Below are 144179 nucleotides of genomic sequence, written 5' to 3'. Positions count from 1 at the left end.
ACGACTTTCAAAAGAAATGGGTCTTTCATCTTGCATTAAAACAACACCAATTCCATTTCCTGAAGCATCACATTCCACAATAAAGGTTTTTGTGAAGTCCAATGTAGCTAAGACCGGTGCTTGGCACATTGCCTCTTTAAGATGTTTGAAGGCCTTTGTTGCTTCTGGAGTCCACGAAAATGCATCTTTCTTCAATAATGTCGTTAGAGGTGTTGCTATTCTCACATAATTCTTAACAAATTTGCGATAATACCCTGTCAACCCAAGAAATCCTCACAGATGCTTTATGGATGTGGGGATTTTCCATTCCTTAATGGTCTTATTTTTGCTAGGGTCTACCTTAACTCCTTCATGAGATACAATATGACCCAGATATTCCACCTCTTGTACTCCAAAGAAACATTTGGATCTTTTTGCATATAATTATTTCTCCTCCAATAGTTGTAGCACCCTGTCAACATGTTCAACATGATCCTTCCAAGACTTTTGTAGATTAGTATATCATAAAAAAATACTAACACAAATTTTCTAAGGAAGGGTTTGAAAATGGAATTCATCAAACCTTGAAATGTAGAAGGTGCATTGGTAAGGCCAAAAGGCATGACCAAAAATTCATAATGAACCTCATGAGTTCTAAATGTTGTTTTCGGAATGTCTTCAGTCTTCATTCTGATTTGATGATATCCTGAATGAAGATCCAACTTGGTGAAGTAAATTGATCCATGCAATTCATCCAGTAATTCATCAATGACAGGAATGGGAAACTTATCTTTAGTAGTGAAATTGTTGAGCTCACTATAATCCAGACACATGCACCATGATCCATCCTTCTTGTGCACCAATACTATTGGAGCAGAGAAAGAACTTTGACTAGGTTGAATTATACCAGCCTCTAGCATTTCTGTAACCATACGTTCAATTTCACTCTTTTGGGCATAGGGATATCTATACAACCTGATGTTTGGAGGAACACTTCCTGGAATCAGATGAAAAACATGATCATGATCACGAATAGGTGGGAGACCTTTGGGAGTTGTTATCACTCAGGTTGTCCCTTTTGACTCCCAAAGGGATACGGCCGAGGTAACCACAAACCAACTTTGGACTACAGGCCCTAGCCTGCCTGCAGTCAGAGAGGGCTCTCTCTTTATGATTTAGCTTTGTTGAAAGGGGTAATTTTAGGCTAGATATGATGCACAGGGTTTTGGTTGAGTTTTTGCGGGAAAACTGACACTTTCAGGTAGAGAGGCTGAGTATAGTCTGAATTTTTCGAACCATTGGGCGTGGAGTCGAGGAGGGGAACTGCTGGTGTTTTTCTTTGATAATAGTGAGGGGAAAATGGAGCCAGATAACTGAGGCAGAAGCAACTTTCAGGTTCAAGGGATGGCAAGAATGCTAAAGAAAGAGAGGCAGTTAAGAATCTCTCCAACAAATTAGCAGAGGAAACAACAAGGCGCTACCTAGGAGCAGTTAAGAATCCCTAGATAATTGGCCAGCACAGGTGAACTGGGGTAAACATGAGCCAGAAGGAATTCAATGTTCATAACCAATTCGTTCAGAAGAAAACATCAAGAAACAGCAGAAATTGAGCATAGAGAGTAGTTAACTAATTCTAGGCTATTCTTTCTTCCTGCTATTTAGATAATGGCAAACACATAAACAGAGATAAGAGGCACTTATTGCTTCAGGCTGCAGCGCAGTAATTCCATCTACAACTCTTCGACACATTCATCAACAACAGACAGTTCGCTCTCCAAGCTTTAAGCAATCTTTGATTACAGAAACGTTCAGGTATACACAGCAAGTCTCTAGTGAAAATCTCAATTGACCCACCCTTAAAACTATACAGAGGATGGTATATATAGGGCAAAACTCTCTGCAGAGTTTCCTTTATTACATTTTGACCTAATTAGGTCATAAAAATGACTACTTGACCTAATCCTATCTAGAAATAAATGAAAATAATGTTTCGGGCCGTGCTCAGAGCCGATGTGTCAAAACTGAATGAATGATGTTTGTCCTCGGTGGCTTGCTGCAGTGCTTCCTGCAATAAATGGGTATGGGTCTCTGCTTCCTTGCTGTCCTGGTGCCTTAAATGTCTTGACTGTGATTTGAAAGCAAGGATGGGCTGATGCTTATCGATTTGATTTTCTGGGGGCTTCATAAATGTTCAGGTGCCTCGAGCCCCTGAAAAATCATGACTGATTCTTTCTGGCGTCCTTTCTTCCACTGATACTCTCTGACAAAATATCGGCTATTGATCTGCTGTGCTGCGTGTCTAATCACCAGTAAATGACCTCTGTTCGGCCTCTGTATCATCTGGAATTGTCTTCTGATCATTTTGGTATGTTCTGTGAAGAAAACATATCATTTCTGCGCCTTTTCGGGCTTCCTGGGGCCGCATGGGGCAAATATTCCTTGAAGATTCCCTAAATATTCTCCATTTTGGCCCAAAAAATCATGCTAGGCGCAAATCGCTCATAAAAAACTGCCTCAGAATTCGATTCCGGGGCTCCGAAGTGCGATTTTCGCGCCTCTGCGTCCAAAAAAGGGCTGATGACGTCAGCATTGTACGGCGGGTGACATCAGCATGGCGACGTGGTGGGATGACATCATCACGTACGGATGATGACGTGGCAGGTATGGTGGTGGGACACGTGGCAGTGACGTGGCAGGAGGCCACGCAGGCGGGTGACTCATCGGATGACTGTACATGGGGGGTGACGTGGGCTGTTGACTGTGCAGGGGTGACGTGGGCTGGTGACGTCACCGGGCGGTAAGCGGTATGTGGCGCACCGCTTACGGGGGATGGCGGTTTCGGAGGAAGGGGCTCCGCCACAGCCCGGCACTTGACGCGTGGCGGGAGTACGGCGGCAAAACCGCCGAACTCCCGGACGTTAAAGGTCGGGCGCGTCGGGGATGAGGATGCCCGCCAGCCGTTGATCTGCGGGGCTGTGGATCGGATGGCTGGCGGCGAACGCGACGGGACAAGGGGTTAACGGTCGGGAATATTCGCAGGAATATTCCAAATTTGATGTGCGCGGGGGGTGGGTAAGGACTTAGGGAAATGGGTTTAAGGGGTTTTTACAACGGTGGGGTGGATCTTTACAAGGGGGAAGGTGAAAACATGGGTTTTTTTGGGGGTTTTTGGGGTTAAGGGAGAGGTTACTGGCTGACCAGATGTCAAACCAGTTCCTCAATGACTCGGATGGTCTAAAAACAGTCCCAGATGGACTGAGATTTCCCGGACTTAGTAGAAAGTATGGCTATATTGCCAGGGAGGGGTATTTACATAGGGGGATTTATATACATGGTTTTAATAGGGGGAGGGAAAAAACTAATAGGGAGTTACATAATAAGGGTGATAAGAAAAGATGTTAGTGAACTCCAGCCTGAGTGCCTCCAACTGAAAAACTGCCTCAAAGCAAAAAATGGATTGCTTTATCAAAACTGGAACACAACAGTAGCCTTTAGACCAGCCTACTCTCATGGATGCTTTCTGGCCATCTGTAGCAAATATGGAGCATTGCAGCATGCATAGCACGACATATTTGGCATGTAAAACTGTCGATCATGAAAGATGATTAACCTGCTGCAGCAGGAGGCTAACAGTGGCTCCACTTGGGGATGGCTTTTCCTTGTGAAAAGTCAAGAACAGCAGGTCAGACTGCCTTGTATTCAATTGTTATTGTGTTCTGCAAATTTCTCTTGGCTGGATGCCTTATTAATCCTACCTACCTACCTACCCTAACCAGCACTTACTTTGCTGTTAGGTGAAGTGAAATAACCAATGCAGCCACTTAAGTAATAATAAAATGAGTGGGCTTTGCTGCTTATGCTTGGTAGTGACATCAACTGAGATTCTGCAATTTGCTATAGCTTTGTCAATTTTTGAGAAGATCAGGAAGCTACTGACCTCCTTTGCGGTGCTTAAACACTGTACAAAATTGTCCTGCAACATATATATACAATTTTTTGGCTGAATTAAAGAACTGTACAAAGGTTCAGGATCACTACCATGCCTTGGAGTCGGGAGATCATTGTCAACTCGATACTGAGCCTTGCAGCCTGTTGATGGCATCGTGCACTGATTTCTTTCACCATTCTGCCTGCCAGCGGATAGGTCATTCAGTACTCGCAGAGGTGCTTGTAATTTATTACAATCGGGCTCGAATAGGACCAGACTGATCTGTGCGGGCTGCTGGTCTTCTTCTTCTTTGAATAATTCAGATGGCTGAAAACAAAGAGGCAGGGGATCCATTGGGATCATCTGGTCATATGCTTCTGCTTCTGGGTCCTCCTCGATCTGATATTCAATGGCTCTTTGGGGCTGCAAAACTAGAGGCGATACCTTTGAAACAGTATGATGATTAACCTCCGGACGGTCAATAGCAACAGGTGGTGACACTTGATCATATATAGCATGATAATTATCCTTAATAAATTAAAAAGATTCAAAACAAAACGGTAAAGTTCCTTCACTGAAATCGGCACACTCTGCGTCTTCCTTCTTTTCTTCATAGCTGAGATGGGCACGCTGATCATTTGGTTCAAGTTGTTGAACCTGAATACTACTTCCTGCCAAAATAGGATCTGATTCCTCCGCAAGGCTGATTTGACCATTAGGCTCATAATCTTCATCATACAGATCGTACTTGGGCAGACAGTTGAAAGAAGAGGAGCTGTTATATTCACACAGTATATCAGGAGACTGCTCCATCATGTATGGTTGGATGAATATGTCATCTGTTTTGTGGCAGGTTTGTTCGTGAATGTCACTACTTTCCTGTTGTGAAACAGATCTGTTCTGGTGCTCTGAACTTTCTATTTTCCTTGTGATCAGCTGCATCATTTCCTCTGTCTTTTGTAACACGCTATGAAATCTTTCTTCTTGTTGTGCTTTGCGTTGTTCCTCCCTTCTTTTTAGATTTGCCTCCACGTCCACAACTACGTCCTGCATCTGTTTCAAAGTGGACGGGCCTCTTTCTCTCAGACAGAATTCCATTTCTGCGTCAAATGCTCTAGGATATTGCAATAGAGCTAAATCAAGGGGAGGTCTTACATTTAGAGGCATGGCTTGATAAACTTGATTGAATCTGTCTAAAAACTGCTGAACAGATTCATCTGGATGCCTTTCTAAATGATTGTATTCTTCGATCAGCAAGAAGAGATTACCTCTAATCATCCATCTATCAAGGAAAATCTTGGCACACTACTGAAACATAGAGATGCTCGCCTCAGGCAACGATTTAAACCAAGTCCTAGCTTCGCTTTGCAAAGAAAAGGCAAATAGTCTAAGACTGACATCTTCATCTTCCACTTCGAATGTATTAAGATAATCTTCAAAAGCCTGGATATGTTTCTGGGCAGTAGCGCAATTCTCTCCACCAAATCTAGGGAGATACTCAGGATGATTTTCCGGCAGGGGACCAAGCACAAGAGGCAAAATGAGTGGCTTATATCTTTCAGGAACTTTACGAGGCACGAGAGTATGTACAGGAACTAGAAGAATGGACTCTATTTTTGGTTCCTCCCTGACTGTATGATGATCTTCAACAGCATTTGAAAGCTGCTGCTCTGATGTGCAAGGAGGCTTTTCAACAATCTTTTCCAAAGGAAAAACACAAAAATTTGACATAAACTCGCTTTTAAAATACAATATGCACAGCAAAATTTGGTGCAAGAGAAAGAACATGATTTCTTGGATGATAGTCCAAGTTGAGAGCCTGATCTGCTTATACAAGTCCTTCGGGTTCATTTCTCCAGCGGGGTCTTTATTATGGGGATGATGTGGAGTCGCCAGGTGGATGATGTGACCTTAAAGTGCCTGATCTCTGTCCACCGTCACAGATCAGAGCTGAACATGAAAAACCCTAAAGAAAGGAACACTTTCTCCAGAAAACAAGGCGAACTGGTCAAAATTGAGGATTTGCACTAATAAACACATGATTCATCTCCCCAGCGGAGTCGCCATTATGTTATCACTCAGGTTGTCCCTTTTGACTCCCAAAGGGATACGGTCGAGGTAACCACAAACCAACTTTGGACTACAAGCCCTAGCCTGCCTGCAGTCAGAGAGGGCTCTCTCTTTATGATTTAGCTTTGTTGAAAGGGGTGATTTTAGGCTAGATATGATGCACAGGGTTTCGGTTGAGTTTTGGTGGGAAAACTGACACTTTCAGGTAGAGAGGCTGAGTATAGTCTGAATGTTTCAAACCATTGGGCGTGAAGTCGAGGAGGGGAACTGCTAGTGTTTTTCTTTAATGACAGTGAGGGGAAAATGGAGCCAGATAACTGAGGCAGAAGCAACTTTCAGGTTCAAGGGATGGCAAGAATGCTAAAGAAAGAGAGGCAGTTAAGAATCTCTCCAACAGATTAGCAGAGGAAACAACAAGGCGCTACCTAGGAGCAATTAAGAATCCCTAGATAATTGGCCAGCACAGGTGAACTGGGGTAAACATGAGCCAGAAGGAATTCAATGTTCATAACCAATTCGTTTAGAAGAAAACATCAAGAAACAGCAGGAATTGAGCATAGAGAGTAGTTAACTAATTCTAGGCTATTCTTTCTTCCTGCTATTTAGATAATGGCAAACACATAAACAGAGATAAGAGGCACTTATTGCTTCAGGCCGCAGCGCAGGAATTCCATCTCCAACTCTTCGACACATTCATCAACAACAGACAGTTCGCTCTCCAAGCTTTAAGCAATCTTTGATTACAGAAACGTTCAGGTATACACAGCGAGTCTCTAGTGAAAATCTCAATTGACCAACCCTTAAAACTATACAGAGGGTGGTATATATAGGGAAAAACTCTCTGCAGAGTTTCCTTTATTACATTTTGACCTAATTAGGTCATAAAAATGACTACTTGACCTAATCCTATCTAGAAATAAATGCAAAGAATGTCTCGGGCCATGCTCAGGGCCGATGTGTCAAAACTGAATGAATGATGTTTGTCCTCAGTGGCTTGCTGCAGTGCTTCCTGCAATAAATGGGTATGGGTCTCTGCTTCCTTGCTGTCCTGGTGCCTTAAATGTCTTGACTGTGATTTGAAAGCAAGGATGGGCTGATGCTTATCGATTTGATTTTCTGGGGGCTTCATCAATGTTCAGGTGCCTCGAGCCCCTGAAAAATCATAACTGATTCTTTCTGGCGTCCTTTCTTCCACTGATACTCTCTGACAAAATCTGGGCTGCTGATCTACTGTGCTGCGTGTCTAATCACTAGTAAATGGCTGTTTTTCGGCCTCTGTATCATCTGGAATTGTCTTCTGATCATTTTGGTATGTTCTGTGAAGAAAACGGATCATTTCTGCACCTTTTCGGGCTTCCTGGGGCAAATCGCTCATCAAAAACTGCCTCAAAATTCGATTCCGGGGCTCCGAAGTGCGATTTTCGTGCCTCTGCATCCAAAAAAGGGCTGATGATGTCAGCATTGTATGACGGGTGACATCAGCATGACGTCAGCATGGCGACGTGGCGGGATGACGTCATCACGTACGGATGATGACGTGGCAGGTATGGTGGCGGGACACGTGGCAGTGACGTGGCAGGAGGCCACACAGGCGGGTGACTCATCGGATGATTGTACAGGGGGGTGACGTGGGTTGTTGACTGTGCAAGGGTGACGTGGGCTGGTGACGTCACCGGGCGGTAAGCGGTATGTGGCGCACCGCTTACAGGGGATGGCGGTTTCGGAGGAAGGGGCTCCGCCACAGCCTGGCACTTGACGCGTGGCGGGAGTACGGCAGCAAAACCGCCGAACTCCCAGACGTTAAAGGCCGGGCGCGTCGGGGATGAGGATGCCCGCCAGCCGTTGATCTGCGGGGCTGTGGATTGGACGGCTAGCGGCGAACGCGACGGGACAGGGGGTTAACGGTCGGGAATATTCGCAGGAATATTCCGAGTTTAATGTGCGCGGGGGGTGGGTAAGGACTTAGGGAAATGGGTTTAAGGGGTTTTTACAGCGGTGGGGTGGATCTTTACAAGGGGGAAGGTGAAAACATGGGTTTTTTTGGGGGTTTTTGGGGTTAAGGGAGAGGTTACTGGCTGACCAGATGTCAAACCAGTTCCTCAATGACTCGAATGGGCTAAAAACAGTCCCAGATGGACTGAGATTTCCCGGACTTAGTAGAAAGTATGGCTATATTGCCAGGGAGGGGTATTTACATAGGGGGATTTATATACATGGTTTTAATAGGGGGAGGGAAAAAACTAATAGGGAGTTGCATAATAAGGGTGATAAGAAAAGATGTTAGTGAACTCCAGCCTGAGTGCCTCCAACTGAAAAACTGCCTCAAAGCAAAAAATGGATTGCTTTATCAAAACTGGAACACAGCAGTGGCCTTTAGACCAGCCTACTCTCATGGATGCTTTCTGGCCATCTGTAGCAAATATGGAGCATTGCAGCATGCATAGCACGACATATTTGGCATGTAAAACTGTTGATCATGAAAGATGATTAACCTGCTGCAGCAGGAGGCTAACAGGAGTCTCAAATACCTTGGAATGATTGTCCAAGACTTTTTAGAGATCTGGAGAAATAAATGATTTCGATGTGGAAACATTTAGCGAACTTAATTGTGCAATTACACCTCTTTGTTCCCTTTTTAGAAGCTTTGTCATACCGTTAGAGTTGATTATCTTTCCCGGTTTCCCTGCAGTACCCCTTAATTCAACTTCCTCTCCTTCAACAGAAAATTTCATGAAATTTTCTTGAAAATTAAAAGCTATTGTACCCAATGGTTGTAGCCATTAGACTCCTAGTACAACGTCAGCACCTCCCATTGGAATGGAAAGCATTGGGCTACTCAATACATATTCTCCCATGGATAGCTTGATATTATGGCACTTTCTAGAGCAATTTATCGTTCCTCCACTTGTAACCATTACTTGACACTCTGGTGCTAGATATAGGAAGCAATTCAATTTTTTTTCTATCTTACAATGAATAAAATTGTGGGTACTTCCTGAATCAGTCAGCGCTATTACCTTTTTCTTCTTGATATGTCTTTCTATCTTGATAGTTTGAGGAGTGGTAATTACAGCCAATGCATTACAAGATATGGTTGGATTCATTACTTCTTTATCTAGGGTTTGTTCCTGGAGTATATCCTCTTCTTTTGACATTTCTTTTTCTTTTCTTCCTCCTCTTCACAATCTATGTAGAATAATTTCTTCTCAGCACGCTTATGACCTTTAGTGTATTTGCTATCACAACTGTAACAAATCCCTTTTGCTCTTTTTTCTTCCAATTGTTGTGGTGTCAACCTTATAGGTTGTGGAAGGCTAGGGACAACAACACTTCCATCTTTATAGTTGTGAGTGGTAGGCTTCCTAGTTTCCATAATTTTGCTTTCCATTTTTCTTACTAACCTGAATGCCTTCTCCAATGAATCAGGTACCCAAAGGTGAACCTCATGTTGGATATTATCCTTTAAATCCCCTATGAACACATCAATCCTATGCTCTTCTGGAATATCTTTTACCCTTGTGTTCAATTTTTGGAAGTCTTCAATGTGATCCATCATTGAACACTTTTGTTTGAGACTTATCAATTGGCTAAAAAATGTGTTGCTTTTTGTATCCTCATAATGTACTGTCAATTCTTCTGTAAAAATTGCCCAAGTGACAATTTGTTTATGAGAGAAAAGCCATTGATACCATACAAACTGATTTGGTTCCAAATATAAAGTGGCAATACGTACCTTTTGTGTGTTTTGCACATTATTGGGATCGAACAATTGCTCCAACTGGAGTATCCATGTTGCGGGATCCTTACCATCAAACTTCCTCATATCGATTTTTGGAATATGGTGATTCTTAGATCCAACGTTACAATCTATGAAATCATGATTAACATTTATTTTTTTTCTCAACACGAGTTTCGTTTACTACCCTTTCACCATTAGTTAGTATTTCTTGTAGAAAATTTGTCTTCAAATCTGCCATGATTGTCTTCAAATATGTCTTCAAATCTATCTTCAAATCGTCCATCTTAGCTTCCACGTCATTCATCTTAGCTTCTACATCTTTCTTTAAACAATCCATCTTAGATTCTGTTACTTTTTGTGCGAGTGACATTTGTTGCACTTGGTCTCGTAATTTTGATATATCATGTTGTATTTCTTCCTCTTCTTTATAAGTCATGCTAGAGCTTTTAGATTGCTTACTAGGTGTTTTCATTTTCTTTCCTCGGGGCATCAGTTACTGATAATAATGTTATACTATGCCCTTTCAGTTCCTTCAAAATAATTTTTCAAACCAAGCTTAAGCAAAAATTTTAAAAAATCTACACACTTTTTTCACTTTGTAGGAGCTCGATATTGCCTCTGATGTATCTTTGTAATTTCAGATCTTCCAGTTCTGAAGTTGCAACCTGCGGTAACCCTCTACGTCCTCTTTCCAATGCCACCAGTCTGATTGAATTTAGATTCTCCAAGAAAGAGTTATGCACAATCTCCCAAGATGACCTAATTATGTACCTTTTCAGAAGAGCGAACTTGTATGAAGTGCCACGTGTCACTGTTTTGACCTTAGGATATGAAAAATATATACAGGAAACTACAATCCATCTTGTTTCTGTAACTTCTTACGAAATTTCAATTTGATGCTCAAAACAAAAGTTATGACTATTTTCTCCAGGTCACCTATTTGGAATGTAATTCAGTAGTCTGCAAAAAGACCGACTTCCTCAGATCATATCTCTGGAAATATTGCACAAAAAGCTCTGAAATTAGGATCCAAGGTTTAGCGTGATTTATTCTCAAATGGGTGTTTTTGTAGCATCTGAAACGTCGCAGAAAAAAAAGTTATAGCGCAAATGCCACATTGACCTATTTGCAGCAGCGAAACCCTAGAATTCAAAGCTCTGATACCAAATGTTATGAAACTAGCTCACAAAAAGATAGAAAAGATAGATTAATGCCTTAGAATTCAGCCTCTTCGAAGGGGCAACCTCCTTTACATTACATAAATGAACAATTATTGGATGATTCAAATGACAAAACCTCATTTCTATATACAGGAGTTTAAGGAGTCACAATATAACCAAGCCGACCTAACAATAATAATATAAAGGCACAAAAATAACAATAGAGGGATTCTGTGGGGCACAATAATAATAATATGTGGACAATAGGGGCACAACAATATTAATAATGGATACAACTACAATAGTAATGGGGTAATCACTAGTATTATAGGGACCTAACAGAAACCATTCTGTTAACATTCTATAAGGAAACACCACATTTTAAAATCGATTTTAAACTCTTTAATTTTTTTGGGTCTTCATGAGGGGCATCTAGCACATTCAAAAGAGTAATATTTGACTTACAATTTGGTCAAGGAATATTGACAAACATCTAATCCAATTATGGGATAGTGATCCTTTGCAGGTTTCTAAGAACTTACAAGGTCTCCAATTATTCAACATGTGTCATAGAACCTTTGTTCATGGGGTATTAAAAATACCCATAATCTAATTAGATATTGAAAAAACCCTTTGAAAATCCTTTTATTAATCCCCATCCTAATACTTATTTTTAATATGTATCACCCATATTGATTGAATACCCCCCCACCCCAATATCTATAATAATATATTGACTCTATTTTTCACAATTAAAAAAAACCCCTTTATGAATGAACCTGACAATATATTAATGAACAAGTTGAAGTACCTATGTGAGAACCAAAATTTAGACTAACTACCTTCTCCATTGTATTATGGATTCATCCCAAACCATTATCTTTATTTCAACAAATTCTTTTTAGGAAAACTTAATTGAAGTAATAAAATTATATATAATATTTATTACCCTAATGCAGTTGGAGCGAATGGTATATCTCAAGTGTAAGTAGACATCCAATAGAGTCTTGAACATAAGAAAATTGTATCATTTCTTCCAACCTTGCTTGAGAGTCTTGGTTTATTATAAAAGTTCTGAAGAAACTCCTCCATCAAGCAATAACAATTAATCCTTCCCTCTTGTTGCAGATGTCCCTTTTCCATTGATACTAGAAAGTCATATTTTTAATTAGACTCTCCTTGAGATGAGAAATCAAGAACTTGAAAGTTTGATGTAAAGTTTGTTCTTGTTCACCTTTTGATAACATTCCTCTTTCATCTCTATATAAACTAGTCACAGCCTTTAATAACCCTTTGCAACATCTTCATTGTGATGATATTGAATGATGTCTTTTGGTGCATCTAGTGAAAGTTTATCAAATTCATCCTTTAAATTATTATCAATATTACTCTCAAACCAAACTTATGAGAGGTGTGAATTTCCCTTCCATGGAGCATGTGGTGAAAGTTTCTCATCTTTAGTTGAGAATTTTGGGTTCTCACTTTTAGCTTTACGAATGCAATCTTATGTGCATAAATTTTCACTTATTTCATAATATTTATCTTCAACGTCTTCTTCTCTTTTCTTATGGAACACTACTAGAAATGTTAAGAGATTACTACCACTTTCATGAATGTTTTCTTCAATGACTTGAGCTTGCTGCATTAACTCTTTTCAACTACACATTTTCCCTTGCTTCAATAAAATTATTAGATTCACAGGCATAATTTTCCTTTTTCTTGGTTGGCCTAACCCACATGGTTTTGAACATTGAATCTTGTGGTTTACAAAGTACTTCATAAAAATGTGATCGCCAATTGAGATTCCCCTAGTAGGATTAATTTTATTTTTTGTTTTTACTGACAATGAAAGCATGAGAAGCCATAGAGTACCTCCCCACATTTCATGGATGGTAAACCCACAAGAAAAGAATTTCTATAGTAGCTAAAAATGATGAAATCATTTGAAAACATTTATTGGGGAATCTCATTAACAAATTTTGTAAATCTGAGAGAAAAATATATAACACTCTCTTTTTTATTCATCCATATTTCAACCAACTTCATGAAAAGAGAATATGGATCTTTCTTTGAAAAATATTTCTCAATAAAGAAATTTTCTAATACATCCTAGATTGTGGTGGTTCCATGTAACAATGAATAAAACTATTCATGAGCATTCAATGTGCTCTATATACAAGTTTCATCAATTCTCTTTTGGAAATCTAGTTTCTTTTACTCAAATAATTCCAAAGAACTTAGGTAAACAATATTACTAAACTCTAACATGGCAGTTTCAGTAATAGTTACCAAAGGCCATGAAAACATTTTAAACACATATTTAAACAAGTTAGGAACCACTACATTAAATTTGAAAATACCATAAAGGAATCCTAAGCTTGAAAAACAACAAATTATGATGTGGTTTTAAGCTATTCTAAGGGGAGCATCACATGGCTATTGCAACAAATTCTAAATGTAGATTTTTTTTTCTTAAAACAATAGAGCAGTAAAAACCTATGGTTCTTTTCTTTTACCTTTTGGCTTTGGGCCATGTTTTCTCTAAGTCTTCTGCTTTCTCCTCCGTTTGATACAAAGCCCAGAAAAGGGTTTTGTCATGATTTCTTGTAATTCGTGAGTTACGTAAAGTACATTTAACACCTTTAAAGCATTATTTTAAGAATGCTAGGAACCACTACACACTTTCCAGAGTCTAAAACTAGCCATCTTTGTGCCCCTCTTAAAGATGGTGAAAAATAGTTTAGATTAAATTTGAAGATACGAAAAAGGAGTCATGAGCTTTAAAACGACAAATTGTCTACCTAAATGTAGAATTCCATCGTAACAACAAACTTCAAATAAATTAAAAAAAAAAAATATAAACATTTGGTTACATAGATTTGAAGTTTCCCACTTCAGATAATAGGCACTAAGGTAAAAAAAAATGTTGTTTTGAGGTTTACTTTTTTTTACCTTCCTAACATAAAAGCATGGGCTCTAACACATCAAAGGGGAACATCGCATGGATATTGCAACAAATTCTAAATGCAAAAACTTTTCCTTAAAATAACGGAGCGGTAAAAACCTACAATTTCTTTCTTTTCCTTTTCAGCTTTGGGCCACATTTTCTCCTCAGTCTTTGGTTTATTCCTCCATTTGACAAAAACCATAGAAAGGGGTATTTTCATGATTTCTTGTAATTCATGAGTTCCATATTTCACTTCCACTTCCACTTATAGACTTTTACCAATATTGCATTGTAAATATAAATCCTTGGTCTATGGGAGTAAATGGTGATAGAACATGCATAAATCTCACTTGTAGCTATTAATTAATTTAATTGGATTAACTAAATAATTTCTCACTAGATGGAGCAAAATTTGTTTCCCATAAACATAAATGCCTCATAAGCCAGAATTGTAGAGAAATTAATAAAATTTAAAATTGTGCATGCATACTCCATGCCAAGTCACTAAAGCAAGCATAAAAATGGAAAAATCTGGATTACATAGAGAAAATTCCATGTATTATAATACATTTTTGTATGTAGAAGCCTCGTGGTTGATTCTACTCATCCATGATTTCCAATCAATGTATCTGGAAACTATTGGTATCATTGCATGGAGTGTTAGGTTTTATATCATTCGATAGGTCTAAATAATTGTAGAAATTATGACGTATATTTGTTGTTGCTCATGAAATTTTAACCAAGATCACAAGACACAAACCTACTCTACTACTCCATAGAAAGTAATTCACAATCTAGAACAAAAATCTTAGACATACAATAAGAAATCACACGCATGAAAGAAGCATTTTTCCTAGGGAAATCAAATTGTTAAAAACCCCAATGCGTGCTTGCATTAAATCAGAGTAATAAAGATGTATTACAATTTCTTTGCTCAATTGATCACAACCTACAAGTGCATACCTTATCTCTCTTCTCACTGAAAGGCTCTAACCTAGACCTAGTCAAATTTTGCCTCTGATTGAGCTCATATTTCCTTGCGTTGTTTCTTGAGGAATTAGGCTCCTATTATTTAGGAAATTCCTCAAATTGATTGTGCAATTATTTTAGGCTGATCTTTTGACTGCATGCAACACTTGTACACTGAAGACTGTACACTGCCTTGGAATCTACACCAAATCTACACCAAGCCCGAGAACTTGAATTCTCTGCATGCAATAGCTATTTTGAGATGATTGATTGGTTAACTGGATGATCAGTGAGTTTGACTAAAGTCCCATTGCTTAAACGACCTTCCACTAGTTCCTCCAAAGTTGGAAATAGTTTAACTGAAAACAAGCTAAGATAATTGACCTTGATTGCTACAAATTAGCAATCACACATGCTGAAATTAACTCTAACTAATCCAACTTGAATTTACTTAGTAAACTGGGTGACACAAACCATGTCACACAATTTAACATCATCCAAGTTGTTTGCTAATTTGGAAATTCGATTTTTCTCAATTTAATCAAGGCAAAATCAAATAGAGAATTTCTTGCTACAGTTTTCAACACTCACTCTCTGCAAGAAAGGGATTATAAACCACCCCTATCTTTCACCTATGGAACTTGAAGTTCCATCTTGATAAGGCCTTTGTCAAAATTTCAGCATCTTGTTCCTCTGTCGGAATGTACTACAACAACACTATATCCTCTGCACACAGTCCCATAAATGGTGATTCCAGATATCTAAATGCTTGGATCGATCATGGAAAACATGATTCTCTATGAGCTTGATGCAATTTTGATTATCAAAATAGATCACAATTGGATCCATCATCTGACCAAACAATCCAATAACTATATTTCTCATTGATATCGCCTCACATGTTGCGTGAATTGCAGCCATGTGTTTTGTTTTTCCCGAGATGAGAACCACATATCTTTGCATCCTTCTATATCAAGAAACAATGCATATCCAACACCAAAAATTCCACCCGACGTACTGTTTAGGTTTGATGGAATCCCTGCCCAATCTACATCTATAAAGCCACACAACTTCACTCCCTGTGTCCATTTGTAGCATGGTCCAAACTGCGTAGTGTCTCTGAGGTACTGTAGAACATGCTTCACTGCCCTCCAAAATAATTTGGTTGGCCTAAACAAACCTTGGCTTATCTAGTTGACTGCATAGCACACATCTAATCATGTGTTCACAAGGTACACCAACGAACTCACTAACTTCCAATAAACGATAACATCCACTTACTCACCTAAAGTTACATCCTCCTTCCTCTAGCTTTTTGCTAGAGGTGGCCCCATGGGTTTGAAATTCTCCATGAGGAACCTCTGTAGTATCTCATTTGCATACTTGTCTTGACAAACAAATAGTTCCCCATCCCATTGCCATTCTTCCAATTCGAGGAACTAGTGCATGAGACCCATGTCCTTCATCTTAAATTCTCTTGCAAGGTCCTCCTTGCAAGACGTGATCAATTTTTCATCACTAGTTAAAATCAAATCATCAACATATAAGACAATAATCAACAATTTACCTTCGACCCAGATATGATATAGGTTTGCATTCGCTTCACTTTTGGTGAATCCCAAACAGGTGAGATAGTTATCAATCTTGGTGTACCATGCACTGGGTGCTTGCTTGAGACCGTACAATGCTCTCTTGAGTCTAAATACATGAGAATCTTGATCAAAATTCTCAAAGCCTTCTAGTTGCTTGATGCACACCTCCTCCTCAATAAATCCATTGAGGAATGATGTTTTTACATCCATCTGGTGGATCTTCCACCCCATATACGTAGTTAGAGAAATAATTGATCTGATGGATTAGTAGGTTGTTATGGAGAAATGTCTCCTCATAACTAATCCCCTCAACCTGAGAGCACCCCTTGGCCATAAATCTGGCCTTATACTTCTCTATGCTTCTGTCTACTGCCTTCTTTACCTTGAAGATCCATCGGAAACCCATAATTTATTTATCTAATGTTCTTGGGACCACTTCCCAAACACTTTTCTTTACAATGGATTTGTGTTCCTCCACCATTGCATCAACCCATACAAGTTTCTCTATTACTTCCTCGAAAGAGGATGGATCAATATTTATAAGCCTATTCATTCAAGCCATCTAGCTAGTGTACCGATCTAGTGAACTTCTCTACCTACGTTGATTTGAAGGAGAACCCACATTCAACCTCACATCATGCACAATTCTCTCAGCTTCCGTGGTTGTTTTCCAGCCTTATCTAGATGGTTCTTCTTGAGTGGTTGTCTCCACTCTCTACTCCTCAATTTGTGGTTGGTGGACAACTTCTTGAGGTTCCTCCTTTGGAGCTAAAAGCTCCTCCTCTGGTGGTTTCTGAAGTTCCCTCTCAAGAGGGCATTTCATGGCTCTCTTTTCGTCAAACTTTACATCCCTTTATATAGTCCTCATTCTGAAGGACGGAAAGTACACACGATAGTAAACATAGTCCCGTAAATGGTGATACCAGATATCTATATGATTGGATCGATCATGAAAAACATGATTCTTAGAGAGCTTGATGCAACTCTGATTATCACAATAGATCACAATTGGATCCATCATTTGACCAAACAATCCAACAAGTATCTTTCTCATCCAAATCACCTCACATGTTGCATGAATTGCAGCCATGTATTCTGCTTTTTCCGAGATGAGCACCACAGATTTTTGCATCCTGCCATATCAGGAAACAACTGTAGACCGAACACCAAACATTCCACCTGATATACTCTTCAGGTCTGATGGACCCCCCGCCCAATCTGCATCTATGAAGCCACACAACTTCACTCCCTTTGTCCCTTTGTAACATGGTCCAAATTGGGTAGTGCCTCTAACGTACCATGGAACATGCTTAGTTGCCCTCCAAAATAATTTGGTTGGCCTAAACAAAGCCTGTCTCAGCTAGTTAACTGCATAGCACATATCTAGTCATGTGATCACAAGGTACATTAGTGAACCAACTAGCTTCCGATAAATGATAGCATCCACTTCCTCACCTGAAGTTGCATCCTCCTTCCTCTAGTTTACTGCTAGAGGTGTCTCCATGGGTTTGAAACTCTCCATGTGGAACCTCTGTAGTATCTCATTTGCATACTTTTCTTGACAGAGAAATAGTTCCCCATCCCCTTGCCATACTTCCAATCTGAGGAAGTAGTGCATGAGACCCATGTCCTTCATCTCAAATTCGCTTGCAAGGTCCTCCTTGTAAGATCTGATCATTGTTCATCACCAGTTAAAATCAAATGATCAACACATAAGACAATAATCAACAATTTACCTTCTACCAATATATGATATAGCTTTGCATCCGCTTCACTTTTGCTGAAGCCCAAACCGGTGAGATAGCTATCGATCCTAGTGTACCATGCACACAGTGCTTGCTTGATATTGTACAACGCTCGCTTGAGTTTGAACACATGACACTATCGATCAAAAGTATCAAAGCCTTATGGTTGCTCGATGTACACCTCCTCCTCAATAACTCCATTGAGGAATGATGGTTTTACATCCATCTGGTGGATATTCCACCCCATCTATGCAACCAAAGCAAGAATTTATCTGATGGATGAGTAGGTTGTTATATGAGAAAATCTCTCCTCATAGTCAATCCCCTTAACTTGAAAGCACCCCTTGCCCACAAATATGGCCTTATACTTCTCTATGATTTTGTCTGATGCCTTCTTTACCTTGAAGATCCGTCGTGAATCCACAACTAATTTATCTGATGTTCTTGGGACCACTTCCCAAACACTTTTCTTTACAATGGATTCATATTCCTCCACCATTTCATCAACCCATATAGGTTAATCTACTACTTCCTCGAAAGAGGATGGATCAATCTCTATAAGCCCAGTAATTAGAGTCATGCAGCTAGTGTACCGATGTGGTGACCTTCTCTCCTTGCACTAATTTGAAGGAGAACGCACATTCACCCTCGCATCCTACATAATTCTCTCAACTTTTGTGGTCCTTTTTCTGCCTTATTTAGATGCTTCTTCTTGAGTGATTGTCTCCACTCTCTACTCCTCAATTTTTTGTTGGCACACAACTTCTCGAGGTTCCTCCTTTGAAGCTAAAAGCTCCTCCTCTGGTGGGATCTGAAGTTCCCTCTCAAGAGAGCATCACATGGCTTTCTCCTAATCAATGTTTACACCCCTTCGCATAGCTGTCATTCTGAAGGATGGAAAGTACACACGATAGTTATGGGGAGTTTTTGTGTAACCCATAAATATCCCCAATTATGTTGTCATCTCTAGCTTATTTCTTGATTCTTTGGAGACATGGCAGTAAACAGAGGCTCTAAAAATCCTCAAGTGCGACACATCCAACTTTCTCTCTGAGAAAGCCTTCTTTGGAGTAATCATGACGAGAATCTGATGATGACTCTGGTTCTACACATATAGTGTTGTGTTGCATGCCTCGACTCACAAATGTAGAGGTAGGCCTTGGTCATGCAACATCGCCCTTGCTGATCCCACAATGTTATCGTTCTTTCTCTTAGCCACCCCATTTTGTTGTAGGTTGTGGGGTGTTTTCAACTCTCGTTGAATGCCTTCTTTTACAAAGAAAAATTTAAATTCATTCAACACATACTCACCTCCATTATCGCTCATGAGAGCCTTCAACTTCTTATTGGTTCTTTCTCAAACAATGTCGTTTACTCTACGAACTTGGAGAATGTCTCATCTTTCTTCCGCATGAAGAAGATATAGGACTTCCATGAGAAGTCATTAATACAAATGAAAAAATATTTGTGCCTGGAAGTGGAGGTTATCAAGAAAGGTCCAAAGACATTAAAGTGGATCCTTTCTAGGACTGCATTTGCTTTTTTGTCTCGATCATGGAATGTGGACTTTGTGTACTTCCCTAAAGTACATACTTTGCATACATATTGTTGCTCAAGTGCTCATTTGGGAAGCCCTGTGGTTATCTGTTTCATGATCTTCAGGGTGCCATGATGCAAATGGCCAAATTTTCTATGACAAATTTCATCAACATCGGGAGTCTACATCTTATCCTCCTTTGTGCTTAATCCAGAATAATATTCCACATCTAGCTTATATAGGTTCTGTAGACGAACCCATATCTTCTTCACCTGTCCTGTGGCTATGTGTCTTAGGAATGCCTTTCCTTTATTGAATATCACATCATAACCACAGTCTTCCAAAAATACAAGAAAGATGAGATTTTTCTTTAGGCTGGGAACAAACATGACGTCGTTGAGCTTGAGGGGGGAGCCCGACTCCCTTTAAAAGGTGATTGTATCAATCCCATTCATGTTATACCTTCTGTCATCCCCCATCTTCATGTGAATTTGCAAATATTTTTCTTCCACGTCGCTGAAAAAATATCTACACAAGTACCACACGCTACCCGTCACTATGTTGGGAATGCATGCAATGAGGGTAAAGTCAAGTCCGAACTGTGAATCCATGTCTTAACCTGTTGCTCCTCCTGAGGTCTTCTTTCTTTCCTTCTTGTGTGGAAATTTCATGGCAGAGTGCCTGAATTCATGACAATGGAAGCATTGAATTTTGGACAAATCTTTCTTCTTTCCCGCTTGATTGGATTTTGGTTTGGATTGAGATTTCTTCCCTTTTCCCTTCTTTACCTTTTCAGCCAATGAAATTTTTTCTTCATCCTCACCCTTGGATGAAGTCCCATCCCTCGTATGTTTCCTTATTTCCTCCTGTACTAAATCAGGCCATAAGGACTCCCAATTCAGTAGTTTGTCCCTTGCATTCATCAAATTTTAATAGTTGTGCTAGCTCTTGGGAAGGTTTAGAAGGGCTACGATTACCAAGCCTTCTTTAGTGACGTTAACACCAACCTCGCCAAGTTCATCACGACATTTTGTAAACTTTCTCAAACACTGTAGAACTGTGTCATTCTTCTGCATCTTGATACTTCAAAGTTTATCCTTAAGCGCCAACTTCTTGTGGTCACTATTATTCTCAAACAATTATGTCAGTGATTTCCACATTGCGAATAGAGTTTCTTTTCCATGGAGATTTGAGACAATGTGATCTCGTACTCCCTCCAAGATTATTCTCCTCACCTTGGCTACATATTTCGTCCACCGAACAAGGTTCTAGGCATCAGATTATTAAAGTTTTGCAACATATGTCTTGATGTATTCTAGCAATCCATTATCGTCCAATATTTCCTCCATGCAATCCTTCCATGCAACAAAATCATAGGTGCCTTCCAAGGTATACTGTAGCCTTATTCCATTGAAGGCCATCTTCTCAGCTTTGAAGAAATCCTGTTGCACTATGCTCCAAAATCGAACCTCCTGAGAACAACTTCGAATTCCTTCTCTAAAGCGAATCCTACTTTGATACAATGTAGAAATTATGATGTAGATTTGCAGTTTCTCATGAAATTTTATCCAAGATCACAAGACACAAGCTTACTCTACTACACTACAGAAAGTAATTTACAATCTAAAACAAAAATTTTAGACATGCAATAAGAAATGACACACATGAAAAAAGTATTTTTCCCAAGTAAAGAAAACTACTAAAAACCCCAATGCCTGCTTCCATTAAATCAAAGGAATAGAGATGTGTTACAATTTCTTTACTTAACTGAGCACAACTTTCAAGTGTATAACCTATCTCTCTGCTCACTAAAAGGCTTTAACCCAGTTTTAGTCAAAGTTTTCCTCTACTTGAGCTCCTATTTCCTTGCATTGTTCCTTGAGGAATTAGGCCCCTATTATTTAGGAAATTTCTCAAATTGATTGTGCAATTCCTTTATGTTGATCCTCTAACTACATGCAACAACTATACACTTAATACTAGTCTACAATTAATGTTACATTGCCTTGGAATATCCACCAAGCCTAGGGAACTCGAATTCTCTACATGCACTAGCTATTTTGGGTTGATTGATTAGTTAACTAGATTATCAGTGATTTTAAATGAATTCCCACTGCTTAACTAACCTTCCACTCGTTCCTCCAAAATTTGGAATTAGTTTAACTGAAAACAACCTGAGATAACTAACTTTGATTGCTACAAATTAGAAATCACACATGCTGAATGGAAATATAACTCCTCCAACTCAAATTTAAAGAGTAAACTAGGTGACACAAGCCATGTCACACAAGGTAACTTCATCCAAGTTGTCTGCTGATGTGGAAATTCAAATTTTCTCAATTTAATCAAGGTAAAATCAAATTGAGAATTTCTTGCTGCAGTTTTCAACAATAACATAGAGACGTTCTCACATGAATATAATGACCAAGAAAACAACAATGGGGTAGTAATGAACACAGTCACATAGGAACACGTGCACATTCATAGGAACATGCATCCATTATTTAATTCCTAGCTTTGACATTCTTTGAATCACCACTAAGGATATCAAATGGGAATTCATAGGAACAAGCATGCATTATTAGAATACAAATGTTCATTTTCCTGTTGGGTACTAAAAAAATTACCCAACAACAATGCATAAACATTCTTATTAAAGAATTTTACCCAACATGAAAGCACATGTGTTCCTGTTGGGCATTTTTTAAAATACTTTGTAACTGGTCTAAGTCATTAGGGGCCATGGGTTGTCTTTAGGGAAAGGAAATAACGTTATGGGCCAAGGGAATATGGAATTTAGGATGACTGGGGTCCAAAATGTGAAATTGAATATGCTCAAGAACAGGGCCATAGAGCAGAGGTGAGAGGGAAGGAATAGGGCACTAGGACGAAGGGGATAGGTAAGGAATAGCGACCTAGGGAAAAGGGAATAAGAAAGGAATATGTCCCTATGGAAGAGGGTCTAACAGAAAAGGTGATGGATTCCTTCTCTCTCTTTCTCCCCAACTCCTTTTGTCTCTCTCCTTTTATCCCTCACTCCCTTTTTCCCACATCCACTTCTCTCTCTCTCTCTCTCTCTCTCTCTCTCTCTCTCACGCACACACACACACACACACACTTTTTCTCTCTCTCATCTCCCTATATACATCTTCCCCTCTCTTCCTAATTTCGCCCCTCTCTATATCTTTGATCCTCTATCTCCCCCCATCTCTTTCAATCTCTACCTGCATTTGTCTCTCTCTATCACTATCCATCTTACTCTCCAACTTCTTCCGCTCTCTCTCCCTCCCTGCCTACTCTTCCTCCCTCCCACCCACCTGACTTTATCCTCTATAAACATACCTAGTCCCCTCTAAGCATCTATGAGGATATGAGGTATACATTCCAATCCCCTAAGGTTACTTTATGTATTTAGGGTATGCAAATTTTATCTTCTTCTAACCATATTAGACCATTTTCCCGTGGACAACATCATCTTTTGCTTGTTGAGAACATTTCAAAGATACAAATTTCCTCAAAATACAATCTTTGGATACAAATTTATGGCCCCCAGAATATTTTCCCTTAGGTTCCATGTCAACATCCATACCATTCACATTTTAATACCACATTAGGATAAAGTATCTAAATTATAGACATGGAAGGAACCCAAAAATGCAAAAAGTCATTAAATCAACAATTTTGGAAACATATAGATCTAGATATCCAAACCCTTACACTTAGTTGACTCAATCAAATATCTAAGTATCTAGATCCAAACATTTCCAAAATTGACAATTAAATGAATTTTTAAAATTTTTCATTCCACTATGATCAACAAGTTGAGCTTTTAGATATCCAAATCCAGAATCATTTGTTATTTGAAAGAAATGAAATAAAAATTTTAACAAAATTGTAGATTTTATGATCCTTAGGCTTGATATCACTTGCAACATCAAACAAACATCATTTTCCACATTTAAATCCTTGACTTATGTGCCATGTCAGCATGCCACATTATCTAAACTTGTCCTCCATGCCATGTCAGCAGTGACATGTCGCCTTGCCACATCACTCACCATTTCAGCTTACCACATAATACCTTGGGCTACCTATACAACCCAAGGTTGTTGTGCATGGCTCCATATACTCCCCACATATCCAACCCTATTGGAACTCTAATTGCATTATTTGGTTTTTAACCCCGTTGCAGAATTGAGAATATTTTTGGATTTTCGAATACCATGTGTAACTCTACCACTAGGGTTACCATAGTTAGGGTTAATTTACTTCATGATTCCATTCATATAGATCCCCCAATATCCATAATGTTTATTTTTATCACATTGTGATTACATTCATTATTCCTCACATTGTGACTATTTTTATTATTCATCATATTGTGACATTGTTCATTTTTTATGACACTATGATGGTGTTTATTTTTCTTCACATTGTGATGATGTTTATTATTTTCAAATACAAAATTTTTGTGTTGTTAGTAATATTTTCACATCACTTATTGTTTGTCACATGTTTTGTGATGACATTTCTTATGTATCATATTGTGGCTTCCATGTTGTTTGTTGCATTGAAACATCATTTCTTTGTCCAATTGCAATGATGTTTGATTTTCATCAAATTGTGATGTTGTTTGTTGTGCATGACAATACGATGATATTTATTGTTCGTCACATTGTAATGACATATGTTATTAATCACATTGTGACAGTTCTTATTGTTCATCACACTACGATGGAATTTATGTTCATCATGTTGCGATGATGTTTATTGTTCTTGAAATTGTGATGACATTTGTTGTTCATCATATTGTTACATCAATGTTGTTTTTCATTTTCAAGTGGTAGCACTCGTCAATGTTATTTGTGACGTCAATAGTTATTTATCATAGTATTAATTGAAATTAATATTAATATATATTTATTCTTTGAAACAATAAGATTATATTCTTATTGTTATTGGAATTGTATACATTATTTTAAACTTGGTAAGATATTGGTCAACAAGGAAAATACCACATGGTTTGACCACAGTTGAGATTATTCAATCATAGTTAAATATGGTCAACATATGATTGATGTTGGATAAACATGGTAGACTAGGGGTTTTAACATTTAACTATAGGTGATTGTGGTTTACATTGGCTAGCCCATTAGAGAAATTTTGAGGTCTAAACTGGTCCTCAAAACAAAAATATATGACCAAAATAAAATATACAAGAACCAATAGGATTCAATATGACAATGTCAACCATGGGGGATTATTCACCATATTTGGAGTAAAAAATTAAAATGATTAAAAAATAAAAAACTATTTTTTCAACTTATCTCCCTATGGTTTTACTCAAATTTCGAGTGGGAGCACTCGTTGGATGTGGAATTTAATTCCTCATCAAAGGAGTACCCATGTTTCTTACTTTCAATGGACCTTGTTACACAAAAAATGAGAAATACATGGAAAACATGACTGCAATCATGTTTTTCATGTATTTCTCATTTTTTGTGTAGCAGGGTCCATTGAAAGTATGGAACATGAATACTCCTTGGATGAAAAATTGAATTTTGCATCCAACATGTGCTCTTGCTCGAAATTTGAGTAAAACCCTAGGGACATAGGTTGAAAAAGTATTTTTTTCTTTTTTCGCTCTAAAATATGATGGTGTAATCTAATCTTATTTTATTGTTTCCATTATTATTTTATAATATTCCTTAGGAGGTCCATTTTAGACCTCAAATTTCTCTAACGCGTGATGAACATGTTACCAAGTTGGCCATATTGACTGTGTTAACCATTCTTGACCACAATTTACCATTGTGAATCATGTTGACTATGATTTAGCCATGTTTGAGATTAGTTGAACATGGTTGGCCATATTGACCTTGTCCTTTACGCTTGGCTATACCCTATCATGTATGATCAAGGTTGAATTTGTTTGAACTCAGTCAACCAAGGGAAGATCATGATTGACTTACTTAAACATTATTGGCCAGGGTTGTCAATGATTTTGATTGTCACATTGTGACATCATTTTTTGTCCAATTGAAATGATGTTTTATTTTCATCACATTCTGATGTCGTTTGTTGTATTTAAAATTACGAAAAAAAAATTATTTTTCATCACATTGCGAATATGTTTATTTTTCATCACTTGTGACAAATTTTATTATTCATCAAATAGAAATATATTTGTCATTTGGCACATTCCATTGACATTTGTTGTTCATCATATTATGATGATGTTTGTTGTTCACCACATTAGGGTGACATTTATCGTTCATCACATTATGATAACATTTGTTGTTCGTCACATTCAAATGTTATTTATTGTTTGTCACATTGTGGTGATGTCTATTGTTTTTCAGGTTGTAATGACATTGTTTGTTTGTTAAATTATGACATTTTTTATTCCTTATCATATTGTGACATTATTTGTTGTTCATTACAATTGACTATTATCAACCACATATAACCATGGTTGATCGTGTTTAACCTCAAATAACTAAGGGAATAACATGGTTGGCTTAGTTAAACATGTTTAAAAATGGGTTTTAATGGTTATTTTGTCACATTGTGATATTTTTTGTCCAATTGCAATGATGTTTGATTTTCATAACATTGTGAGATCGATATTTATGCATGACATTGCAATCACATTTATTGTTCATCACATTGTGTGGTTTTTATTTCTCATGACATTGTGATGGTGTTTATTATTCATCAAATTGTGACCTTATTTTTTATTTGGCACATTATGATATTGTTCGTTTTTCATCATGTTGTGTTGATTTTTATTGTTCATCAAATTGTGATAAAAAAAATTATTCATCACTTCACAATCATGTTTGTTGTTCATCATATTATGAATTTGTTTATTATTTGTCACATTGCGATGACATTTATTTTTTGTAATGTTGTGATGGTGTTTGTTGTTTATAACATTATGGCATTTTTTGTCGTTCATCATAGTGCAAAATTGTTTTTTGTTTGTCACATTGCAACATCATTTATTTTTCATCACATTTTGATGACGAATGTTATTCATCATATTTCAATGTCCATGTTGTTTTTCACAGTGTGACTTCCTCATTTTTTTCCAGCTACAATGAGATTTAGTTTTTATCACGTTTTGATGATTTTTATTGTCCATGACATTGTGATGATATTGTGTGTTCATTATATTGCGACATCCATGTTATTCGTCATAAATGCAACATCATTTTTTCCAAATGTAATCAAATTTGATTTTCATCGTATTTTGATGTGATTTGTTATGTGTGATATAACAAAGGCATTTATTCTTGATATCATCATGATGTTTTTTTGTTGTTCATCCCAATGTGATAATGTTTATTATTTGTTAGAGCCTTATCTGTTGTTTTACATATTGCAACGTCATTTGTTTTTTCGCATAGTCCAATGTCACTTTTTGTTTATTATATTTTGAGGAAATTCATTATTCATCACATTTTGATGAAATATATTGTTCTTCGTGTTGTGATTAATTTTTTTATTTATAACATTAGGTCAATTTTTTTTTCCTCACATTCTGTGACATCATTTTTTGCTAGTCACGTTAAAATGAGATTTGTTGTTTTTCATATTGTAGCATTCATTTTGAAGTTATTTAAGCTAAATCTATTTAATTTAATGACTATATTGATGTCTATTCCCATGTGGAAAATGACATCAATTGGCATATACAAATCACTTTATTAACGTAGTTGTGTTAGTCAAATAATTTGCCACCATTACTTGTTTATTTATAATAGTATTAATTGAAAGTAATGTTAATGTAAATTTATCCTTTTAAATGCTAAGATTATATTCTTATTGGGATGGAAATTAATTATGTTCTTTTGGAACATAGTGTGTTGTATATGTGTAAAGGCACATATATACATATGGCATGAATATTATTAGATATTTTACAAGATAAAAAAATGTTTATTTCACTAACCTAGAAGTGCCACTTGCAAATTCAAAGAGCTTTCTATGCTAGAAATAGTTATTAGTCTAAGTTCTGCATCAGAAAGTATAGACAACTCACAAACTTTCTTTAGAAATCCACCAATACTTAGATAAGGTGAGTTGTCTATTAGTAGTGTTTATTATCGTCTTGACCTCTACCATTCTACCTTCCATGTTTCCTACCTGCTTGTTCAAGGAATGAAGTAGAAAGGTATAATATATTTTCTTAGATGAATAAATCCATAAACTATTGGAAACTTCTATTCAACAAGATTAGAGGAAAATCTAGGGCATAAAATTAAGTAAGGACGGAGAAGATAAATAGACTTAGGACAACTTCACATGATATTGGTTACCCCTTGGGATGAAAAAGAGGTGAAGAGAAACACCAAAAATTACCATATTGTCTCGTTTCATAATGTTCTATGAATGCTAATTCATATGTTGTGAGGCTCAAATCATCCATCCAATTTAGACTCCTTTTAGGGTTTCCATTGTCGCTTCGACTTGTCCGGGTGTACTTTAATTTATTTTCCATATTTTATTGTCTCTCTTATTATAAGGCAGGGCATGGTAGGTTTGAAGGGTTTTGAAAAATTATTGTTACTATCATGGCCTAGCAAAGAACATCACAGCGTAAGATTGAATAGGAAACAACAATCTATCTACATGAATATAGGTTTGGTACCATTGCCTAGTGCCATTTATGCCATATTATTTTTTATCTCCAAATATGAGTTAAGTGAGGTAGAGCATAAGTCATCAAGTAAAGAAATATAGGAGGAATGTAGAGATCAAAATAAATATGACATAAACATGGTTTCAAGAAGAGGCACTCTCGTATATTGCAATGTGAATGAGTCATTCAATTTTGCAACCAACATGCTTTAGTTGCACATTTATTGGAGTCGAGTTTTGAACCTCCACCTCATGCACATATGGTATAGGTTACCCCTTGGGGTGAAAAAGAGGTGAAGAGAAACACCAAAAACTCTTGTAATGCCTTCTTTGCTAATGTTCTAGTAATGCTAAATCATATGTTGTTAGATTGAAAGCATCCATCCAATTTAGAATCCTTTTAGGGTTTTCATTGTGGCTTCAACCTGTCCTAGTCTACCTTAATTTATTTTTCATATTTTACTATCTCTCTTATTATAACTTAGGGTATGTTAGTTTTAATGGCTTTTGAAAAATTAATGTTACTATCATAGCCTAACCGAGAGCATCACAAGGTAAGTTTCAATAGGAAACGATAATCTATCTAGAGGAATATAGGTTTTGTACCATTGAATACTGCCATTTCTTTTGTATTATTTTTTATCTCCAAATACGAGTTAGATGAGGCAGAGAATATGTCAACAAGTAAATAAAGATAGCAAGAATGTAGAGATCAAAATAAATATCACACAAACATGGTTTCAAGAAGAGGTACTCTGGTATATTGTGATGTGAATGAGCCATTTGATTTGCAACCAACATGATTTAATTGCACATTTCTTAGATTCAAGCTTTGAACCTCCACCTCATGCACATATGATATAGGTTACTCCTTTGGATGAAAAAGAGGTGAAGAGAAACACCAAAAACTCTCGTAATGCCTTCTTTCCTAATGTTATATTAATGTTAATTCATATGTCGTTAGGTTAAAATAATCCATCCAATTTAAAATCCTTTTACGGTTTTCATTATGGCTTCGACATGTCCTCATGTACTTTAATTTATTTTTAATATTTTACTCTCTCTAATTACAAGGCATGGCATGGTAGTTTTAATGGGTTTTGAAAAATTATTGTTACTATCATAGGCTAGCAAAGAGCATCACAAGGTAAGTTTAAATAGGAAACAACAATCTATCTAGAGGAATATTAGTTGGGTACCATTGACTAGTGCCATTTCTGCCATATCTTTTTTTAATCTCCAAATACGAGTTAGGCGAGACAGAGAATATGTCATCAAGTAAAATACGAGTTAGGCGAGACAGAGAATATGTCATCAAGTAAAGAAAAATATGAATATGAGGAGTGTAGATACGAAATTAAATATCGACATGGTTTGAAAAAGAGACACTTTAGTATATTGCAATGTGAATCAGCCATTCAATTTGCAGCCAACCTGCTTTAGTTGCACATTGTTGCGAGTCAAACCTTGAACCTCCACCTCATGCGCAAAGAAAAGAAAATAACAACAATGAATATGAAAGAATCATCCCTTTATTGAAATCATAACATAATAACATAATGGTAGCAAGGGACATGTGGGAGATGTAGTTTCGAAGTGGACAATTGGTAAGAAGTCAAATTATTTTGATTAAATTTACTAATTTGAAAAATTAAAATGGCATAATTGCCAAGATTAAGTGTTGAGATAAATCTCAATCCTCTATCCCAAATTATTATTAAGAATATTCAATAGAGGTTAAATCTCTATCATCTGCCTAATAATTATTGATAATTAATAAGTAGAGTTTATTATAATAATATATTTGTTAGACATAGTCTAACTTATAGATGAAATATGCTTTTACACCGAAATTCGACAAAACAATTTCAAAAAAAAATGTTATTTTTCGTTGTTTAAAATGTATTAATAGATTCATCGTCCTGAAAAACACTTGATGCACTCAAATTCTACATAGTAAACAACTTAGACTCAAGTTTTTACAAATTTCTACCTGATTTTAGTTAAAATTAACCAGAAAAAATATCATAAAAAAAATCATTTTATTAAGTTAAACTATACCTATTTATCATAAGTTGCATATGCCACTTTTTAAAATTTAACTTAAGTAAGGAGATTAACAATTATTCCTCCTAAAAAAATAAATAAATAAAAAATATATTGTACATAAAAATATAATATTTTCATTTAATAAATAAACAATAAAAATCGTGACTTTGTTTGTTATGTTATTTTCCATAATTGAACTAGAGTGAGAAAAATAACCATCATTCATTTCCATTACTCAAGATAAATCCATTTACTAATGATATACTTTTTTTAAAAAATATGATTCGATCCTATCACTTTTAAAACTAAGAGAGAAGCATAGCCATTTCTGTGGACCAACCAAAATAAATCAAATTAACATTATATTAATAATATAAATAATTAAAAATTAATATATTTAATTAATGTAAATTTAATTACTTCAATTATAATATATAAAATTTCATTAATTTAAATCTTTAAATAATTTGAAAAGTTAAAAATTGATGAAATATTTAAACATATGATTCCATTTTCGAATATCAAGCTATGGTAGAATCCGATTCATTTTTGAAAATTTATATAAAGTTGGGGCAAAGTAAGAAAGTTAATTTAATTATAAAATTAGCTTTACAATTCGATTTACTCTACCATACAAGTCCTGACACCTATTTGAAATAGGTTAAGTTACCTTTTAGGGACAGGAATGGCCGTCTACCATACAAGTCCTGACACCTATTTGAAATAGGTTAAGTTGCCTTTTAGGGACAGGAATGGCCTAGCATTCAATTTGGAGACACGACAATTATCTTTTTATCTTTCACAACCATATCGGCCACACCCCATTGGTTCATAGAAAGTACAAGGCCACTGTGTGGATAATTCCTTCGACTAAAAACCCACTGGCGATATGAGTGCCTGCGAGTGCCCCTTATCCCACGCTTGTGTGGACTCCATTATTTTGCACAACGAGCATTCACAGCATATTCGTCTTTTCTCGCTCTATATAAAAGCTACTGCTGGATCAAACAAACAACCCTCACAACATCAAGCCTTCTGAAAATTTTGATTAATTCAGAATTCCATTTGGCTGCTTCTTCTATGGCTTCCCTGAATATGGCAGCAGCCACCTGTATTGCGCTACTTTTTCTGTCAATGATCGTACAAGGCACCCACGCTTTGGACTTCGTGGTCAACAACTCCGCTGAGGGAAGCGACGGCGGGACGAGATTCGACAGCGAGATAGGGAGTAACGATGCCCAGAAAATAATGGACGCCGCCACCCAATTCATCTGGCAGACCTTCGCCCAGCAATCGTCCGCCGACAGGAAGAACGTGGAGACGATCGCTCTGTTTGTGGAAAGCATGAGCGGGATCGCCTACGAGAGCGACGGTGAAATCCACTTGAGCGCCGAGTACGTTGCCAGTTACCAGGGCGATGTAAAGAATGAGATCACCGGTGTTCTGTACCACGAGGTGACCCACGTCTGGCAGTGGGACGGCATGGGCGGTGCGCCCTCAGGGCTGATCGAAGGCATAGCGGATTATATTCGCCTCACCGCGGGGTTCGCCCCATCTCACTGGGTTAAGCCCGGCAGTGGTGACAAGTGGGACCACGGCTACGCAGTGACTGCTTACTTTCTCCAGTACTGTGACACTGTTGCCTCTGGTTTCGTTGCGAAGATGAATTCGAAACTGCACGATGGATGGGACCTGGTATTCTTCAACGATCTCACTGGTAAATCTGTCGATGAGCTTTGGAATAATTACAAGGCTAAGTATGCAGCTTTATCTTAAGAAAAATTGTATACAATTCATTAGTAGGTTTAAGTTCTGTCATTATTTAGGGGCTGGGTTAAGTTTTGTCGTTCATGCAGCGGCAATAACATATGTTTCCTATTTGAGGTCGCACTCTTTCATTGTTACGTAAACAAAAACAACTTTAAAAAAAGTTTGGAATTAAAAATTGCATTTATAATTTTTGGAAATTAATATATATATAGAAAATGCTTTATTTTTATTAAAATAAAAAGAGAGTACAAAATGATTGGACATGCAATAAATTGTCATATGAGTCTAATAACAACGCTTTTATATGTTTTTGTGTGTTTGTCTATCTGTCTACTACCTTTTTATCTTCTCTTATGTAAAGTATAAATCTTGATTATATATATATTCAAAGTACCAAAATGTTACATCGTATGTTCTCATTATTGTATCTCCCCAAAAATTATAACAAAGCTTAAAGGGATTATCAAAAAAGACCCTAACTTCTTTGCCTCGATCCAAGACTATAAATTAATATTATTATTGTGTAGATAATGGATCTGATCAAGGTGGTATATACTTTTGTCGTGTATGAAATCAAGCAAGGGAACACATAAAGAGTGATTTCGAGTAAAGCTTGGTATTTCATTTAAACTGATTTCAATCTTTGATCCATCACCGACGTCCCAACAAATGTATCCCAACAACCACGGTAAGTTTTTCATCATGCTACACTAGATGAAGAACACACTTGACTTCTTCCTTGCTCCACTAAGGAGATCAGGTAGGCAGATTCCCTTCTTTGACCAAATCGACTGTTGGAGATTGAGGATCTAGAGGTAGATCCATAGATTGATCCGGTCACAATGAATAATCATATGGCGGAAGTGTACCTGAATGAGAGCAACAAGCTCGACGGGACGAATTACTCAAGTTGGAAATTCAAATTGTAGACATTACTTGAGGGGCAGAGTGCGTGGGGGATTGCAAATGGGGATGAAATGAAGTCAACTACAGCAGGAGGTGGAACAACGACAACGATTCAGGATTGGGAGAAAAGGGAGAACAAAGCAAAAGCGTGGGTGAAATTGTCAGTGAAAGACTGTATCATCCCTCACATCAGAGAGTGCAAATCCGCAAATCATATTTGGGTAACTCTCAATGATCTGTATGAGATAAAGAATACAAATTGCTTATTGTTCCTAAAGAGCAAGATCCTCTCCATCAGAATGGAGGAGAATGAATCAGTCACTACATTCATCTCTCGGATCAAAGAGCTTAGAGATAAGTTGGGCGATATAGGGGAGAAAATGGCAAACACTGATCTTTTCATGATTACCATGAATGGTATGACTGATGATTATCAGATGTTTATTACATGTTTGAACGCCAAGGAGAAAACCCCCAATTTCAAAGAATTGACAGGGATCTTGATGCAAGAGGAAGAGAGGTGGATGGCTCTGAAACCCTATAATACAGATCTCGCATTGATGGTGAAGAAAAATCCTTTCAGAGGGAAACCCGACACAGGACAGAAAGGTAGTGGTACACCCCAGAGAAAGCCACCTCAAGGTATGTCTTCGACCAGAATAGATTCAAGAATCAAGTGTTTTTATTGTGGTAAATCTGGTCACATAGCTAAACATTGTTATAAAAAGAGGGTTGATGAAGCGAGACACAAATAGAAGAAACACACAGGGCACTTTGTTGACGAAGACCAGAATCATGAACTCAAATTGTTTGTGTATGATTCTTCTCTGTCTGCTGAAATTGATGAGGCTGAAACATGGTTTGTGGATTCAGGAGCATCCACTCACATGACAGGTAATAGGCACTGGTTTGAAAGTTTTAAAGAAACCAACAATGGTGCTAATATCTACCTTGGTGATGACAGAGCCTACTAGATCAAAGGACATGGAGACATTCCTGTGATTTTGCCTGATGGCAATATTAGACAAATCTAGAATGTGATGTATGTACCAGGAATTAAAAAGAATCTTTGTTTCAATGATTGCAGATCATAACTTGAAGGTAGAGTTTTTTAAAACCTATTGTGTCATTAAGGATTTGTTGGATAAAGATAAATCGATTACATCTAGAATTAAAGTTCGAGCCCTGTATAAGTTGAATGTTAGAAGAGTGCCACACCAAGCTTTGACTTCAACATCAATGATAGCAGAGAATCTTTGGCACCAAAGATTTAGACACATCAATCTTCCTGATTTAGTGCTGCTACAAAAAGAAGGTATGGTGAATGGACTCCCTGTTTTAAAAATGCACATGTTGATTGTGATGGATGTGCACTTGGAAGGATGCACAGAGATGATTTTCTCTGAAGTTTAAATAGAAGAAATAGAGATATTCCACAACTTGTGAACGCTAATATATGTGGACCAATACAAACAAGATCATTAGGAGGAGCATACTATTTTTTTTATTAGTTGTTGGTGATTGCACAAGATATACATGGGTACATTTTCTCAGCAAGAAAATTCATACATTTGAATATTTTAAAGAGTTTAGAAGTATGATTGAAGAACAAACAGGGAAGGTCTTCAAAATTATTCGCTCAGATCAAGGGGGATAATAAAAGCTAGGTAACTTCATCAAATATTTCAAGGACCATGGAATAATTCAACAATTTACAATACCCCACACTCCATAGCCGAACAGGGTTACAAAGAGGAAGAACATAACTCTGGTGGACTGTGCACGCAACATGTTGAAAGGTAAGAACCTATCTAATGGTTTTTGGGTAGAAGCCATTAATATTTCACTCTGTTTAAAGAATAGGAGTCCAACGAAAAGTCTTGACCTTAAGACTCCATTCGAGGCTTTATATGGTTTTAAGCACGCAGTTAGTCATTTATGATTCTTTGGTTCATTTAGCTCATGTTCCTAAAGAGGATAGGAAGAACTGGATGCGAAGGCCATCAAATGCATATTTGTAGGGTATTGTTCTAAGTTTAAAGCATACAAATTGTTTAATACATCTACTCGTAAGGTGTTTGCGAGTAGAGATATTATATCTCATGAGAAGGTTGATGAAGAAAATAGAGACAAAGGCTATGAGGAGTGGCACATTTCTTTGTTGATTGAGGACAACAATGAGGAAATTAAAGAAAACCATGTGCAGCAGCAGTAGGAAAATGAAGAAACTTGTGATGCAGATACAGTCAGCAAGCCAAGTCTGCTAAGGAGTGAGCAAGACAGATTTGAGGCAAGTCCGCCACTGAGGAGATCAGGTAGGCAGACTCAATTACCAGCAAGGTATAGAGACCATGCTCTTATAACTAGTACTTTAAATGTTATTGAGCCCTTAAATTATAAAGAAGCAAGTCAATATGATGAATGGAGGGCAACCATGGAAGAGGAATATGAGTCAATACTTAAGAACAAAACCTGGGATTTAATTGAAGTGGTGAAAGGGAAAGAACCTATAGGTTGCAAGTGGTTATATAAGCCTAAATTTAAATTAGATGGTAGTGTAGACAAATACAAAGCTAGGTTGGTAGCTAAAGGTTACTCACAAAGAGAAGGAATTGATTATGAGGAAACCTTTGCTCCGGTAGCTAAGCTAAAAACTATTAGAATGTTGATAGATTTAGCTACAAGCATGATTAGAGTTTACACCAACTAGATATGAAGTCTGCATTTTTAAATGGAGAATTGAAATAAGATGTTTATTTAAAACAACCTGAAGGGTTTATCAAACAGGGGCATGAGAATTTAGTCTGCAAATTAAAGAAGGCATTATATGGTTTAAAACATGTAGCCATGTCATGGTATGAAAAAATTGATTCATTTTTCCAACAACATAGTTATAAGTGGAGAAAAAATGACCCAAAACTGTATACAATGTTTGATGAAACGGGGTAAATTATTTTGATTTCTTTATATGTAGATGATCTAATTATCATAGGAAATGTTGATGTATTGATTAAAGAAATCAAAGTGCAGATGTCACAAGTTTTTGAAATGAAAGACCTCGGTGAATTACACTATTGTTTGGGTCTAGAAGTTTGGAGGGACTCTAGGCAGAATTTTCTCACTCAAGGGAAGTATGTGAGAGGGTTATTGAAAAAGTTCAGAATGGAGCAGTGCAAAGCTGCCTTAGTGCCTTTACAACAAAATATTAAACTTCATATGGAGGATGATTCCAAAGAGGTGGATGCCACATTGTATAGAAAACTAGTTGGGACTATGATTTATTTGACTACTACTAGACTAGACTTACCATTCTCAGTTAGTGTGCTAAGTCAATTCATGTCAAAACCTCTTGAGAACCACTCGGTAGCAGTAAAAGGTGTATTGAGATACCTTCAAGGAACCATTAATTTTGGTATTAAGTACACTAATCTTTTTTATATTAATTTGACAGGTTTTTCAAATTTAGACTGGGCAGGAAACCTAGATGACAGAAGATCCATAACATTTTATACTTTCAACATTAGGTCTAGGGTAATTTCTTAGAGCATGAAGAAACAAAGTATAGTTTCCTTATCTTCTGCAGAAGCAGAGTATTAGGCAATGTGCACAGACATGTGTGAGGCTATTTGGTTGAGAAGACTTCTCCATGATGTTGGAGAAGAACAAAAATATGCAACAGTAATCAGATGTGACAACCAAATCTCCATCAAACTGGTGAACAATCCTGTGTTTCACAAAAACTCAAAGCATATTGATACTCAGTGCCACTTTGTTAGAGAGAGGATTTAATCTAAAGAAATTCTTGTTGAATATTGTAATACTTGTAATAATGCAACTTATATGTTTACAAAGCCCCTTGGGAGGATTAAATTTGAAATGTTTAGGGAGATGTTAGGAGTACAAGTGAACCCTTTCTCCATTAAGGGGGGGTGTTGAAATTAATGGAGAATATTGTATTATTGGAGAGAGTTTGTTTATTTGTTGTATGAGTGTCCCTAGATTAGGATTAGTTCCTATTTTCTAGGAGTCAGTTCTAATCTCCCTAAATTGATGTAACTTATATATTTCTGATTTTATGATTAAAGTGATAGAGCATTCTCTTCTTTGGGGAGTCTCTAGGTGCAGCTTGCTCACCTGTGAGATGCTAGTTTCAGATCCCATATTTTAACATCTGCAAGTGAAATTAATTTGAAATCATCTTATAAACTAGTTTGCACAAAGAAATATATCTATAGTATTCAAAGGTCCTTTGGTTCTCCCTTTTAGAAATTAAGGTAATAAACATGGCATTGATGGCCCAAAAAATATAGCCATGAGTCCTTGATTCTTTAGCTACCAAAAATAGGTCCGGCATCATCAACTCTATGAAATGAAGGATAATTCTACCCCCCATCCATCTAGGCCATGCCTATTATCATTCGCACAGACCCTTAATACCATTTTCAATTCTTCCCTTATTATCGGTTGTCCCAAAAGTTCATTATCTTCCTTAGAAAACATCTTAGGCACAAGTGCAATATAATCCATTTGTGAAGAAAAATCTTGTTCTTACTCTTTAAAAATATTATTGAAGTGTCTAATAGTTGCCTGTTCAATTGTTCAATGTAGCTGACCATCTTGATCCCAGATGCCCCTAATGTCGTTGGTTTTCTTCCTTAAGTTAGCATGCATGTGAAAAAATCTGGTGATTTTATCTCCAACATCAACCCATGTAGCTCAAATTTTCAAGCGAATGTCAGCCTCCTTTGACAAGACTATCCTCCTCTTTTTTTCCTCCAATTCTAGGATTTTAGATCGGTATTGCCTAGTGAAAAAGAGTGGGTCATCCGGATCATTATAATATTGAAGGATATTATCAATGTTGAATAGTGACTTATATTTGGCATCCCTCTTACCTTTAGCCCAGAATCAAACTTCCCATTTTAGGGTTTTAAATTTATCATATATGGAGGACATGCACTCCATTGGGGAAGATGTCAAGTCTCTACTCCAAACATTATAATGGGTGTGTAGCACTATTTGGAAATTTTTATTTAATGTTATATATTTTCTAAGAAGAAAATCAAGGCTAGATATACTTCCTCATCCCCTATAACTTTGATATTCCCAAAAAACTAAACTATAATCTATGTTTTTTCGACCTATTTTGTCATTATATGAGTTATACATTTTGAAAATTTCAATGGAAAATTAATAATAATGGGTGTTGTGGCATAGCACACTGCATGGGTGTTCACATGACTTTCGTATCATTTGGTGAAATAATTTAAATTTTCTAAAGAATGAAAGTAAACGCGGGTCTTGGTAGGGATTTAAGTAACATTTCGTGGATAGACGTCTACTTTCCATAATTTTTGTTATTTAATTAAAAGAATTATATGTGTATGGGCAGGATTTAAAGTTTAGCGAATATTTTTTGAAGTAATAATTGTAGATGCGTTGAATCTTTTTCCCATAGCCATGTTGATTCTAATAATTAAGATGACTATTGTGATAAAGAAGATGTTAAAGAAGATGTTAAGTACTTTTTCAATGGGCATTAAATGAGCGGAGTTGTATTACCCACTATTTGATTTTGGCATGCTAGTTATCGAATGGTGGACATATACAACCTTCGCTTATTTAATGTCCATTGGCACGTTGTTTTCGAAGACATTTGTCGTCATCCGTGACATTCGTAATTAATTATTCGTTCCTACATATGTAAAAAAAATTACAATATTCAATTCATGGTGGCAGAAGAATCATCTTGATTAATTAAGAATATAATGTTATGAACTATGTTCAAGTTGTAAATGACTATGAACATATAATTTAATACAATATTGTTTATATATTTGTTTAATGTTCGGATGAAATAAAAAAATTGAGTAAGATTTTTTTCCATTATTATTATTTGTAAGTGGAATTGTAAATATTTTTATTAAAAATATGTGTTTGAAGATACAACCTAATATCAAAGAGTATAAAAATGAATTTGTTCACTTTATGATAAATCATAAGTGTTAGGCTAATTTAAAAGAAAAAACCAAAATTATCTAACTATATTTAGAGTATTGATCTAGATACATAAACCCTCCAAAAAACATACTAAACTTTTAATATAATTGAAGAGCATGAAAATTAGAATTGACGGGAAAGCGAGCCTCATTTCCCTGTGCAAACTCATCTTGAGGAGATGCATTTAAATCTTTCAAGATTTCAGTGGCCTAATTTGTTGAAATTCTCAAATAGGACAATCCTTGTTAAATCTTGCTAACAAACATTTGGAGTACGGTTTTGCTAATGAAGGGTCATAATATCATCCTCTACACTTTGGAATTTGAATATGTTCTCAACAAATAATTCCGCGCCAGTAGTTAGAGTTGACATTGTCTACATGTGATGAAGTAACTCCTATTGTAATTTCTCCATATCCTCTACCCACCCTATGGGATTAGTTTTTCTGAAGTACTTCTACACCATACTCCTAGTAACAAGGCTAAAAAAATGACAATTTAGCAATCATATAAGCTAAGGCTCTTCTTGCCTTGAAAACACATGCTAGATTCTAATTTGTGGAGATAGCCACTAATGTTCAACACTTCCGTAAAATATATAGAGAGGACCATGTGACCCAACACCCACAAAAGAAGCCAAATGAGATAAATTCCCAACCAAGATCAAGCTCCCATTCAAATAGGGGTAAATTCAAGGAGACTAGGGAAGAAGAGATCCCAACCCCTAACAACAAGAACTGAGAGCACAAAGAGAGAATATCATAGAATAAAACAATGTCACGCCAAAAAATAGGGGAGAAGGTTTAAAAATAAAGGAAATGAAATAAAATATGTTGAAAAGATAGAAAGATTCCCAACATGCTTCCCTAAATTCAAGGGTTTCAATAAAGATACTTGAAACCAAAGTAGGGAAATTCAAAATTGAAACACTAATATTAGTAGACAAATAGTTTAGAGGACAAATAAAAGAGACATAGGGGAAACAATCCTAAGACCCAATATGCAATTGCAATTTAGATAATTCCTACAGCCTCCCAAATCAACATAAATTTAAATTAGCGATCCTGTCATCCATAACTAGAAACCCATTAATAGAAACAATCATACCATAGAGAGGATGAAAAAAGATAATTTGACCTGATAAATCCCATGACAGGCACTAATAGCTCAATTTTTCAGTGCTCTCTTGATTTCCCAACTATTCTCCCTCCAACGATCCATCATGACAAATATACGTCACCTCAAGCTCCTTGAACATGAATTTGATTTTCATCTACCTGATCAATCATCCTAAAGGACCGTAGTAATTATGAAATTCAACTTGCAGAGAGCAAGTTTGTCTTTCCACCCATGCTCATTAATTTTCACCTTCAAATTTCCTCCATCACTTCCTCTATGATGCATAGAAACCTTGTCTTTGCATAATCATGTCTGAAGTAATACAGGGAGTGTTGAGAATCTATTATGTAAATGGGGGAACATGGATGGATGGGACATCCACTCCCCCAAAAAAAACTTTAACATCCATCCTTACTCCTTGTTATACTTTGCGATCTCTAGATTGGCCTTTCCATGATAGGGTTGGATTCATGGGATGCAGCAACAAGAGATTCGATTATTAATAAGTAATGATCCCCCTGCCATGTTACTTTTTTTACATGCCATTACATCTTCCAAGGATTTTTTATGTCTAAGAAGATAAAAACATTGATAATATGAAAATAGAATCAGGAGAATTCTAATATGAATGAAAATGGATTTAGGGAGCAGATCCTTAGGGCTAGTTCCATTCCGAAGATGGATAATAATAATTTTCGAGTTCTTGATAATAAGAATCCTTTCAATTCTATCAGCACGACCTAGAGAAAGATCTATAAAGAATCTATATGCTCTAAATTGATAGAAAACCTATTTTGAACTCCAGGAAAAACTAATTTATATTAATCTTTCAAAACAAAAAATAACCGCTCTGATATCTGCACCCTTATTTCTATTATCGTTATTATTAATAAGTAATTTAAACTCATTTTTTGAAGCACAATAATTTAATTACATAGATTTTTTAACTAAAAATACATAAAACTGCATAAAAATAAAGTTAAATAATAAATTAAGATGTTTAAAAGATTCTAACTATCAATTACAAATCCATAAAAATGCATAAAAATAAAGTGAAATAATAAATTAAGATGTTTAGAAGATTCTAACTATCAATTACAAATCCAAAGAGAGATTTAAAATAACAAAGTTATGCTAAAAAGTGTATATATACACTACACAAAGTCTCTCCATCTTCTAATGATTATGGAAATCCAAATGGCTTTCTATATGCTCTCTCAAGTTCTTGACTAAAGAAACTTGAGCGAAATATTTATGTTATTTTACATAATTATTGTTTCGGTGTTTGTCATTATGTTGCATTGACAAATGTATAACTCAACACCATCTATGTGTGATGGCAAAGTTAACTAAATTTGAGAGCGATCTCAATAAGTCTTGAATAGTCTTGCTGAAACTAAATTCCCAACTAAAATCTTGAATAGTCTTGATGAAACTAAATTCCAAACTAAAATTTAGCATTGTTAGGTAATTACACCAATATGGTTGTAATTTCTTTGAAATCACTTTCATAAAAAAAACCCAAATTTAATGGCTAAAGAATTCTTTCATTCATAAAATCCATGCGTGCCATTGATAGCATGTCTTGCATTGTTAAATAATTATATAATGTGTATGGATTAACTTCATTGAGATTGCCACCTCGCTTTTTTTAATCTTCATCACAATGTTGATCTAACATAGAGTTCTACGGGTTTGCATAAAAAGTCTACTTGCAATAACTATTTAATATGTAAAATAAATAATAAATATTTATATTCAATTTAAATATAAATAAATATTTAATTTTAAATAATATTAATCATATATAATATTTATATTAAAATATTTATTTATCGATTATAAATTTAATTTTATGGTTTAAATTAAAATATTATTTTTCATTAATATATTTATAAATACATATCTATATTACTTAATCCTACATATTTAAATAATATTTATGAATTATATTAATTCTTTTACAACTATTATCATTATTTTAAATGCCATATATTTATGTTATATTAAGAATTCAATCATTGATACATCTTACTAATTACACAATATAATTTTTACGACATACATATATATACATATATATATATATATATGGGTTTTTTTCCTTTCAACTGAGGGCCTAGATTGATTCTCAATGGAATATGCTTAGTGTATGCTTCTTCTTAGTGTATTACAGAGTTTGTTAGGTTGCATTGACTTTTAATTAATTTAAAAAATTATATTTGTGCCATGTGGCTCCCCACCCACCAATTTCCTAGGGATTTGAGATTATTCTAATTCTAATAAGTTCCTCATTATTATCTATAAAATTAATTTATATAGAAGAAATTTTTATTTAGCAAAATGGTCTATTACTTATAAATTTAAAAAATTATATTGGTTCCACATGGTTCCCACCCACCAATTTCTTAGGCATTTGAGATTATTCCAATTCTAATAAGTTTCTCCATGTTGATATTATTATGATTCTAATCAGTCCCTCATTATTATTTATAACATTGATCTATATATAAGAAAAATGTATTTAGCAAAATGGTTCATTACTTTTAATAAATTCTAAAAACCAGATTTGACTTCTCAACCACCAATTTCATAGGGATTTGAGATTATTCCAATTCTAATAAGTTCCTCCATGCAGAGATTATTCCAATTCTAATAAGTTCATCATTATTATTTATAAAATTTATTTATATTTAAACAAATTTTATTTAGGAAAATAATCCATTACTTTATTCAATTTAAAAAATTAGATTTGTGCCACGTGTCTCCCCACCCACCAATTTATTAGCGATTTGAGATTATTCCAATTCTAATAAGTTCCTCATTATTATTTATAACATTCATTTATATATAAGCAAATTTTATTTAGCAAAATGGTCCATTACTTTTAATAAATTAAAAAAATATAATCATGCGAGGCCGCCCCCCACCCACCAATTTCGTAGGGATTTGAGGTTATTCAAATTCTAATAAGTTCTTCAATATTATTTAAAACATTCATTTATACATAAGAAAATTTTATTTAGCAAAATGGTTTATTATTTTAATAAATTTAAAAAATTAGGTTGGTGCCACGTGGCTCCCCACCCACCAATTTCCTAAGGGTTTGAGATTATTCCAATCCTCATAAGTTCCTCCATGTTGAGATTATTCTAATTGGAATAAGTTCCTCATTATTATTTATAACATTAATTTATATATAAGCAAATATATAACAAGGTATTTTCCTATGTCTTCACTATGGTGCAAATAAATTCCATACATTCTGGTGTTAAGATGTCCTTTAACGTGTTCAAAGATCATATTGTCTAATCCAATCTTATGCTTATGCGAGAAGAATGTGGGCTACAAGTTCTGAATGTTATGTCTTCTTTGATTAATAAAAAGTTTTCCATACCATATATAACAAGGTATTTTCCTATAATCATGGCAACAACTTACTTCCCTATTTGCTTTACTGAGCATACATACATTTGTATGCTGCCACAGGTGTCTGATAGTGGCAAATTTAACATGGACAATCTATATGAGAAGTTTGGGCATTTGATATTGGAGAATGAGGCTGACTTAAGGGACCTTGAGTCTTGAGAGGAATATGTATCACCACACAAATGAGGAGTACAATATTTGACCATCTTATGCCACGAATCTCCACGAGATCAATTATGCGTCCGCTATAAATTTAGTAATTGAGTGTGGTTTAGATGTTAATGATTTGAATGAGTGTTCTTTGGAAGACTACTTTACTTTTCAAATACAAATGTATAAAAGTAGCTCAGCTAAGAATTTGGTTTGTCATAGGTTTTCAGTGTAGGATTAGTGTAGAATTAGGTAAAGTAACATGAATGAATTTCTGCTCTAAAATTAATTAGCAATCATTCAATCACAAATTTTAAAATTGCAAGCTGATCTTATTAGTTTTTTTCTTTAAAGATCAGTATTGATCTATTTTAATCACAAATCTAAGAAGTGTTTAGAGTGATATATTTTTTTTGTGTAATTTTTTTTAAAATTCAAAATTTGAAAAAAAATGTTTGGATCTCAAAGATACAATTGACAAAAAAAATGTAGCCCAAATTTATTTATTTTCACTGTACATATTAGTTGACATTGAAATAATTTACTTAATATGGCATTGAAATATTTTACTTATGAAGTACATTATTTATATTAATAAGTTCCATGATAAGTTCCTCCATGATTAATAAATTATGAAATTTAGAAGTTATGATTGATGTTTTGAAATGTACTTTTATTTTTAAAATTTGAAATGCATTATATTGTAAATTGATTATACGTAAAATAGATGAAGTAAAATATAAAATTGGTTTTTTTTTTTTAATTTAATTTAATTATCAATTTTGAAATATATCATACATTAAAAATTTGTAAATTTATTGATTTAAAATTCCATCAATAATGTTTCACATGATATATTTTTTAAAAATTTAATATATTCAAATGAGATTATAGTAAATGAATTTACAAATGCTTATTTTGTTTCATTTTATTTTGTATGAATTTATTTTTGAAAAATTCATTATCTATTATTCATTTGTTTTTAAGATTTTTCACTATATTTTGAATTTTTTTTCATTAAAAAAGTCTATAAAATAATAATTTATAGGGTTTATTAATCTAAAACTTCATATTCCTATGGTATAATATTACTCATAAGATTTATAATATTAATCTTTAAGTTTAATATAAATCCATTGGGTTTATAATCATGGTCAACCATGGTCCAACATCACATTTCGATAAAGATTTTCTCAATATGAAAATCAACCATGGTCAACCATGTTCCAACATTGCATTGTGACAAAGGTTGTCTCAACCACGGTCAACCATGTTCCAACGTCGCATTGTGACAAAGGTTGTCTCAACCATGACCAAACATGGTCAATCATAGTCAACCATGGTCACACTATGATAAGGACTCTCTATTGGTCCAATATCATAATGTCACAACCATGGTCATCCATGGTCAACTGTGGTCGAACAATGCATTGTGACATAGATTGTCTTAATATGGAGATCAACCATGGTAAAAAATGGTCAACCATTGTCCAACATGGTGTTGCGTCAAGCGTTATCTCAATATGAAAATCAATCATGGTCAACCATATTTCAATGTCGCATTGTGACAAATATTTATCTTAGGGTTTATATTCCTTGGTTTTAATATTATTTCCTTTTGTTTATAATATTTATCTTAGGTTTTATATACTTTTGGTTTATAATATTAATCCTTTGGGTTTAATATTATTCACTTGGTTTTATATTATCAATGCATTTGCTTTTAATCCCTTGGGTTTATTATTCCCTTGGGTTTATAATAACATTTATAATATTAATCCCTTGGGTTTAATATTATTCTCTTGGGTCTATAATACAATTGGGTTCAATCATAGTCAACCATGGTCACATTGTGACAAAGGCTATCTCTTGGTCCAATGTCACATTGTCACCACCATGGTCATACATGGCCAACCATGGTCCAACATTACATTGTGACAAAGATTATTTCAATATGGATATCAACCATTGTCAACGATGGCCATCCATTGTCCAACATTTCATTGTGACAAACATTGTCTCAATATGAAAATGAATCATGGTCAACCATATTCCAACCTCGCAATGTGACAAATATTTATCGTAGGGTTTATATTCCTCGGGTTTATAATATTTATCCATTGGGTTTAATATTAATCCCTTAAGTTTATAATCCCTTGGGTTTATTATATTTATATTAGGGTTTATATAACTTAGGTTTATAATATTAATCCCTTGGGTTTAATATTATTCTATTGTGTTTATATTATCAATATGTTGGGTTTTTAATCCCTTAGGTTTTTAGTATTAATCCCTTGGGTTTATAATATCAGTCCCTTTAGGGTTTATATACCTTGCATTTATAATATTAATCCCTTGGGTTTAATATTATTCCCTTGGGTTTATAATACCTTTGGGTTTTAGAATTAATACCTTGGGTTTATTATTCCCTTCAGTTTATAATATCAATCCATTGGGTTTATTCCTAAGGTATAAGATTACTCATATGGTTTATAATATTAATCTTAGGGTTTAATATAAATCACTTGGGTTTATAATCATGGTAATCCATGGTCAACGATGGTCAAATGTCACAATGTGCCAAATATTGTCTCAATATGAAAATCAACCATGATCAACCATGGTCAACGACGGTCCAACATCAGATTGTGACAAACATCGCCTCAGTATGAAAATCAATGATGGTAAATCATGTTCAACCATGTTTATTTTAGGGTTTATTTGTCTCAATATGAATATCAATCATGGTCAACCATATTCCAATGTCACATTGTGACAAATATTTATGTTAGGGTTTATAATATCTATCTCTTGGGTTTAATATTATTCCCTTGGGTTTATTATTCGCTTGGGTTTATATAACTTGTGTTTATAATATTAATCCCTTGGATTTAATATTATTCCCTTGCGTTTATATTATCAATCCGTTGGGTTTTTAATCCCTCGAGTTTTTAGTATTAATCCCTTGGGTTTATTATTCCCTCGAGTTTATAATATCAATCCCTTTAGGGTATAACTTGAATTTATAATATTAATCCATTAGGTTTAATATTATTCCCTTGGGTTTATAATACGTTTGGGTACAATCATGGTCAACCATGGTCACATTGTGATAAAGACTATCTCTAGGTCTAATGTCACATTGTCACAAAAATGGTCATCCATGGTCAATCATGGACCAACATTGTATTGTGACAAAGATTGTCTCAATATGGAGATCGACCATGGTCAACGATGGCCAGCCATTGTCCAATGTCACATTATGACAAACATTGTCTCAATATGAAAATCAATCATGGTCAACCATATTTCTCTTAGGGTTTATAATATTTATCTTAGGGTTTATTATTCCCTTGGGTTTATAATCCCTTGGGTTTATTATTCCCTTAGGTTTATAATGTTTATATGTCTTGGGTTTATAATATTAATCCCTTTGTTTGAATACTATTCCCTTGAGTTTATAATATCAATCCCTTGGGTTTATAATATCAATCCCTTTAAGGTATATATATATTGCATTTATAATATTAATCCCTTGGGTATAATATTATTCATAGGGTTTATAATATTAATTCTAGGGTTTAGTATAAATTGTTTGGTTTTACCATCATGGTCAACGATGGTTCAATGTCACAATGTGCCAAAGATTGTCTTAATATGAAAATCAACCATGGTCAACCATGGCCCAACATCACATTGTGACAAACACCATCTCAATATGAAAATTAATGATGGTAAATCATGGTCAAGAATGTTTATTTTAGGGTTTATATTATTTATCTTAAGATTTTATACCTTGGATTTATAATATATATACCTTGGGTTTATATATATATATATATATATATATATATATTTTTTTTTTTTTTTTTTTTTTTTTTTCTGAATTAAGACTAATTCTATTAAGCAAAAATATTGTACAAGAGGATACATTCCAGAGAGACAGGAAACCGGCAACCGGAAATGATAGGACTATCAACCTCGGTTCCGGAGAAGGAGTTAAGCAAGCAAGGAGCTACAACAAGTCACTAGGAGCCTAAAGAAGCATTGATTCCTACCCTGAAAGGGTAGAGGCTTCAACACGAAGCTTTTTCCCTTTCCTTTTTTTGACTTCAACCCAACCATTTTGGGGTGGATGAGCGATAACAACTTGAAGATTGGGGTCCTCCACAGGGGAGCCCTCCTTTTCTGAATCAGAGGAGGAGGACAAATGGACACGTTTCTGAGCAGTGGCTGAGTCAGAGGAGGGCACCAGACCATCGGTGGAAGGGACCACGAAATGAGGGGCCTGATTCAATTCTTCATCGCTATCTTCATCTTCAGAGCTGGAGGAATCAGAATCCACGACTGGAGGAGGACAGAAAGGAGACCATCGTTTGGACTTGGGCTTGGAGTCGTTGGCCTGGTTCGTTTTTGCCGGGAGAGATGGGCATGTATTCTGCAAATGTCCAGATTGGTGGTAATGGCGGCACCGAAAAGCAGTATTCTCGTAATCCAGTGTCTGGGTCCAGACAAAGTCGTTTATCTTGAGGTTGATTTGTTCTGGAAGTCCTTTGCTCAGGTCTAACTCCACACATACTCTTGCATATGAGTAGAGACCTTTGGATTCCCGCCATAAATCTCCACTAATGAAGCTGCCCAAGGTGTCGCCTATAGCTCTGAAGACACGAGTACTCCATAGGTGGGCAGGTAAGTTTGGAAGCCGTATCCATATAGGTGTCTTGGTAATGACTGTAGTAGCTGGATCAAAATCTGGGAACCAAGGAGTCAAGAAGAGCCCTGCAGTTCCCATGAACCAAGGGCCCTCTGCTAAGGCCTTTTCATAATGCTTACTGTTATCAAATAGAACAATGAAGTAACCTTTCGAACAAAAAAAGATCTTACAATGATGTGTCCAGTTTGCATGGATCCATGCATAGAGATCCTGAGATCGCGGCCACAATCCATTAAATCTGCAAATGATGGCTCTTTCTGCAAATTCTTGAAGTTGGGATGCCAGATCTTCATGGATGAGTTCTACAGAGGGAACTTCTTCAATCTTGTCAACCAAGAAGGCCTTAGATTTAAGGGCTTCCGGGGGTTTGGGGTTCTTAGAGTGAACTGCGTCTTTGTATGAGAAGGGCCGAGTAGAGGATGACTGTCCCGTTGCACCTCCTCTCAAACGAAGGGTTACCACCACAGAGTTGTTCCTAGAAATGCTGTAAGCAGAGAGGGGAAGAGGGTCTTCAAGTTGTTTACCTTGAAATAGAAGTCGTTGAAGGCTTGATGGAATCCCCATTCCGCGTTCTAGATTCAGTTTGAGTTCCTGCACCAGATCTGAAGGACTAACCCATTGCATGATGGTTCTACCTGTAGGCTGAGAAATTTGGATTTGAAAGGAGCCAGATAAGGGCCTTGACCCCATGCCAGGGCTTCTTGAGCTTCCTGGAACAGATCTGCCGTGGCTATTTCCCATCCGGGGGAACAGACCTGCAAGATCTTGGCCGATCTGTTTGGTGAGAGCCCGATCTGATTGATCAGCGGCGGATCTGGGGATTTTATATCTTCTTATGCTTGAAGTGAGCGTCCCGTCTCCTTGCCTCGTTCTCCCAAGGGCTGAGGTAGCAGATCCGTGAAGTGGGTTGCGAGTCCTTCGCTGACGGCAATGCGAACCCCGATTCTCTGAGATTGTTTGAACTTCATCTGGTAGGGGCGGCAAAATAATTAGGGATTTCCAGGCTCCAGGCAGCACTATCTTGATTTTCCATGCAGATCCTTCTCTGCGATTTGAGACTGCGGTTCGGAATAGGGCCGAGCCAAGATTTGTACAGATCTCTGGATCTGTACAGATCTCTGGATCTGGCCAGAGCGTGGGCTTTTCTACCTTCTGGGTGACCGGTTCTGTCAGATTTTTGTCAGATCTGAAGATAAGACTGCGTTTCGGAGAGCGAGTGTTTGCCCCAGATCCAAACAAATACCATGCGCATGTTGAGATCTCATGCTCTGGTTCATGGAAAAAGCGCACAGATAACTATTCGGCCAAGACCAGAATGGCGAATGCAGATCTGCTGTGAAGGCAAAAGGATCCCCAGCTGTGCTTGCTGCGGTTGCCCTGAATGCTGGACTGGAACGTTGCATGAAGGATAACTGCAGAAACCTTCTCCGTTTCGATGTGTTTGTAGAGATTATTACGAACAAACACAGAGGCCTCCTGTCCACCATGGCCGTCGTAAACACCGATAGAAGTGCCGAAGGGAGAAACCATAACCAGAGCGGCCGAAGGCGAAGATCGAAGCACCTGCGCAGAAACTGCGTCCATCATGTCTTTCCCTTCCTTGGTAAACATTGATTTCTTGGGTTTATAATATTTATCCCTTGGGTTTAATATTATTACTCTAACAATTACAACTATATCAAGAGTGAAATCAATAGATGGTTTGCAGATTTCACCGCATTTTTTTTTCAATGTTATGCAAAAATGAAAGACAATGCGAGAAGGGATTCGTTGGAAAGTGTAAATGGTTGTGATCATTATCTTGTTGATTTGAATTGGTGTAGCTTTTGTCATCGGTCTCGGTGTGTTTGAGAAGAGGCTGGTGTTTAATAACTGCGTTCTGGTTGAGCATTTAAAGTTGAATTTCCTATCAACCACATTTAAATTGTTGTTTGATTTTTATCAAATGTTTATTTCATAAATAATTTATTATTATTATTATTATTATAGTAGTTATAATATAATATTAATAATTATTTAATATAATAGTAACAATATAATACTAATATGGTTCTTATATTTATATTAATATTATTGATAATAAAAGTAATAACATTAATTCTTAATACTATTTATATTTGATATATGTGCTTGATATGGGCCTATCGGCATTTATCAACCACATTTATTAATGTGGTTTTGCAAGTAAAATATTAATAAGTATAGAAGTTATACATTTTCATCATATTCCAATGTAAAAATATAAGATTTTTTGTTTCACTTTTAATTAATTAACATATCTCTATATAAATATATGTTATTTAACATGGACATTAAAATATTTTATTTATGTCTAAGAGCGAGAGTAAAATATTTTTACCACATTTCCTTTACATTGAGTTTCAATATCAATAACAAACTGACCGAGCATAGTTAAAGTATGCTTTTAATCGAAGAGCATAATTAGAGTATTCTTTTAAGTAAAACTAACCGCAATATGTATATTCATTATTTTATTATTATAATGTACATTATTTTATTACTTAGATAATATTTTAGTTTTATATTAAAAGAGATATGTCTTGAGTGGAGATTGAGCATGAAAATAATTACACATCTTCCTCATACTAGGCTATAAAATGCAGGTCTCTCATTGCAATAAAATTATGTCACTTAATATGCACATCGAAATATTTTATTCAACTCCATGTTAAGCACAAAAGTAATTACACATCTCCTTCAAATTTAGTTGTAATATCAATAATGAACCAACATGATGACAGAGAAGGTGATGAAAAAGGTTCCCAACACCTTCCAACCCAAGCTATGACTAAATTTCTAATCAATGGGATCAAGGATATTGGCTCCCACCACTCCAAAGAAAATCCAATCTACTCCATACAAGTCGTCTCCCATATGTAAATCATTTAATAAACACGTAACCTATGTGTGATAAAATTTAACAATGTGAAATTGTTTCACTAATCAAATTCAATTACATATATACATGCACACATAATCTGTTGGTTGAGAGAATATCTCAACCACACACCAATGTAGGAAATAGATCCTAACTACTAGGAACATACTCCTTTACTTAGTAAAAATCACAACTGTGACAAGTAGGAGTTACATTTTCCAACACTCCCCCTTAATGACTACTTGTCTGAATATCAATCTGCAAAATCTGCATCTGGTCCAGTGTCGTAATTACACCTTGTACCTTGTTCATGCAATTGTCGATGTCCATATAAAGGAACAACCATCTACCAAAATGCATGGGTTCCCAACCGCTGCAACCGCTAGTCTACTTCGAAGTCCTTCACATACATGGTTCATCTAACCTCTGATGAACTCCCCCTAAATATAAAATTTCACCTCATGGAGTCTAAAACCAATATGGCCCACCCAAGTGTATCCATCTCGCATGACACACTCTTCCAAGGTGTTAAAACTCTCTTATAGAGGGAACACATAATAAAGGGTATGCATGCCTCTCTGGGTCTTATTGCAGGTACATACAACATTTCAAGACCACAACTTAACCATTACAAGAAATCTATGACATGTAGATTTGTTATAATTACAATGTGTGACTCATAATACATCATGCATCTGTTCCACAAACTCACACTAATTCACACAAACTCGATTGTCCATCATCTTCCAATCTCTGATGCAGCTCCTCTAATGCCATCTTCACTGTCATGTCTTCATTATATCTCATGGTTAATCATTCCTGCAGTTAAATTTGTCTATTGTTGGAATGGCCAATTCCAACAAAGACACAAACTCGTGACAATAGTTGGCCAGACTAAATGTCACAACAATACAACATCCAATTCTTTTAACTAGATTTACATGAATGACAAATTTTTACCTGAAATACATGCATTTTGACAAAATGTGATTGCTCTTTGACTTCATCTTAAATCTCTAATAAATCATATGGCATGTCATGTTGAGATTGTGAGGCCTGGAGGTACAGAAAGGCCAATGTTGGCCATTTTTGCCAGATTTGCACCTTTTCCTCCCAACAAAGACTTCATATTCTTGTTACCCTCACTCTGATTCTTCCCAAATGTGAATACCCTCTGTTTGGTCTTTGTATTAGGAGTTGCGACTGCTTGGCAATGACAAACACCAGGCATTACAGCCAAGCCATAGTATTTCCTTCCTTTTAAATGCATACAATTTGCTTTCAATGGCTCTAGTGTTCCCCATAAGCTCGATTTTCTCAATCTAACAGTGGATACTTTCTGATTGGTCCAAGCCAGAGATCCAACACAATAATCTGCACAGGTATCCTTGAGAATGTCTGATATGATATTTGCTCCCTGAATTCCCTTCACGACGAACACCATTTTCAGAGTTTAAACTTTAACCAACTTCCCATTGTTTCTTTAATTTTTCGAAGCGCTCTGACTGGTCACTGTCAGAATAATAACTTCAACTCATCGACCGAAACACATTTCAGGAGCAAATTTAAGGAATTTCATATGTTCCATCGATTTCTTGAAGTTTATCTCGTAGCAAATTAGTCTCCAGAGCAACTAAGGCCATGAAAATATGCAAGTATTTTTGAACCGCGGCGGGGGATACCTCAATAAAAAAAGACACTCCATGCCAACAACAACCACACAGTTCAGACCTTTAGCCCAAACACCCTTGTCCTCTGTTTCTCTGCTCACACCACCTCACAGCACACCTGCTCAGAGCCGACCGCAATTACAAGCTTCACGCCTCTTCAAAGCCACAGATGATTGTTATTAGGTCAAATGGCCACGCAGATCAGCCATCCTCAACACCTACACTTTGATCTACATCAAAAAAACAGGCATACATCCACTATGCAGATCCACACTACACAGGTCACTCCCACTGAGTGCAGGACGCCGCCACTACTACACCAGTTGCTACCGTTGCACTCGCTTAACCTCCACTACACGGATTTCTTGGCAATAACTAGTCGTGCGTCACATTTTCGATTCTCCCAGGGCCTGACACAACCACAACGTCGTTGAAATATTTTTGTCAGACCAGGTAAGTCAGCCACAACTTTGGCTGTCCCTCAGCACACCAAGCTCCCAAATTTATCAATGGTTGGCTACACAGACTTTAGGGATTCATGTACCATAAAATCCCCAGCATCCACCGAATTGAGAGCGCGGCTCACAACTTCGCTGATTGCCTCCATCTCCTTCTGCAACCCCGAGTGAAACTCTTCGAAATCGTGGCAATAGGAGTTAATTACCAAGGCTCCAGAATCCTGCACTTGCGCCGAATCTTCCATAGCCAGAAAGAAGATGATGGTCACTTAAAAAAAAACTAAAACAAAATATACTTCTAAATTATTTCCCTCAGCCCAGGACGGGCAAAGGTTCCTCAAGCCCAGGATGGAGAAAGCTCAAAAGGGGCTAGGCCCTCAAGGCTCTGATACCATGATAAAGTCTAACAATGTGAAATTGTTTCATTAATCAAATGCAATTACATATATACATGCACACACAATCTATTGGTTGAGAGAATATCTCAAGCACACACCAATGTAAGAAATAGATCCTAACTACTAGGAACGGAGTCCTTTACTTAGTAAGAATCACAACTGAGACAAGTAGGAGTTACATTTTCCAACAATGTGTGCATCCACTAATTTTTGATCAATATGGTGTTTGTGTATGTATTCAATTTTTCAATATCAAGTGTATTCAATAACCAAACTAGGACCATTGTCCCCTCATACATCTTTGCATTCCCACTTAGATAGTTGTTAGTAATATCTAACCATAGAAATTAGTCATTATAATGTATAGATGATAAACAACATCTAAATCTTTAGTATCCATCACTATTATAACCGTCAATATAACATCAAATGATAAATCATTACCACATGAATATATAAGTGATTCAATGTTTGAAGTCGTCCATGTCGAATTGTTTATTTTAGCAGTTAAAACAAGCCTAAAATAAGACTAGAAGTGTTTGTCTTATAGTCAAGATTAAACGAGACGCTACACACGCCACTATTTTCATTCTAAATGAAACAATATACTTGTAAAAAAACCACCTTAACAATGCTCAACGATGCCATGATTTGAATAAGATTTTATATGGTCATAACCCAATTCTCATTCACAAATAGTTTCAAAAATTACCAATTTTTTTTTACTAAACTTAAAACTTTTACATCTCTATTAGCTGCTTGACTTGATGTTTCTATTTCTATGCTGGACAGTTTTTGGAGCACCACATTCAAAAAGAAGTACATGAAGAATAAAGACCTAATATTCTGGTATAGAGAAGGCACAATTGGAAAGTCACAGGGATCGGCTATCTGGAAAAGCTTTCGTAAAATAGAAACTTTTTTCCTCAAGAACCTACACTGGAATGTCCAGAATGGAAAAGATGTGTTTATTGGTTATGATCAAATCATTGGATTGGGGGAGGATTTTTTCATTCCACATTCTATCATAATGGCTTTGCATAGATCCGAGATTTTTACCTGGAGTCAACTTATAGAAGATTGGCAGGGGGGTATCCCTATATGGAAGAATTTTCAATCTCTGGGCCTTAGTGAAGATTATGCCTAGCAATGGGCCAGTATTATGATATCTATGAGGGGCTCTGGTATATGCAGATTTGAAGGAAAGGATTATCTTACATGGAGAGGTATAAAGAGGTGGGATGATTTAAAAGTAAAAGAAACCTATTTAGTTCTGATGGATTAATAGGATAAAAATGTTATGGAACAACAATCTGGTTTTCACAATCAGCCATGTGGACAGGTCTCTGAATTCTCGCGCGGACATCTTGTCAAAGAGGGGCCTTGCAATTCAGCCCGGTTCATGGAAAATGGAGGTTCAAATACAAGCTACAATATATCAGATAGAAGATTTCTCCCTTCCAGGTACCTAGTTTTCCAACTGGTTTTTTTTGTGCTTTCTTGTGCATCATCGCCCATTTCTTTCACATAAAGGTACGTTGATTCTCCCCTGTCCCTTATGTGTGAAGGGATGACTCTTTTCCCGAAAGGACTGGTATATATATTTATGAGTATGGCTTCTCGCTATCTGTCTATCCTTCTGACTTTTTTTTCCTAGTTCCAGAGAATTATGATACTATGCCTCCATGAAGGCACTGATCACAGCTATACTTTAGCAAACTTTTCTATCTGCATATATATGTTACAGCTCTTTACAGAAATCCTTTCTTATGTAAATATCTTTCATATGAATATAAATCAAGCTTTTTTTTTACTGAAAAAAAAAATAAATAAAAAAATAAAAATAAAAGAAAAGAAAGAATGAATCATTATTTCTTGATTGCATGCAAATAAAATCACGAAGCTAAACTTCATATTTACATTTACAAAACCCTTTATCACCCACCTGATCACTCAGTTTTCATTTCTTTCTTAACAATCAGCAGAGAGATTTATGCATTTCCATATTTATGGCAATGGGAAAGCATTGATACACTCATTTGCATTATATAAAACCTTCAAAATACTAGAACAACAACCACTGAAAGAAGACTAGCCTAGGGTGGAGGAATCGCAGTTTTATTTGTCGTCGGTTGACGGTTCTATAGATTGGGAAATTTCCGTTACTTCAAATAACATATATTATATTTTCAAATAGTATTATTATATATTATTATAACTAGCAATTGTCCCAAAAGGTACAAAGAGAGGCCGATAGGATTAGTAAATTAGAATTGTTGAATTTCTCTAGAAGAGATGTTGGTTCAAGCCTAACGGATGAGCAATTTGAGCTAGCTAAAGGCCTTACTAATTACACTATTGTTTGGGTCTTGAAGTCTGGAGCGACTTTGCTCGAACTTTTCTATCTTAAGGAAAGTATGTTAGGAGATTTTTGAAAACGTTCAGAAAGGATCAGTGCAAAGATGCATCGGTGCCTTTACAACAGAATACTAGACTTCAAAATAATTATGGTTCTAAGAGGTCGATGCAACACTGTATAGAAAACTGGTTGAGAGTCTAATTTACTTGACTACCAGTAGGCCCGATTTGGCTTTTGCAGTCAGTTTATTGAGCCAATTCATGTCAAAGCCCCTTGAGAATCATTGGGTTGCAGCGAAAGGCGTCTTAAGGTATCTTCAAGGAACCTTAGACTTTGGTATTAAATATACTAATTCGTTTGATGTTAGATTGACAGGATTCTCAGACTCAGGTTGGGTCGGAAATATAGATGACCAACAATCCATAACAAGTTATGCATTCAACATTGGGTTCGGGGTTATTGAATTGAGCAGCGACAAGAAGAACAATGTATCCTTATCTTCAGCTGAAGCAGAGTATCAAACAATGTGAGGAGCAACATGTGCGGCAGTTTCATTGAACAGACTTTTCCAGGATGTTAAAGAAGAACAAAAGGATGCAACAGTTATCAGGTGTGACAACTAGAGCTCAATCAAACATGCAAATAATCCAGTGTTTCATAAAAACACCAAGCATATTGATACATAGTTTCACCTTGTTAGTGAGAAGGTTCAGTAAAAGGAAATCCATATTGAATATTGTAATACTTGTGATGATGTTGTAGACATTTTTACTAAGCCTCTTGTAAGAATTAAATTTGAGTTATTTAGGGAGATGTTAAGAGTGCTATGGAACCCTTTCTCCATTAAAAGGTAGTGTTAAAATTAATGGACAAATGTATTCTTGGAGAGAGTTTGTTCATTAGTTTCATGTGAGACTTGGATTAGGAATTTGTTCCTACATTCCAAGTGGCTGTTCTAACTTCCTTATTTGATTGTAAACTATATATTCTTGATTTTTAGTGAGAAGATCGTAGATCGTTCCGCTAGAGGCAGTCTCCAAGTGAAGCTCCTCACCTGAGATTTGCTATGTTTAATGAATAAATTATTTTTCTTCCATTTTTTAAAAATTACTTCCATAAGTTGCACCGCCGAGTAACTGAATCTCCGATTTAGCTTCTTGCATAAACACTACCTTGTCACCTTGTAAGTAACGATGAAGAAGATATTTCAAGATATGTGTAAGTATTTCTTATGTTTCCTTTTGGATAAAACTCATATTCTTTAGAGAAGCTCAAGAGGTCCTAAAAGAGAGAACCAACTATACTAAAAGGACGAGCTTAGAGATAGCTTGGTTAAGTATTGAAACAAGTTAAGGAGTAACTTGTTATTGCAATGTACAAGTGGACAAGGTAAAGTTCACAAAGAAACTATTGATAGTCATGACATGGGTTCAAGGAGAAGTCATAGTAGATGAAAATAAGATGCCAAAGTAAATGACATAAGAAGAAGGATGACTCAAAAGGAAGTTCACTGAGAAGTTGTTGAGATAAAAGTGCACCTGAATGTACTAATGTAACAAGAAGGTAAAGAAGACCAAATGTTTAATGGATTATGTGGAAGAAATTAAAGTGGCATAGGTTACAAGTGAAGCTGGAGCGTAGGTTTAATGCTTAATTGAATGATGAAGAGCTCACAACAACCTAGATGGAAGTTTACTTTTGTGAACTTAAACACAAACCAATCCTTAGTAAAGATAAGGATGAAGAAGTTGATGAGATTCAAAGATATTGTGATTTTAAAACTAGTGCACTGTTGGCGAATACAAATCATGTAGTTGTAGATGATAAAGAGTTTCCTCATGAGGTAATAACAACGAAATTCCAATCAATGTAATTGTAAATGAAATTCTTATAAAAAAAAGAGACATCTATGAAAAAGGGGATGAAGAGAATGACAAACTTATTGCAAGCCTCATGAACTTTGCGGAAATATTTCAAATTAGCATGATGATTTGATGTCTGAAACATCAAACAAGGCCGCACAGCCTTGTGATTTTAAATATGACATTTTTTTTTCAAAGTTTGGTTGAGGATTAACTACCAAAGTAACCCAAGATCCCTAGCATATTTAATTTTCACCATGCTTTTAAATTGCAAATTAATAATTTGTATTCCCTTTTGACACTTGTGCCTTCCATGTGATTTCTTCTAGAAATCATTTTCGTTAGTGGGTTGATGCTCTTGCATCAGACTTAATTATGATAAGACTGAAGCTTGGGCTAGTTTATTATGCATAGACAGTTATAAATTTCTGCACCTGAATTCCGACTTCTAATCAAAGCAATGTGATAAAATTCGATGCAAAGGAAGCGTATACTAAATATTAAAAAAAAAAAAAAATGAAGTAAAGAACAATTAGCTAAACAGCTACAAGAATTTGTTTTCTTGATTTAATTGCAAGAACATATACAATAGATTCACGTGACCTTATTCAAGTATTTCACCAAATTTGTTTCCTCAATTTACAAAAGCCTCATAAAGAGCTAAATACCATGGACAAACGCGTTGGATTTATGAGAATGTGTGAGAAACAAACCATGCGAATATTTTTCATTACTTCATATATGCCATTCAATTCCACCAGCTGGAGGAGGAGATCTCTGAGTCCCTTTACATTTTTCGTCATGTGAACAATTAACAGTGATAAAGATTTAATGAAAATGTGAGAAAATGTTTCTTCATAACATCAGATATGTCTTTGAACAAAAATAAAATCCACAAGAAGTGTCTTTTTCTGAAATTCGATCTCCGTTTTATAGTTTTGCGGTTTGTTAAATCTTTCCCAGAATATTTAAACCTTTCGCACGAGCTTGAAGATCTTCTTTCTTTGCACTCTTATCTTGCAACACCGTGTGGCACACATATGAGAGGGTCTTATCTTGCAACACGATCTGGCAAACGTGCGAGAGAGTGCGTTCAATGTCAGGCACATTTACTTTCCAAAGTGAGTTGACAATCAATTCTTTGTTGGACTGTAAAAATGCTCCAAAATCGGCTTCACTGTAATTCTCCCCCGTACTCCGCTGCTCTTTGATATCTTCTAATAACTGCAACAGAGCAAAAGCACCTGTTCCCACTGTTTCTGAGCCATTCAGCTATAAATGACAAACCCAAATATAAGTCTCCGTTCTTTCCAAGTTCCTTCGCCGCTTCTCTTTCATACATGTAACCAATTGTCTGCAGTATACTGTTTCCATTAGCTGCACCGCCCAGCAATTTTAACGTCAGATTTAGCTTCTTCTATAAACCCACCCTTCTCACCTTGTACGTACGGATAAAGACAATCTTTCAAAACCTGTGCAAGATTTTCTTCTCTTTCCTCTTGTACTTTCCTGTTATCTGTGTGCTTGCCTTCAGTAAAGATCTTCTCAAAAGAAGCCATAGAAGCAATTGTGAGGTGGCCTATATAGTCTTCAAATAACTTGCTTCCAAACAGCATCGCAAAGACTGTTGCTGCCTCTATTATTGTTTCCATTGATACACCTGCATTTCCATGTGCATCATATGATGCCCGATGTGCTGGATCGCTGGGAACATGGTAAGCTTCTCCTAATCCCTGAAAATTTTGTGCCACCTGAGCATCATTTGTATTTTTAAGAGGAAAAACCTGCCTGGCCTTCATGTAATAAGCATTCTTGATCTCTGCTTCAGTGGCCGTCGCACTCACTGCGAGTATGTCGTAGTAACCAGTTTCCTTAACCAGTGCTAAAAGTTTGCAGCAGATTCCAGAGTTCTGGCAGAATCAGATGACAAAATCGATGTCCACCGGGAGATCTGGTTGTTCATGATGCATACTCTGACGGGTGCATGGCGTCCAGAAAATCTTGCGTTTTGTGAAAACGAGCACCCCGTCTTTTTGTGTTTTCTTGGTTTTCCGATTGATATTTAGTTTGCAGCTTTACCAGAATAAACTTGAGGGTGAGATTCCTAAGAATATTCGTACGATGGCCTTACGAGGCCAAGGCCCTGTTAGATTATTCTTAGATACATCCAGAAGCTGAAGTTCCCTCAAATCCCCAATAGAAACAGGAATCCTCCCCTGTAAATTACACTCCATCAGCCACAGATTCTGTAGCTTAGTCAATTTTCCAATCTCCACAGGAATAGCAAGTTTGTCAGATTGCCTAGAAATCCAGGAATAGTCCTACCCAACAAATTGGAAAAGAGATTAAGTATCTGCAACTTCCTCAACTGGCCGAAGGCAGGGGGAATGGGCTCAGTAAAATTATTGCCTGAAAAATCCAAGAGTTCCAGGTTGGGCATCTCTGATACAAAGCTGGGAAGAGAGCCTACTAGATAATGCTGAGACAAATCCAAGCGCGTCAGATTAGTACAGTCGGCGAGATCCTTTGGGACTTCCCCCTTGATTTCATTGTTGGCAAATGAGAGGACTGTGAGATATCTCAGGCTGCAGACTTTTGATGGAAACGGCCCTGCGACCAGAAAATTGTCAAATTCTAATCTCACAACATGCCCTTCTCTGTCACAGTGGACGCCATTGAAGGCACATGGAGAATCGCTGATAACTTTAAACTACTTTCTCAGTAATTTGTAATGGTTTGTTCAAGGATTACAGGAATACGTGCCCTTCTCTGTCACAGTGGACGCCATTGAAGGCACATGGAGAATCGCTGCTAACTTTAAACTACTTTCTCAGTAATTTGTAACGATTTGTTCAGGGATTACAGGAATTTGTAACAAATTTGCGGATACAGGAATTTGTAACAAATTTGCGGATATTTCTGCCGGCTTCATGTAGTGGGTGAAGATTCGAGACCGCCATCATTATGGAGAAAGGCGTTGACATAACAGTTTTCCGTTTTGCGAGACCCGGGCAATAGAACTCGCGCCAGCTGCAAGGATCCTCAGTTGATACCATGACAAGTAATTGAAGAAGACGCTGAATGCTCGCTGAATGGCATAGATGCCAGGTGTCAACATCTGAAAGAAAAGGACGACGAAAGTCCCTTTCAAAGGAAGGCCTATCGGCCTAATTATATTAAAAATATTAATGTGTTTGATATAGTTGAACGTTTTATAAATATAATCAAAAAATTATTGTAATGCGAAAAATGTTTTATTAATATACATATTTATTTGATTAACTATGTATAAAAAGGTTATGGATCAGATTTAACTAAGAAAAGAATTATAAATGAATGTTATAACTTATCATCGAGGAACTTATTAGAATTGGAATAATCTGAAATAAAAAAAAAAAAATTATAAATGAATGTTATAACTTATTATGAACGAATTTATTAGAATCGGAATAATCTCAAATCTTGCATTTCATAAATATAACTAAAAAACTGTTGCAACACCAAAAACACCTTACTAATACACACATTTCCCTGATTAACTATGTATAAAAAGGTTATGGTCAGTGTTAACTTAAGAAAAAAAATTTATAAATGAATGTTATAAATAATAATGATGAACTTATTAGAATTGGAATCATCTCAAATCCCTAGGAAATTGGTGGGTAGAGAGCCACATGGCACTAATCTAATTTTTAAAATTTATTAAAAGTCAATGCAACCTAACAAACTTTTAAATACACGACATCCTTTGAATAAGACTACGCAGATATTGATCATATTAACTTGAGAATCAATTTAAGTCCTTAAAAAAATAAAAATAAAAAATCAACCTATCCTCATCCACCTTAAATTGAAATAAAAAAATTTCAACAAATATACAATATATATTTAAGATAGTTATATAGATAATATTTTATTTAAAAATAAACACATGATTTATAAATAACTAACTAAAAAATAAAAATAAAAGATATTATTTTTAATTTAAATATAAATTAATTTTAAGGCACTTAAAATATTATATATATCTAACCAAAAAAATTGTAATATTCTCACAGGTTTTATGGTGGAGACAAAGTGTCCTTTTAATGCAAGTTTATAAATACTAACTATGAAAGTTTTTAATCAATAACCATTAAAAAATATTTTAATAATATATCTATTTACTAACTATTATAATTTTTATAAACATTTTTATTTAATATTTAATTATAATAAAAAAAATAAATTTTATTTTATTAGAATTATCTAAATTTATTAGAAATTTTTAATTAAAATTCGGTTATAAATATAAAATTAAGATTCAACTCAATACACTACAAGGCTGGCTATATGGAATTAAAAAGTTATGGGCCACATTTCAAGATGGCTACAGACGCTGGATGCCTCCACCTCATTGGGTAGTGAACACATTCTACTGACTCAAAACAAAAAAGACACTGCCAAAAGAGATAAGTATACATCTATATGTTTTTTCTCTACTTTTTTGTATATGGTATATATATAGTTGTGACACATCCGCATAGTAGACTATGTTGGATACTCACACTTTCTCTTTCTTGTATATACATTAGTGTTACATAATGTTGGAAATTGTATGATGAATATGTGGTTTTATATACATGTATGTTATATACATTAGTGTTACATAATGTTGGAAATTGTATGATGAATATGTGGTTTTATATACATGTATGCTAAATATAGATAGGATATTTGCAGAAAGTGACACAAAAGCCCAATTTTCTAAATTATATATTGTTTTATATAATACAAAATTGACTTTTTTTGTTTGTTGAAAAAAATATTAAAATGTAAATTTTTTCATTTAAAATTTTTCAAAATTTCAATTAATTTCTATATCCATGCTACAATTTAAATAATATAGAATAATAATTTCAAAAATAATTATACAATAAAATTTTAATATTAATTTTAAAAACTTTAGAACTTTCAAACTTATCCAAAAGGATGATGTACTAATCTTAAAATATAATAGAATAAATAAAATAACATTTTCATTTTTCATGATATATTTAAAAAAAAAAAAAAATCAAACATAAATAAAAAAACATTTTCATTTTTCATGATATATTTAAAAAAAAAAAAAAATCAAACATGAATAAAAAAACATTTTCATTTTTCATGATTTGTTTTTTAAATATTTCATTTTTCATTATTTATAAACCGACATTCCTCAATCAAAGAGACAACACCAATTTGATTTAGCTAGTGCATGCAGTCTATCCTTCCAGGTTTCTCTTTCCAGAAGTTACACATACTTTTTGCCTAGAAAGCCATCAGTCCTTTGACTATCCGCAGTTTCCCTTCCCCTCCTGGGGAGGAGGCTATCAGAGCATTCTTTCCTGAGTGTCTATCTGTAGCTTCTTATCTGCCAATTTCTATCCGGGATTTCTGCTGAAGAATATCAACTCTGCTTTGCGCTTTTGTCTTCCTTTCTGGACGTGTTCTTAAATTACCTTTCTCTCACTTCGCTTCGGACTTGCCTGCATCTCTCCAGGTCTTCAAATATTTTCAGTGTTCTGATGCCCCAGCATTATTCATCCAGAAGCCTATTAATCTTATGACGGGGTTTTTCTCCGGAATCTCTCCTTATAGTCTCATATTTTTTATGTCCGATTTGCATTGGCTGTCCGCATCTTTGAAGCGGTATATTTCCTCATGTGGTCGATCTGCTTAAGCAGATCTTTTTCTGTTTTCCTGTATCAGTCTCTTCAGTCTCTTTCAGTTGCTGGGAGTTCCGGTTGTTCAGCCCTGCCTCCCCAGTTTTATGCTTATGGTTTCATTTTGCTGATCCAGAACTCTTTACTGGGTCATATGTTTTTGTTCTTCATCATGTATATGGGACTTTTTATATATCTTATATAAATACATAGTGCTTTTTCATCCTGAAAAAAAAACACACCAATTTGATTCATTCAGAATTTGATTTTGGCTGCTGCTTGTGTGGCGTCCCTGCATATATATGATAATACCCACCTGTGTTGCGCTGCTTCTTCTCACAATGGCCGAACAAGGCATTCACGCCCTGGACTTCGTGGTCAACAACTCGGCCAAGGGTAGCGATGGCGGGACGAAATTTGACAACGACATAGGGAGGGCCAATGCCATGCAGATAATGGACGCCGCCTCCCAATTCATCTGGCAGACGTTCCCCCAGCAATCGTCGGCCGACAGGAAGAACATGCAGATGGTCACTCTGTTTGTAAAAAACATAAGCAGATCAAATCTAACTTAACAAAAATATTGACCTAATTTAGAATTAGGCTCTATATGGTGATAGTATATTTGTTCTATTTTTTTCCCATTTTTTGGAATTACAAATTTGAGTGGTAAACTCTTATAAATTTTTGACTTATAAATTCTATACAATTTAGTGTGAGTATAAAATTTGATAACAACTTGTTTTTATTAATTTATATCAAATATAAATGGAGTCATCTAATGAGGTGAAGGAATTGCCTGGACGACCAAAAGTGGTCGGAATCCAGACAAAAAAATTTCAAAAAATCTTGTAGAGGCAATGTTTGAATCATGTTTTTGATGGTGGAAATGGATTCAGCACCATCAAAAATGTCTAGGACACCTAAAATTTTGAAGTTTAACAACTATAACTTGGATTTACAAAAATCCTTGCCGGATTTTCTCTAAATATGACCAGAATTTCCATAACTTTCCGGGCAACTCCTCCGCCTGGTTAGACTACGCGAATATAAATACAATGTTATTCAATGTAGACATTAAAGTATTTTATTTATAGCAAACATTAAATACAATGTTCATATTAGAATGTTTTTTTGTTATTATTTTTTTTAGATAGATCTAGGAAAGTAAAAAGCATGTATTCTATGGATGCATGTTGCTACTTCTTTTTCTTCCTTAAGTATTTGTTATTATTATTATTTGACACTACACCTCATACACAATAAGAAATTGATATTGAAATATATTAGTTAATATGAATATTGTATTTAAAGTTTATATTGAAATATTTTTAAAATAGAAAATAATTACACATCTTCCTTACATTTAAAGTGAATGTGTAAAAAGAAAAGAAAATTAACTTATGCACAGCTAAATATATTAATTATGGTTGAGAGTAAAATCTTTTTCCTTATTAATAATTTTTTAAATATCACATGTTAACTCTATTTTAATCATAGAATGAATTACACATCTCCTTCAAATTTGATTATAATATCAGTGATATAATTTCTACTTGTCTTAAGTGTGATGCTTTCTAAATACTATGGATCTACCAAGTGACACTTGAAAAATATAATTTCTACTTGTTTTAAGTGTGATGCTCTCTACGTAAATGATTTTGTTCCTATTCTTTAGGATTTATTTAGATCTAGATGTTTCCTAAATTGGTGTGCACAAGAAGTGATTGTGTGTCCAAGATAGTTTGTCTATTTTGAGACAACTACATGTGTATTTATATTCAACATTATTTGAATAATAAACCGTGTGATCGATAAATTTAGGTTGGTATCAAATCCTACATGGGGTCGGGCATAACGAGAGTAGAATAGATTTTCTATAATGCGTGTTTTGTCCACCATCTGATACTATAGTGTGTGTTTGTTCTAGAATAATGAAGGAGTGCATGTGAGGACAAATAGATCTGAGAATTGAAAACCTGAATGTAGTGTGGAAGAATGTGAACAAATCTATCGTGGTGTATGGTGGACTATGTTTGAATGGTACTCATAAATCTGAGTGGAATGATGCATGGAGCTGTTGAAAAGGAAGAGAAGCTAAAACATAAAATTCACCCAAAACACACGAGTTGTGGCTCTTCTATGGATGAAAGGTATTTAACCTTTTCCAAATAGCAACTCGCCTAAAATATCTTGACATGAAACCACACATTGTAAGTTCAACTATAAATTAACTCGACTTGACTCAACGATCAGTTAAATGACTCTCTAAGTTTAGCCAACTCCTCATGTAGGAGTAATTAGCTTATTTTAACACTCCCCCTTAATTATGACTGCTAAACTAAGACTGACTCATAACAACTCAAACATGTCTGCTGGTCTATGTCTCAGCTAGGCTTACAACACCCAAGTTTCTTCTATGAAACTCAAACACATCTTTTGCTAATGACTTAGTAAATATATCAGTCAATTGATCACTAGATTTACAAGACTTCAAGTGAACTTCTCCATTGCTCACAAGTTCTCTAATAAAGTGATATCTAGTATCAATATGTTTTCTCTTTTGATGAAACACACTATTCTTGGATAGTGCAATCCCTGAGGTGTTGTCAAAATATATTTTTGTTGATCCTTGTTGTTCTTGCTTGAGTTCATCAAATACTCTTCTTAACTAGACTGCTTGGCATGTTGTTGATGTTGCTGCTACATATTCTTCTTCCACTGACGAAAGTGTCACAATTGGTTGCTTCTTAGATGCCAATGAAATCACACTTGAACCAAGATGGAACACAAAACCAGAAGTGCTCCTCCTATCATCCAAACTACTTGCAAAATCATTATCTATGTATCCAATCAAATCCTTTTTTTTGTGCTTGCATACATTATATGCAATCTCTATTTCCTACTATGTATCTCAAAATTCTTTTTCCTGCACTCCAATGTGTGTCTTTTGGAGTCTCCATAAATCTAGAAATCAAACTTACTCCTTGCATGATATCCAGCCTTCTAGCTGTGAGATACATGAGGCTACCAACCAATCTTTTGAATAGAGTTAGATTGATATTTGATCCTTCATCATCCTTGCCTAACTTTGTACATATTGCAACTAGTGTAGGGACAGGTTTTCAATTTTCCATCCTGAATCTTTTCAAAAAATATTTAGCATATTTATTTTGGTAAATAAAAATTCCTTTCTCAGATTGCTCAACTTCTATGCCAAGAAAATATTTCATGAGACCAAGATCTATCATCTGTCATCTCAAATTCTTTCATCATGGCTACTTTAAATTCATCTAACTCAAAATCACTTGTAAAAATCATGTCATCAACATATAAGAAAACAATCAAAATATGTTCATGCTCTTTTACCTTTGTGTACAAGGTAGGTTCAATGTTGCTTCTGCAAAATCCATTCTTAATCATGTAGCTGCCAATTCTACTATACCAAGCTCTAGGTGCTTGCTTCAATCCATAGAGTGGTTTCTTCAACCTGTAAACTTTATCTTTGTTACCTTCAACTTCATATCGTGGAGGTTGTTGCACATACATTTCTTCTTCTAGAATTCCATTCAAGAAGGCTGATTTCACATCCATCAGATATACTTTCCACTTGTTCTAAGTTGTTGTGGCTAGAACTGCTCTTACAATATCCAATCTAGCTACTAGAGAAAATGTTTCTCCAAAGTCTATTCCTGGTTGCTGTGAGAATCCTTTTGCTACAAGTATTTCTTTAAATCTGACAATCTCACCTTTCTCATTTAACTTTGTCTTGTACACCCACTTTACACCAATGAGATTTTTGTCCTTTGGTAAATCAATCAAATCCCATGAATCATTCTTTTCAATAGCCTCAATTTCTTCATCCATGGCTTGCACCCAATTTTCATCTTTTATTTCTTCTTCAAAAGAATAAGGTTGGAATGACAACAATGAAAAATTTGAAATAACATTCAAATCATCATAAATATCTTTTATACTTCTCATCTTTCTCTTACCATTGATTGTTTCATCACCCGATTGATTGTTAAGAGAACGTAGATTTGTTGATTTGCTTGAAGATCCATGCTTCTAAAAATATCTTGGAGTCCTTGTTGGTGTGTCTATGTTTAGTGTCTTCACCTGTGATTCTTGCTGCTCCTTTTTTGTTACATCATCTTCTTCCATTAGTGGCACTTATGCATCAACTATTTTGTCTATACTACCATTCCACGACTCTTTCTCTTTGAACACAACATCTCTGCTAATTATGGTCTTCTTGGTGACAGGGTCATACAATTTGTAAGCTTTTGATTACTTAATATAACTAATAAATATGCATTTTTCAATTTTATCATCCAATTTGACTCTTTGCTCTTTATGCACATGTGCATAAGCTACACATCCAAATACTCTGAGATGAGATACACTGCAAGATATTCCTGACCATGCTTGTTTTGGTACTCTATTCATCACACTATTTCAATGAGATCTGTTTGTCACATAAATAGCACATGCAATTGCTTCTACCCTATACTCATTAGACAAGTTTCTACTTTTCAACATGCTTCTTACCATGTTCATAATTGTCCTTTTCTTTCTCTCTACTACACCATTATGCTTTGGTGTGTACTTGGTTGTAAACTGTCTTTTGATTCCATGTTGTTTGCAGTAATCATGAAATGCCTTTGAATCATATTGTCCACCATGATCTAACCTCAATACCTTGATATGTCGATCACTTTGGTTCTCTACTAAGGCTTTGAATTCCTTGAACTTAGAAAAATTTTGAGACTTCTGCTTCAAGAAGTAAACCCAAGTCTTTCTATTATAATCATCAATGAAAGTGAGGAAGTAACAATTTCCTCCAATCGATTGTGTCCTCATAGGTCTACGCAAGTCTATATGCACTAACTCAAGAGTTTTCTTTGCTACATATGCAACTCCCTTTGGAAAAATTTCATGGTCTTTCTTTCCCAAGATGAAGCACTCAGAAGAACTAACATGTTCTTTAATGGGAGGTAATACTCTAACCATCTGTTTCTGCTGCAACAATCTTAAACCAGAAAATTGCAAGTTTCCAAACTGAAAGTGCCATAACCATTAATCATCAGAACTTGCAACTATAAAAGAACTAACCTGATCACTGTAATTCATAATTAGAGGAAAGAGTATGTTCCTCGTCATCTACACCTTCTCTATCAGTTTATTTCTTGGGGGCTTGTCATATATAACACATTCTTGACCTTGAAAGATAACTCTATATCCTTTCTCTGTTAATTAATGAACACTTATCTAATTATGTTTGAGACTAAGAACATAATATACCTCTGATATTGTCTTCCACTCCCCCTTCTTGGTCGAAATGTTGACTACTCCTTTGCCATCTACATCCATAGTATTATCCTTAACTTTACCTCTGTCTGCACAGATTGATCCAAATTTGCAACCAAATTCTTGTTGCCCATCATGTGGTTACTGCAACCGTTGTCTAATAGCCACACACTATTAGAAAGTTCATGCATGGTATGGCAAGCTAGGAACATGGAGTTAGTACATTTTGTAGTGACATTATCTCTCTAGTTCCCTTGATTAGCTATCTTCTTCCTGCAATCACAAGCATAGTGACCAAATTTATTGCAATAATAACATCTCACCTCTGACTTGTCAAATATTTGATTATTGTTGAAGTTTTTGTAGTTGTTTCCACTTTCATGTCCATGCTCTTCTCGTCCATATCTCTGACCACCATATATTTCGCCTCATACTCTGCCTCTCAATCTACTTCTGCCTTGACCTCTGTCTTTTGAAATAGAAACATGACTTTTGAAAGTGGTCTCTAAAGTGGAATCCTTATTTTTGTCTATCTTTGCCTCATGTGATATAAGTGATCCCATCAACTCATCAACTATTAATGATGTCAAATACTTAGCTTCTTCTATGGCTTCTACCACAACATAAATTTGTTAGACAAAGATCTGAGGACCTTCTCAACCACTGTTTGATCTTTAATTTTCTCACCATAAATTTTTAACTGATTTACGACAGTCATGACCCGATCATGAAAGAATCGATGTCATTTGTCTCCTTCATCTACAGACTTTCAAAATCTCTCCTAGTATTCTACAACTTAACAATATTGATTTTGGACATACCTTTATAGCTTGTCTCCAAACTATCCCATGCTTCCTTTGCTGAAGACGTGATCATAATCTTTTGGAACACTATTCAATCCACTCCTTGCTAGATAAGCTGCAATGCTTGTGCATTCTTCTTCTTGTCTTTCTTCCATTTTCCTCTCTCTGCATTAGTGAAAGCTCGTTCTTCTATTTCATTCTTAAGTTCTGAAAACCCAAGCAAGACATAATCCCAAACATCATGAGCCTGCAAAATGGCCGCCATCTTAATGACCCACACATCATAATCCTTCCCTGTAAACAGTGGGAACTGGGACTAAAATTTGGAGAAAGCCATCTTTTTTCAAAAAAACTCTAAATTGTTCTTTTTATAAATTTGCAAAGCTCCTAAAAAAACTCCTTATGAATAAAACCTTTATTATTTTTTTAACACAAAAAATTCTTTTATATAAAAAATATTTATAAAAAAAACTTCTTATAATCACTCTTTTTAAAAACTTTATAACTATCTTTTAATTTTTATATAAAAAACCATTTTATAATCACTCTTTTTAAAAACTTTATAACTATCTCTTGGTTAAAAAGTTATTAAAAAAAAATGTTTAGGAAAGGCCTTAAAAATACTTTTATACAAATCTTTTCAAACTTGGTACGAATCCTTTATATATGAAATCACAACAACTTTAAAATAATCGTTTTAAATGTTGTCACAACGAATGGTCACGTATGGTTCCAAAAACAAACCCACGAAACTTGTGCGAACTTCGAAAAAGACAACCCATGAGTTTCGAAAAAGAAACAAACCACGTGACTTTCAAAAGCCCGTGACTATGCCTTTTCAACAAATGAGCGTTGAATCCACTTAATGCTTATGGCAACACATCTTTTAAAATTTCCCTGCATTCCCTACCACCGAAACTCCACACAGTTAACCTGATTACTCCCTACCACCGAAACTCCACACAGTTAACCTGATTTTTTGAAGAATCGTAATTGCCGGGTTTTTTTTACTAATTAAGTGCAAAATTTCCATGCCTTTTAACAGTTCGACAAATTTGCGACTTTTGAGAGTTCGAAAAATTTGTAACGTAATTTTTTATTTTATTTTAAAAAAATTATCGGCTTTCTTTTCTTGGCCTTTTTCTCACTAGCTCTATAGGCACCATGAATGTTGTGATCTTTCCTTAGCTCTGATACCAATTTGTTGGAAAGGAAGAGAAGCTAAAACATAAAATTCACCCAAAACACACGAGCTGCGACGCTTCTATTGATCACACAAAACTTGATTCTTACAATGAACCTGATGAAGGGTATTTAACATTTTCCAACTAACGACTCGCCTAAAATATCTTGACATGCAACTACACATTATAAGTTCAACTATGAATTAACTCGACTTGACTCAACACTTAGTTCACTGACTCTCTAACTTTAGCCAACTCCTCATGCGGGAGTAATTAGATTATTTTAGCAGGAGCTATGTGGACAATGATGCATGGATCTAAGTGGGGATCTATTATGGTGTAGCGTGGACTGTGTTTGAATGGTTGTCATAAATTTGAGTGGAATGATGCATGGAGTATGTGGAGAATGATGCATGGCTCTGAATGTAGACAACATAGAGTGGACTTGTGTGTGTGGAGAGACTTGCATATTTGTGAAAGAGACGCTATGTGTTATCTATTTCGATGGAAGAGAAGCACTGTGTGTGAGTGTATTGTGTGGAGGATATGCTACTATGTAGAACTTTTTTGAGCTACAAACTAGTGTTTTTGTTGGGTGTATTGTGGAACGACTAGATCGATTGGAGCTCTATTTTAAAGGCACGATGAGCTATTCATGATTTTCTCATTTCATGCCATTGAATGAAGTCGTGTGCTCACTGCAATCCTCACAAGGACACTCATGGTAGACCATCGTTGTCAATTCACATTAGCTATTTTAGGCCTGCTTTGGCACAAAATGCTTAGACTCTACCAAAAATCCAGTTCACTGTTGTATGTTTAACTCGTTTTTGCATGGCTTCTCGGGAAGGCTAACAAAGTAGGAAGTTGCTAAGATGAAAAAAAAAATCGTTGGGTGTTCTCACCATTTTCCTAGATCACACACACAAACTGCACACAATTCAATTATTGCGCTTCCTTGGTCTTGTCAAGCCAAATATAAGAGACCTGTGGGCGAAATCCAATTATTGATATGATGTAGTGATTGGTAACCTAGACTTGGGAATCTGGGTGGAACGATGGAGCTTCAAAAATCATGACATGGGCCCCATTCCCAAGCACTAAATAAAATGTTGATTGAGATATGTAATATCGTGTGTAAGGAATGTGCAACTGCAACAATTGTCCCTATATTTCCTATTGTGTGTGCCCAAGAAATAGATCAGTGGGCTAGAAGCCCATGATAGAAGGCATTCTTGGAGTGTTCTTATGTTGATGCTGCATTGTTTTTTTGTTTTGTGGGAAGGAATTGGAGTCATGAAATTTTCGTAACTTGTTAGGTAAGGTGTATGATCGGTGTTTCCCAATACTCTAATTCAAGTATTTAAATTTTTTCTTGTTACTGATGTAAATTTGGTTTAAAGAATATAGTGACATTTAGTTTGGACAACTATTGTCACTAGTTTGAGTTTGTGATGGAGCTGGCCATTCCAACAATAGACAAATTTACTTGCAGGAATTATTCACTACTAGATATGATGAAGACATGATAGTGAATATGGCATCAGAGGATAATTGTTGGACCAACATCAGCGATTAAATAATGATGGGAAACCAAGTGAAATTTTGTGTGATTTTATGGAATAGACTCAAGTTCACGGTGTATTATGTGTCACATACATGTATTAGTAAGAAAGCCTATGTTGATTTGTAGTGGTCCTTAAACAATTTGTAATATCATGTATCTCATTCAATGGTGATGTAAGTGTACCCCCAAAAAGTTGATGGTTATCTTAAAACCACTTTGTAAGTGCAAGTTTGTGGTCAGCTAGAATCCACTTTGCAGTGTAGGTTTGTCGTAAACCAAAAACCACTTGTGAGAGTGAAGCGTACAGTGGTTCCTATAGCATGATTGAGGGTTACCTAACAAAAACTTGAGCATGGTTAAGGGTAAGCCAAAATAACCCTGAGCATGGTTTAGGATCAACCAATAAAACCCAAAGCATGGTTACTAGTAATCCGAGAAAACCAAGTTTACAATGATTAAGGTTGACTTAGAAGTACAAGTATCGATATGTAGATATAATAATTGATTGAACCCAGTGTACATGAAGGAAATTCTAATAGACTAGTGGTTGCAGCAGTTCGGTACCCATGCATTCAAGGATGGTTGTTGCTTTATATGGACATCAACATATTTTTTTATCATATTTGTAAACACCAGGTTGGACGAGAGCTAGACTTTGTTGATTGAGATCAAGACAGGTAGTCATTAAGGGGGAGATTTATAGAATATATTTCCTACTTGTTTTAGGTGTGATGCTTTCTAAGTAAAGGAGTTTGTTCCTATTTTTTAGGAGTTATTTAGATCTTGATCTTTCCTAGATTGGTGTGTGGTTGAGATATTCTCTAAACCAAGTGATTGTGTGTCCAAGATAGTCTACCTATTTTGAGACAACACTACATGTATTTATATGTAACGTTATTTGATTAAGAAAATGTGTGATCACTAAATTTAAGTGTGACAAAATAGATCCATTTTAACTCTAGATGTACCAAGTGACAAGAGGGATCAAATATCTGAAGACGTAAGCCTTTTTTTGATTGGGAAACTTGAGAAAAATTTTACACCTCAAGATACTTGATTACTCTTGAGGCTTGGTATATTTGTAATTAAGATAAATCTATGCTAATACTTATTTATATTTATATAAATTTCACATATCTATATATTGAATATTCTTTCTTACTATTTTATTGAAAAAAAAAAATCATTTGTTTCCTAGGTTATGGGTCTTGAGATGAATAACACGCCTAAGTTGTGGCTTAAGTAGCTACCACCCTGTCGCATCTAATCCGTCAAAATCACCCACGGATTTCACCCAACCTGGGCCACACTGGCCCTTAGCATGACTGGATTTTTCCCATGGAGTTTTGAACTAGTGACCTATACACCACGAGTGCATTACCAAAACACCATGTCACAGTTTAATCTATTCCTTGTGGGAAATTTTATTGAAACACTAATAATATAATGTTACTCTTTTTTTATTATTAATTTTTTTAAATCTAGAGTTTCATGTTACAACCACTACAACATCATTCCCCCATATAGCGTATTTAAAAAAAATATAAAACATGTCAAAGAAAAATGCCAAGGGAGAGATATTTGCATCTTGAGAGGTTTTATCTCCTTTAATACTTGGTAGATTGAGAGTTAAGAAGAATCTATACTAGTTTTAAAATCTATGTAATATATGTAACTCTATCCTATCAACAACAAAAAATTACACATCTCCTTCATAACGGACATTGATATCAATAATTATTATAACTAATCATTATGTATATTTATTTTTGTTCTTCACTATCAATGAAATTATTTTTTATTTAGTGAATATTTTAGTTTAAAAGGGACACTTGTCAACTTCAAGTTAATAATGGAACGAATTATGCATCTCCCTCATATTGGGTTGTAGAGTGAAATTGTTGGCGCTTTATATTATTTTATAATATTTTATAACTGTAGATGATATCGTTTTTTAATCTAGTTATTATTTTTATTTTAAAAAGGACTAGTGAAAAAATTTCACATCTCCCTCATATTGGACTATAAAATGTACTTATATACGTAATCAATGAAGCAAGTTCTCACACTAAGAGTGAAAATATCTATTTGCTTATATAATTATTTTAATTAAAAGTAACCAAATAACATACTGAGAGTGAAATTATTGATGTTTTATAATATTTGGTAATTATAAAAGACATTGTTTTTAATTTAATAGCTATTAATATGTTTATATTAAAAAGGACAAGTGTCAACTCAGGATGAGCAATGAAAATATTTCACATCTATTGGACTACAAAACATACCTCTCTATTCAATTAATGAAGCAAGTGATCACATTGTGCCTCTCTATGCAATTAATGAAGCAAGTTATCTCACTGTGCCTCTTTATCAAATTAATGAAGCAAGTGATCACTAACAATGAAAGTATCCATCTTTTTATATAATTCCTTTAATTAACAATAACCAAATATGTATATTTATTTTTCATTTTTATTATAGCTAACATTGTTTTTTCATTTAGTGAATATTGTGTTTTATTTTAAAAAGGACGTATGTTAACTATCAGTTTAGTAGAGAAGGAATTATACCTCCTTCATACCAAACTATACTAATATAGATCCATTGTAATATTCTCTGCACCCAAAAAAAATAAAATCTTTATAGTTAACAAAGTTATCAAACTAATTCGACTAGTAACAAAGTAATTTGTCTTTATCCCATTGTATTTGGTTTGTAATTGGTTTTTTTTTTTTAATATATTTATTTAACTATTCTTCAACCATGGGTTCTTCACAACCCAAGCACTACAAAGTTTCTAGAAACCTATCTGATCCTCCACCATGTGGTGTCTCTCCTCTCGAGATCGATGACAAATCTATGGTGGCATCCTCTCTCTGGATCGATCACAGATCTACAATGGCAGAGGTTCGGTGATGGATCAATGGCTAAGGAGAACGAGAGGGAGTTAGAGGGTAACTACCCTCTCCTCCCGTGCACCTCAAGTCCCTCATTCGACTCGATAGCGGTTCCGTGGCCCTCCTTAGCCGTTGATCCTCTACGATTCCTCTACGGTTTTATCAATTTCCCTCAATCTACAGAGTTGTTGGCTGCATACCTGCTCCTCCAAACCGTATGTTCTTCAAATGATGCATGAAGTGCCTTCAAAACCCATTTCTTATTGGAACCCTCTTGGTAAAACCCCAATTTCACCATTTCAAGTTTCACTTATGTTTTAGTTTCTCGGTTTATATGACTATAATGGAATTTATTTAACATTTACTCGTTTAAATGTACAAGGAAGAGAATGGCACTATGTACCTCTACTCCATCAACTCCCTCCACGCATAGGAACGTCTTTATCCATCAAGTATTCCTTCGGGTAAGCTTTGACTACATTAGTTAGGATTTTCATTACTTTTATTTCTGAATAGTGTGAAGGGTTCTTTCTTGTTCTTTGACTACATAGGACTTCTTGGAGTTTCCTTTCCTACACTGCATCAGGGCTTCTATTCTTTTGGTTTGTGGTGTATTTCCTTCATATTTCTAACCTCGACCATTTTCCTTTCGAAGGTGAACAGGGTGAGGCACAAATTTTCCAAATTTTTCAACTTGCAAGCCAGTACACCAAAATCCCAATTGGACTTACTCAAGCCACCAGGTGTGACTTTCACTATTACAATGAGATGCGGTGAATGGTATTTCTCGACTCTATATTATAGTTCCATACTTAGAGATTTTTCTTGGTTAAGGTAGATATGGTTACAGCTATAAATGTGCTATGACAAAGCCATCCTGTAGAGGATTTTATTGTTATGTAGTCTTTGATGAGGGTTTGTACCATTTATGGCTTTTATTTTGTTTTGTTTATGAAAACCGGGGCCGAGGCCTCAACCTAGACTGTTAGTCCATTTTTCTTAACTTATGGCCTTTGAGTCGACCGTTTCTGCATGTGTTATAAGAGTTTATTAGGTTTTGAGAGAAAAACATCTGGACTGTGCCAACTCTGACTATTGTTCAGTGTTCTTGTATGTACAAAGACTCTGGTTATTTTCTTATTCCTGTCTCAGCACTGTTATATATATATATATATTGAGTTCAAACATTTTTGAAACATGTTCTGGTTTCGTAGATTTTTAATGAATAGAAAGGTTTCTTCGTCAGATTGTTGTTCTGTATAAGTTCTTTTTTATTTTATAATAATGATATTGTAACTACTACAGACCCCTTCCATTCACATTACCTTGTTTTCATAGATTCAACAATGGTTTTCGGTGTTCCAATTCGTACCTTTGCTAGGTTAAAGGGAATGGGAAAGTCCATAGGTTGCTAAATCTCGGCTTACACCCAGGACTAACCCAACCGTATCTCTATATAAATATTCTTTAATATTATTCGTCTTCACATAATAATGTTAATTGTCATTAACATAGATACATAGATACATTTATTAATCTTTATGATATGCATACACGATTCTGTACCCACTTTTGTAGGATACATTTTCCAATATGCACTGAAAGTTCTGTAATTTTAATTTGCTAGACTCTATATTACACATTCTCTGACAAACATACACAAACTTTACATAGTACATTTCAATGAAAATTTATATCATAGGCTAATGCATTTCTTTTGTATAACCTATACTTATTTCCAAATTCAGTTTGACATTTCATTAACTAGCAAGATAACCAAATTTACAAACACTTATATGCACTCTTCGAATCTAAAGTACAAGGTTACGGGAATTAGGATGTTCCTCCCAACCTGTGAGAACCATAATAACTCCTAGTACTCTCCCCGAGCCAATTTCATACTCAGCTACAATTTTCAAATTTAACCTAAAAAGGTTTTCCCCTTGACCACATGGTCCCAACTAGCTTCATCCACAGGCTTTCAACGAGTTCCACTGGTGAACCAGCTCAAGAACTCATAAATTGGTACAGTATCATTAACCTTTACAATGTCCTGTTGTTGAACCTCAAAACTGCCCTTTCCTTAGCAACTCTTCTCATCCCTTTTCTTTGTTTTCCATGAAGAAAATGCATCCCTCCTGTAGGCTAAAGTGTTTCCATTGCAATTTAACCTGGGGGATAACTCGTTTCCGCAACACTATTTCTCTCTGATTGAGAATACATAGGGGTTCGACAAGGAATTGCCCATCTAATTCAGCCTGCAATCATACACCAATCATTATTATATCTTAGAAGCATTACTGAAAACAACTCGCAGAAAAGTTTAATTATGCTACCTGTACATCTTGCCATTGAATAATATCTCTAGGGTCATGTATGTATTTTTTGAGTAAGGAGATCTGAAACACATTATGCACGTGTATATGACCGGGTAGGACTAACCGATAAGCTATTTGACCAATCCAAGTAAATGATATGGAATGGACCATGGAACCGAGGGGCTAATTTAGAGCAACCACTCCACCTTAAGGTACTTCGTTTGAGTTTCATCCTTACATAAACATGATCTCCTACTTATAACTCTCGGTAGGATCTTCGCTAGTCAATATAATTTTTTGACGATCTTAAGAAGTCTTTAGGTTAAATCAAACCGTTTTCACTATATCTTCCATCTCCTTGAGCATATCAGGCCCTAGTATCATTTTATCTTCCGAGTTGTTCCAATTAACAGGTGTTCACATTTCCTCCCATACAACAACTTGAATGGGCTCATTTTTAATGATGTGTGATAATTGTTGTTATACCCAAATTCCACCAAGTGTATAATCTCATGGGTTGCTACATCACATACATCCTAAGAAGGTATTCTAACACCTGGTTCACTCTCTCAGTCTACCCGTCCGTCTGCAGGTGATAGGAGGTATTGAATTTCACTTGAGTGCCCAGGTCAGTGAAATGGGTCTTCCAAACGGTGGAAGTAAAATTTACATCCTATCTGAAATTACCATTTTAGGTATTTAGTGTAGTATGAAAACTTCTTTCATTAATATGTCAGAAATTTGTACAACCTTATAAGTTAACTACACCGGTATAAAATGAGAAGCTTCCCTCAATGTAATGCCCTACTTAATATTATCATGAAATTTTTATTAGTGTTTAAATCACCTCAAAATATTGACATATGATTATCAATAAATATTGGTACATACCTACATTTGTAAAATTGTAAATTTATCTACTGATATAAATTTTATTATTGTTATTATTCAATTCCCAACTTGTCTTCTCAAATTTAATTTTGGAAAGGAAATGGTCTCCTTCCGTTATTCCAATTTTAATATCCATATCCCCAAAATGTCCTCTCAAATCTACTTGGGAGAAAATATGGTCTTGCCCAATTAATTTCCAAATTAAACATCCATATCTTATCCCCAAAATTTCCTCTCAAATCTACTTGGGAGAAGATATGGTCTTACCAAATTAATTTCCAAATTAAATATCCATATATTATCCCCAAAATGTCCTCTAAAATCTACTTGGGAGAAGATCTAGTCTTCCACAATTAATTTCCAAATTAAATATCCATATCTTATCCCCAAAATGTCCTCTCAAATTTACTTGGGACAAGATATGGTAAGAAAAGTCAAATGAAAGGATAAGGGGATAGTCATGACATTAATGATAGGTGGTTGAGGTGGATGGGAGGAAGAGGCATAAAAGGGGAAGGATGATGAGAGGAGAGGGGGATCCTTGGTCTTGGTTTTGTTTTGGAGGATTTTGTTTTGGAGGAGGGATGTGGAGAAAGAGGAGGGAGATCAAACTTGGATCTGGAGAGTGTTGGTAAATTTGGACAAACTACATCTCGTTGGACTTAGGCTCGGAGGGCTAGGGAACCTGTGGAGGTTCCCTAGGCTAGGAAATAATTCCTAATTGGGTGGGAGGCAAATCTAGTCGGGTAGTCAAGAGGAGCATCCCAACAGAGTCAGCAGCTTAGGAGCATCTCAATTAAGCTATTGGAACATGTATTCCTCTGTTTATTGATTACTTATGTACATGGCTGCAATGAAATTATAAATTATTTACTTTGTGGTAATTAAATTTTAATGGCATATTATCATCAAATAAATGTTTATATATAATAAAGTTATTTCCCATCTTATTGTGTTTAAAATTAGAGAAATTTAGTTTTAGATAGAGGACCCTAGGAGGGAGCCTCAAATGTGGTATCAAAGCTGGTTTCAAAATTTGAGGCCTAATAGTGGCTCTCCTAAACAGCTGTGAGTAGGGGTATCTATTTTGCCAAATTCTTAGGACCTGCACCTTACCAAAACCACTTAATTGGGGGAAAACACATCTAGTTTCTTTATGAATAAACCCTAAAAGACAACGTCAGTTTTCAGACTTCAATATTTTCTTACCGATCACAAGAGAAATGAAGGCATCGATGCAAGCATATTGAATCTGCCTATACTATAGAATTTCCCATGCCCAATTTCTCATAGAAATACTTTTTGACTTAGAAAGGCGTAAGCCCAGAACCTCCATAGCCAAACCCCTAAGCCCGGCCTACTTGAGTTCCCACATATCTAGCTTTTCGACTACCAAGGCACAAAGATGAATCTAACCTCCACATTCCAAACCGTGATCACTCATCAACTTCTCCACATCACACCCAATACCCACACCTACTAGTTTAACTCCAGGATCTTTCGAAAGCCTAACGAGGGCTTTCAGAATAAAATTCAAAAACAACATCTGAATAATCAGGCAGTCATTGTCAGTACAAAGCTGGAGTAAGGCGGTGTCATTCTCCCATCCCTTTTGAAAATTGGGCCGCCATTCCAAATCAAACCCTACAATTTCCTGCCCTGTTTGCTGATTAACCCAATTCTCTACAACGCTACCGTCACTTGTAACTGTCGTTTGTATGGATTTTTCTTTGAAGAAGACCTCAGTGTAGGTCGTATTTGTACATTTTTGTTTGAGTTTGAAGTCTTGTGTAGAACTTATGACTATCTAGAAGACTCTCAAAAACTTAAATTGTTTCCTTCAACACTAAAAGGGGCTGCTTTGAAGTGGTTCATGGGGTTAGTCACTCAATCCATTAGAACATGGAATGACATGAAAAAGGCATTTTTGGATAGATACTTGGATTATTGTATGCCTACCAATCATAAAGATGAGGTGTTCAAAATGATGCAAAGAGAGGATGAAAACTTAGAAGACTTGATTGAGAGATTTAACTATAATTTGAAGAGAGCAAAGATGAACAATTTAGATGAAGAAACTTTGAAAGATCTTTTGTTAAAGGCCATTAGAGATGAGTGGATAGATATCCTTAACATGATGGGGAAGGGAGATATCTCTCAACTTCCATTGAGTGACATAGGAGAACTGTGTGTTCATCTCTCAAGAGGGAAATCTAAAACAGGGAAAGGGCTAAGAGATCCTTCTCTTGTTAGAGCAAACAAATCTGCAACTGGATCTGTAAGTAGGGCAGAAATTGGCAATATGCTTGATGAGTTTAAAACTAACATTCTAGGGAGCCTTAGTGAGCAACTAGACACCCTTAAAATTCAAAACAAGCAGAAAACAAAGGTTGATGCTTTAGCCATTTTTTGTCTAAAATGCAGAAAGAAACATGCTCTAAGAGAATGTCCTTTAGATGCAAAAATTGTATAAACTTGTATGATCTGTTCGGAAAGCCATGAAACCAAGGGTTGTCCTTCAATCCCAGGTCTTAAGGCTATCTTTCAAGAGGAAACAGTCCCAAATTCTGTAGAACCTCTTTGTTTTGTTGTAAGAAGACCTTGGCAAGGGCCACAAAATCAGGGATTTAACAATCCAATGTATCTTCAGCCCCCACCAAACTGGAATTCTTGGCAGCAACCTTGGCCTCAACCTCAATCTCAGTATCAATCTCAACTGTGGGCACAAGGGGTACAAAATCCTTATGGGAGATTTGCTCAATATTATCAATATCCTCCATCCTATCAGAATTATCCTCCCCCACAAAATCAGTAGCCACAACTTCAAAATCAGAACCCTCAACTTTCATTACCATTTCCACAACAACCTCCACAAAAAAGTCAAAATCCTCAACTCTTACTGCCATTTCAGCAGAAACCAAATCAGCTACCTGCCCAACCATTACCAAACCCCAACAATAAAAACCCTCAGAATTCTTACATGGTAGAAGGACAACAATTTCCAACTTACATGATTACTCCACTAGATTTTAATGATGTTCAACTAAGATCTGGTAAGATATTAGAAAATGAAATACCTTCTGTAGTTATTCAAGAACAAGACACTTCTAAGGAAGATTCTCTAAAAGTCAATAAAAGTTTTGAGGGAACATCCCTCCAAAACCAAAACATTGAAAAAGAAAAACAAAAAGAATCAATGAACACAACTCCTATCATTAAGCAACCAACATCTACTTCTACACCTCCTTTTCCTGAAAGACTACAAATTGATAGAGGGATAGAAAAACAAATCTTCTTGCCCAATTATGCTTTTCTAGATGAATTGAAGAATGTCTGTATCAAAATTCCTTTGTTACAAGCCATTAGATAAATTCCAATTCTAGCCAAGACAATAAAGGAGTTGAGCATCAAAAGACCAGGAAGAAAATCAAAAGAAACAAAAAGAATTCACCTGGTAGGAAAGATAGCAGACATAATGATGGGAAAGATTGCCATGCAAAAATATGTGGATCGAGGAAGTCCAATAGTCAAGACATAGATAAATGGAATTGAAATTTCAAATACATTGATTGACTTAGGGGCAGCGATAAATATCATGAGTAGACAAACTATGGAGCATCTTAAACTTCCAAATCTTCTTTACACACCTACCTTAGTGCAACTTTCAGATAGATCAGTAATCAAACCAGATGGTGTGCTAGAAGATATTTCAGTATCCTTAGATTCTTGGGAATATCTTGTTGATTTCATGATCTTAACTCCCAAGAATAATCTAGGAGGACACTCACTCATATTAAGAAGACCTTGGCTGGCCACCTCTGATGCTTTTATTAGTTGTAGATCTGGTGACATGTGTATTTCTGATGGTAATTCAACAAAGAAATTTACTTTGTATCCTATAGCAAAAGCAATCACAGAAATAGATGACAATGAATGGATTGATGATGAAGATGATATTAAGCCTCTCTTTACTATGTCAGAAATTAGTGAAAATAGTCAAATTTTGAACACATTGGAAAATTTTGAAACATTTTCAGAATATGATCATGCACAATTTCAAGAAAAATCTAATGTTGAATACTTGTCATCTAGGCATATGTCTCTCTATTCTATGGAAGAATTTGATAGCTATACAATTGAAATTTTTCCAGGTAGAACATTGAACATAAACAAAAACTTGGAGAAACTACAACAAGAAGAGCTAACCAAAACATTACAAAAACATTATGTTACATTTGCATGGGAGTACACCGACATGAAAGGTATTGATCCTAGGACTTGTATCCATCATATCTATATTGAGGAAAACAATAGACCAATCAGACAACGTCAGAGAAGAATGAATCCAAATCTTAGGGAAATTGTGAAAGAAGAGCTCCAAAAATTACTCATTGTAAATTTCATTTACCCAATTTCAGATAGCCAATGGGTTTCTCCTTTGGTAATTGTGCCTAAAAAGAATGGTAAATGGAGGGTGTGCATTGATTACCAAGAACTGAATAAAGCAACCCTTAAAGATCACTTTCCTTTGCCCTTTATAGATCAAGTGTTAGATACATTAGCAGGTAAGAAGTATTTCTCATTCTTGGATGGTTTTAGTGGTTATAATCAAATTCAAGTAGCACCTGAGGATCAAGATAAAACTACATTTACTTGTCCATGGGGAACTTTTGCCTACCAAGTACTTCCTTTTGGGTTATGTAATGCTCCTGCAACATTCCAAAGAGCAGTACTAGGAATTTTTTCTGATCTAATACATGATTGTGTAGAGGTATATATGGATGATTTTACAGTCTATGGAAACACATTTGAAGAAGCTTTGGAAAATTTGGAAAAAGTTCTTAAAAGATGTAAAGAAACAAACCTTTCACTAAGCCATGAAAAATGTTTTATGATGTTTACAGAAGGTATTGTTTTAGGACATCACATTTCGGGAGATGGGATTAAAGTTGACAAATCTAAAGTTGAAGTCATCTCTAAGTTATCAATTCCAAATTGCCAAAAGGATGTTAGAAGTTTTCTAGGATTTACAGGATACTATAGAAGGTTTATAGAAAACTTCACTAAAATAGCATCTCCACTCTTCAAATTGCTTACAAAAGATTGTGAATTCAGTTGGAATCTTGATTGCCAACTAGCATTTGAAACCTTGAAAGCAAAAATTTCTGAAGCACCTATTTTAAGAGGTCCAAATTGGAAACTTCCTTTCCATATTTCCACAGATGCTTTAGATACAGCTCTGGGAGCTGTATTGGGACAAAAAGATTTGATTCCTTATGCCATTTACTATACAAGTAAGAATTTTACTCCCACTGAGTTAAATTATACTGTGACTGAAAATGAATTTTTAGTTGTTGTTCATGCAATTAATAAGTTCAGACACTATATAACAGGCGATGAAACCTTTGTTCATACATATCACTCTGCAATTAGATATTTGATGAATAAACCTATTACTAATGGTATACTTACAAGATGGATTTCAATTTTACAAGAATTCAACATTACTGTGCTAGATAGACCTGGAAAACAAAACACAGTTGTTGATTTCTTGTCCAGGATTCATAATATTAAAGATGACTCTCTGGTTGAAGATAAGTTTCCTGATGAATATATTTTTGCAGTAACTACTCAAACTCCTTGGTTTGCGGATGTTGCTAATTACTTGGTTATAGGGAAGTTACCTTCTCATTTGTTTCCTAGAGAGAAAAGAAAGATTATTCAAGAAAGTGCAAGATATTCATGGATCATTAACGAATTTTATAAAACAGGGCCAAATCTTATGATCAGAAGGTGTGTTAGGGAAGATGAAATGCCTGATATTCTCAAAGCATGTCATGATGAGCCGTGTGGTGGACACTTTTCTGACAAGAGGACAACCTATAAAATCCTTTCTTTAGGATATTATTGGCCATTTATCTTCAAAGACGCTAAAGAATATGTCAGGAGATGCTACAGCTGCCAAAGGGTAGGGAAACCTGCTCCCTCAAATGAGATTCCATTATAAACTCAGGTACTTATCGAACCTTTTGAAAAGTGGCTTTAGACTTTATTGGACCAATTAATCTTCCATCTAAGTAGAAAAAGTATATATTGGTATGCATTGATTATGTCACCAAATGGGTAGAAGCCAAAGCATTACCTTTTGCTAACGAAAATTCTGTAGTTAGTTTTCTTTTTGAGGACATGTTTACTCATTTTGGTGTTCCAAGAGAAATTGTGACAGATCAGAGATCTCAATTCGCATCCAACATGATGGAAAGGCTTATGGAAGAGTACAAGATCAAGCATAGGAAATATACTCCCTGTCATCTACAAGCAAATGGTCAAGTGGAGTCTACAAATAAAGTGATTGAAGGAATCCTCGCCAAGATTGTGCATCTACATAGAAGAGATTACGCAGAAAGGATTCCTGAAGCCTTATGGGCCTATAGAACTACATGGAGGAACACAACGGGACATACACCCTATGAACTTGTTTATGGGAAACAAGTCCTGTTCCCTATAGAGTTCCAAATTAGAACTTTCAAGATGGCAGTCCAGTTGGGGATGGATTTATCAGAGGCTCAAAAACATAGGCTGGAGAAATTAAATGAACTTGATGAAATCAGACAAGAGGCAATTCAAAGGACTAGTATAGTCCAACAATAGAGGGCTAAATGGCATGACAAATACATCAAGGACAAGAGGTTTCAAGAGGGAGATTGGGCACTGTTATTTGATTCAAAGTTTAAAGATTTTCAAGGGAAGTTTCAAACTCATTGGCTTGGGCCATATGAGATTGAAAAAGTCTTTAGTAATGGAGCAGTAAGGATCAGAACAATAGATGAAAGTCAAACTCCTCTTCTTGTGAATGGTCATAGATTGAAAATATATCAAAAACCAATTTCAAAGGAGGAGTTCATCAAGATATTCTAGAACAATTCTAAAATGAAGTTAGTGAAGAAGAATCCTTCTTCTCCACCAAATTAGTCTTTATTTTTCTTATCTAAAAAATATATAAATAAATAAATTGTATAAGGTTGAAAACCAATCACTAATTGGCATACTTATACAGAAAATACAGGGTGAAATCAGAAGTTTTTGGCACCCTATATTTTCCATTTTTTTCTAAAAAAAAGTGGTGACAAAAAGGCATAGTCACTCTGCATTCTGCAAAATTCATTGTCTCATCTCATTTTACTATGTTTTACTTTTACAGTTTTACTTCATTCCATTGCCATATTTCACCAATAAATTTTTCCTTTCCCAACATTTCTTTCATCCCCATTCTTCATTTATCATCATGTCTTATTTTTACTTACATAGCCATTTCTATTTCATCCATTCATAAGCCATATTTTACTCTCTGTTTCACATTCTTCAGTTGTTTCCACGTTCTGTAGCTGATCCTATTCTGCAGCTAATCTGATTCTACAGCAACAGTTGGATTATCAGTCCAAGCACAAGTGTCCAGTTCATAATAAAATCTTATATGCAGGTAATTGAAGAAAAATCAACTTTGAAGACCAATCATGCCTAAAGCACCTGTGGAGCAAACATCAAAATAGTAGCAAGTGGAAGGTAAAAGTTACAAAGGTAAAATACAAAAATTTATTTCAAAAAGCAATTCAAAAACATAAGATTGTATAACATGTATGATCACATGTCTCCTTGATTAATCATCATGTGATTTGACTACCATGATGTCTCTGTTATATCTTCCGTCTTCAATGAAAAATGGTCCAATGATTCCTTCATAACTAATCTCTATTTTAAACTCCATAACTTGTACTTAACCGGACTTCTACAGTTACACCTGTTAACGGTCAGATTAACGACATGACCTACCTATATACGACTCTTCAAACCCTGACTGTTTATTTATTACATGCTAACTCTTAAGTTTTTCTCTCATATTTACATAGCCACTTTGTGCATGCAGTCATTCTATTTATATATTCTTTGTGCATACAGCTACTTTGTTTCCACACATTTTTCGTATACAGTTACTTTGTTTCCATATATTCCATATATACAGTCATTTTGTTTTATATTCACAGTCATTCTGTTTCTGGTCATTCTGTTCCCATATACCCTGTCATCCTGTTTCCATATCCATAATCATTCTGCTTTTGTATACACAATCTTCTTATTACCATATATGCAGTCATTCCATTTCTCAGACAGTGAGAGTAGTTTTGAAGGGTAGCCAAGAACAAAGGTTATGGGGCTTATTGTTAGAACTGAACCCGTAGGGGTAAAATACATGGAGGGATATCCGCAGCTGAAGGGAATGTTACAGAAGGCTAGTTGGTTGTGTTTTATTGAAAAATTCAACGGTTACCATAAGGAAATCACTAAATCCTTTGCCAGGTCATTTGATGGAATGGAAGTGGAAATAGGTGACATCAAATTTGCAGTTACTGAGTCCTTCATAGCAGAAGCAACAGAACTCCCAAGGCTAGGAGAAAGGTGGTTTAAGAACAAAGAGTTTCATGATGAATCCTGGAAGGTGATTCTTAAAAACCTAGGTATGGACATTTTAGTTTTTAGAAAAGGGATTCCAATTTCTACACTAAAAAACAAATGGAGTAGCATGTTGTTAATACTGCAAAAATTTATTACATGTGAAGGGAGGTTTGGGTCTATGTATGTTTATCACATACGATTGTTAATGAATTTTCTAGAGAATGGAACCCTCAATCTTCCCTTTTTCCTTTTGAATAGTCTGAGAAGAATGGCAACTAATGTCCAAAAGAAAGTTGAATCAATAGAAACCACTCTATATCACCATGGATTAGTGAATATTTTAGTTGAATTTCATTTGAGAAGTGTAGGGGATACATGGGAGGACTTTTCGGTAAGGAATTTCTTCCAATATGCTCCAGGTTTATCTGAGGGAAGTCATGTTAAAAGAAGGAGAAGGAGAAATGTCAACATTGGAAGCTCCTCACAAAAAGAGGATGCAAAAATAGCTCCTAAATCAGAGGTTAGGAAGCAGACTAAGCTGAAGAGAAAAATGAGAGAGAGGGCTGAAGAAATCAATAAGAACATCCCTGAACCTTCATGACCTCAAGAAGATGAACAACTGCTTTCTAAAAAACTAACCAAGTTCAAGGAAGAGATCAAGAAAGATAAGGAAAAAGGACACCAAAGAAGAAACCATAAGTTTCCAAAACTTGAGGAGGAGCTCTAGACTCTGAGGCAAGGTGAATAAGGTGAAATCAAAAGAAGTCTAGTTTATAAATTTAGAGGAAGAAACTCCAGCTTAGTCCCCTGACAGTATTCCATATGAACAAAGTCCACAAAACTCTCCTCCACAAAATTTTGAAGGCAGCCCAAGTAGAGCTTCTCCTAGCATTGATCTAATACAACAACAAATCTATAACTACATAGAGTCATTAGAGAAAAAGAGTACCTCAGTACACCCATGGACTTCAGCTAATCCAGAGCAGCCTACCACCTCACAAGAAACTCTAATTAGCTCCCTCAAACAGGAGATCTATGAGCTAGAAATTATGAACAGGGACATCCAAAAACAAAATGAAACTTTAAGGGAACAAAATAAGCTGGACAGAGCTATTCATGACAACACAATGCTACACTTGGGACTATGGTACAAAAAGAACAGGAAACTAAAAAGGAAAAACAAGAAGCTGAACAAGACACTCATTAATCTCAAATACAAATTTCTTATGAGGAAGCCAAGGATGGCAATCGGTGCAAATAAAAGCAAGAAGAGGAAGTTGGATGTGTTGGCTGAACTATTAGAACAGATGCAATAGGAGGAGGAATTTCACAATTTTGATTGCATGGGGACATGCAATGGTTTTGCAGTGGGGGTATGTTGAGCCTCAAAACTGCGCTTTCCTTAGCAACTCTTCTCATCACTTTTCTTTGTTTTCCATGAAGAAAATGCATCCCTATCATCAATAACCAGTAAACAATGTCTTAAGGAGAACATTTTAGTGATTTACATGTTATGCTTTTAAGTTTTGCTGTTTGAATAAGTTTTTGTCTTTTAGTTACGGAACGCAGCCTATTCTGCAGCTAATCGGTTGTTCCGCAACTACTTTCATACTTTAACAGGTTACAGGTGTCAGAAGGAGAAAATAACTACATGGGTAGCTTAGAAATCATGATGACATGGATCGTGTCCTATTCACCTCGCCCAGGTCGACAAGGAAGATGGTACAAGACTCCGGTCAATGAAGAAGTCAAACGTAGAGACCAAAGGCAAACAGGACTCTGTTTTGTACACATTTCACAGTGATGGGATCCGAAACAACTTCCTGAACCCACGGACTCCAACAACCATCTGTGCAACCAAATCCAACAGCCATCATCTTAGATTTATGTCTCCAGCAGCCGAGGAAGAGAATTCCGTGTGCCTGTCTGCTACGTGTTTTTGGCTGTAGCTTATTTTTCTCCATAAACAGTTGTATAATTTTTCTATAAATACCTGTGTAAAGAACGCAGAACCAGTTTGAATTTCCTGATGTATGAAGCTCAGAATACTACTCTGTAATTTTGAAAACTCATTTACTATGTTTTTTTTAATATGAAGACTGCAAGTTTCATGGATATCTGAAAGCGTTTCTTGGAGTTTTGATTAAGTACGCATAACCTGAGCAGTTGTAGAGGGCCCCTGTGCTGACTGAGGTTTCATTTCATTTTGTTTTGTCTTTTATAGTTAAATTGTAAATTTATCATTTCTTCCATAGTGTTCATAACCATTTTTCATACTAACCCTGTTTATAATGCATCATTTCTTCACTAATGCAGAATAGCTTCTTTCATTATAGAATAGCTTTCTCTTTGCTTAATTTCTTTCTAGTTTTTATCAGTAGTAGAAGTTGAATTCAGTAGTGTAGAGTAGTTTATTTCATTTACTGTTTCACTAGTTTTTAAATTTCCAAATAGACTGATCAGTGCCATTACTGTTCTTGCCATTTTATTACTAGTTTAGTGACTCATGGTGTAGATGAATGTTTCTAAAAAGCCCTTCTAGTTGATAACTCATCTCAAACTAAGTGGTTGAATACTTCATTCATGCAATGAGTCTTTTTTGCGTTTTTGCATTTATCTTCTCTTAGGATAATGAAGTACAGAATTCCTCAAAATGTCATCCCAAGGAGGTTTGTCTTCCAAAATTGAGAGGCAGAGTAACTAAGTATTTCATTTAGTTTTGTTGCAATTTCACTTTCAGTTTTTCATTAAGTTTTGTTTCTGCAATAGACTAAACATTAGTTGTAATCTCACTTTCATTTTCAGTATTTCAATTCGGTTTTGTTTCCATCATAGATAGTTGCAATTTCCCTCTCATTTTTAGTATTTCATTTAGTCTTGTTTCTATAATTGATTAGATAGTAGTTGCAATTTCACTTTTAAGTTCTTTTAGTTCATGATTTGGAAACAATGATAAGAGCAGAAATAGAAACTCTGTTTTCATTTCTTGATTAAACTTTACTTCCAAATCTTGCTTAAAGCACTTTTATTTCTCCTTTTTAGGTTCTTAGCAGTCTTTACAGAAGTTAGATTTAGGATTTTAACAGTTACATTGTAATCTATTAGGAACTAAAGGACCAAAAACCCCCAAAACAACATAAAACTCAAAAACAATGAAGTAAGAAGGGTCATCTAGCACATATAGTGCACTACACTTCATCAGTTTATGATACCCGGATTGATAATTTATGTAGAGAAATTTAGGACACTAAATTGACCAAACACCTGTCAAAGTCTTACCAACAACCTTCTCCATTTCCTCAATGCCTTAGGTCCCTCGTACCCTTTTGGCCTCCTTCTCCACCGAGAAGGATTTCTTTTCCATGGAGAGAGATTGGGTAGCTACCACCAGCCCACAACTGTCTTCAACTGTTTTTTACTTTGAAATATTTTCGTACATCCTTTTTCCTATAACTTTTAGTTGACCCCTTTCATTTATATATTTTGTTTTTTTTCAACAAAAATATTGTAAGTAATTTTATGTTTATAACACATCCATACTTTATTTATTTATTTATTTATTTTTGCATGTGGTTCACGAGCACCCTGGTCAGTGAGTGATCGTTACGTCCATGGAAAAATCTGGGTGATAGCTAGGCTAAATCGCCCCTCGGCCTACTGCAAGACCTGACCCCAAGGGCTTCGGGTGGATTCGACCCTGTGACCTCCCAATGGCGAGGCACGGTTTTGACCAACTGAGCTAACCCTTGGGGCTAACATCCATACTTTATTTTGTTAGCTCTTTATTCTAATTCCAAACTGTAGGAAAGCAAAGTAAATTTTGAGAGTTACCCCAATAACTGAGGGGTATTACATCTTTCCCCCCCTCGAGAGAAACACTGTCCTTAGTGTTTTCTTGCCTCTAGAACATACTCGGATATCCTCCCTGCATAAATTGTTCATCCTCCCACATAACCTCCTGTAGGCTAAAGTGTTTCCATTGCACTTTAACCTGAGGGATAACTCATTTCCGCAACACTGTTTCTCTCTGATTGAGAATACATAGGGGTTCGACAAGGAATTCCCCATCTATTTCAACCTTCAATCATACACCATTCGTTATTATCTCTTAGAAGCATTACTTAAAACAACTCGCAGAAAAATTTAACTATGCTACCTGTACATCTTTCCATTGAATAATATGTCTAGGGTCATGTATGTATTTTTTAGTAAGGAGATATGAAACACATTATGCACGTGTATATGACTGGGTAGGGCTAATTGATAAGCTATTAGACCAATCCAAGAAATGATATGGAATGGACCATGAAACCGAGGGGATAATTTAGAGCAACCACTCCACCTCAAGGTACTTCATTTGGGTTTCACCCTTACATAAACATGATCTCCTACTTATAACTCTCGGTAGGATCTTCGCTAATCAATATAATTTTTTGACGATCTTAAGAAGTCTTTAGGTTAAGTCAAACCTTTTTCACGATATCTTCCATCTCCTTGAGCATATCAAGCCCTAGTATCATTTTATCTTCCGAGTTGTTCCAATTAACAGGTGTTCACATTTCCTCCCATACAACACCTTGAATGGGCTCATTTTTAATGATGTGTGGTAATTGTTGGTATATGCAAATTCCACCAAGTGTATATACTCATGGGTTGCTACATCACATACATCCTAAGAAGGTATTATAACACCTAGTTCACTCTCTCATTCTACCCGTCCGTCTGCAGGTGATAGGAGGTATTGAATTTCACTTAAGTGCCCAGGTCAGTGAAAAGGGTCTTCCAAACAGTGGAAGTAAAATTTACATCCTATCTAAAATTACCATTTTAGGTATTCAGTGTAGTATGAAAACTTCTTTCATTAATATGTCAGCAATTTGTACAACCTTATAAGTTAACTACACCGGTATAAAATGAGAAGCTTCGCTCAATGTAATGCCCTACATAATATTATCATGCAATTTCTATTAGTGTAAATCACATGAAAATATTGACTTATGATTATCAATAAATATTGGTACATACCTACATTTGTAAAATTGTAAAATTATCTACTGATATAAATTTTATTATTGTTATTATTCAATTCCAAACTCGTCTTCTCAAATTTAATTTTGGAAAGGAAATGGTCTCCTTCCGTTATTTCAATTTTAATATCCATATCCCCAAAATGTCCTCTCAAATCTACTTGGGAGAAGATATGGTCTTGCCTAATTAATTTCCAAATTAAACATCCATATCTTATCCCCAAAACTTACTCTCAAATCTACTTGGGAGAAGATATGGTCTTACCCAATTAATTTCCAAATTAAATATCTATATATTATCCCCAAAATGTCCTCTAAAATCTACTTGGGAGAAGATATGGTCTTCCCCAATTAATTTCCAAATTAAATATCCATATCTTATCCCCAAAATGTCCTCTCAAATTTAATTGGGACAAGATATGGTAAGAAAAGTCAAATGAAAGGATGAGGGGGTAGTCATGACATTAATGATAAGTGGTTGAGGTGGTTAGGAGGAAGAGGCATAAAAGGGGTAGGATGATGAGAGGAGAGGGGGATCCTTGGTCTTGGTTTTGGTTTTTGTTTTGTTTTGGAGGAGGGATGTGGAGAAAGAGGAGGGAGATCAAACTTGGATCTCGAGATTGTTAGTAAATTTGGACAAACTACATCTTGTTGGACTTAGGCTCGGAGGGCTAGGGAACCTGTGGAGGTTCCCTGGGCTAGGAAATAATTCCTAATTGGCTGGGAGGCAAATCTAGTCGGGTAGTCAAGAGGAGCATCCCAACAGATTCAGGAGCTCAGGATCATCTCAACTAAGCTATTGGAACATGTATTCCTCAGTTTATTGATTACTTATGTACATGGTTGCAATGAAATTCTTAATTATTTAGTTAGTGGTAAATAAGTTTTAATGGCATATTATCATCAAATAAATGTTTATATATAATTAACTTATTTCCCATCTTATTGTGTTTAAAATTAGAGAAATTTAGTTTTATATAGAGGACCCTAGGAGGGAGCCTCACACTTGGTATCAGAGCTGGTTTCAAAATCTAAGGCCTAATAGTGGCTCTCCTTCATCTAAACAGCCGTGAGTAGGGGTATCTATTTTGCCAAACGCTTAGGACCTGCACCTTACCACAACCACTTAATTGGGGGAAAACAAGTCTGGTTTCTTTATGAATAAACCCTAAAAGACAACGTCAGTTTTCAGACTTCAAGAGTTTCTTACCAATCGCAAGAGAAACGAAGGCATCGATGCAAGCATACTGAATCTGCATATACTGTAGAATTTCCCATGCCCAATTGCTCATAGAAATACTTTTTGACTTTGAAAGGCGTAAGCCCAGAACCTCCATAGCCAAATCCTTAAGCCCGGCCTGCTTGAGTTCCCGCCTCTCCAACGTTTCGGCTGCCAAGGCACCAAGATCAATCTGACCTCCACATTCCAAACCGTGATCACTCATAGACTTGTCCACATCACACCCAATACCCACACCTACTAGTTTAACTCCCAGATCTTTCAAAAACCTAACCAGGGCTTCCGGAATAAAATTCAAAAACAACATCTGAATAATCAGGTAGTCATTGTCAGTACAGAGCTGGAGCAAGGTGGTGTCGTTCTCCCATCCCTTTTGAAAATTGGGCCGCCATTCCAGATCAAACCCTACAATTTCCTGCCCTGTTTGTTGATTAACCCAATTCTCTACAACGCTACCGTCACTTGTAACTATCGTTTGTATGGATTTTTCCTTAAAGAAGACCTCAGTGTAGGTCGTATTTGTATCTGTTACTATTCCTGCTTCCTGGCATGTTTGCTGACTAACCCAGTTGTCTACTGTGGGATCTTGCTGACTAACCCAGTTGTCTACAGTGGGATCGTCATCTGTGACAGTCGTTGGTATAGATTTTTCCTTGAACTGGACCTCAGTGCAGGTGGTATTTGTATTTGGAATCATTCCTACCTCTGCTTCTGCCATTCGAGTATAGTTCAAGTTTTCTTGCCACGCAGGGCAGATTAAGTTGGTATTGATGTATCAGATGGCTGACAGACAATACTTCTTCAGAAATTATAGGTATCTATAGGCAAATATTCGTTCCCTATGAGCTGTCTGGAATCATGGACAAAGAGGGAGGAACCAATGTCCCCATTCATGGTTAAGAGGATTGATAAATTTACACTAGGTGAAGGTGTTATGCTTGCCAGCTTTAAAGGTTCTTCATGATCCTGAGCTCATTGGTGAAACCAACTCCATCATCCATTTCTCATCCAAAGATCCAAGAGAATAAAACTGGTAGACAAGCGAAGAACCTTGGAATTTGTTTCCAAAGCATTTCTCTTGCAAAATTGTTCGAAGCTTCATATGCCCCAACTTTTTCATCTCGGCACCTTTATGATAGCCAGGCACAGATGCCACCAAATGGACCGATGCACTACTATAGTCAAACCTCCTAAAGTATGCTACATTGATCTTGACATCACCGATTTGTGGCAATGTGACATGGCATCCAGACCACTCCAAAGCCTCGAGATATTCAACCAGATCATCCTCAAATGGTGATGTTTTCCCAATATATTTTTTCTCTTTTACAGGGAAGTCTTGCATCCACAGACCCTGTGTCTTGTTATTCCAGTCAACATAAATTAAATTTGTTGTGTACACAACAACTCGAACTCCTCTTGAGTACACCAAAAGCATAGCTTTGGAGTGATGTGTTCCATAAGAGAGGCGCAATGGTGGCTTGTAAAGCAACCAGCTTGTAGGTTTTTCCTTCTTCATATTTTCAAATGTGTGCGAACTTTCTCCATGTATTACCAGCACACGAGGAATTGTCCTTAGAATTGGACAAGCACACAGCAACCAGTCCATGTCCACCATGTAGTTCAAAAGGATTGCCACAAGCACATTTCCCTGAATCACATAAAAAATTGAAACTGATCGAGTATTGGCCAATGTAGGAAAACCTTGAACTTGCATGAGTTGAAATGTTGAGGACTGAATCTCTTTTGGTTCGAGAATCACCTTCAAGGCTAAGCACTGCTTAAACTGGCATGTCTTGAAGGACATGGACTATTTTCTTTGTGGACACAGTGAATGTTGCTTTGTGTTGGTATTTTCACAGAGCCAATCCAATTCCAAGTGTGAACGCTTTCTTGCCATCACTGGACATCGATTGCGATGGCATGCATCAAAATCTCAGCCCCTCTCACGGCCTTAACAGTACAAGGAGAATTAAGACAAAACAATTTGGCTGCCTCCAGTAGAATTTTTGTCTCCAGAGGGCGACTTTTAAGGTCCAATTGCAACTTTATATGTGCTCCATTTTACTGTGTTTATCATTCCTCTGAGATTGAGTTGACGCGGTTCATGTTGTGGAATCCAGTGACTCAATATCTCTGCACCTTGTCGGTGGAATCCATGAACATGGGCTTACTTATGCTAAGAAACCTAATTACATAGATTGGATAATTGCTCGGATTTTCAAAAAAAATGGTAGAAATATAGTCATCCCCAGACTCACATGGGCCTTCGCTTATCAAATCTAAGTCCTGAAGAAATTTAAGTGGTAACTCGATTTCTTCTCAAAATAGTAACAGTGATTTGGAGAATGGTATTAGTGGTGATGATCAGATGAGAAAGAACAACAATGGTTTTAATGAGAAGGCAGCACAAAGGGATGGGGTTCTTGTTTGGAGAGATCTGATAATTACAATAAGAGGAAAGAGGACATACTCTGATAAGGTAATAAAGTCATGCACAAGATATGCACTTCTCGAGACTCTTACAGTCATCATGGGTCCTGCTAATTCTGGAAAGACAACTTTGTTGAGAGTGCTTGCAAGATTATTGGACAACACAGCAAAGGTCTATGGGGAGGTGCTTGTCAATGGTCAAAATTCGCAGCTTAAGTATGGCACTTATGTAAGTAACCTTCTAGATTATGCTCGTGAAGATTTTTGAGGGCCCTTCTTGGTTTTTTCCCTTCATGATACTTCTGATGGAGATGGTTTACAGGCCAACTTATGTCACTAAGTAATGAGTTGTCTATGGGCTAGTTAGTACCCATACTTGAAGCCAAATCAAGCATATCTAGGTATGCATTCTATTTACATTACCCCAAAATTATATGCCACCCTTTCTATTCAGGACACCTAGATATTATCCAGGCCTCTAATCCTCACCTGAATATCTTTTCCATAAAAATAACCACCCTTCGGAAGTTTCATTTTATTGTTCTAAATAATAAGAAATTTGAGCACAAGGCTTAGTGGATATCAAGAATCCAATAAAAACTTTCTTGCAAAGTAAAACAAAGATACCAGTAATGTTTGTAGCATAACCCATAAGCATGAGGGAAATGGACATATGCACTTGAGTTTAACATCAATGCTTACCTTCGAACGGTTGACAGAGTTCCATGATTTGACAACCTTAATCTAAATCTTCTGGACCAAAATGGGAAAACTAAATTTCTAAACAGTAATCTGTAAAATTAAACAAAGTCTTTCGGTAGAAATCACATGAGATAATTTTTTGGCCGATGCGTTTCGAACCAATAAGTTTGGTTCGTCATCAGGACCAGAACCAATAGTAATATGAAGAATTGTCAGTCAAGTGGACTATAATTAAAAACTGGAAAATTAGACTCATGAAGTCACTTTTTAATAATGCAGATATTTCCATTAATGCATCTGGGATAAGGGTTATCTTCCCATAGTGAAAGTGATGACGCCACTGGACTTTCCAGTCCCCTGGGGTCCTGATGTTTAATTTGAGAGCATTAGTATAGATGAGTAAATTCTCATTGAGCCTTAGTTGTTAAATGTCATTTGGGATTTGATTGTATCTTTCATAAAAAAAAAAAAAAAAAAAAAATTGTTTCATTTCCTCCATGCTTATGGGTTATTGTCTGCTTACCTAATATGCTACACTTTTCAAGCTTCTATTTTAGCTTGACTCAAGGAGGTACAAGGGAATTAGGTAGGCTAGAATGTTCCTTGGATGAGGGTTATATTCTCATGACTTTGAAGTATATGTTCCCTTTGCAAGTGATGAATCCCTTTGAGCTGAGTTGGAAATAGGTATCGATTTTCCAAGTCATGCTAGAATGCAGTTAGGCATCTAGTGTCATTTTGCTGCAAATTTTGAGCTCTCTCACAATTCTACGAAAACAGTCCTTCAACTGTCAATTTCAGTTAGAGCACGAGCTCCTAAAAGGTGTTGTGATTACATTTGAAGTTTGAACAAAACTCTTTTAACTCAACAAAAAAATAAAAATATCTACTAACTACAAGATCATTATCCACATTAATAGCACTGTCAATTATTAACACGAAGCGCTGAAGTTTTGTGAGTTGCACTTGTGGCAGTTCAGTTCTTGTTTCAGTTCAATCTTACTTTCTGATTATAGTTTTTTTAGTTGACATGGGTTCTCCCCTACAGAATAAATTGAGTTTCTTGGGCCAATATGAAGTCACAAGTTGTTGAATCTTTTGTTGAGTGGAAATCTATGTTTTCTGTTAAGATGAAAATAAAATACATTTTATTGCCAAATCAGGGAATTATATATGATGGTTTGATCATGTACTATATTTTGGAAGCATCTCAAAGAAGACCATATGATAAGAAGGCAAGCTATGGTCAATTATTCTCTATTCCTACTTATGAGTGGAATATGCTTGTACAAACTTAAACAAATTGCTGGCAACTCCATTGCTTCTCCTACATCTTCTTGATGCCAACAGGGAAGGCAATCAATCATGTCATCGTGTCCTCTAGTTTGATCAAAATCATATCCAACTGAATGGCTTGAGTCTTCACTATCTACTTGTTCCACTTTCTTGTTGCTGCCTACCTTAATGAGTTGAAGATCTTTGAGAAATATTGTGGAGGGCCATCCCAGTTTTAACAATATTTCTCAATACATCCACCAATGTTTGTTGCTTGGTGTTACATAAAGGGCAATTCCAGATTTTGTTTATGTCAGTTGCTTTCACATTGAACATTACTATAATTGCTTGTGAAATTCAGGGTGTTTATAAGCAAAGTTTCACAAATAACACATTACTGGCCCTCCATGTCTAACCCTTGTTAACATCACATCTTATTTGGATGCAATCATAATTAGTGGCAATGGTTTGTCTATTTCCATAATTACTCATCAATTTTATAACTACTATCACCCCTTGATATTTTTTTCTTTATTTGTCCAATAGACATTGCTCCCTTGCTCCTTGCTGACTAGTGCATATTTTCAATCTGAACCCCTTGTTGTGTAACTTATTCACTAGTTTACTGTAATTTCTTCTTACATGCTTTGAGAATGCCAATGTTGAATCTCTAGTCTTGGCCAAAAGATGTTGAAGCTCCTAATTTCAATATGCCTATTCATCAGCCATGAAGTTAACTACTGAGTTGCCCATGATCACTAATCTGTCAAATATGGAATTTACCATTTTTGTCAGACCTTAAAAATTAAATTGATTAGACGAGTGTTGTTAGTTGTTTCATGGCCAATTCTTAGCACGAACATTGGAATGCTTTCATGGTCTTTTGACACCATTCTTTCTCTCTATCGAAAACCAATCCGGCAGCAGAACATGTATCCCCCAGCAAAGGCTGCTAGATCCTACAGAATCCAGTGCAGATCAAGGGATCCAATCTGTACCATAACCTAGATCTTCAGGATAGGGTGACAAATCTGATAACTCAGTTTTCAACTTTAGTATGGGTTTCGTTATCTTTTTATAAAAATAGGAAATCTTAAATATGTAAAGAAATTTTGTATGGATCATGGTTCCAGAAGTTTGTCATTTATAAGGAACGGGACACCATCTGCTTGGAATTGTTTTTGTCTTACAGTGACGAATTTTAAAGCATTAATTTTGAATCTGTTATACTTGTCACTCAACATAGCAAAATTAGATAGCAGGAAGCTTGAATATCCTGCGGCATGTAGCCCTACGGGTATAGCCAGAGCCATCATACTACTATTGTAATATAATAAAATTTCATTTTGGAAAAAAAAAAAAAAAGTTCATTTAGCGTGACCCCAGTCACAGCACAAGGATTGGACACAGGTATTGCCAATCAGGTGATTAAAAAGGCAAAGGAATTCATGAGAATTTGTACCTTTAAATGAAAGATATGGGCAGTTGAAAAGTTTCGCCAGGGTATCAGAAGCAAGTGTATCCGCATTTTCCATGATTTGAAGAACAGAAAATGCACTCACAACAAATATCACAAAATTGACTTTCCTTACTTTACTGAAATTATCAAGTCTCACACATCCAGAATATATGACATTTAACTAGGTTGCCTATTTTTGGTTGCATGTATGATGAAATAGTCTGAAGAGCACTTGATAGGTGTGTGCAACTATTTTATTTTGTTTACAGCTTCAGTTTAGACAATGTGGTTGTCAAGTAAGCATATTTTGGCCAAATGAGGCAACTCACACATGTTGTCATCCATGGAAAATTAGCAACTACTTGTGGCATTCTGAGTTTCTAATTCATGGTTATTAATATGCAAAGAATGGCAATGACTATGAATGAGTGCTACAATTATTTATTGGGCCTATTCTTAGTTTAGATTCCTTCTGCTGCTTATTTCTTTTCTTATAAAGAAATCGGCCTTGCTCTCAACCTGAGGGCAAGAGTGAGGTTGTTGGTACCAGGCTAGCCTACAGTTATACTCACTTAAGAGTGATTTTCTCAGGTTTAAAGCCATTACATCATAATCATCAAAAACATCAAAGGTCATCATTTTCTTTGTTGAGGGTGGGATTTGAACCTGGGTAAGAAGGATAATAATTGTTCCACCTAACCACCTGAGATAACCCCAAGTAACCCCTCCTGCTACTTATATCTTAATGAGGAATGAATTTAAAAATGAAATGGGGTTGCCTTTTATTGTGAAACACAAATTGTATAATTTTATTGCTTCCTAATGTGAAACACAAAATTTGGTATAATTAAGATATTTCAAATTTTTATTCTGGAATTTGAAAACTAGGTCTTCGTTTCTTGCTTAAAATTTGAAAACCATGTCTTCATCTTTGGTTTAAAATCTAAAAATATAAATTATGTGCATCATCTTGGATAGTTGGTTTATAAGTTAAAGACTTTTATCTATTTTTTCACCGGTTGCATAGTTCCACGAGGTTGTTTATTTTCTTTCCTAGTATGTGCTTATAAAGGAAGATTTGCATCTAAAAATGAGTGTTTGGCCTATAGAATTCAAGGAGTTTATTTATTTTCTTTTGAACATTTTGTACTATTTAACCCTACCTTTCACCATAGAAGGCAAGGAAGGAAACAATTGGATACATATTTTTATGGCTTAAAACAATCTGAGTGTGGGTAAAGTTGTCTCTTTGTAGATGCATTTGGGTTGATCGTTAATTGGACCGGCCCCTATCATGACAGAAGAACCCACCCCTTGGGTTTGCTTTATTTTCAGTATTTTCTTCAAGTTTTCACAAGTATTCAATTGATGTTTTAGCTCTTAAATGTATGAAGTTGGAAGATAGTGGCATTTATTTTTTAAAGTAGATTGTTAATTTTAGCATTTTAACAATAATAGATTAGAAAATACCAAAAACAAATCCAACACTGCCTTTGAAGAGTTGAAGGGTTGAAAGAGTGGTCAGAAGTGTATGTGATCAAATTCGACTTGTTGACAAGTTTCTAGGTGGATTTTGAGTGAAGTATTTCAAACCCTGGATTGTGCCTAACATTTTTGACATTGTTATAGGGGATGTGTACCTCCCAACTTTCTGAAGACATCAAAAAGTAGAACAAAAATATTATTTGAAGATAGGGTAGAGAAAAAGGATCAAATTCTCCATTCCTTCCTGCAGAGGAAGACATCTTTTCCAATACCCGGAACAGAGCCAAGGGCATCAATGATGACGCAATCTCTTTCCTTATTGTGCGACCCACAAACAAAGATTTATAGAAAAAAGGGAAAGAAATTTGTACAAATGTCTACCATTATGCGCTGGAAGACTATGCAAGCATCTATTCTATTCCTATTCAATTTGAGAAATGTGTGAAGTTACCACATCGATCTATAAGACCTTTTAGAATCAAAGAGAAAAATTGGACCAGTTTCCTATTGTCTTGTACTACCACCCCACTTGCATAAAACTCATGATGTTTTTATGTATCTTTCCTATAACATTATGTTTATGATGAATCCCACAAACTCGATTGGAGGGAATTATAGGTCTCAGACGTGGGAACCATAATGGTTAAACCAATATGCATATTATACCATAGGGTTCGATAGCTCAGGCGTCGCTTGGTGGACCAGATTAAGATACAATAGGAAAAGTATAACCCAAGATCTGCTACCCGGGAGGACGCAAAGACTATATGTCGCAATTACACCTCACTTTTGACCATTTATGATGTCCATTTTGACTTAGATAGCTACCTATGCTAAGGCTCTATTTGTAGTTCCATGTTATTTATTTATGAACGTTATGTAATATTGGTGCATTTAGTTGGACAGGTGAAACCACTTATATAAATCATTAGATGGATTAGGTATTGATGATGGAAATGTTTGATGTATGACCTAATGTATTACTTACTTGGTGATGATTTATCTAGTGCATGAATTATTATAGTTATTTTTGTTTCATGTATGGCTTAAGTGGATATGATTTATCTAATGAATGACTCAGTGAAATTATGATTTATCTAATGTAATATTTATTTCCGGTATGAACTACAAAATTGACATGTGGATACTAGACTTAATAACATGATGTTTAAGATTCCTTATCTATATATATTTTGTTGTTATATATATGCATGGATGAGAACTAACCCGCAGATTGGAAAGAACTATATGATAACCAAGATCTACTCTTCCATTGGGGAAGGTCGAGACATCCAATGAGGAAAGGTATGATGTACATTGTTATATTACATTTGGTATCTACTTGATATGCACTCTTATGAAATGGGTAAAACATAAATGACAGGTGGAAAGACTACTTGACTGGATTATTCGATGACAAGTATGCAACCAGCGTTGTAGTCTGATCCATATTAGGGTGTTGACCCTAGTTGCAAGGAGGGGTGGAGGTATCTCCCACCGTGTAACCTCCAAACCTGGAATCATGGGAGGGCAGTGATGGACACACTCCCCTAGACATGTGATGATGATTTCCAGTTGGTGTTGACCCTAGTTGTAAGGAGGGGTGGAGGTATTTCCCACTGTGTAATCTCCAAACCTGGAATCGTGGGAGGGCAGTGATGGACACGATCCCCTAGACGTGTGATGACGATTACCAGTTGCTTGCTATGAAAGTTAGGTCGATATAGTCGACGCTTCTGCCATATTGGTTTTATCAGTGGTTAGATTGGTATAGTCGATGCCATAGTATATAACAACAAATGATGGATAGGGTGGGAATGGAAGTAGGTTAGGAAGGATAGGAGGATATATATTAGTTGGAGACTCTTAATGGGAAGTGGTATCATTGCCTGACTTATTAAATTTTACTACTATAACTCTCTCTCTCTATTTTGTTATGCCTTATTGTCAAACTGCTTTTGAACTCCTTGTATCTTTTTCACTCTAACTTCGGGACAAAGTTTTCTGAAGGAGGGGTGTATGTAATGCCCTACTTAATCTTATCATTCAATTTTTATTAGTGTTTAAATCACCTGAAAAATATTGACTTATGATTATCAAGAAATATTGGTACATACCTACATTTGTGAAATTGTAAACTTATCTACTATTATAAATTTTATTATTGTTATTATTCAATTCCCAACTTGTCTTCTAAAATTTAATTTTGAAAAGGAAATGGTCTCCTTCCATTATTCCAACTTAAAAATCCATATCCCCAAAATGTCCTCTCAAATATACTTTGGAGAAGATATGGTATTCCCCAATTAATTTCCAAATTAAATATCCATATCTTATCCCCAAAATGTCCTCTCAAATCTACTTGGGAGAAGATATGGTCTTACCCACTTAATTTCCAAATTAAATATCCATATCTTATCCCCAAAATGTCTTCTCAAATCTACTTGGGAGAAGATATGGTCTTCCCCAATTAATTTTCAAATTAAATATCCATATCTTATCCCCAAAATGTCCTCTCAAATTTACTTGGGAGAAGATATGGTAAGAAAAGTCAAATGAAAGGATGAGGGGTTAGTCATGACATTAATGATAGGTGGTTGAGGTGTATGGGAGGAAGAGGCATAAAACGGGAAGGATGATGAGAGGAGAGGGGGATCCTTGGTCTTGGTTTTGGTTTTTGTTTTGTTTTGGAGGAGGGATGTGGAAAAAGAGGAGGGAGATCAAACTTGGATCTGGAGAATTTTGGTAAGCTTGGACACACTACATCTGGTTGGACTTGGTCTTGGAGCGCTAGGGAACCTATGGAGGTTCCTTGGGCTAGGAAGTACTTCCTAGTTGGATGGGAAGTAAATCTAGTTAGGTAGTCAAGAGGAGCATCCCAATAGAGTCAGGAGCTCAGGAGCATCTCAACTAAGATATTGGAATAGGTATTCCTTCGTTTATTGATTACTTATGTACATGGTTGCAATGGAATTCTTACTTATTTACTTTGTGGTAAATAAATTTTAATGACATATTATCATCAAATAAATGTTTAGATATAATTAAGTTATTTCCCATATTATTGTGTTTAAAAATAGACAAATTTATTTTTAGATAGAGGACCCTAGGAGGAAGTCTCGCACTCAACTTGTCCACTACCACCATTATGGAGTTATTATTCTTGACTTTTGCAGTCCTTTAATGAAATATAATGTCACGATCTCCCATTTCTGTAGAGCTATAAAAAGGGTCTCTTTCACCTCTAATTACCTCACATTAATATGTCAATCTGGGAGCGTTTTGTTATTTCAATGAGTGTCTCAGTTTGAGGCTATAATTTGTCAGAGTAATGCTAGTAGTACAGCGTTCAGAAATACAAGAGTAAACGGATGCTTGTCTACAACTAAGCTACTTCAAAAGAGTAAATCACACACTCAGCAAACTAGGCAACTTATCAGTCAAGGGTTCGGTAGCGATAACCCATCCCTTTGGAAACTGATGGAAAGGAAATTAGAGAACAAACCATAGATCTGGGAACCAGACAGTAAATGCCGAGGCTCACTATAGCCTTAGATCGTCTCCCACACCAAAACAACGAATGCTAGTAAATGGAACGGCAGATAAGAAAATGGAACGGCAAATAAAAAATAAAACAGCAAGTCTGTAATGGAACAACAAGTCTGAAATGGAACAACAATTCTGAAATGGAACAGCAATTCTTAAAAGGAACATCAGCTAAACAACTAAGTCTCACAAGCAGTAATCAAACTTAATCTACTAACTCAAATGCATTAATCGTAATCAAACAGCAATCTTTCACTCTTAAGGCAAATCAAACAGCACACACTAATGGAACAACACTGATTACTGATAACTTATGGAACAGCGCTTGGAAACCATATACGCACACAACACATGTAGCTAGTAATCTGATCAAAGCATCAGTCCCAATTAAAAGGAATACGAATGCATTTCAAAATGGAACAGCATTGCTTCTGAATCCAACAATCGTAAAGAACACAACTTTCAAGATGAATCTTGTAACATGAATGTACAGCACAAAAGCTCTGTGATAAGATAGTAACAGTATTCAGTTGAGACTAATAATATTCAATCAACTCTGAAAGGAACAGTAATACGATGCAAAGTCAATACAATAGTTTTGCTCGTAGAAATCTTCATGAATTAAACTTAACAGAGCATGTGATGTAAACTTATAAAGTATATCAGATTACCAAATAATGACGATAAGCACACCACGCGGAAATCAAATCGTAATAATACAGGAGCAAGTGTCCTCCAGGGCTGGGCCCTTATCCTCTAGGGATACACCGCTTGAGGTTAATCCAGACGCAGAGATGAAATAATCACCAAGTTTGTATTAATGCATGAAACAAAATTACAATGAAACAGTTCTTATCGAGACTCGATGATCAAAGTTTTGATCTTAACAGAAATTACATAAAAGCATAATCATGTCGAACTCTCTCTACCGAGCTAACAATGTTGTCCCTTTTATATGGGTGACGGCGGAGATGTCTAAGTATAAAAATAGATAAAGCAGCAATCCCTCGGGATCAAGGATCCTGAGGGATTCGCCGAACCGTTAATCCTTAATCATCTCTTTTCTCTCCTGCGCCGAGCTGGTGTCTTCACCTCCTTTTCAGGGCCGATTTTCTTTGATCTGCTTAGCCTTGTTTGCATTCGGTCTCCCGTCAAAGGGACAGCGGTTACCTCGTCATTTTCCTTACCTTTGGAACAACAACTCCTTGTTTTCACCCCTTCCTGCACGAGGGAATGACAATTGTCAGTGGTTAAGTCTTGCATATTAATCTCACATGTTTTTTTATAATTCTTTATCGTTTTCCAAGTTCATGATGCAAAAAGGTTTACAAGTTCTACTGAAAAGCCACTGAAATGATCATCAAAAACATACCTTTTTAGTACTCCACACACCCCCCTGCTTACCCTATTTCATTCCCTCATGAAAACGTTGTAGTTGACATGCAAGGCAGTGAGAGAATAGGTTGGAGAAGGAATCTCATGCGGAGGCCTACAGCCATGATGAGTAACTAGGTAGTCAAAGAAATGGCCTGTTTGACCCTCAGGCATCTCATACAGGGCTTGGTATCCGGGTGCAAGGTGTCAAATAATTGGACTCCGGAACCTATATCCTAACCAGGATGGCCCTGCTCTCAGAATGCTTTCGCCATAAAGGTGTAAACGATTGGCAGCTAATTTAAAATTCTCATACTTAAACGGTTCCCTGAGCTGGATATTCGGATTAGAGATTTGATACCAAAATTTAGCGGCATCAATGGCAAGGTCTTTGATAGAAAGAAAGTATTCTAATCCTTGTCGAATGAGTGCCTCATGCATGGGTCCTAACGTTTCAATGACACTCAGAGTCTTCATGAGGTTTCTATGTGCTTTCCACAACTGCACTGGGTTCCTAGGCTCAGCCCTTACCCACAAATCTAGGCCATTTTCTTGCCTTTGGAAAGTATTATAGGCTTTGAGCCATTTAATCTGATTAACCCCGAATGAGATGAATGCTTGCAATTGGATGTCTCCAACAAAGGGGCTAGGGTTCAGCTCAATCTCCTGGTCTAGTACAAGGTTATGCAAATAGAATTCGCACAACAGTCTCTGGAATTTCACCCCGTAGTGTTTACAGCAGTCTACAAAGTCATTGACAATGTTAATTTGTATGGGAGCACCTGCTTTAACAGCTTTTATTTTTAATTGCAGATACCGTTCTAGTAAAAACAGGGCATAATTTTTGGAAGGGGCCCTACATGCTAAGACATCATTGTATAAAGAACACAAGGTATCCATCTGCTTGATAACAATATCTAGCCTACGAGTTACCTTTGCAACTTTCTCTTGTTCCTTCCACCAACCTTCAAAGGCCTGGCTTTCGGATTGATTGACGTTCCTAAGTTGCTGTTGTAGCTCTTCATATTTTTCGCGAGGGACTGTTTGCTCTCTAAGCTTTTCTGCTTCTTGCTGAGCTTGCTTCAACCCCTTTCGCAAGGTTACTGTTTTTGGATCTCTTCTCCATGCAACAGTGGAGGCCGGGAGTTTTACCTGAACTTTCTTATTACGTTGCTTTGAGTTCAGAACCCTTATCACCCCCGAGGGTGGTGCCTCCGTCTGAATTTCCTTGTCACAGGTCATCATATCATCCATTTCTATTTTAATGTGGATATCAGTTTGTTGCTATTCCTTTTCAAATGGAACTGCAGTCTGTTCTTCAGCATCATTTGGAACAGCATCTGGATTTTCAACAGGGTTTTGAATAGCAGGACGAATTTTGATCCTCCGCCTTTTTGCCTTGCGGGGTTTTGCTGGAGTGGTTACCTTTTTCTTTCCTGCAGTCTTTCTTACTCTCTGCCTTGCTTTCAGGATCCTAATATGTTGGTGGAGCTGGGCTATTATGCTCAATAATCTCTGTTGTTCCTTTCGCAATTCTTTAATTTCCAAAATTTCGTTAGGAGGAACAGCAGGCTGTCCGCTGCGGCCTAGGCCGTGACTAGTCCATGGGTCTTCCTCCTGGGGTGTTTCTTCACTGTTCTGCTCTGGCTGTTCTGGGGTAGGAACCCTAACTGGTTCTGTCAATTCTCGTGCAACTTCTTTTTCTGCCCCGTGCGATTATGTCATCGGTGACTGTTATCTGTCTCCCACTTACTGTGGAGTAATCCTCCTGCAAATTTTGTAGGAATTCAATTGCCACTGTCTCATTAGACTCCTGTAAGCGGTTGAGATAAGTCAGCCACCCTGCTCTTGCCAGGATTTCCCGGGCAGCAGCGGAGACTGTCAACTCCTGCGGTTCCCTTCGGATCGCTCTTCCTCCCATGGTTTCACTGTGAATTCTCAATGGAACAACAACTGTTTGTGCTGTTTGAAACACAGAGAGGGTAATAGACGCAAGACTTGTTTGGAAAAAACAGAGTATACAACAGAAATGACTTATGAACAGCAATTCGTGTAACAAAAATAAAAATAGCATGCCGTTAAGCCGTGCCATACCCTAGTACACAACTTTCCCGAATAGTGAGCTGACACGTAATCCAGGGAATAATGAGGTTAACCTCCCCCCCGCAATGTGATAGGCTGTCCCAGCCGTCAAATAAAGGAGCAGCACCCGATCTAAAACAGAGTCATAAAGGAACAACGTATGAAAATATGCCATGTTTAGAAAAACAACAAATTACCGAAATCGAGGCGTAAAGTTGGATCGCGTATTACGTAAGAGGCTGCTGTGATATGATGCGAGGCTGAGAGGAGAGGACATCTGTCGTACTTTCTAAATCTCCTGCGGTCATTGTCAATTACTTCTGCCATGATTGGTGATAATAGATTTGCATGCGCTATATATAATTCGGGAAATGATATATGATCAATTACCAAGGTGTAAGAAACAAAAGGGTATTCATAACTCACCTATTGGTGTAAATAATGTGACTTCGATACCATTAACAGTGCTCTGCTGCCGACAGGTGTCCATAACCTTGGCAGAGTTGTTTATTTCACCCATGGAACCATGATCCTTTGTGTATATGTTAGGGAGTGTAATGTCAAAATGTAGGCCATTATGCTGGCTTGGTAACCAGTTAACCATAATGCCATTCACGAGGAAGGAGCGAAAAGTGGGCAGGCCGGCTCGTGATGAGACCTCCTGTTCCAAGGTTTGTTTATTTGATATACCTTTTGGACCATATCCCTGGTGTGGTGGCCATAGTGGGAATGCCACTTCGTGTTCGTCCTCATGATCATGGTAGGCTGGCTCTTGATGAGACCCCCTATCCTGCATTTGACAACTTTATAAGTCATATTTACTTTTTCTTTCTTTTTTTCAAGTACCTTCCCTTTTTTATACACAAGGGGTGGTTCAACACTCCTTAAGAGTAGGAATGGTGGAAGAAGTCTTAACATCTCAATAGGAAGATATAAACCCTTTGTTCTTATCCCTGAATAACAATCAAAGAGGAAAAAAAGGGTCGTCATGATAAAGATGAACAGCCATAGCAGAATTAGTAGAACAGTGACAGCAAAAGATGATAAATAAGTGTGTCCTTCCTTTTGTCCTCTTACCAATGCAGAGCCTTATAAAGATAGCGATTTATGATTAGCAGATTTCAGTATGTTGAGATTTTGTATCCATTGCATAAATGCATAGCTGTATTCTAAAAGACTTGAAAGAACAGGAGCAATAAGCATCCTTAATTTAGATCAGCAAAAGGGACAAGGTGCTTCATAAGGAGAGAAAAAGCATGCAAGTGATGTTCTTTGGGGAAAGGACCAAGAGGAGACCTCAAAATAGCAGAAAGTGCAAATGTCGTTCCTTTGAAAAAGGAACAACAGAACATTCCAATGCCGTTCCTTTGAAAAAGGAACAACAAAATCAAAAATAACACAAAAATATGTTGTTCCTTTGGAAAAGGAACAGCAAACACACAGAGATGCCGTTCCTTTTGAAAAAGGAACAACAAAATCAAAATATGCGGTTCCTTTGGAAAAGGAACAGCAAACACACGGAAATGTCGTTCCTTTTGAAAAAGGAACAGCAAAAATCGAAATGTTGTTCCTTTAGAAAAGGAACAGCAGAATAGGCAAATGTCATTCCTTTGGAAAAGGAACAGCACAAAATCAAGAATGTTGTTCCTTTGGAAAAGGAACAGCAGAAAATCAAGGATGTTGTTCCTTTGGAAAAGGAACAGCAGAAAATCAAGGATGTTGTTCCTTTGGAAAAGGAACAGCAGAAAATCAAGGATGTTGTTCCTTTAGAAAAGGAACAGCAGAAACACACAAATGCCATTCCTTTGGAAAAGGAACGGAAAAAATCGAAAATGCTGTTCTTTTTGAAAAAAAAAAGGAACAACAAAAATGACAGGAAAACATTAATTCAAACATATGTACAAAAAACGACTCAAAGAAAAGAACTTATGTACAAATTGTAAAAAGGAATGAATTCCTTAATGAATTACAAGTGAGGAAGACTTCTCTTCCTCTCCCAGAATCTCCATATCAGTGTCTCGGCGTAGCTGCTGGCAGAAGGACTCCCGAGTGAGTGGTTTGCGATAGAGACGAACTCGGTGGCCATTTACCTTGAAGGCATATCCAGAACCGTCAATAGTGATTAGAGTAAGGGTCCCATTATCATGTACCTTCTGGATTTTGTATGGTCCCAACCAACGAGTCTGGAGTTTCCCAGGGAAGTCCTGAAACCTGGAATCGTACAACAGAGCCCAGTCTCCCTCGTGGAAGACTTTGTTTTTAATGAGGGCATCATGCCATTTAGCTCGCTGCTGTTGGATCAGGGCAGTATTTTGAAGTGCAGAGAGCCTAATTTCGTCCAACTCATTGATCTGTTGCAATTGATTAATCTGTGCCTCGCTTAAATCTAAGCCAACTTCCTGTGCTGTCCGTAATGTTTGGATTTCGAATTCTATAGGGAAAATGGGTTGTTTTCCAAACACTAATTGATAAGGTGAGTAACCAGTGGTGCTTCTCCATGTTGTTCTATAAGCCCAGAGTGCTTCAGGTAATCTGGCAGCCCAATCACGTCTATGGGATGCAATAGTTTTTGTTAAAATTGCTTCTATTATTTTATTGTTGCTTTCTACCTGTCCATTCGCCTGTGGGTGGTATGGAGTAGTGATTTTATGCTAGATGTGATAATTGTTGAGTGTTGTAGCTAATCTATTCCCAGCAAATTGTGGTCCACCGTCTGTAATTATTTCTCTTGGAAGACCATAACATACAAATAGATGGAAGAGGAACTGTATGACAGAGTCCTCTGTAGCTCTAGGCAATGCTTCTGCTTCAACCCATTTGGTGACATATTCTGTTGCCACCAAAATATATGTTTTCTGATTTGATGATGGGTTGATAGGTCCAACGAAATCAAGAGCCCATTGCTCGAATGGTTCAATGACTAACTGTGGTTTTAGAGGCATCTCGTCAGATTGACCAGGACGTCCTGCTCGCTGGCAGTTGTCACAGGCTTGGACAAATTTCTTTGCATCTTTGAAAATCGTGGGCCAGTAATACCCTGTCTGCAGCACTTTATGTCCAGTTCTGCGCTCAGCAAAATGTCCACCACATGGTCCATCATGACAGGCTTTTAAAATGTCAAAGATTTCATCTTCACGAACACATCTCCTGATATGCATGTCTGCCCCTGTGTGAAACAAATAGCACCCAATCCACAAGAATCGAGCACTCTTCTGAACAATCTGTTTGCGTTCATTAGGGGTTAGGTGTTTTGGTAGTTTACCTACTGCAAGGTAATTGGCAACATCAGCATACCAGGGTGTTTGAATAGCAACAGCAAACAGATGCTCATCTGGAAATTGATCTTCAACTGCTGCTGCATCGATTGGCTTTAGCATTCTTGAGAGAAAATCAGCTATTAGGTTTTCTTTTCCAGGTCGATCCTTGATTGTGATATCAAATTCCTGCAATAGAATCAGCCATCTAGTTATTTTGCCGTTTGTGACAGGCTTATTTGCTAAATATTTTATGGCAGAATGATCTGTATACAAGATAACAGGATATCCAGTAATGTAATGTCTAAACTTATTGACAGCATGTATTACAGCTAGGAATTCTTTTTCAGTGACAGTGTAATTTAATTCAGCAGGGGATAAATTTTTGCTGATATAATAAATAGCATATGGTTTTTTATCCTCTTCCTGCCCGAGGACTGCTCCAATGGCTGTGTCTGAGGCATCAGATGATATCTGTAATGGAAAATCCCAATTTGGTCCTCGAAGGACTGGGGCTGTGGATAAGAGCTTCTTCAGACCTTTGAAAGCACGTTCACATTTTTCTGTCCACAGAAAATCAATGTTACCAATTAGTGCATACAGAGGTGCAGCAATGTGCGAATAATGTTCTATAAATCGCCTATAATAACCAGAAAATCCAAGAAAACTGTGTACCTCTGTTTGAGTAGTAGGAGTGGGAATAAGCAAAAGTATTTGTATTTTGGCCGGGTCTACCTGAATGCCAGCTGCTGAAACATAGTGTCCTAGGATAAGTCCTTCAATCATCATCATATAGCATTTTTCGTGGCTTAAGCAAAGCCTGGTAGCAATGCAGCGTTGTAGGACTTTTTCTAGGGTGTCCAATGCTGGATCAAAATCATCTCCATATGGTGTAAAGTCATCCATGTATACTTCAAGTCCATCATTTATTAAATCTGCAAAAATACTAAGGATAGCCCTTTGGAATGTGGCAGGAGCATTACATAAGCCGAAAGGTAGAACTCGATAGGCAAATGTTCCCCAAGGACAAGTAAAAGTAGTTTTGTCTTGGTCTTCAGGGGCAATCTGAATCTGATTGTATCCACTGAAGCCATCCAGGAAAGAAAATAATTTCTTTCCTGCTAGAGTATCTAATACTTGGTCTATGAATGGGAGAGGAAAGTGGTCTTTTTGTGTTGCTTTATTTAACTCCCTGTAATCCACACAGATTCTCCATTTCCCATTCTTTTTTGGTACCACCACAAGCGGAGAGACCCATTTACTATCAAAGATAGGATAAATAAAATTGACATCTAAAAGTTTTTGAAGTTCAGCTTTTACCACATCTTTTAGATGAGGATTAAGTCTTCTTTGAGGTTGACGAACAGGTCTGGCATCCTTTTCTATATAAATGTGGTGTGTACATAACTGGGGGTCAATTCCTTTCATATCAGGGTAATCCCATGCAAATGCTTCTTTATATTTTGTTAGCAACTGGATGAGCTTCATTTCTTGTTCAGGTGTGAGGTTGGCATTAATGTTTAAGGTTTTTCCCGGTTCAATTTCCACAATTTTACTATTTGCAACAGAAGTAACAGGTATTGTTTGATCATGTGTATCTTTCAGAGGATCTTCTTCTAATTCATTATCAAATGCTGCTTCTATCATGTGACACTGTGTGCAAGATCTAGTTTGGCTAATAAAATTATTAATGGCATCATCTTCTGTTTGGTTTTTAAAATCAAGTGCCTCTTGTATAGTTAATGGAGATCTAATGTTATCAGTAAGGTATGATATAGGGTGCTTATTAGTTTTAATTATTGTGACACTTGGCTGCGCTGGAGGATATAGAACTAAATTCTTGATATTTGGTCCTTTGGTTATGGTCATATTTCCTTGCCGGCAGCCAATGTAAGCATCGGCAGTGGCAAGCCAAGGTCTACCTAAAATCAGTGGTTGTCCATCAAGTCGGGTTTTTGGATTGATTATCAGAAAATCGGTTGGGTATTCCCAGGAATCAACAGAGACCATGACATCATGTAGAGTACCCTCTAGCCTAACCACAGATCGGTTAGCCAATTCTAGCAAAGTAGAGGTGGGTTCTACAGATGTAATGCCGAGCTTTTGGCAAGTAGTGGTTGTTAAAATATTAATTGCAGCTCCTAGATCAACTAAGGCATTAGACAGGGTCTGACCATAAATTTGAACAGTTACAATTGGATTTCCTGGGTCTTCATATTTAATGGGTGTTTCTTTCCCTGATAGTAAATCAGATAAAGTGTCGACTACTTGGACTCTTGGATTATTTGTTATATTCCTCCTTGGTTTCTTTATGCACAATTCTTTGATAGTTTTTGCGTATATGGGAATGTCTTGAATGGCTTGGAGGAATGGAATTTTTATGTACAGGTTTTGTAATTCTCCCAGAATGTCAAAATCAGGATATTGTAAAGGTCGAGGTATGACTAATCGTTCTAGGAACGGAGGAGAGGATGTGGTTGCTTGATTATGAGTTTGCTGCTTATTCACATCCTCTTGTTGCAACAGATGTTCTCTTGGTAACTGATCTTCAATATGAACTGTTTTATTTCCCTCAGTTTCAATAATACGTCCAGATCTTAACTGAAGATCATTACACTCCCTCAGGTCGGGTCCTATTTCTGGTGATTCTATAATTTGGAGAGATTGGACCGGTTTGTTATTTGGATTGGGGTTGGGTTGGGCTGGGAGTTGTGGTCTCAGATTAGACTGGGGATTTTGTTGTAAGGCTGGTAGTGTAGGTTGAGGGAGCGAAATAGTTCCTACTGGCTGATGCATTGGTCTCTGCCAGTTTGTCTGCCAGGCTGAACTTTGTGAAGTAGGGGGAGTCCATTGTGGAGGGTATGGGCTACTTTGCCAATATGGTGGAGTGTAAGGGAAATTCGGCCAACCAGATTGGCTTGCTTGATTCAGCCACGGGTTTGAAGAAGGAAACGACTGTGGTGACCAGTTTGGAAACGGAGGTTGGGATTGACTTTGCCACATATTATATTGTTGAGCATTATATTGTGGGGGCTGAAAAGAAGAAGTTGGGTCTGAAAACATACCAGATTGTCTCGGCTGCCACTGACGGCGCTGGTTGATCAAGTACACCGATTCTGGTTCTTCTTCCGCTTCCTTATATACTGCTTTCAATCCAGGAAGTGAGGGGCAGCTCTCCGTAAGGTGATCTTTTGTACAGATGGCGCATGTTTGGACTGTATCCAGTGGACATTCCTTGTGACTATGCTTTTTCCTGCATCGGGGACAGAAGATCGCCAAATTCTGTTCTGCCTCCATTTGCTTTTGTTTAGCCTGCATAATATCAAGTTGTGTAGTTAGTGTCCCCAGAATATCAGTTTTAAAATTTTCCAATAAATTTCCAATTTCTACCCATGTTACTCCTTCTGTTGAAATTTTATTATCTCTTACAAACCGATCATGTTCTGCCGATTTTACTCTTGTGCTACCTCTCGAGCTCCTGATACATAAATCAATAATGTCAGAAAAATTCTCTTGATAAATATCCCATTTTCCCATGATGTTTAATGTTTCGATCCATTGTTCCTTCATGCCCCTTATCAATGTAGTTTTTAACACATTATCAGGTAAAGGTAGTGATGCATAAGGAGATCTTTGTAGATTGTACTGGAAACGTTCCACATACTCCTCTAATGTTTCATTCGGTCTAGACCTGCAATAATCTTGATATTTTTTTAGGAAGGATTCTTTCATTTGATCCTAGTTGTTTATAACCCCACCACCTAATCCCATGAACCATCTTAAAGCAGCCCCTTTTAATATAGAGGGAAATAATTTCATTTTCTAGGGATCGGTGGTGTAATCATATCCCCTGCACAACACATCAAATTCAAATAAAAATGCATCCGGGTCTTCCGATGTGAGACCGTGAAATGTAGGGATATGTTGAAGAGGGATTGCTTTCATAGGCGCATTTGCTGCAGAATCCACTATAGGGTATTGTAATGTAGAGGTTTGAGTGTTTGGCTGATTTTGAGCCATAGGGTCGAATATATGCCAATAACCTTCTGGGATATCTAGGAGGGTATTCCTAGGTTGAGAGGGAATGGCTTTGACAGGAATAGTTTTAATAGCACTTCCTCTATCTGGGATAATGAGAATGCTTGAAGTCTGAGGGGATTGGGTTCCTTCAACAATGATTTTTGCAGCACTCCCCTTGTCTGGGCTATTTAATGGTTGATTTGTTCCAATAGGAGATCTTGGTTCCTCAGTTTCCCATGTTTCTCCTTCTCCTTCACAAAGATTGCTGAGATTCCCTTCCTGCAATAGTTCTGGAGTAGAATTTTCAATTTCTTGAAAGTCCTACTCTTTATTTTGACTATGCACCTCAGCAAAGGCTACAGATGGTGATCCTGTGGCCTGAAGGGAACTGGTAGGCTGCTTAGAAATGATTTTCCTGGGTCCTACTGATGGTTGAGATTCTGCTTTCTTGTAGATTTAGTCTATGAAGGTCATTCGGCCAAGGGTCACCAGCCCCTTAGCTTTTTCAGGCTTGGATGGGGGTTTGGTATTTTTTTCTGGTTTTTTCTGCTTAGTCATGCACTCAAATGAACTACTAAATTCTATTCAAACAAAGCAACAGCAAATCTGTTAGGAAAGCAAACAGAGGAGCAAGGCTTTTACATGCTCCGTACGCAGGTTCTTACCTTTCATTTTTAAAATCCAACTCTTCCCTAGCAGGTTTGTACACTACTCTGCAAAAAGGGACAAATGGCTACACTCTTTCCCCGGCAACGGCGCCAAAATGTAGAGCTATAAAAGGGGTCTCTTTCACCTCTAATTACCTCACATTAATATGTCAATCCGGGAGCGTTTTGTTATTTCAAAGAGTGCCTCAGTCTGAGGCTATCATTTGTCAAAGTAATGCTAGTAGTACAGCGTTCAGAAATACAAGAGTAAACGGATGCTTGTCTACAACTAAGCTACTTCAAAAGAGTAAATCACACACTCAGAAAACTAGGCAACTTATCAGTCAAGGGTTCGGTAGCGATAACCCATCCCTTTGGAAACTGATGGAAAGGAAATTAGAGAACAGACCACGGATCTGGGAACTAGACAGTAAATGTCGAGGCTCACTACAACCTTAGATCGTCTCCCACACCAAAACAACAAATGCTAGTAAATGGAACGACAGATAAGAAAATGGAACGGCAAATAAGAAATCGAACAGCAAGTCTGTAATGGAATAGCAAGTCTGAAATGGAACAACAATTCTGAAATGGAACAACAATTCTTAAAAGGAACAACAGCTAAACAACTAAGTCTCACAAGCAGTAATCAAACTTAATCTACTAACTCAAATGCATTAATCGTAATCAAACAGAAATCTTTCACTCTTAAGGCAAATCAAACAGCACACACTAATGGAACAGCACTGATTACTGATAAATTATGGAACAACGCTTGGAAACCATATACGCACACAACACACGTAGCTAGTAATCTGATCAAAGCATCAGTCCCAATTAAAAGGAATACGAATGCATTTCAAAATGGAACAGCATTGCTTCTGAATCCAACAATCGTAAAGAACACAACTTTCAAGATGAATCTTGTAACATGAATGTACAGCACAAAAGCTCCGTGATAAGATAGTAACAGTATTCAGTTAAGACTAATAATATTCAATCAACTCTGAAAGGAACAATAATATGATGCAGAGTCAATACAATAGTTTTGTTCGTAGAAATCTTAATGAATTAAACTTAACAGAGCATGTGATGTAAACTTATAAAGTATATCAGATTACCAAATAACGACGATAAGCAAACCACGCGGAAATCAAATCGTAATAATACAGGAGCAAGTGTCCTCCAGGGCCGGGCCCTTAGCCTCCAGGGGTACACCGCTTGAGGTTAATCCAGACGCAGAGATGAAATAATCACCAAGTTTGTATTAATGCATGAAACAAAATTACAATGAACCAGTTCTTATCGAGACTCGATGATCAAAGTTTTGATCTTAACAGAAATTACATAAAAGCATAATCATGTCGAACTCTCTCTACCGAGCTAACAATGTTGTCCCTTTTATATGGGTGACAGCGGAGATGTCTAAGTATAAAAATAGATAAAGCAGCGATCCCTCAAGATCAAGGATCCTGAGGGATTCGCCGAACCGTTAATCCTTAATCATCTCTTTTCTCTCCTGCGCCGAGTTGGTGTCTTCACCTCCTTTTTAGGGCTGATTTGCTTTGATCCGCTTAACCTTGTTTGCATTCGGTCTCCCGTCAAAGGGACAGCGGTTACCTCGTCCTTGTCCTTACCTTTGGAACAGCAACTCCTCGTTTTCACCCCTTCCTGCACGAGGGAATGACAATTGTCAGCGGTTAAGTCTTGCATATTAATCTCACATGTTTTGTTATAATTCTTTATCGTTTTCCAAGTTCATGATGCAAAAAGGTTTACAAGTTCTACTGAAAAGCCATTGAAATGATCATCAAAAACATACCTTTTTAGTACTCCACAATTTCCATTCAGGAATGGGCGAAGGGTGGAGCAAGATGGCTGGATGTTGGTGTTCTTCTTTCACTTGCTGGCACTCCAAACACTGTGCCAGCTATTGGGCTATTCTATCTTCATACCTGACCAAAAATAATATTTCCTTAAGGTTGTGATCAGTTTTTTGTATCCCGGATGTGCAACATATAGACTCCTATGGTAATCATCCAAAATAAATCACTTTATAGCTTGTTGATTCAGTACATAAATATGATTATTGTATGTTAGGAAACTCTCACTATTCATATCATAGCCTACTTTCCTTTCAGGTATGTTTCCGTGTTTTTCCTGCTGCCACAGGAAATGATATTTAGGATCTTTTAAAGCAACCTCTCTAATCTGATTTGAGAAATCAAATTTTATTTTACTAAAGGAGATCTCATAAATACAATTCAATCTCCTGCTTAAAGCATCGACCACCCAATTTTCCTTTCCTTTTAAATATCCAATGTCAAAGTCAAATTCGCTCGGAAACACAGTCCACCATGCTTAAAAGGGATTCAAATTTGGTTTATGAAATAAATTGGTTAGGATATTATGATCTTTCGCGAGAATAAACTTATTCCCCAGAAAATAATGTCGCCAAATTTTCAGAGAATGAACTAATGCCATAAGTTCCAATTCGTAGGAAGAGTAGCACTGCTCATTCTCCTTTAACTTTCATGACTTGTATGCCACTACTCAAACCTCCTGCATCAGTACTCCCCCTACCCCTTCTCGGCATGCATCCATACAAACCAGAAATTCTTTATCTCGGTCTACTATCATTAAAATTGGTGCAGTAGTTAGAAAATATCTTAGTTGGTCAAAGCTTTGTTGACACTCCATGGTCCACTTAAACACTTTTCCTTTCTTCTACAGAGATGTCAAGGGATAGGATACTATAGAAAATCCCTCTATAAAGTGGCGGTAATACCCGACTAATCCCAGGAAAGAGCAAATATCTGCCACATTCTTGGGAACATGCCACTCCATTATTGTCTTAATCTTCTCTGGGTCCACCACTATGACTTCTTGCGTGATAATATGTCCTAGATATTGTATATGTTCCTTATAGAATTCACATTTACTGTATTTGGCATACAATTTATATTCTCATAGTGTTTGAAACATGACTTGTAGATGTTTTGTATGTTCCTCCATATTTTTTGAATAAATTAAAATGTCATAAATAAATATCAGTACATTTTTTTCAAGATAAGGATCAGATATTTCATTCATAAGACACATGAATGTAGCTAGGGCATTAGTCAACCCAAATGGAAAAACTATGAATTCATAATGTCCATAGTGGGTGTTGAATGTAGTCTTACATATATCTTCCTCTTTTATTCTAATATGATGGTAGCTCGATCTTAAATCAATTTTTGAGAATATCATTTCACCCTTGACTTGGCCGAAAAAATCATCAATTCTTGGCAGAGGATATTTATTTTTAACAGTTAGTTTATTTAGCTGCCAATAATTGATGCATAGTTGTAGCATGCCATCCTTCTTTTTAATAAAAAGTACCAGAGCTCCCCATGGTGATACACTGGGGCGTATATAGTTCTTATCCAAGAATTATTGTAACTGAATCTTCAGTTCCATGAGCTCAGGTATACTTATCCTATAGGGTTCCTCGACACCAGGGTAGCCCTTGGAACTAACTCAACAGTAAAATCTATATCTCATTTTGGTGGCAGTCCTGGTATCTCCTCAGGAAATACATCTGCAAATTCTTGAACTATCGACATATTTTCTAGTTTGTTTTTTTTTTTTCCTTCGAATTAGCATAACCCACCTATATCGCATAAATCTGGAAACCTTTTTGTATACACTTTCCTAATTGGGAGGTAGTAATCAGCCTCAACTGTACAAGCCTCTTAATTCCTTGAATTTCACACCTAACACCCACTTCATTCAAGTAACTAACGATATTTTCTTTACAATTTACAAGAGACCAGTGAGCTTCAAGCCAATCCATTCTGATTAAAACATCATAAGACCCCAGGGGTAAAACATTCAAGTTTACTTTTATAGGTTGATCTTCTAACTTGACCAAACAATTCTCTACTTTAGCCACCACTCGTCTCTTTGGTCCTATGGCTATTTGAACTAGCCATGGGCTTTTAAATTTATGAGTTTGTAACTGACACAATTCTACCACCTTAGGACTTACATAACTTAAAATGGTGTCAGGGTCTATCAAAATGGAAACATTATGTTTAAATAACTTACCTTCAATTTCAATCATGCTGGGTTGATATTCTTCCTGACGATCCTCCAGTGCAGCATTAATTTTTAGTATGCTTTTTTCCACTTCGCCCACTGTTGAAGCTTCTTGCATGTTGATTACTGGTTCAAGTCTTCCACGATAGGGACAATTTTTAATGTAGTTTGGTCCTCAACAACCCAAAAATTGCATAGGTGGTTTTTCTAATTGATTACCTTCAGACTTAGTGGATTGCTCCATTGTTTTCGGCTCATTATGTGGTCGAAATTTCTATTGACCCTTCTCTATAGCTCTCCCTTTCAGCCCTTTAAAAGTATTCTTGAAACGAGAAACCTTGTTATTCCTACTACTTTGTGTATTTCTCTTTCCTTTCTTACCTGTCCAACATTTACCGTTGTCCTTTTTCTGCATTTATTGATAAGAAATTTGTGCTTTTCTTACAACATCATCCATAGTTTTGGGTTGCCAAAATCCATCCATTCCTTCATATGCATTAGTAGGCTTCTAGTGAACATTTCAACTTTATCTTTTTCCTCATGTATATATGGTACATACCATAATAAAGAGGTAAATTTTGCCACATACTCATCCATAGTCAACTGGCCTAATCACAGATCATGGAACTCTTTAGCTTTATCATCATAAAATCACTCAATCAAATATTTACTGTTGAAGTGCTTTTGGAATGTTTCCCAAGTGACCAATTGATCATCAATACCATGCACCGCTTTTACTTTCTCTCACCACATGATTTCCTTTCCCTACAACTAATAGATGGCTAATCGAGATTTTAAATTTTCATCATACTCATGGATTTGAAAGTACTTCATCATATTTACCATCCAAGATTTTGTTGCCTCCTCTCCTTCATCGTCATAACTTGGGGGATTTATCTTCTTGAACTCACCTTGTAGTTAAACCCTTTGTTTCTTCAATTTCCTATGCCCGTTACTTCCACAAGTGTCTCTAGACTCCCTTTCCCATGTGTTTCAATTCCATTGTGATTCCTAGGTTTTACTCCCTTCTTGTATATTGTATTCCCTCCTCTTGTGAGACTCTTCCTAGTTGCCATTCTCAGAGCTGGGCTTGGAATTTCGATGATTCTCCCTATCTGCCAAACTTTTCGTGATTCATTCTTTCTCACGTACCAAACTTTCATTTTCAGTTCAGAGGGTCGCCATTACAATCCTCAATTGTTGTACGGTTTCCATCAACACTCTTGTTCAGTATTGCAAGATTCATTCTCCAGCTAGATCCATAGTTTTGGACGAGTTTCATCCAAGGGTACTGAACCAGGTACAAAAATAGGTCTTATCGGTGGTGTGAATGATGGATCACCTCTTCTCCTCATGGTGCTCTCCCTATGTGAATACACAACACAAATTATCACTCGTCATTCCACCTAGTCAGGACAACAGTGTAGCAAACCTGACTTTGATACCACCTGTAATATTCCCCGCACCCAAAAAAAAAAGACTTTATAGCTAATAAAGTTATCAAATTAATTCGACTAGTAACAATGTAATTCTGCTTTATCACACTGCATTTGGTTTATTTTTTTTATTTTATAATATAGTTGTTTAGCCATGATTCAACCATGGGTTATTCACAACCTAGGCCCTACAAAGGTTCCGAAAACCCATCCGATCCTCCATCACATGGCGTCTCTCTTCTCAGGAACGATGATAGATCTACAATGACATCTTCTGTCGGGATCGATGATAGATCTACGGTGGTAGAGTTTTGATGATGGATCGAAAACTAAGGTGAACAAGAGGGAATTAGAGGGTAACTACCCTCTCCTCACACACGCCTCAAGTCCCTCATTTGATTCGACACTGGTTCTGTGACCCTCCTCTACAATTCCTTGAGGGTCTTATTAATTTCCCTCAATCTACAGTGTTGTTGACTGCATACCCTGCTCCTCCAAACCGTGTGTTCTTTGAACAATGCATGGAGCACCTTTAGAACCCATTTATTCTTGGAACCCTCTTAGTAAAATGAAAATTTCAACGTTTCAAATTTCAGTTTCGTTTCAATTTATCAGTTTATATGACTGTAATGGATTTTATTTAACATTTACTGGTTTAATTGTGCAAGGAAGAGAATGACACTATGTACCTCTACTCCATTGACTCCCTTCACGCACAGGAACGTCTTTACCCATCAAGTATTCCTCCGAGTAATCTTTGACTAAGATAGTTAGGATTTTCATTACTTTTATTTTTGAATAGTGTGAAGGGTTCTTTATTGTTCTTTAACTACATAAGACTTCTTGGATTTTCCTGTCCTACACTACTTCAGGGCTTAAATTATTTTTCTTTGCAGTGTATTTCGCTCAGATTTGTAACCTCAACCATTTTTCTTTTGAAGGTGAACAGGGTGAAGCTCACATTTTCCAAAGTTTCGACTTGCGAATTGGTAAACCAAAATCCCAATTGCACTTACTCAAGCCATGAGGTGCGACTTTCACTTTTATAGTTAAACATGATAATTGTATTTCTTGAATCTATATTTACATTTCCATACTCAGAGATTTTTTTTGTTTAAGGTAGATATGGTTATGTTGGGCCTCAAATATGCCCATTTTTCCATCGCATAGTACCACTATTTCATAACCTAAATTCCGACATTTTTAACTCATTTCATACAGTAATTCCACAACTTGTCGTCAATTCACATCCTACACCTTGTGGTTAATTATCATTAGTTTTCTTAGCTTTTCTATGATTAGATATGATTTAGTCATGATTTACTAATGATGGTTTTTGATAAGTTCATTTGTTGCAGGGTTCCATTGCCAAAATTCTTCACAAGCCAATTAAACTAGTTGTTATAGGTTGAGTATGGAATAAATTCCTGTAGGTGAAAATATCCAATTTGGAGCTTCGACATCTCGGCACGCTTCCGGGGAAAACCAAGGAAGTTTATTTTCCAAAATGATGTTCTAACACCTTCCCATGAGTTGGATTGCACCCAGGTCACACATGTGGGTCTCTAGAAGAAAATCAACAAATTTGCTCAAAATTCGCGGAATTTTCAAAATTCCATGTTTGACCTGGATTTGCGTGCACAAGGTGGAGAAAATCGAAAATTGGAGAAAATGGGTTTTTTATAAATAAAACAAATTATTTATAACCAAAAACATTTCTCGATATTTTCTTTGGTTCAAAAGTTACACGTGGGTCTTGAAGGCAGTTTAATAAAAAAACAAATTATTTATTTATTTTTTAATTATTTATTTTAATTTTAATTTTTTTAATTTTATTTAATTATTTATTTATTTTTAATTTTATTTTAATTTTTTTTTCTCAGAATTCTAGAATCTTGCAAAAAGAGCCAAATAGCCAACTTAGGGCACTATTTTCAAGGCGATGGGGTTGAATGAGACAAATATAAGAGAGGTTTTTGTGGAAAATATGACAAATTAGGTTCCCTTCAAACTATTCTCCACAATTCGCCAGATATGAAAATATCTTTGAGGCCAATTTGTTAAAATTATGCAATTTTTCAAAATTAAGGAAAATGACTTATTCACCTTGTAAATCTTGTAAATGGTTTAGTAATGGCCTGTGGGATAGGAGGTAGAAAAAAGAACTTTTGGTATATTTTGTAAAGAATACTTTGTTCATGAGATTTCATAATGACATTTGTATTGACGCTTGAACTTTAATACAATCTAGGTGCAGCGTTAAGTTTTATTGTGAGTGTTATGGTTATGATTTAAATTTATTCTCATTGAATTAATTTAACTTGCTCCAGGAGTGCAAAGGGCCCACCACACCTGGAACAAGTCTTCCAACTAGTCTAGATCTTAGGACTGTGCTTGTTTAACTAGTTAGTAGTGTGAATGTTATTTGGAAAATTATCACTTAAGTTTCTAAATTGCTAGATCCATTTTGTACTTGAATTCATATTCTGGTTTCATAGATCTGAATTGACAAAGGTGAATTTTTTATCTCGTTTGATATAGATCAATCAAGGTCTTGCTAGGTAATGATTTTTGCGTATCATTGTTTCCTTTGTGAAATCTGGCCATACAAAAGCATTTATGAAATATTGTTCATTTGAGTTTACAACTGGAATTTGGGAAAGAATTCAAGGAGTACTTTGTGTGCTTCTGAACCTTATAGTGTCACTTTTGCATATGAATTTTCAAACATATCTAGTTTCACATTCCTTTGATTGCAGACTAAATATGATGAGAAAATGGTTGAATTATCGTTGAAGTTTGGTGTGCGTTGATAAAAGGTTTTCTGAGTTTTATTGTGGTGTTAATTTCATATTTGACTTTCCAAAGTTTTGTTAAAATAACATTGATTTCAAATTTTATTTTCCTGAGTTTTGTTGTGACAGTGTTAGTTGATGATTCGATTTCCCTTCTATTATGATAGTTATGGTTTAAGTTTCGATTTTCTGAGTTCTATTATGATAATATTAATTCCAGATTAGGTTTTCTTGAGTCTTTAGATTAAGATTCGACTTTCCTGAGATTTCTTAAAATAACATTTGCATTGAATTTATTTGGTGTGGAAACGAATAGAGGTATGCATTTTGCTTATGTGTGACCCGGGATTTAGGTCTAGTGTTCATGTTTTTAATTATAATAGGATTCTCTGTTTTGATTAGCGTTAGAGTGTGTTAATTGAATTTTGCTTTTATTTGACATGGTTGTAATTTTGTAAGTAGTTTATGAACATTTCGTAATTAGTGTGTCAGTGTGATTTCATTTTCAAGTGTTTCGAAGAATAATTTGTTTGGTTTAGTTTTTAAGCTCTAAGTTATAAGGGTAATCTGTAGCAAACATTTCATAGTTACAATTTCTTTTCTTAAAGAAGTGATTCCTCATATGCTTAAATGTAGTGACAAGTAAGAAGTGAGGTTTAGTGAGTGAATTCTTTAAGATTTGGTAAGTGATTCCTTTAAATTTTTGTGGGTGAGTTCTTTAAGTATTGAGTTCTTTAGGTTAATAGACAGTGTGATATTTCTAAAGTTTATTGTTTGAATTGCAGTTAAGTTTTACTTGCATTGAGATTAAGTTTGATTGATTTACTTTACTTATATTGGGATTAAACTTGTTTATTTGCATTTTGTACTTAATTCAAAAATAGGAATTTGATGTTAATTTAGCTTAGATGCTCTAATCTTGTGTTTCCTGCACTTGTGCCTCTAAGTCTTATGACCCTGGGTTGATAATTTAATGTTGGAATTATAACACATATAATCTCCCCAACATTTTTGGCGTCATTCCCACAGAGGTGCAAAAAGGATTAGAGCATTGTTTCTTTCACAAGTTTTCGGTTTGATCTTAGTTACAGGGCAACTAGAGGGCGGAGTTGACAGTAAGACATGAGTGAGGAGCCATGCATCTGCTTTGGTTCAGGGTCACTCCAAATTTTGGTTTTCTAAGTAAGCGAGGATTTCAAGTTTAGTAAGTTTTATTGCAATTAGTTGTTTATTCATTTAGATTAAAATTCAAGCTCTTTAGAGAAAAAACATTTTTGGGGTGTTGTAAGAACTCCTTTGTACTGATCCATGTTGTGAGACAAGGATCATCAACCAGCAGGAGAAATTCAAGAATGATTGAGAGCTTGAAGAGTTTCCCTCGAAGAAATTTCTCAAATCCTAACAATAGCTATGGTATTTGCCTCTCAGGGAGAGTTCATCCTAACTACATTCAGGAAATTATCTATCCCTCCACAACCAGAAAAAGAATTGTAAGTCTCCCTTGATTCCTTCTACCTATCTACCAAGGATATTTAGAAATCATGTACCAAATCCGATGGGGAGTATCCAGGTGAACTTGAGATTGAGGAACTCTCACCATGCCCAGCAGCAAGCCTTGTATGCATTCCAGAGACCAATTATCCAAGTTTTCCTGGCATGACCGAGGAGGACTTTCAGAGTGGTTCAAATGAAGAAATGGGCCAATACCATCAGGATTACATCGAGCATTGGTTCCAAATCACAATCCATTCAAAGTACCACTCTCATCTTCAAATACTCTTTGTATCACATCTTTCAAAGTTGTTGATTTTTCATGCTCATGTATATTCTAAATTTTATATGTTAAATCTGAGCATGAATATATCCTTGTACCTGATCTGCACATGGCTTCATTGGAAATTCTCTTTCACTTGAAGGAGGACATATTTTCTCCAGTATAGTAGGAAAGTTAGTATTGTAAATAAATAAATGAAAATAGTAAAGAGAAAAATAAGTCCTTTTGTGAAAACCATCTTGTCTGGCGCAACTGCGCAGGGATTTTGCTTGAAAACTAGGTAACTAGCAAGCAAGGTTTCCAATAAAGTTTGTAAATTTGTATGAGTTCTTAAAATCATGTATCTTTCAATTCATTATGTCTTGTACTCATGTTGGTTGATGTGGGATCCCTTAAGGCCCACCTACCAACAAGCCTTGTCCCATCGACATCAAAAAATTATCTGGGACAAAGGTTAGGGTTAGATAAGGTACCTGGGAGCCTGCATGCCTTAATGGGAGGTATCCTTGTCATTTACTAAGGAAATAGATCAATGTTTCTTGGTGGATGAATTATGGAATCCATTCGAATTCGAAAAAACCATTCATGGCTAGTAGAATGTACCTAGTGCCTTGATTCCCATTGACATCAAAGGTTCGATATCTCGCATTGGTTAATGACATCCTCAATGGTCGGTAATCCAATGATTATTTCTTGTGTTCGACATCGACACCATTTATTCACTATGAAATATTGCACACGAGTGTGTAATAGTTGAAGACTATATGGTTTTGTGATCTCAACACAGATTTGTAGCAATTTGGATTTTTTGTATCACCATTCCCATTATCATTTGCAGCAACATTCACCTTTCCTCAATTGTTTGGGGACATACAACAAATCAGGCATGGGGGAGAAGGGGACCTTCAGTTCATCCTTCATCCTTCATTCTTCTTCAGCAGATCAGATCAACAATTACATCAGCTCCATCCAGTTCATCCTCTGCTTCATTTTGTAGCTCCGAGCACATCAACAACAAAGGTAAAACTTGAGGTAAATTTGGCTTAAGATTATCTAATTCATTAGAAGATTAAAGAAACTTAATGATTCACAACTTCTAATTCCATGCATTTCATATTTTCATAAATCATTGTCCTTCTCATTTCCTTCCATTCATTACTCATAATAAAAAGACTTATACTCTGATTACAAGACCATGTTAAAAGCAAATCCTTATGAAAGCAGTCTCTATAGTGTATTCTCCTAGCATTCTATTCGTAGGATGAAGTCATTGCTGCCATGAAATGATAAAGGAAATCACCTATAAACATTGGCCTTGCGATGACAGAGTATGCAAGAACCCATCCACATACTTACCATCTCCATCACCACCTCATTTCATTCATCATCTCTTCCTCATCCATCCCTTTCTTGTCCTCAATTTGTATTTCTTAGTAAATTAGTGTGATATATTAAATGTGTGAAGTGCTGCTCCACAAGAACCAACACCTTCAAATATTAAAGCAATGTTGTTCCACAAAGAACCAACATCTACAAAATGTTAAGAATCTGTTAATGAGCAAGGGATTTATTTGCATGAGGACATGCAAACCCTCAAGCATGGGGGGATGTTGGGCCTCGAATATGACCATTTTTCCATCGCACAATACCACTATTTCATAACCTAAATTCTGATATTTTTAACTCATTTCATACCATAATTCCACAACTTGCCGTCAATTCACATCTTACACCTTGTGGCTGATTATCATTAGTTTTCTTAGATTTTCTATGATTAGAGATGATTTAGTCATGGTTTACTAATGACGATTTTTGCTAAGTTCATTTTCCATAGGGTTCCATTGCAAAAATTCTTCAGAAACCAATTAAACTAGTTGCTATAGGTTGAGTACGGAATAAATCCCTGTAGGTGAAAATACCCAATTTCGAGCTTCGACATCTCGGCACACTTCCGAGGAAACCAAAGAAGGTTATTGTCCAAAATGATGTTCTAACACCTTCCCATGAATTGGACTGCACCCAGGTCACACATGTGGGTCTCTAGAAGAAAATCAACAAATTTGCTCAAAATTCGCAAAATTTTCAAAATACCAAGTTTGACCTAGATTTGCGTGCAGATGGAGGATAATCTAGAAACTATGAGAAAATGGGGTTTTTAGAAATATAAAATATTATCTATAACCGAAATCGTTTCTCAATATTCACTTTGGTTCAAAATTTACACGTGGTTCTCTAAGGCAGTTTCATAAAAAACACTGTTTTTTTTCAGAATTCTAGAATCTTGCAAAAAGAGCCAAATAGCCAACTTTGAGAACACTTTGCGAGGCAATGGAGTTCAGTGAGACAAGTATAAGAGAATTTTTGTTGTTGAAAATATGACAAATGAGGTTCCCTCTAAATTGTTTTCTGAAATTCACCATGGTTTCGAAGATATGCAAATATCCTTGAGGCCAATTTGTTAAAATTATGCAATTTTCTAGAATTAAGGAAAATGACTGATTCGCCTTGTAAATATTATAAATGGCTTAGCCATAGCCTGTGGGAGAGGAGGTATCAAAAAGAACTATTGATCTATTTTGTAAAGAATACTTTGTTAAGGAGATTTCAGAATGACATTTGTATTGATGCTTGAACATTAATACAATCCAGGTGCAGCGTTAAGTTTTACTGTGAATATTATGGTTGTGCTTTAAAATTATTCTCATTGAATTAATTTAACTTGCTCCAGGAGTGGCAAGGGCCCACCACACCTGGAAACAAGTCTTACAACTAGTCTAGATCTTAGGATTGTGCTTGTTTAACTAGTTAGCGGTGTGAATGTTATTTGGAGAATTATCACTTAAGTTTCTGAATTGCTAGATCCATTATGTACTTGAATTCATATTCTGGTTTCATAGATCTGAATTGACAAAGGTGAATTTTATTTCCCGTTTGATATAGATCAATCAAGGTCTTGTTGGGTAATGAGTTTGGCATATCACTGTTTCCCTCGTGAAATCTAGCCATACAGAAGCATTTATGAAATATTGTTCATTTGAGTTTACAACTAGAATCTGGGAAAGAATTTAAGTTTATACTATGTTTTTGTCTTAACCTTATAGTGTCACGTTTGCATATGAATGTTTAAACATATCTAGTTTCACATTCCTTTGATTGCAGACATCATATGATGAGAAAAGGGTTGAATTATCATTGAAGTTTGGTGTGCATTAGTACAAGATTTTCTGAGTTTTATTGTGGTGTTAATTTCATATTTGGCTTTCCTGAGTTTTGTTAAGATAACATTGATTTCAGATTTGATTTTCCTGAGTTTTGTTGTGACAGTATTAGTTGAAGATTTGATTTCCCTTCTATTATGATAGTGGTAGTTTAAGTTTCGATTTTCTGAGTTCTATTATGATAGTATTAATTCTAGGTTAGGTTTTCCTGAGTCTTTAGTTTAAGATTCGACTTTCCTGAGATTTGTTAAAATAGAATTTGCATTGAATTTCTTTGGTGTGGAAATGAATAGAGGTATGCATTTTTCTTATCAAAGTGGTTGATCCGTGTGACCCGGGATTTAGGTCTAGTGTTCATGTTTTTAATTAGAATAGGATTCTCTGTTTTGATTAGCATCAGAGTGCTTTAATTGAATTTTGCTTTTATTTGACATGGTTTTAATTATGTAAGTAGTTTATGAGAATTTCGTGATTAGTGTGTTAGTGTGATTTCATTGTCAAGTGTTTCGAAGAATGATTTGTTTGGTTTAGTTTTTAAGCTCTGAGTTATAAGGGTAACCTGTAGCAAGCACTTCATAGTTACAATTTCTTTGCTTAAATAAGTGATTCCTCATATGCTTAAATGTAGTGACTAGTAAGAAGTGAGGTTTAGTGAGTGAATTATTTAGGATTTGGTAAGTGAATCCTTTAAATTTTAGTTAGTGAGTTCTTTAAGTATTGAGTTCTTTAGGTTAATAGACAATGTGATATTTCTAAAGTTTATTGTTTGAATTGCAGTTAAGTTTTACTTGCATTGAGATTAAGTTTGATTGATTTACTTTACTTAGATTGAGATTAAAATTGTTTATTTTCATTTTGTACTTAATTCAGAAATAGGAATTTGATGTTAATTTAGGTTAGATGCTCTGATCCTGCATTACCTACACTTGCGCCTCTAAGTCTTACAACCCCAGATTGATAATTTAATGTTGGAATTATAACACATATAATTTCCCCATCAGGTTACGACTATAATTGTGCTACGACAAAGCTGTCTCGTAGAAGATTTTATTGTTATGTAGTATTTGATGAGGGTTTCTACCATTTATGGCTTGTATTTTTTTTTTAATGAAATTTTTTGGGCGAGGCCTCAACCTAGAGTGTTAGTTCCTTTTACTTAACTTATTTCCTTCAAGTCAGTCATTTATGCGTGTAATATTAGAGTTCTTTTGTCATAAGAATTTGTTAGGTTTTGAGAGAAAAGCATGCAACTATACCAACTCCGACAGTTCTTTCAAGATTCTTGTATATACATAGACTCTAGTTATTTTCTTATTCATGTATCAGTATTTTCATATATATATATATGTATATGTATATGTATATGTATATGTATATGTATATATATATATATATATATATATATATATAATGTGTTCAAACATTTTGGGAATCTGTTATGGTTTCGTAGATTTTTAATGCACATAAAGGCTGCTTTGTCAGATTGTTGTTTTGTATAATTTTATTCTATTTTATAATAATGATACTATAACTACCACAAACCCCTTCCCTCCCCTTTACCTTGTGTTCATACTTTTAACAATGGTTGTTGGTGTTCCAATTCATACCCTTGCTAGGTTAAAGGGAATGGGACAGTCCATGAGTTGCTAAGTCTCAGATTACCCCCACGACTAACCCAACCCTATTTCTATATAAATCTGCTTTAATATCATTCATCTTCACATAATAATGTTAACTGTTATTTACACAGATACATAGATACATCTATTAAACTTTTTGATATGCATACATAGTTATGTACCCAATTTTGTAGGATACATTTTCCAATATTCACTCAAAGTTATGTAATATTCATTTGCTAAACTCTATATTAGACATCCTTTGAAAAATGTACACAAAATTTACAGAGTACATTTCAATGAACATTTACATCACAAACTAGTACATTTCTTTTGTATAACCTATACTTATTTCCAAATTCAATTTGACCTTTCATCAACTGCAAGATAACCAAATGTGAAAATACTTATCTGCATTCTTCTCTAATTAAATACAAGATTACGGGAATTAGGATGTTCCTCCCAACCTGTGAGAACCAGAATCACTCTTGGTACTCCCCCCAAGCAAATTTCATACTTAGAAACAATTTTCCAATTTAAGCTAAAAGGGTTTTCCCCTGGACCACCTGGTCCCAACAAGCGTAAGTCACAGTATTTCAACAATTTCCACTGGCCAACCAACTCAGAATTTAGAAATTGGTACAATACCATTAACCTTTACAATGTCTTGTCAAAGGGTTACCAATAGTCTTCTCGCTCTCCTCAATGCCTCAGGTCACTCATACCCTTTTGGCCTTCTCCTCCATCGAGAAGGATTTCTTTTCCATGGAGAGCTAGCCCACAATTGTCTTCAACCGCTTTTTAGTATGAAACCTTTTCCTACATCATTTTTCTCGTAACTTGTAGCTAACCCCTCTCATAAAATTACATGCAATATTTTTTTTGAAATATATATATATATATATGTATTTCAAAAAAAATATTGCATGTAATTTTATGTTTACAACACATTCGTACTTTCTTTAGTTAGGTCTTTATTCTACTTCCAAATTGTAGTAAAGAAAAGTAAATTCTGAGAGTTACCCCAATAATTGAGGGGTATTACATCCCTCTTAACCATGGATCTGGATCAAATCTCTTTTTATATTTCAACAGTTGAAAAATGTTAATACCTAAAGTGATTTGATCCTTGATGTTATATCTATATATATATATATATATATATATATATATATATATATATATATAATTGTTTAAATTATATTTTTGAATGCATAAATGGACTCACGCTTGGATTGTGTAGAACTTGCAACTCCAACAAATATTTATTAGAATTAAAACAAAATTGACAAAACAATATACCTAAGAAAGAGCCAAAAAGTAGAATAGTGAGACTCCATGAAAGGTTTTAGCGAAAAGTGTTTATTTATTTCAATTTCTTTATACAATTTACATATAATGGATTTTTTTTAGACATTGAACTTGTTATTTAACATGAACATAGATAATTGACATTGAAATATTTTATTTATAATTTACATTGACATTTTTTATTCTTATTATTTTTTATAAATGTTACCTATCAATTTTATATTAAGGATTGAATGAATTACACATCCCTTTTTTATTAGGAATTAATTGAATCATATACTTTCAATTATTTTTTCTCTTTCAAGATTAAAATATTTGACCACTACCTTCAAAAATTGTTTGGAAATATATAATTTGGCCAAAATTGCTTGAAAATATAAGCTTTTTTAAACCTTTAATTACTTTGTTTCTGTCTAAAATCTATATAAAATTATGTTATTTCAAGTGGACATCTAAATATTTTATTTATAGATGAGAGTGAGAGATATGTTCACCACGTCTCTTTGATAGTCATAACAAAACTACCAATAGAAGATACACAACTATAACCCGATTATTGAAGTTTTATAATTAATTTAATTAAAACTAACCAAATATGTATATTCATTTTTATTTTTTATTATAATAGACACTATTTTTATTTATAAACAATTTATTTTATTTTAAAAGAGAAACATGTCAACTCAAAATTAAGCATATAAAAAATTACACATCTTCATCACATTGATTATGAATTGCACCATCAACCTTAAAATTTCCTCAATATATACAATACTATATTTTATACCCTCTTTATCCAATTCTATCAATGTTGTGTGAACTGCTTTCCTCTTGGGATTACCAGAGGCCTTTTGAACCATCTCATTAGGACTTTGCGGGAGTATCCTCTATCATAGCTAGCTCCTATGCTCTCTCCATCACATTCTAACACATTTTTTTTTTGTGTGAACTGCTTTCCTCTTGGGATTACCAGAGGCCTTTTGAACCATCTCATTAGGACTTTACGGGAGTATCCTCTATCATAGCTAGCTCCTATGCTCTCTCTACCACATTCTAACACATTTTTTTGTGCTCCTAGGATACTTTGTGGCTCTTGACATTGAGGTCCTCTATTAGTGGGATCCTGTGTCTGGTGCTTCACTTTCTTTGGGATCTACTCTATTCATGGGTCTTTTTTGCAAATGACATTTTCTATCCATCACATCATTATTGGTTACATTGACAGGATTCATGAGAATGAAAAAAGTCAGGGAAATACGGTCAAAATTAGAGAATTAATAATTTTAAAAACGATAAACCGGATAAAAATGTTTCTTTGTTTCCCTGACTAAATCTTGAAATGGGCAAGTACCTAAATGAGATTTTATTCTATCAACCTAGACAAAACGAAAAGCTGCTAACTGGATAGATAGATGACACCTATATACTAAAGAACACAGAAATATAAATATGCATGCCTACTGAGGGGGAATGAAGGGCACATCAAACACAGACATATAGAAATTGCATGCCTACTGAAGAAAGGGAGGGCTCATCGGATGTAAAGGAATCCGAAGGGGGTATTTTTAGCATATCAATTGCTTGGCTGATGCCCTCTCTCCGTGAAGGAAATAGGGCTGTCTCGGCTCCATCAAACAATGGGATAGTGCAATGTGCTTGCTGCCAACGTGATGGTAATAACCTAACTGTAGGTCAATTCTGTGTGAGAGGCCCGCTCCTTTCTTGAGTCAACCAACCACCGCATTGTCATTGCTAATGATTTGTTTAATTGGGGTGATGGTGAGTAAGGGCAACTACCCCAACCCAATCCGTAAAACCTATTCGAATAGAAGCAAACCCATTCATAATTCCAGCCAACAGACAACAACAAAGAAAAATAAGTAATGACATATATTTCAGCAGTTAGATCAGTTACCAATGAACAAGCAAGAATTGGCTCAACCAAAATTGTTTGAATTGGACCTAAAAAAGCCATTCAGATTCCATTTGAATGCATATACTGCTCCACTCTTAGGTAGTTGTAGTCGCCATGGTTAGGCCTAGCAGAAATGGAGACGGTGATGGAGAAAACGCAAAACAAAATGAGATATGCAGAACCGCCTCTACACAGAGGAGGAATGATCAAGTACGAAGTACCTTTAGAGGGAAAGAGCTAACCAGCCATATATTGGGTATTTAATGTCTTCATAGCAGCACGCTACTTAACGCGATAACACGGGAGCGGCCAAATTCGACATTAAATAATATTTGCCCGCTCCAGTGTTATCGGGCTAAGTGGCGTGCTGCTCTAAAGACATTAAATACCCAATATATGGCTGGTTAGCTCCAGCCCGTTTAGAGCATCATGCTAATTGGAGGGAAAACCAAAATTTGAAATTGTAGTTGGAGTAGATCCGCAATATTCCACCTGTCCATTTGATAGATCCATGTTATGTGACCACTAAAAATGCCGTCTGAGGAGAAGACAGAAGTTAGGTTAACACTGTTTGGACTAATATAATCGTTGAAAATAACAAGTTTATCAATGAGCCTTAAATGTATGGACGTTGTATATGTTCACTGATCCCATGTTTGTCAATGCGCTATAAATGCAGGGTCTTATATGCTCATTTTTAGATTTTGGGAGGCCAATGCAGGGTCTTATATGGTCATTTTTAGATTTTGGGAGGCCAATAATCCAACAACTAGTATATATAACCTTTGTACATTTATGACCCATAAACATAATAATTATTTGTCACCTCTAAAATCACACCAAAAAAATTTACTGGATCAAAAGAGTAATAGTCTAGAAAGAAGACTAACAAAAATGCAAAATATTTGGCTTTTAGCTTATGACCTTAATTAAGAAAATTTAAATAATAATTTTAAAATTTTAAAAACTTTCAAACTTTTCCAAAAACATGATGTGGTAATCTTAAAATATAATAAACTAAATAAAAGAAACTTTTCCATTTTCATGGGTTTTTTAAAATATTTTAACTATTAATAAAAAAAAAATTTCGTTTTTCATGATTTTTTTAATGTTTTTCATGATTTTATTAAATATTTTATTTTTCATTATTGATAAATCTCCGTTCCTCAATCAGAGAAAGGCATTCTCGCAAATTTGATTCATTCAGGATTTGATTTTGGCTGCTTCTTGTGTGGCGTCCCTGCATATGGCAACAACCTCCTGTGTTGCGCTGCTTCTTCTGACAATGGCCGCACAAGGCATCCACGCATTGGACTTCGTTGTCAACAACACGGCCGAGGGTAGCCACGGTGGGACGAGATTCGACGACGACATAGGAAGGACCAACGCCATCCAGATAATGGACGACGCCACCCAATTCATCTGGCAAACCTTCGCCGAGCAATTGTCCACCGACAGAAAGAATGTGCAGACAGTCACTCTGTTTGTAGAAAGCATGAGCGGAGTCGCCTACACGAGCAACGGCCAAATCCACCTGAGCGCCGAGTACGTTGCCAATTATCAGGGCGACGTAAAGAACGAGATAACAGGCGTTCTATACCACGAGATGACCCACGTGTGGCAGTAGAACGGCAACGGCACCGCGGTGGCGGGGCTGATCGAAGGCATTGCGGATTATGTCCGCCTCACTGCCGGCCTTGCCCCACCTACATGCGTTAAGCCCGGCAGCGGTGATAGGTGGGACCAGGGCTACGATGTGACTGCTTACTTTCTCCAGTATTGTGACAACGTTACTTCTGGTTTCGTGACTGGTAAATCTGTCGATGAGCTTTGGAATGATTACGGGGCTAATCACACTTTATCTTATACAAATGGAGTTGACAATAAAATGGTTTTCCTAGGGCCTAGATTGTCCATATTGAGTACTTTTTTATTGTTCATGTAATTTTTATACCTCTCTTTTCTATATTCATAATATATTTTTAAATATATATGATTAGTATTATGAATATATTTTTAAATATATATGATTTTCCATTTTGAATAGATTTTATGGTTTCTAAAGAATTTTTTATATTTTGATTTGATTAAATTATATAAATATAAAAATTAAAATTAAAATTAAATTAAATAAATTATAAAAACTTCACACACAAATTAATTAGTCTACACCTCATGGGTGGTAGAGATGTGTAACTTAATGTAAAGAATGTAATGTAACATTTTAGCTCAGTGAAAATAAAATAAAAATAACAACACAAAAATAAACTTATAAAAAATAAATAAATAAATGACTCATAGTATTGACCCAGTGTTCATGTGGAATATGACCTATTTAAGGGAGGAATTAAACTATCCTAGATCCATGTTAGTTTGATGTTATATTTAGATACATAATAAGTCGTAGAAAATGATGATGTTGAATCCATGTAACCTATAAAGGTAAAAAGTTTTTATGGATATGTTCAGGTTGGACATTTGTATGGATATGTTCTATGACTTACTCATTGTGCTCTTGGATGTTATTGAGTGATTCAAGAAGGCGTTTTTAAGAAGAGTAGGGTTAAGGAGGACTATGTAGGGTAGAGAACAATAGCTTCTTCATTCTATGGACTTTAATACAATAACTTTAATATATTTTCTTAATTTATGTGTAATAATGTGTTATATAAATAGAGCTTTGACAGATCTAGGATAGTAAGTTTATAAATGAATAAGCTTAACTATTAAGGTTAGCTTGGGTGAGGGGAGGAGGTGGGGAATTTTTTCTTATGTTGCAAATTATTTACATTGTATTAACAAAAATGGTTTACAAAGAGTACAAACACATAAGCATGGTGAGTCACGATCTAAAGGCTCCATAAAAGGATGTAGAAGGTAGACCATCTTCCCTAAGATGGGGAAACTAGATGGTTCGCCCATGGAGTAGAAGACTAGAACAGTCATTACAAATAGAAGAGACTGATAAGACCAAAACAAGAGAGCTAGGATGGGTCAATGAAGGAGAGCCCCAATTATTGTTCTAGCCATTACATATCGACAAGTAGACAAAGTTGGTGACAAAACATACTAACGACATAAACATAGACAAAGTGGATCTGGTCAAGTTGAGCTGATGCCACATGAACTAGGGAAAGCGCGGACTTCCTTCTACTGAGCTCATACCAGTGCCTCCAAGACCAAGAACCTCTGCACTACCACAACTAGTGACCACTTTTCTTCCAAGACCAATAACCTCAGTCCTTCTAGAATCAAAGGGGCCAACTTCAAGGTGTTCTTCGAAGATTTAATAGTCATAGGGACTGGGGTGAGGGGGACAGAGGCTGTCACTTGGAATTTGCACATCCATGGGACAAAGAGGGGTGTTTCACAAATCTCTAGTAAGGAAATTACACAAGGAAGAGCTGAGAGGAATAGAAATTAAGTCTGAGGGACCAAGGTGTTGAAAATGTAACTATTATCGGTCTTCATAATTGCTATTGTACTTCATCATTATGTATTTATTGTAAAATTGAAAAAGAAGAAAAAGGAAATTATTTTGAAGCATGAGTTTCATGCTCTTTTCATTTGTTCATTACGTCAAAGCCTCCATCAAAGGCTTTTAGGGTTTCCTTGTGTCATAATAATCATTTTCATATGTATTTGACTCTTCTTTCACTTTTGTATCATATAAAGAAAAAATATTTAGAGTCAAAAGAGTCATTTTACACCTCCTCACCAAGTTAGCCCTATCTTGATGAAGTCAGCCCTGATTAGGGCAATTCAACCCTATGGAAGTAGTATATATAGAAGGGGAATTCGACGTCCTTGCCATTCATTCACAACAAGTTTGATCTGAAGTAGAAGAGGACAAGAAAGGAGTGTGAAATCAAGAGGAAGGAAGACAAACTCAAGGAGAAGTAAAAAGACAAATTTTTGGCCATCTCGCTCTCTCGCACATGTGAGTTCTTCTAGGGCTTCTGGGTAATTGCAGGGGGAAAATTTTTTGATCTTACTGCATGTTCGAATTTTCGTTGCATGAGGGTCGAAATTTCAGTTGGAGAAGATTTTGAAGGGGTTCACCTTTGTTGACTTTAGCAGTGCTTGTATCCTTGGAAGGAGGGTTGACTTGGTGATTGGAGGAGGTCTTTGTCTTGGTCAAAAGCTCTTGATTGTATCACGTTGACTTGGTCCTATTAGAGAAAGAAGAGTTTGAGTGGGTCTTCCCCTAAGAGAGGGGTTTTGAATTTGCTAAGTGTTTACATCTCATGTCTCTTGTTCTTGTGATCTTCATGTATTTTTGATTTGGTAATTGCTTGATGAAAAATAACATAATAAAGAAATAAAGAATCGAACACATATCACAAGTAATTATAAAAAAAAAGAGGAATCAAAACCCTAATAACTACATGCATTCATTTCTCAACACAGTATCAGAGCTAAGGTGAAGAAAGGATTGTTTGAAGATCACTTTGTGGGTTATATTTTGAAGAAATTAATACTTGAAGAAAAGCACTCTTGAAAGGAATATTAGCAAGAATCCTTGGTATCAAGGTCATCTATAACATATCAAAAGGACTAAAATATGGAGGAATCTTTTCTGGACTTAGGGGTACATTTGATGATGACAATGTTTGGATCATTGATGTGTAGCATCAAGGCACATGATAGGAGAATGTGGAAAAATTGAAAGCATATTAATAGAATCATCATCTCATACAGTGGAGCTTATTGACAAGAAGAGTTATGTAGTCAAAGGCCTTGGATCTACTTCATTGGAACTAAAATATGGTGGAAAACTTCATTTGAACAAAATTCTCTATATATCTTCACCATGGATCTAGCAAGCTCTGAAAGGATCAATCCTCTTGAGATGTGAACCTATTTTAGAGTGTAAAAAAAAACATTGCACCTTGAGAGATTTGATCTCGATGAATTCTTGATAGATCCATGGTTAAAATTGATCTATTCTCATTCTATGTATAAATATATATACCAAGTTTGTTTTTTCATTGTTTAAATTGCATTTTTGAAAGTATAAATAGATTAGAAATCCCAAAATTGCTTATATATATCTATATATATATATATATAGAGAGAGAGAGAGAGAGAGATTATTTCACATATTTAATTTATGGATAAGAGAGAAAGTGGAATATTTTCACCACATCTCTTTGATAGTCATAATGACTACTAAAAGACAGAACACATAAAACACACATAACATATTGATACTCGGGTTATTGAAGTTTTATAATTCCTTTAATTAAAACTAACCAAACATGTATATTGATTTTTATATCTTTTATTATAATCGACATTATTTTATTTTTATAAAATATTTTATTTTTATTTTAAAATAAATATCTATCAACTCAAAATTAAGCATAGAAAAAATTACACATCTTCCTTATACTATATTTTAATAAATGAAATTATAATCAACACTAAATTTTCATCTATATACACGATCTTATATTTTATGTCCTCTTTAAAATTGAACTCCTTTCCTTCCCTGTGAGGATCATTGGAGGCCTTTTGCACCATCTCATGAGTACTTCACGATGAGTATCCTCGATCATAGCTAGTTCCTATGCTCTCTCTTTCACATTCTAACAATTTTGGGTGGGATCACTTAACTCCGTTGTAGTTTAACTAGCTGGAAGAATTGCCTAGAAAGTTATGGAATTCCGGTCATATTTAGAGAAAATCTGGCAAGGATTTTTGTAAATCCAAGTTATAATTGTTAAACTTCAAAATTTTTGGTGTCAACATTTTTGATGATGCTGAATCTATTTCCACCATCAAAAACATGATTCAAACACTACCTCTACAAGATTTTTTGAAATTTTTTTACCCGATTCCGGCCACTTTTAGCCATCAAGAAAATTCCTTGCCCTCGATTAGACAACTCCACTCCTTTGTGGCCTTTGACATTGGGATCTAGGTTTACGCTGTGCGTGGGTCCCTTTGGCAATGACATTTTCTATCCATCGAAATCATTGTTAGCTCCATTGATGGGATTCATGAGGATGAAAAAAAATCATAGCGAGACTGTCAAAATTAGAGAATTAATTATTTTAAAAACAATAAACCGAATAAAGATGCTCTTTGTTTCCCTGACAATATCTTGGGATGAAATTTTTTATATTTTTTATTCCATCAACTTACAGAAAACGAAACGCATCTTGGGATGAAATTTTTTATTCCATCAACTTACAGAAAACGAAACGCTGGGCAAGTGCCCAAATAAGATTTTATTTCATTAACCGAGACAAAATGAAGAGCGGTTAGAAATGGAAATTTTTTATTCCATCAACTTACACAAAACGAAACGCTGGGCAAGAGCGCAAATAAAATTTTATTTCATTAACCCAGACAAAATGAAGAGCGGTTAGAATTGGAAATTTTTTATTCCATCAACTTACACAAAACGAAAGGCTCGGCAAGTGCGCAAATAAAATTTTATTTCATTAACCTAGACAAAATGGAGAGCGGTTAGAAATGGACTGCACTTATATATTATCATTGGGAGTTTATATGAATTTATATTATATTAAGAAGAGTTTTTTTTGGTAGAATTTGTATAGGAGAAAATTTTGTTTAAGTGTTTTGAACTAGCTAGTATGATTCATTATGAGGATGAGATAAAGATGCAGATTGTGGTACAGGTTTAAATGGAAGGTGATGTAGAGATCAAAAAAATCATATAACAACTAGTTTATGAAAATTAATATTTTAATAATAATTATTAAGATCAAATAATGGTTAGTTTAAGAATAATAATTAAGAAAGATCCAAAAATGTAAAGATTAATAAGAAACAAACAACCCAATTCAACCAAATACAAAAAATAAAGTAAATAAATAAATAAGAATAAGGCCTTATTAATGAGTCAAGATCATGTAACAAAAATAATAATTAAAAGAGACTAAAATTAAAACAAAACAATCAAAAAGGAAAATAAAATTATTATTATTATTATGTTGTATAGACATAGAATATTTTACTATGTTGTTTTCTTAAGGAAAAAATATATTGATACAAGTATTTTTATCTTTAAAAATAATGTTATCTTTCTTATTATTAAATCAAAAGATACAAATACTTTTAACTTTCAAGTCACATTAAATTGCAACATCAATCATAAATCTACTAACTATAATGTGGCTGGGATTCTTGATGTTTTATAATAAATTTAATTAAAACATATTAAACATGAATATTTTTTTTGTTATTAATTTTTTTTTTTTTTAAGTTTAGTAAGACTCAACCACGTTTTCATCATGTACAATATATCACTCTAATTGGAGCGAGACAATTGAACTGATAACTTTTCTGAATCACTGTGTATCCAAGACTTAATAGAGATTTTTTTATTATAGTTAATATTATTTTTCTCGGTAGAAAATTTTTATTTTTATTTCAAAAATTATACCATTTTTAATTTTTTATTATAATTAATATTGCTTTTATTTGATTTTTATTTTAAAAGAAATAAATGTTCATAGAACTACACATCCATTTAACGGTAAAATTCACTCCATAACAAAAAAAGTTCTTAAAATGGATATTCAGCTGCATCTCTTATGTTTTTACTCATATTTATATTTCTATTTGAACTGTCCAAAGCTCGTAAAGATTTTTGATTAAATGCAAATAAAACACCAGGAAGCCAAAATTCATATTTACTGGACCCTGGATTATCACCGTCACCCCTCTGATCACTCAGTTTCCATTTCCCGCTTAGCAGTGAATGAAGAGATTTATGCATATCCATATTTATACCAGCAGAGAAGCATGGATGCACAGCGGCAGATTATGTAAAACCTTGCGCGCTGCTCTTCACGAGATTCGAACAGCGGCAGATTATGTAAAACCTTGCGCGCTGCTCTTCACGAGATTCGAACAGCGGCTGGTGAAAAAAGACCTGCACGGGGTTGACGATAACTAGGGCAAAAATAACAGTTCTCTTGTTGTCTTTCTTTTTGCTGTTGCCGTGGCTGTGTTTGTTAGGCAGCTACACAGGTAGACTACGGCGTAGCTATATTACCGCAGACAGTATACGGGGCACTATAGAGTATACAGTATACCTATCCACAGTATATTTCCAAAAGAAAAAATATAATGCAGTTTTCAAAAATATTTATAAATTTGTTAGTAACAGAAATTTTGATAAAATAATGGAAATTTTAGTAAGATTATCATAAAAATTTTTATGATACTGAATTTCCACCCTATAAAAAAACTATAATATTCTAATTTATAAAAGAAAATTAGTTAACATTAAAAACACAGACTTTCATTAAATAAAATAAAATAAAATTGTACTAATTACATGGTTTTGTCAACCGGTTCATCCCTTCAATACTACATATACAAATTAATGCACAGTTCAATCTATATCCTATCTGCTATAATATTTCTCAGGTCTCTATAACCGTTAACAAAAATAAACATCACACAGTGATAATAAAAAAAAAAGAAGAAGTAAGAAGAAGATTTGGACAGCACTGGTAAAGAAAACAAAACCAATATAGGAATATTTATTTTAAGTCTGTTCTTTTCCATCTTAATTACGGCAGACAGTATATTGTAATGTAGTTATATGGGTGGCAATTTATTTCAGAAAATAACGATAAGTACAATAAGAGTAAGATTATAATTTATTTTCCAAACAGGATTGTTCGGTAATAATATTTTTGGTTTTTAGAAAATAATAATATTAAATTAATACTATTTTATAATTTAGTGTGATGTGTAATTTAGTGTGATATGTAATTTGGTGGATTTGTTATCAAAGTTGAAATGTTGCTTATATAGGTTTAAATATAATTTTAAAAAATTTAAAAGGGGCCAGTGTGATTTGTAATTTTGTTTTTCCCTTATTAAAATTGAAATTTTGCTCATCTCAACCCAAATATAAATTTAAAAAAAAATAAAAATAAAAAATAAATTAAATAACTATACAAAATATTTAAATAATGTAGATTCATACAAAAATTTGCATGGGAAGAAATTGGATCCCTCTAGGCTCAGGGTAAATCCATATTTAAAATTCTAGGCTCATGTTAGATCCATATTTAAATGAATCTATGCTTGTTTAAAGTTAAATGAAAAGTTATAAAATTTATAATAAACGGAAAATTTATTTAATAAATTATAGTTAAATAAAATTATTTAAGAGTAATTTTTGAGTAGAGAGGTTCATTATACAGCCCAATAGGATGTGTTCGTGTTATCAAAATTGAAATCAAAGTTGAAAATTCTGTTATTAAAATTGAAATTTAGCCCATGTACTCCAAAATATTTTTCTTTTAAATAAAAAATTTGAAAAAACAAAATAACTGTATAAAACATTTAAATAATGTCAGCTCATAAAACAAATTGCACATAAAGAAAATTGGATTCCTCTTGGCTTATGTTAGATCCGTATTGAAGATGGATCTATACTGGTTTATTAAAAATAAATATTTTTGTTTATGAGACAGCTTATGTGTTTATAGCTGAGTGAAGAAGTATTATGTAAACTATAAGATTCAAGGTTTATATTTTTCCCATAAAAGACAATTCAATTGGCTATAGTTGATTATAGTTTCCATATGAAATATTATGTAAATTATATGGTTCAAGGTTAAAATCCCCATGAGTTAAGCTAACAAAATCCCATGAAAGACAACTCAACTTACAATAGATATGTTATAAATCTCATACAACTCAATTTACAATAAATATGTTATAAGTATTAAATTGACCAAAAGAAAACAAAATATTTTCAAAATTACATATTAAATATTATATTAATTAGTTAAAATTAAAAATTTGGCTAATTCCTACTTTATACAGAAAATAAATAGATCACATAAGCTTGAATACTGAAAATAAAAATGTTATAAAGTATTAAACTAATCAAAAGCAAACAAAATATTTTCAAAATTATATATTAAATATTATATTAATTAGTTAAAATTAAAAATCTGGCTAATTCTTACTTTCTAAAAAAAGAAGATGAGAAAAACTTGAATACATAAAATAAATATGTTATAAAGTATTAAACTAACCAAAAGCAAACAAAATATTTTCAAAATTACATATTAAATATTATATTAATTAGTTAAAATTAAAAATATAGCTAATTCCTACTTTATATCGCTAATATTAAATCATTTTATTAATACATGAATATGTATAAGTTAATAAAATTAATAGTTTATTGAAAATTTGTCGAGTCGAGAGGCTCATCCTATAGCTCGTTGTGATGTGTAACTCTCTCCATGCGTCATTGAGTTGAGAGGTGCGTAAC

At 35.6% G+C, this 144179-nt stretch overlaps 3 protein-coding genes and 4 pseudogenes across 3 annotated transcripts; 3 read left to right on the top strand and 4 right to left on the bottom strand.

Moving 5' to 3' along the window:
• The first annotated feature begins 31456 nt into the window (after positions 1-31456).
• On the top strand, positions 31457-32137 carry LOC149216525 (uncharacterized). The gene has a single exon (XM_089389983.1). It carries the CDS (start codon positions 31457-31459, stop codon positions 32135-32137), a length of 681 nt encoding a protein of 226 aa, XP_089246109.1.
• Positions 32138-33108: 971 nt separating this feature from the next.
• On the top strand, positions 33109-34011 carry LOC149216524 (uncharacterized). The gene is made up of 2 exons (XM_089389982.1): positions 33109-33679; positions 33911-34011. The coding sequence occupies exons 1-2, from the start codon at positions 33109-33111 to the stop codon at positions 34009-34011; spliced, it is 672 nt and encodes a 223-aa protein (XP_089246108.1).
• A 25031-nt stretch (positions 34012-59042) lies between these two features.
• On the bottom strand, positions 59043-69151 carry LOC149216523 (chaperone protein dnaJ 10-like; annotated as a pseudogene).
• A 10780-nt stretch (positions 69152-79931) lies between these two features.
• Positions 79932-82501, bottom strand: LOC149216522 (uncharacterized; annotated as a pseudogene).
• A 10868-nt stretch (positions 82502-93369) lies between these two features.
• On the bottom strand, positions 93370-94187 carry LOC149216521 (3'-5' exonuclease-like). The gene is made up of 2 exons (XM_089391222.1): positions 94134-94187; positions 93370-93971 (listed from the first exon to the last, which is right to left on the bottom strand). The coding sequence occupies exons 1-2, from the start codon at positions 94185-94187 to the stop codon at positions 93411-93413; spliced, it is 615 nt and encodes a 204-aa protein (XP_089247348.1). The 3' UTR covers positions 93370-93410.
• A 240-nt stretch (positions 94188-94427) lies between these two features.
• On the bottom strand, positions 94428-95276 carry LOC149216520 (tyrosyl-DNA phosphodiesterase 1 pseudogene; annotated as a pseudogene).
• Positions 95277-135182: 39906 nt separating this feature from the next.
• On the top strand, positions 135183-135842 carry LOC149216519 (uncharacterized; annotated as a pseudogene).
• Positions 135843-144179: the final 8337 nt, after the last annotated feature.

This window comes from Pinus tabuliformis, chromosome 1_1 (genome assembly GCF_031772625.1).
Source record: "Pinus tabuliformis cultivar Carrire ecotype Pingquan chromosome 1_1, CPIR1, whole genome shotgun sequence".
Taxonomy (NCBI): Eukaryota; Viridiplantae; Streptophyta; class Pinopsida; order Pinales; family Pinaceae; genus Pinus; species Pinus tabuliformis.
The sequence above is the reverse complement of the archived record's forward strand: the minus strand, read 5'-3'. Positions and strand labels throughout refer to the sequence as shown.

Excerpts from the sequence above, each read along its gene's own strand:
- LOC149216521 (XM_089391222.1), bottom strand. The coding sequence starts at position 94,187 with ATGGCAGAAGCAGAGGTAGGAATGATTCCAAATACAAATACCACCTGC. Across the intron at positions 93,972-94,133 it reads CAAATACCACCTGCACTGAG|GTCTTCTTTAAGGAAAAATC; the intron begins GTCCAGTTCAAG and ends ACCTACACTGAG.
- LOC149216524 (XM_089389982.1), top strand. The coding sequence starts at position 33,109 with ATGAAGTCAACTACAGCAGGAGGTGGAACAACGACAACGATTCAGGAT. Across the intron at positions 33,680-33,910 it reads CCAGAGAAAGCCACCTCAAG|GAGCATCCACTCACATGACA; the intron begins GTATGTCTTCGA and ends TTGTGGATTCAG.
- LOC149216525 (XM_089389983.1), top strand. The coding sequence starts at position 31,457 with ATGGCAGCAGCCACCTGTATTGCGCTACTTTTTCTGTCAATGATCGTA.